We start from the raw sequence: 144,179 nt of genomic DNA, 5'->3' as shown, positions 1-144,179 counted from the left end.
ACAGGATTCTACTGAAACAAGCTGTCCAGGAGACAAGCAAGATAAGCACAAGGAGAGAGCAAGCTGCTGAAAGAGAGGATCAAAGAGGAGGACAGCTGGAGGTTTACTTTCCACAGCCAGGATAAGGACTGCACTTGTATAGACAGTGGGAATCCTCAGTTCAGGAACCCAAGAGGACTGAAGTGTTTTGGGTAGCAGAGTTAACTTAGGCCTCTGTACCATCTCTTTCAGAATTTGGGGGGGGTAAGTTGTACAAGGACCTCTGGATACTTTTAGGAACCGCAAGTAGTGGCTTTCAGCCCGGCCTAAATACTAAAAGCACAAAGCTCCCTGGCTGACAGGAAGGGAAAAGACTCAAGTATCATCGGGGAAAAGGATCATAGTGCCCACCAGTGTCCCACACATAGTAACAAGACAAGGTCTGAGGTTTACCATCTGTCTACACTATCCTCACAAAGCACAGTAACCTATTCAAGGCTGCCAGTATCAACAACTGTATGCAACTGGACTATACAAGTGCCTGCATGTTTTTCAGTAAAAGAGTTATAGTTACATTGCCTGGGGTCTACCTGCACCACACTGTCATCAAGAGCCATATTGCCGGACAGCAGAATCAGGGGTTGGCCCCGAGGTAACTACAGGTACTTAGTAGTGGCCACCTTACACACAGCAGCCCACAGAAGAGAGAGAAAACACAGTTGTCTGCTGCTGTGGAAGCTCTCATGCTTACCTGAGACCGTGGCAAGTGTGTCAGTAAGGCTGTGGTGAACCACAAGGCCCAGCCATCCTGCAGGTAACAGCACACCCTCACTCTGCAGCTCTCAGTGTATCCCCTCATTCCAGAGCTCAGTGCTACACACAAGAGTGACCTAAACACCTACAGACTTTACAACTACTCCCACTATCCTCACTCCCACCATCCTCACACCCTCTCACTCATCCCTCATTGGTGTCCATTAATGTAAAATATGATGTATGTGATACATATAAATATACCAGTCACCCAAAAATCACTATCTATCCGTGCTAATACAGTCCAAGCACAATTCCCAAGCATATATCTATTGCTTGCATCCGTACCTGTATACCCTGCCAACGTACCTTTATAAAGTCCTGTACTGTATGCAATAGATATATGCTTGGCATGCATGTTAGGGGATGTATTACCATGGATTGATAGCATTATAGTAAATTTTCAGGTTCCCTTAAAAGGGAATCTGTCACTATCCACAGACTTTACTAGGACAATGTGGGCCTTAAAGGGAATCTGTCACTAGGTTTATTCCGCTTTAAATGAGATCAGCATAAACAAGTGACAGAAATGCAGAACAGATCGGTGTATTACTTACATCATTCTTTTCAGCCGTTCTCCTAATATGCAGGAGAATAGGATTATAGCCACACCCCTCCCCCCACCCTCCAGCTGCTGATTGACAGTTGACTGCTTATGGACAGCATGAATAGATAACTGCCAATCAGCACCTGGTGGGCAGAGTTTTCTGTTTCTCATGAATATTGAGGACTACTGAGCACATGTACATAATGGAGAGGACTACTTATTGTCCATGTTATTCAGGAGGATATTTCTGGATCAGCTGCACAGAACAATATAAGTGATACGTCATTCTGTTCAGCTTCTCTGTCACTATTTTATGCTACCCTGAGATAGGACACCATAATCCTGCTGACAGAGTCTCTTTAAGCAGCCATAAGGCATACACAGGGCACGGCTCTGTAGAGATATATTTGCTGTGTAATTTCTCCACTCAGTAAAATATAGGTCATATTCAATCAATACATGTAATTTTTCATAAATTGCCTTTTCTGGCTTATCCCATTTAACTATTGGTACAAATCAATATTTTCATTTTCTTTTGAATAAAGTGCTGCTTTCTTAAGGTTAGGCCAGTCCGACAGTAAATGTCTTAAGACAAAGTAACCATTGTATTCTCGGGATGAGAAGACTGTAGGCTGTTGTCTTGTACGGAGTGGGATCCCGTGATCGAGATGTCCCATCATGGGGTTTCTACATTCTTTGCATGACCTACATTTCAGACCGTGGTTCCCTGGGCCCACCATAGAGGACAATACTGAGGGTCCTCCCTATATCTGCACATCATCATCATTGCATATTGCAATAGGTTATATGTGACTCATCCCGTAAGAAATAGACTACAATGAGAAGTAATTGGCTCCATAGTGTCCTCCATATTGGGTTGTCTTCTGCTGGAGCTTTGGAGTCCATTGTTAGATTTGAACCCAGGACTTCAGCGCTGCAAGGCTACAGTGCTAACCACTGAGCCAGACATTGGTCTAGGACAAGGATGGGGAACCTTCGGTCCCCCAGCTGTTGCAGAACTACAATTCCCATCATTCCCATGATAGGAATTGTAGTTTTGCAACAGCTGAAGGGCCGAAGGTTCCCCATCCCTGGTCTAGGCCAACTCTTGTATTCCAAAATATATTTGTTGTCCTAGGATCACAATAAAATGGAGAGTGGTTGAAGGCATCTAAAAAGGTAAGGTTTCTGCATCTCCAACCAATTGAAGGGGAATGATGCAATAAACCCAACAGAAGCTCCACCAGAACGTGTGAAATTGATTGATTTGGCCATAAAAATGCCATGAATTCCATTTTTTTGTCAGATTTATATGCAAACCTTCTAAGACGTAAGGAACCTATACACCTTGGAAGATGAACAATGCCTATACACGTGAATGTTCGGCATGCCTGAACGCTTAGGTGTTCTCTTTGGGTAGAAGAAAGGTGAGACACAGCCAAGGCTGGTGCCAGCTTCTCCTTTCGAAAACAAAAGGGTGGGGTACTAAAATCCATTGTCTCCACCAACTTCTTTTGGTGGAGAGTCGGGAGAACCCCATACAACGTGTGCACATCCATTTTTTCTAATAATTGATCTGCTACTCATTGCCAGATCATACAGGAGGTGGGGTTTGAGGGTGCAGGAGTGTCTGGAGGTATGGGTATGATAAATTAACCCATTAAAATCCTGCACTCTATTGAATGAGCCATAAGTATGTGATCTGATGAACCTATGAACCAATGAATGCATCCACCACTGTTCCGAATAGTGTTGAGGTTGAACTGTTCTGGTTTGGCCACGTTCTCAGAAGGCTCGGCATTTGACTTCCCATACAGAAGTTGGATGCAGCCCTAGGGAGTCCTGGAAAACATGGATACAGCCATAGGGTGTGGGGCACTCTGGTTCGGAGAATGTTGCCGAACCCAAAGAGTTCAGTCTCTTTGCTCAACACTAGTCCTGAACAATCATAAACCATCCATTTCAACATCTCCTTCTTGAGCATTTCCATAAGTAAGTGACGTTTCGGCATTACTGACATGTAGAACCGAAAAAATAAATAAAATCAGTAGGGAAATCTATTTAAAAAAATTGGCGAAAAACGTCCTAAAAATCATTATATCTACTCACCGATCCCCATGGTCTCCTACTACCTCCATGAGGACCATGTGAGCTCTACAGACCCCCATGACTTTGTTTTTCACTAGGGTATGCCTGTACTACAAACGCGATAAGGTTCTCTGAATATGCTGCGGTCTGGTGACGGCCTATATCATTCCCCTGTGGAATACAAGATGCTTAGAAAGCTTTCTGTTTAGGAACGCAGGACGTCCGAGCTGTAGGTGGATTTCTGCAGCTTTACGACATAAGATCTGCCTGTATTTCCACGGAGGGCACAAAAGCTCCGTCATTGGACTCCGAGATCTCACAGCGTGAATTTTGTTACAATTCACTGACTCCTGCTTCTCCCACAGCGACAAACAAATACGATGGAGTCAGAGTTTCTAAATATAAGCTGCACTTATCACCGCTGCCAACCTTGAGGAGAACAGGCACAGGCATAAAACCCGGTGTGGAGTTGCCCTCAGACTTACAAACAAGGAGGTGACCGAGAAAACAGAAGCATTTGCCGTATACTAAAGTTACGCTGTGATGGTAAAATGGTTCTATGGCCACCATCAAGCTGGGAACACGACAATCAGATTTTCCATCATAACAAGCACTAACATTTTCATTTTTTCATTCTAATCAAGCACTATGCTTGACCAAGCATGATCACACAAGACTAAAAGCCCTATTACACAAAGTGATTATGGGCCGATATTGGCTGTTAAGGCCGATAACTGCTTAGTGTAATAGAATACAACCATCAGACGATGCTTCACTGCTTCACTTCAATGTACAATGTATGCTTTACTGCTCAGAGTACAGGAGCAAGGACATATATTTTACCTTTACTGCTCAGAGTACAGGAGCAGGGACATACAATGTATACTTCCATGCTCAGAGTACAGGAGCAGGGATATACAATATATGCTTCACTGTTCAGAGTACAGGAGTAGGGACATACAATGTCTGCTTCCATGCTTAGAGTACAGGAGCAGGGACATACAATGTATGCTTCCATGCTCAGAGTACAGGAGCAGGGACATACAATGTATGCTTCCATGCTCAGAGTACAGGAGTAGGGACATACAATGTCTGCCGTTTTAGAGGAGCAAACGAGCGCTATTAGCGCTCGTTTGCTCCTCGTTCGCCGCTCGCTGCCGCCGCTATTCAACGCGGCTGCAGCGAGCGGGTGAGTGCGGGAGGGGCGGCGGGGAGCTGCGGGGGGGCTGCCCGGGGGATCGCTGATCGTCCGGGCAGCCCATAGGATATAGCAGCATCTGCTGCCGACGCTCCTATTCAACGGAGCGATGGCAGCAGATCGCTGCTATATCAGTCGCTTGTTTTTCAACATGTTGAAAAACAAGCGACTGCAACGATCAGCCGACATGAACGATGTCGGCTGATCGTTGCACTCTATTCCACGGAACGATTATCGTCCGTAGCGGTCGATATCGTCCGAAAACGAACGATAATTGTTCCGTGGAATAGGGCCTTTAGAGTACAGGAGCAGGGACATACAATGTATGCTTCCATGCTCAGAGTACAGGAGCAGGGACATACAATGTATGCTTCCATGCTCAGAGTACAGGAGCAGGGACATACAATGTATGCTTCCATGCTCAGAGTACAGGAGCAGGGACATACAATGTATGCTTCCATGCTCAGAGTACAGGAGCAGGGACATACAATGTATGCTTCCATGCTCAGAGTACAGGAGCAGGGACATACAATGTATGCTTCCATGCTCAGAGTACAGGAGCAGGGACATACAATGTATGCTTCCATGCTCAGAGTACAGGAGCAGGGACATACAATATATGATTCCATGCTCAGTACAGGAGCAGGGATATACAATATATGCTTCCATGCTCAGTACAGGAGCAGGGATATACAATGTATGCTTCCATGCTCAGTACAGGAGCAGGGACATACAGTGTATGCTTCACTGCTCAGAGTACAGGAGCAGGGACATACAATGTATGCTTCCCTGCTCAGAGTACAGGAGCAGGGATATACAATGTCTGCTTCACTGTTCAGAGTACAGGAGCAGGGACATACAATGTATGCTTCCATGCTCAGTACAGGAGCAGGGATATACAATGTATGCTTCCATGCTCAGTACAGGAGCAGGGACATACAATGTATGCTTCCATGCTCAGAGTACAGGAGCAGGGATATACATTATATGCTTCACTGTTCAGAGTGCAGGAGCAGGGACATACAATGTATGCTTCACTGCTCATAGTACAGGAGCAGGGATATACATTATATGCTTCACTGTTCAGAGTACAGGAGTAGGGATATACAATGTATGCTTCCATGCTCAAAGTACAGGAGCAGGGACATACAATGTATGCTTCTCTGCTCAGAGTACAGGAGCAGGGACATACAATGTATGCTTCACAGCTCAGACTACAGGAGCAGGGACATACAATGTATGCTTCTCTGCTCAGAGTACAGGAGCAGGGACATACAATGTATGCTTCCCTGCTCAGAGTACAGGAGCAGGGATATACAATGTCTGCTTCACTGTTCAGAGTACAGGAGCAGGGACATACAATGTATGCTTCCATGCTCAGTACAGGAGCAGGGATATACAATGTATGCTTCCATGCTCAGTACAGGAGCAGGGACATACAATGTATGCTTCCATGCTCAGAGTACAGGAGCAGGGATATACATTATATGCTTCACTGTTCAGAGTGCAGGAGCAGGGACATACAATGTATGCTTCACTGCTCATAGTACAGGAGCAGGGATATACATTATATGCTTCACTGTTCAGAGTACAGGAGTAGGGATATACAATGTATGCTTCCATGCTCAAAGTACAGGAGCAGGGACATACAATGTATGCTTCTCTGCTCAGAGTACAGGAGCAGGGACATACAATGTATGCTTCACAGCTCAGACTACAGGAGCAGGGACATACAATGTATGCTTCTCTGCTCAGAGTACAGGAGCAGGGACATACAATGTATGCTTCTCTGCTCAGAGTACAGGAGCAGGGACATACAATGTATGCTTCACAGCTCAGAGTACAGGAGCAGGGACATACAATGGCTGTTTCACTTCTTGTAGTACAAAAACAGGTACATACATTGTAGCTTCACTGCTCAGAGTACAGGAGCAGGGACAGACAATGTATGCTTCACAGCTCAGAGTACAGGAGAAGGGACATTCAATGTATGCTTCTCTGCTCAGAGTACAGGAGCATGGATATACAATGTATGCTTCTCTGCTCAGAGTACAGGAGAAGGGACATTCAATGTATGCTTCTCTGCTCAGAGTACAGGAGCAGGGATATACAATGTATGCTTCTCTGCTAAGAGTATAGGAGCAGGGATATACAATGTATGCTTCACAGCTCAGAGTACAGGAGCAGGGACATACAATGTATGCTTCTCTGCTTAGAGTACAGGAGCAAGGACATACAATGTATGCTTCGCAGGTCAGAGTACAGGAGCAAAGACATACAATGTATGCTTCACTGCTCAGAGTACAGGAGTCCCTGCACCTGTATCAATACAAATGGCCTGTGAAACCTGAAAAGAAAAACTGGTGTCATCTTCCTATGTGGAATGGGCCCCCTTATGTAACTGCAACCTCCACTACCCCTATAGCTATGCCTTTGATTGGGTCCAGGTTCACCCTATACGTGGCCACTCATGTAAGTGCTACCTTTCTGCCTCTTTATCTATACCCCTGATTAAAGGGGTTATCCAGTCTTAACTAAAAAAAAAAGGCCGCTTTTTTTCTGAAACAGCACCCCTCTTGTCCTAGTCTGGGTGTGGATTTTGCATCTCAGTTCCTTTTAAGTGAATTAAGATTAATTGCAATACCACACACAACCTGAGGACAAGAATGGCGCTGTTTATGCAAAAAAGTAATTATGTTTTTTCTAAATCTGGATAACCCCTTTAAGCCCTTTTCCACTCTACATGACCTACAGCCCCATGGGTTTCTGTTCTTCGACACGTACAAACCCAAACTTTAGCATTTAGCAATGTAAGTTACTCCCTGTAATAAAAACTTTATCCAATTCCCAATTTCAGTTTTTTTTCTTGTTTTTTTTTATTTATTTCTTAATTTCTTTTCCGCAGGCCTAAAAAATTTACAGTTGTAATCAGAGTCTGACGCTTGGCTCCTGTTGTGCTTCATTCGCCTCCCTGAACCATAAAACAAGCACAGAATCCAAACTATTAAATTAAACATTAGGTTTTGCTATAGACAAGAATTTTGGCATTGAAACATTTCTGCTTGTCAAGGTTTTTTTTTTTTTTTCCGGGCTGAAAGAACTGATAAATGGGAGCAGTTAAGACCATTACGGGGAGAGGCGACAAGATTAAACGCCCCCCGTATTACTGCGAAGAATTAAACACTACTTAGAAGCTATTCAAAAAATGCAGACCAAGGTTTTTTTTCTCCCAGAATAGTTTGTGTTTATAGGGTGCTATAGGATTCTGGATAGTCCCATGTAGTCAATGTGATATAGCCAATATTTCATTTTGGAACTTTAGTTCCTTTAAAGCGGTACACTGGTGAAATAAATTGTGTCAGTAGCTACCGTAGAGGCAGGGTAGGCAGTTGCAATGGGGTCCGTGCAGGAGGAGGGTGAGAAGGTAAGAGCATGTGTCCTTCTGCTTAACCCCTTATGGACTGCAATATGTAAGTGACCAATGTTTACTTACATGCTGCAACACAAAAAAAGGGTTAACAAGCAGAAGACAGAGATCTCTGCTTCACTGCTCTGATAACCTCTGACCTCTGTTCTCCAGCTGGCAATCAAGTAGGAAAGGAAAATGTGCAGAGCTCCGTGCAGAGGTCAGGGGTTATCAGTGCACCAGCAGTAAAGTAAAGATATATATCCAGTGGTGCCTTGAATTACGAGCATAATCCGTTCCAGGACCGTGCTTGTAATCCAAATCACTCTTAAACCAAAGCAAATTTACCATAAGAAATCATAGAAATGTAGACAATTGGTTCCACACCCCAAAAATAATGATTTATTATTCGGAATAACATGTAAAACAAATGAAACAAACAATGAGAAACATCAGAATATGTGATAATATAAGTTACTGTACAGTAATGGAGAGAATGGGAAACACAAGGGCGGACAGAGACTGTAGGGAGCAGGAAGGAATGAGCAGGGCAGATGTGGGCACATACATGCAGCACTCTCTGTCCGGGGAGAGAGGGGTTACAGCTATGGAGAGATTACCTCCACAGTCCTGTCCCCTGATGTGAGCCCCAGCCTGAAGTGGATCTGCTATGATTTGGAAGGTGAGGGAGACTTCCTGGGTCAGAGTACAGTGCTGTAGACCCTGCTATGCAGACCATGCCCCTCCGCCACTCCCCCTCCCATCCAGCACAGGGAGCTCTTATACCAAGTCACAATTTTGAAAAACTTAGAGCTCTTAAATCAAAACACTCTTAAACCAAGTTACCACTGTAGATAGATAGATAGATAGATAGATAGATAGATAGATAGGAGATAGATAGATAGATAGATAGATAGATAGATAGATAGATAGATAGATAGATAGGAGATAGATAGATAGGAGATAGATAGATAGATAGATAGATAGATAGATAGATAGATAGGAGATAGATAGATAGGAGATAGATAGATAGATAGATAGATAGATAGATAGATAGATAGATAGATAGGAGATAGATAGATAGATAGATAGATAGATAGATAGATAGATAGGAGATAGATAGATAGATAGATAGATAGATAGATAGATAGATAGATAGATAGATAGATAGGAGATAGATAGATAGGAGATAGATAGATAGATAGGAGATAGATAGATAGATAGGAGATAGATAGATAGATAGGAGATAGATAGATAGATAGATAGATAGATAGATAGATAGATAGATAGATGATAGATAGGAGATAGATAGATAGATAGATAGATAGATAGATAGATAGATACAGGGGTGGACACAGACTGCAGAGGGCCCCTGTGCATAAAATGTGTTTGGGCCCCCATAACCTATTAATTTCTGCACCTTTCTGCCCTAAAGACGCACACATATGTACACCCGGGTATCCCGTATGTGTCCTGGTTTCTTGGGAGGGCCCTACAGCACAGATGCCAGGGCCCACTAAAGGACTGTACTGTATATGACTGCAGAGGTGGGATACATGTACTGTGTGTGGCTGCACAGATGTGAGACATGTACTGTATGTGGCTACACAGGTGAGATACATGGACTGTATGTGGCTGCAGAGGTGGGATACATGTACTGTATGTGGCTGCACAGGTGGGATACATGTACTTGTAACGCCCGGAGTAGTGGATCCACTGGACCGGCACCAGCGATGGCACAAACCTCACCAGGGAGCGGAGTCTAAGGGGCCGCTGGTTTTCACCAGAGCCCGCCGCAAGGCGGGATGGACTTGCTGCGGCAGGCGACCCCCAGGTCGCTACCCCTGGCTTGGTTGCTGGTGTCGGCAGGCGAGGCGTGGCAGGAGATGGCACAGGCAATAGTCTGCAGATGAGAGAGCAAGTAACGGACAGGACTCAGGAACAGGGACTAGGGACCAGGTAACGGACAGGACACAGGAACAACAGGGAGCTGGGCCAAACACTATGGGAAGCATGTAGAGGCTCCAACACAGGGGACAGGGCATGCTGGGATTTATAGGGGAGTGAATGGGTGCAACTACCAATTAGGAGCGCACTGCCCCTTTAAATCTGAGACAGCCGGCGCGCGCGCGCCCTAGGAGGCGGGGACGCGCGCGCCGGCCGGCACAGCGAGAGACAGGAGCGTGGAGAGGTGAGGCGCCCCCCGGGGCCGAACGTGTAGCAGCGCCGGGTCCCTGCACAGGGACCCCGGCAGCTGCATGAGATGGAGGGAGGTCGCGGCAGCGGCCCGGAGCACGGGACGCGGCCGTGACAGTACCCCCCCCCCTTTGGCCTCCCCCTCTTTCTAACCTGCAGGAACCTCTTGATGAGATCTTGGTCCAGGATGTTAGCCTCGGGTTCCCAGGACCTCTCCTCAGGACCAAATCCTTTCCAATCCACCAGGAAGAACCTTCTCCCTCTGACAGTCTTCATGGCCAGAATGTCTTTAACAGCGTAGACGTCGTCAGAGACGGCTTGAGGAGCAGAGAACGAAGACTTATCTGAGAACCGGTTCAGAACCACTGGTTTTAAGAGGGAAACATGGAAGGAGTTCGGAATCCGCATAGTGGGGGGTAGGCGGAGCTTGTAGGTGACAGGGTTGATGCGTCTTAGCACCGAGAAAGGACCGAGGAATCGAGGACCCAACTTGTAGCTGGGAATCTTGAGTCGGACATATTTGGCCGAGAGCCAGACTTTGTCACCTGGGAGAAAATTTGTGGCAGGTCTCCTCCTCTTATCAGCCTGATCCTTCATGCGTTTAGAGGCTTTGAGTAATGACTGTCGAGTTTGTTCCCAGATCGATTGCAGGTCAGATAACAACTCCTCCACGGCTGGGACTTCGGAGGATGGAGAGAGAGGCAGAGGAGGACGAGGATGATGCCCGTAGACCACATAGAAAGGAGACTTGCCTGTGGAAGTCGAGTCCAGATGGTTATATGAGAATTCTGCCCATGGGAGTAGATCGGACCAGTTGTCTTGGCGGCTGGAAACAAAATGGCGTAGGTAGTTACCCAGAATCTGATTGACTCTCTCCACTTGCCCGTTAGTCTGAGGATGATAGGCCGATGAGAAGTCCAGCTTCACTTGGAGTTGCGAGCAGAGGGCACGCCAAAACTTAGAGACAAATTGAGAGCCTCGGTCGGACACAATGTGAAGAGGAAGTCCATGCAGGCGGAAGATGTGTCGGAAGAACAACTGAGCCAGACGAGGAGCAGAGGGCAGACCAGGAAGGGCCACGAAGTGAGCCATTTTGGAGAAGCGGTCCATCACCACCCAAATGACTGTATTGCCCGCAGATGGAGGTAGGTCTGTGATAAAATCCATCCCAATGTGGTGCCAGGGATGGTCCGGGACTGGCAAGGGCAAAAGTAGGCCGGCAGGTCTTTGACGGGGAGACTTATTCCTGGCACAAACTGCACAGGAAGCCACAAAATCCTTGACATCCTGGAGGAGATTGGGCCACCAGTAGTGACGGGAGATCAATTGCCCGGTCTTTTGGGTTCCTGGATGCCCGGCTACCAAGGAGGAATGCCCCCACCTCAAGATGCGTTTACGGAGTGCGGGGCGCACATAAGTCTTCCCGGGAGGCAGTCTCTGCAGAGCAGAAGTGGCAACTGGTACTAGGCGGTCGGGAGGTATTATGTGACGAGGAGATTCCTCTTGCCCCATGACATCGGATGCTCGGGATAATGCATCGGCCTTTAGATTCTTCTCGGCTGGACGGAAGTGGATGGTATAGTTGAACCGAGAAAAGAAGAGGGACCACCGAGCCTGCCTGGGATTGAGGCGTTGAGCCGATTGGAGGTAGAGGAGGTTCTTGTGGTCCGTGTAAATGTTAACAGGGTGTTTAGCCCCCTCTAGTAGATGACGCCACTCCTCTAGTGCCAACTTAATGGCCAGGAGTTCGCGGTCCCCAATGGTATAGTTCCTCTCGGCAGGGGAGAAAGTCTTGGAAAAGAACCCGCAGGTTCTGGTCTTGCCTGATGTGTCCCTTTGCGAGAGAACGGCTCCTGCGCCCACAGAAGAAGCATCGACCTCGAGAGAAAACGGCCTGGAGACATCCGGGCGGACTAGAGCAGGAGCAGAGGCAAAGGCAGACTTGAGGCTATTGAAGGCTTGTTCGGCCTCTGGAGGCCAACGTCTGGGGTCCGCCTTCTTTTTAGTGAGAGCCACAATGGGTGCGACCAGGGTAGAGAAGTGAGGGATGAATTGCCGGTAATAGTTGGCGAAGCCCAGGAAACGTTGGATAGCTCTAAGTCCCACAGGGCGTGGCCATTGAAGGACAGCTGCGAGCTTGGCTGGATCCATTTGTAGGCCCTGATCGGAGACGATATAGCCAAGAAATGGAAGACTGCGCTGATGGAAAACACACTTCTCAAGCTTGGCGTATAGATGATTGGCCCGTAGTCTTCGTAGAACCTGACGCACTTGTGCCACATGAGTCTGCTGGTCAGGGGAGAAGACCAAAATGTCGTCCAAATAGACAATGACGCAGACATAGAGGAGGTCTCGGAAGATATCGTTCACGAATTCCTGGAAGACCGCTGGGGCATTGCATAGGCCGAATGGCATGACCAGATATTCGTAGTGCCCATCCCTGGTGTTGAAAGCGGTCTTCCATTCGTCTCCTTTACGAATTCGGACCAAGTTATACGCTCCCCTGAGATCCAGCTTGGAGAAGATCTTTGCTCCACGAAGACGGTCGAATAGTTCCGGAATAAGCGGAAGAGGATAGCGGTTCTTAACAGTCACCTTATTTAAGCCCCGATAGTCTATGCATGGGCGGAGGGAACCGTCCTTCTTCTGAACAAAGAAAAATCCGGCGCCAGCTGGAGACTTGGATTTACGGATGAAGCCCTTTTGTAAGTTCTCCTGGATGTAGGAGGACATGGCTTCAGTCTCGGGCACAGAGAGAGGGTATACTCGACCACGTGGAGGAGAAGCCCCTGGAAGAAGGTCTATAGGGCAATCATAGGCTCGATGAGGTGGTAGTGAGTCCGCCTCCTTGGCCGAGAAAACATCGACAAAGTCTTGGTAGTCCTCTGGTAGCCCGGATAGAGGCTTAACATTAGCAGTTGACCTTGTAGAGCACTTGGATTGAGGGGATCTCAGACACCGGTTATGACAGTCCTGGCCCCAGCTGAGAACCTCCCCAGTTCTCCAGTCCAGCCTAGGGGTATGGAATTGCAGCCAAGGAAGACCCAGCAGGAGGTTGGAAGAGGAATGGCGCAAGACATAGAAGGAGATCTTCTCCTGATGTAAGGCTCCCACCTGGAGGACTAGGGGTGCCGTCTGGCTGTACACCGCTTCGGTAAGAACCTCCCCCGTAACCGAAGAGATAGACCGGGGTTGGGCTAGCTGGATCACGGGTAGCCGCCATCTTTGGACCAACGAAGCAGAGATGAAACTGCCAGCAGAGCCAGAGTCGATGAGGGCAGTAGTCTGGAAAACTTGCCCAGAGGGTGTCTGGATGGAGACGGGCATAGTCAACCTTGGAGAGGTGGCATTCACACCTAGGGAGGCCTCTCCCACCGGACCTAGGTGCGGGCGTTTCCCGGACGCTGAGGGCGTTGGGGACATCTCTGTCGATAGTGATCCGCGCCACCGCAATAGAGGCAGAGATTCTGGTCCAGTCGACGGTTCCTCTCATCAGTCGTCAGGCGAACACGTTCCACCTGCATAGGAACCTCTGGAAGCGACTGGGACATAGGAGCAACAGGATTCTGGAACACCGGAGCCAGCCGAGGATGGCGACGGGGCAGACTCAGACGCCGTCCTTGCCGGACCTCCTCCTCTCTCTCGGAAAACCTGGTGTAGACTCTGGTAGCCAGTAGAATAAGATCGTTCAAGGAGGTAGGCAGATCCCGGGCAGCGAGCACATCCTTCACTTGGCTGGACAGGCCCTTTTTAAAGGTGGCAATCAGAGCGGCCTCATTCCAGTCTAGTTCCGCAGCCAGGGTGCGGAACTGGATGGCGTAATCACCAACGGAGGAAGTCCCTTGGGATAAATTGAGGAGAGCAGTCTCAGCCGAAGACGCACGGGCAGGTTCCTCAAAGACAGAGCGGAACTCGTCCAGGAAGATTCGAAAATTGGCAGCAACCGGATCATTACGGTCCCATAGTGGCGTGGCCCAGGCCAGAGCTCTTCCCTCCAATAGGCTGATAATGAAAGCCACTTTAGAGCGCTCGGTGGCAAACTGACTGCTTAAAAGTTCGATGTACATAGTGCATTGGGTCAGGAACCCTCTGCACAACTTGGGGTCACCTCCATATTTATTTGGGAGAGCCAGTCGTAGTTTTGAAGAGGCTGCCGGAGGTGATGACTGCTGAGCTGTGGTATGCTGTTGAACGGCTGCAGTCAGTTGTTGAATCAGCTGTGACTGTTGCTGAATCTGTTGAGCCTGTAGGGCGACCACTCGGGCTACCTCGCGGATATCAGGCACCTCGCCGGGATCCATGGTTGGAGCCTACTGTAACGCCCGGAGTAGTGGATCCACTGGACCGGCACCAGCGATGGCACAAACCTCACCAGGGAGCAGAGTCTAAGGGGCCGCTGGTTTTCACCAGAGCCCGCCGCAAGGCGGGATGGACTTGCTGCGGCAGGCGACCCCCAGGTCGCTACCCCTGGCTTGGTTGCTGGTGTCGGCAGGCGAGGCGTGGCAGGAGATGGCACAGGCAATAGTCTGCAGATGAGAGAGCAAGTAACGGACAGGACTCAGGAACAGGGACTAGGGACCAGGTAACGGACAGGACACAGGAACAACAGGGAGCTGGGCCAAACGCTATGGGAAGCATGTAGAGGCTCCAACACAGGGGACAGGGCATGCTGGGATTTATAGGGGAGTGAATGGGTGCAACTACCAATTAGGAGCGCACTGCCCCTTTAAATCTGAGACAGCCGGCGCGCGCGCGCCCTAGGAGGCGGGGACGCGCGCGCCGGCCGGCACAGCGAGAGACAGGAGCGTGGAGAGGTGAGGCGCCCCCCGGGGCCGAACGTGTAGCAGCGCCGGGTCCCTGCACAGGGACCCCGGCAGCTGCATGAGATGGAGGGAGGTCGCGGCGGCGGCCCGGAGCACGGGACGCCGCCGCGGCCGTGACAGTACTGTATGTGGCTGCACAGGTGGGATACATGTACTGTATGTGGCTGCACAGGTGGGAGACATGTACTGTATGTGGCTGCACAGGTGGGATGCATGTACTGTATGTGGCTGCACAGGTGAAAGACATGTACTGTATGTGGCTGCACAGGTGGGAGACATGTACTGTGTGTGGCTGCACAGGTGGGAGACATGTACTGTATGTGGCTGCACAGGTGGGAGACATGTACTGTATGTGGCTGCACAGGTGGGAGACATGTACTGTATGTGGCTGCACAGGTGGGAGACATGTACTGTATGTGGCTGCACAGGTGGGAGACATGTACTGTATGTGGCTGCACAGGTGGGAGACATGTACTGTATGTGGCTGCACAGGTGGGAGACATGTACTGTATGTGGCTGCACAGGTGGGAGACATGTACTGTATGTGGCTGCAGAGGTGGGAGACATGTACTGTATGTGGCTACACAGGTGGGAGACATGTACTGTATGTGGCAGCACAGGTGGGATACATGTACTGTATGTGGCTGCACAGGTGGGAGACATGTACTGTATGTGGCTGCACAGGTGGGAGACATGTACTGTATGTGGCTGCACAGGTGGGAGACATGTACTGTATGTGGCTGCACAGGTGGGAGACATGTACTGTATGTGGCTGCACAGGTGGGAGACATGTACTGTATGTGGCTGCACAGGTGGGATACATGTACTGTATGTGGCTACACAGGTGGGAGACATGTACTGTATGTGGCTGCAGAGGTGGGAGACATGTACTGTATGTGGCTACACAGGTGGGAGACATGTACTGTATGTGGCTGCACAGGTGGGATACATGTACTGTATGTGGCTGCAGAGGTGGGAGACATGTACTGTATGTGGCTACACAGGTGGGAGACATGTACTGTATGTGGCTGCTTTGATGGGAGATGAAATAATACAAAACCATGCTGCAGGGGGGAGGGGGTACAGTCATTGTGTTTGGCTTCAAATCTTTGGCAGATAATCTGTCGTCAGATCTGTTGGTGGAATAGGGGCTTTACAATCAAACATCAGCATCAGAGGGTGGGGGCTCTGCTATATCTCACAACTCCCAGCAGCCTGACAGACACACTGACAATAATCACTCACTGTCAGAGCTGCTGCTGTTTCTCCTCCTCACAGTCCTGTCCCTGGCAGCCATAACCCTGCAGGATCCCTCCAGCCCCTGTCATCACATGCTCTCTATCCTTTCCTCCTCACACAAGGTATGCTGGACAGTGGAGTACAGAAGGGAAGGGGCTGTCAGCAGCAGCGTGCAGGAGGAGAGAGGAGAACCAGCCAAGGGCGGCACAACATCCAGTCACTAAGTGGGCCCCACAGGAGCAGGGGGCCCGCACTTCTAGAGTGCTGATAACGCCTGGGGGGCCCACTACAGACATGTGCCATGCTGAGCTGACACTTTAGAGTCTGAGCCTCGCGGGCCCCTCTATTGGCCTGGGCCCCTGTGCAGCTGAACAGGCTGCACAAGTGATAGGTCCCCCTCTGGATGGATATAAGATAGATAGATAGATAGATAGATAGATAGATAGATAGATAGGAGATAGATAGATAGATAGATAGATAGATAGATAGATAGATAGATAGATAATAGATAGATAGATAGGAGATAGATAGATAGATAGATAGATAGATAGATAGATAGATAGATAGATAGATAGATGAAAAATAGATAGATAGATAGGAGATAGATAGATAGATAGATAGCTAGATAGATAGATGAAAAATAGATAGATAGATAGATAGATAGATAGATAGATAGATAGATAGATGAAAAATAGATAGATAGATAGATAGATAGATAGATAGATAGATAGGAGATAGATAGATAGATAGATAGATAGATAGATAGGAGATAGATAGATAGATAGATAGATAGATAGATAGATAGATAGATAGAAAGATAGATAGATAGATAGATAGATAGATCTCCCTGACACAGAATGTGGTTACACCATCCACCTGGCACAGATCTGCGGAGATTACCGCGTCTTTCGTCACAGACACGACCCATATCAGACAAATTCCTTGAAGCGATGGAATTCCTGCCCATTCTTGTCTTGTAATCTAAGAAACGTCTGTCCGTTTCTCACCCGAGGATTAAGAAGCCGTTCTACTATGTATAACACACAGGAAGCTACTGGATATAAAAGATTGTTTAGCAACATACGTCTAGTTGCCGGACAACAGGGTAAAGTACTCATAATATTACCATTTATTTATAGCTCTGACATATTCTATAGTCAGGGCCGTATTTGCCACTAGGCACCCGTGGTCCGGTGCCTAGGGCGGCGCCATGGACAGAGGTGGAACACTCCATGGACAGAGGTGGAACACTTTTTTTTTTATTTAAAAAAAAAACCTCTGTAGGCACCGGCCTACGAGTGCCTAGTCCGCGCCGGGGGAAGGGGGGGGGGGGGTGACGGAGCGGCTGGGAGCAGGCAGGCTGATTCCCTCCCCCCATGTAGCGCCGGGGTGCGGGGCAGGTGTTGAGCTTTCGGCACACACAGTCTGACAGAGGCCGGAAGCTCACAGCTGCAACCCCGCGGTCCCGGATCTTCTCTCCTGCTCGGCGGCGCTCACGTGATGTGACGTCATCGCCGAGTAGGAGAAGATCCGGGACCGCGGGGCTGCAGCTGTGAGCTTCCGGCCTCTGTCAGACTGTGTGTGCCGGAAGCTCAACACCTGCCCCGGACCCCGGACCTCAGCGCTGCATGGGGGGAGGGAACCAGCCTGCCTGACCATCCTGCTCCTGGCCGCCCCGTCTCCCCCCCCCCAGCCCCTCCCCCCTGCCCCACAGCGTCTGCCCGCCCCCCAGCCCCCCTGCATCCTCAGCTGCTCCCCTGCTAGGGGGCAACCTCTTCCCCTGCCCCCCCCCCCAGCCTCTCCCCCTAACCCTCAGCATCTCCCCCTAACCCTCAGCCTCTCCCCCTGCCCCCCCAGACTCTCCGCCTGCCCCCCCAGACTCTCCCCCTGCCCCCCAGCCTCTCCCCTGCCCCCAGCCTCTCCCCTACCCCCCCCCAGACTCTCCCCCTAACCCCCAGCCTCCCCCCTGCCCCCCAGCCTCTCCCCCTAACCCTCAGCATCTCCCCCTAACCCTCAGCCTCTCCCCCCTGCATTCTCAGCTGCTCCCCTGCCTCCCAGCCCCTCCCCCTGACCCCCAGCTTCTCCCTCTGACCCCCAGCCCCTCCCCCTGCCCCCAGCCTCTCCCCCTGAATCCCAGCTTCTCCCCTGCCCCCCTACCGCTCCCCCTGCCCCCAGCCTCTCCCCCTAACCCTCAGCATCTCCCCCTAACCCTCAGCCTTTCCCCCCTGCCCCCACCCAGACTCTCCCCCAGCCTCTCTCCTTCCCCCCAGCCTCTCCCCCTAACCCTCAGCCTCTCCCCCCTGCATTCTCAGCTGCTCCCCTGCCTCCCAGCCCCTCCCCCTGACCCCCAGCTTCTACCTCTGACCCCCAGCCCCTCCCCCTGCCCCCAGCCTCTCCCCCTGAATCGCAGCTTCCTCCCTTCCCCAGTCACCCCCAGCTGCCCACACTGCAGACGAGTTGTGGTCGGAGAAGTCTTCATGATGCTGCGCCAGATGGAGAAGAAAGCAAAAAGTTAGTGACGGCAATTCGAGAAGACGTCACCTGTGAGTCATTAGTAACTGCACTGTAATTACTTCTATAGTGTGCAGAGCTTGTGTACCATTGGGGTCTCAATGGGTCAGTGTATTGTTTGCGGAAGTGTACTGACACAGCCCTGCGGTCACTACAGTACACTAGCGCAAACTTTTAAACTAGGACCCAACTACAAGACCTGCAGGCACTACAACTCCCAGCATATCCTGAGGGCTGTAGACTGTCAGTAAATGCTGGGAGTTGTAGTGCCTGCAGCTGTTGTAGTTGGGTCCTAGGTGCATTATACACTGGAGGCGTTGTGGGAGATCAGAATACAGAGATCTATGGGGGCTCAGTGCAGGGAAGTGACCCCAGAACAGCACTAATAGGGGATAGAACAAAAACATCTCCCCCTATCCCTATTAGTGCTGTTCTGGGGTCACGTCCCTGCACTGAGCCCCCACAGATCTCTGTATTCTGATTTCCCACAACGCCTCCAGGACCCAACTACAACAGCTGCAGGCACTACAACTCCCAGAACAGTCTGCAGCCCTCAGGATATGCTGGGAGTTGTAGTTCCTGCAGCTGCTGTAGTTGGGTCCTAGGTGCTTATACACTGGATGCTTTGTGGCATATAAGAATACATAGATCTGTGGGGGCTCAGTGTAGGGAAGTGACCCCAGAACATCACTAATAGGGGGGGGGGGGAGATGTTTTTGTTCTATCCCTATTAGTGATGTTCTGGGGTCACTTCCCTACACTGAGCCCCCACAGATCTATGTATTCTTATATGCCACAAAGCATCCAGTGTATAGGACCCAACTACAACAGCTGCAGGCACTACAACTCCCAGCATGTACTGACAGTCTGCAGCCCTCAGGATATGCTGGGAGTTATAGTACAGCACTACAATCCTCTGATAGCTGCCGCTGTAGACAGATGTATTACTGGACCTTCAGGGCTGATGGTTGTCACCCACAGATTGCAGCCACCAGGAGACTCTGCACACAGTGATTTATTACAGGGTTGTCCTCTCAGAGACTACAACTCCCAGCATACCCTGAGAGCTGTATAAATGGAGGGTGTTCTGGGATTTGTCACAGACACAGATGAATTCAGGAAAGGAGCGGGTCAGCATGTCGTGTCTCACTGGTTGTATATTGGTGGGCTCCAGGTGCCCCAGTCCGACACTGGACAGAACCAGTCCCCAAACTAAGACGTCCCTGGCCGCCTTCCTTCCTCCATCACGTCTGTTTGATGAGAACAGCGGGCATCAAGCGGAGCGGCATCCAAGTGCCAGGGTATATACCATGCATGTACAGTAACGGGGGGGGGGGGGGGGGGAGGTCGCCTTTGCGTGCAAAGTGCCTAGGGCAGCATGAACTCTAAATACAGGCCTGTCTATAGCAATTTACAATTCAGAGGGTCAATGTACAAACGAAACCAGAAATAACATTGTAACAGCAGAACTAATAATATTCTTCTATGATACTATGAGAACGGAATCTGTGGGACACTCACCCCAGGATCTGATCGCAGCAATAACAGTGGTGGCTTCACTACAGGAGAGACATGTTCTTAGAGCACAATAACATGAATGCATATGTGTAGAATGTTACATTAATCCATCCCAATGACTTTTGGATATGGGATGGACCCTCGCTTCCCCTTGAAGTCACTCCAACAACAATAAATACAGACTATGAAATAAAGGCACAAAACATGCAAACTTTGGTGTTAAGATGGCCACAGCTTTATTTAATTACATGATTTTGTTTTTATTAATTTTTTAATCTTTTACACATTTTTGCACAATGAATTCAATGCCGTGAACATATAACTTAGAATTTCAAGTCCAGGCAAAACTATGAAAATTGTGCAAAGCAAAACCTCGACTCACAACAAAGTCATCCTCTAGCACACAGGAGAGGAAAAAAACCCTGTGGAGGAAACCCCGTAGGGAACCATGGCTAAAGGATTGCCCTTTCTTTGGGCTTAAAGGCGTAATGCCAAACTGTAACTAATCAAACTAATAAAATTTAAATTGTCATCACAGATGGTACCATACAAACAGATAATATTTACAATACATGCGTTATTACACTTGCAAAGAGAAAAGTAAAGATGAAAAACGGCAGAGCGGGAAAGAGATGTTTTTCTCCAGATCTTCTTGTGAGAGCAAGAAAGGGAGAGACATTAAGATATTCCTTAAGATATTCCTAAACTCCACTGTTCTCATAGGAATACACTAGGCATATACTCTTCCCTCGTTAAGCAGAACCACCTGTGCTTAAATGTATAGCATTTATAGCATTATACAGACAAGACTGCTAGGGCTAAAAGTCCCCCTCAAAAAGTTGTTTTTTTTTTTTTTTTTTTGCAGAAATCAATAGTCCAGGTGATTTTAACTTTGTAATTGGGTTTATTAGGAAAATATGCCATTATCTGCATTCAAAAAGCCTTCCCCCCCCCCCCCCTCCTCTCTCTCATTCACTGCTCATTATCAGGAAATCTCGACTCTTTTACATCAGTCGAGCCCTGAGTAACCTATGGAAAGGGAAGGAGGGAGATTAGTCGCCAGCAGGGAGCAGAGGACAAAGGATTACACAGTGGGAGCTGTGTGAAAACCGGTATTCAGAGGTCAGAGAGGTCAGTGCTGACTTCAGAGGAGATAGCCCGGTGATGTAGCTGTAAACTAACTATTTGTTGTCCTGTTTTGGTGCCTCATCTCCCTCCATCCCTCCCCTCTCCATAGAGAACAATGAAGACAGGGGGGGAGCTTCAAACTACTTTTTCATGATAAAAATGCATTTTTCGGCTAATAAACCCAATTACAAAGTTTCTTAAAATAACCTGTACTATTGATTTCTGCTAAAAAATTTAAACGACAGTGACCCTTTAAGGCTTTGGGGGAGGGGGGGGAGTCTTTCCTTTCATTCATCCCCTCCTTGGTTGAACTTGAATGATGTGTTGTTTTTTTTTCAATTGTACTATGTAACACACAAAAGTATAAGGGTCCTGCTCACAAGAGCTTACAATCTATAGAGGCATCAGTGGTGCAGCCAGATAGATGAGGCTGTCATCTGCATTCAGGATAGACCGGAGAGAGAAGAGTTGAGAGAAGGGAAGACTGACTAGTAAAGAGTTACAGTAACCAAGACGAGAAGGTATCACAGCAACAATATTCGTTGTAAAACAAGGCTGAATCGTAGTGATGTGGATGTGGGTGATTTATACAAAGCAGAACTTTATCAATGAATCTTTATCATACAGTTCTTATACAGTGGCGGTCTTTGGCACCAAGCACCCCAAGCGATCGCTTGGGGCCCCCAACATCCAGGGGGGCCCCACGCCTCGATCTTGTGCTCAAGACCGCTGGACAGGGCCGCTGCCCCGCTCGCTGCTGCCATCTGAACTGTAACTATGAGCAGTCGCAATGAGCGCTCATAGTTACATGCAGCAGCACTGACAGAGCGGGAGACATTGGCCCCCTTCCTGTCAGTCACTCTTGTGGCCGCAGGAAGGGTTTTCCCTGCGGTCACAAGTGGCAGCTTTGTCCTTGTGGTGCCGGCGCTCCAGTGACATCACTGGAGCATCGGCGCCAGGACAAGGGGAGTGCAGCATCTTGTGATCGCAGGGAAAACCCTTCCTGCGGCCACAAGAGTGAAGAGAAGAGGAGACGCCCGGACCCAGGTGAGTATAAGTGTTTGTTTTATTGTGTTATATACTATATGGGAGGGGGAGCACACAGGGGTCTGTTTAACTGGGGGAACACACATCGGGGGTCTATATAAATGGGGGGAGCACATAGGGGGGCTATAGACTACTAGGGGCTTCACAGAGGGGTCTATATACTACTGGGGGCAGCACACAGGGGGTCTATATACTACTTGGGGCAGCAGAATGAGGTCTATATACAACTTGGAGAGCACACAGGAGGTCTATATCCAAGTGGGGGAGCACACAGGAGGGCTATATACTACTGGGGGAGCACACAGGGGGTCTATATACTACTGGGGGAACATATAGGGGGTCTATATACTACTTGTGAGGCACACAGGTGGTCTATATATAACTGGGGGAGCACACAGGGGTCTGTATACTACTAGGGCAGCACACAAGGGGTCTATATAATACTGGTGGGGCACACAGGGGGTCTATATACTACTGGGGGAACCACACAGGGGGTTTATATACTACTGGAGGAGCACACAGGGGTCTATATCCAAGTGGGGGAGCACACAGGAGGTCTATATCCAAGTGGGGGAGCACACAGGGGGGCTAAATACCCCTGAGGGAGCACACAGGGGGCCTATATACTAGTGGGGGAGCACACAGGGGGTATATACAACTGGGGGCAGCACACAGGGGGTCTATATACAACTGGGGCAGCACACAGGAGGTCTATATACTAGTGGGGGAGTACACGGGGGGCTATATATAACTGGGGGAACACACAGGGGTCTATATATTACTGGCGGTAGCGCACAAGGGGTATATACTACTGGGGGCAACACACAGCGGTCTATTGTTTTGGAACGCGTGTCGAGGGGGGGGCCCCAGACATAATTTCGCTTGGGGCCCCAGAAATGCCCAGACCGCCCCTGTTCTTATATGTACATTGGAGCGGAACTTCCTCTTAAAGGGGTACTCTGATAAGAAAATGTTTTCAAATCAACAGGTTTCAGAAAGTTAGATAGATTTGTAATCCACTTCTATTTAAAAAAAAAATCTCCAGTATTCCCGTACTTATCAGCTGCTGTATGCCCTGCAGGAAGTGGTGTATTCTTTCCAGTCTGACACAGTGCTCTCTGCTGCCACCTCTGTCCATGTCAGGAAGTAAATTCCCATAGAAAATCACTTCTGCCATGGACAGAGGTGGGCGAAGTTTGCACTTTTTGGGTACCGGTCGCAGTCGTATAACAAATTATTCTAGAATTTCAGCCACATGCAAATCAAAAAAAGAGAGCAATGCGCAGCTGGAATTTTTCCAAATAAGAGAATTTTGAGAACGAGAAAACACAGAAATTTTGGAGCGATGCCAGGAATCCACCTTGTAGTGAATGGTTGGGGGGAGGTGATGCCCTCCGTCATGGTGATGAATACATGGCTGAGGTGACGCGTTTCACCCACATCTCAGTACCACCAACATCCTGCTCCGTCTCTGGTTAATGTCCCCACACGTCTCCTGTCCCAGCTGTCACTTCCATTATCCTGGCATCCTGACAGTGTTGTCATAACAACCCGACACTTCCGCTGCCGGAAAGAGGACACAAGGAGAATTTTTAGGTTTCGCATTAACGGTTTGTTTTCAGGAAATTGTTAGTAAATGAAGAATGATGCAACTTTTAAAGGGGTACTCCAGCAGAAAAAAATATTTCTTTCAAATCAACTGTTGCTAAAAAGTGCCAGCGATTTGTAAATGACTTCCATTAAAAAAAATCTCCAGTCTTCCAGTACTTATCAGCTGCTATATGCAGGGGCGTAACTAGAAATGGCTGGGCCCCATAGCAAACTTTTGAATGGGCCCCCCCCCCTCCCTCGATCGATCGACCACTTCGTAATCAACACACTCAGCTCTACACAGGTTCTGTACACCAAATACATTACAGTGCAGTTACATCAGGTGACTCACAGGGGACGTCTTCTCTGATCAGAGTTGTTTCCTTTTCATTTTCTTCTCCATCTGCCCTGGGCCATTATGAGAACTTCTCCGAGCCACGGATCCACAGAATCTGCCAAACATATTAGGCTCCTTATACTGGCACCATCCTCATCTCTATATACACTGCACATCTGTATTGGCCCCTTTACACCCTCATTTAGTTGGTAGCCCTAACACTATGTGACCCCCTTATAGTATATGCCCCTCTGTGTATTCCCCCTTACAGATGCCCCCGAGTTAGCCCCTTATAAATGCCCCCCCTGTGCTTTCCATCCCCCTCATAAATGGTCCCCCATGTTGCCCCCCCCCCCCTTATAGATGCCCCTCATGTTGTCCCCCTATAGATCATGAAAGTTCAAATCTCTGCACTCACCATTTTCATGCTTCTATAAATTTTTATTTTAGAGAATTCATCAGATTTTTACAGCGGTAAAAAAACAGGACGTTTCGGCGTCAAGCCTTCCTCAACTGTCTCAGTTGAGACAGTTGAGGAAGGCTTGATGCCGAAACGTCCTGTTTTTTTACCGCTGTAAAAATCTGATGAATTCTCTAAAATAAAGATTTATGGAAGCATGAAAATGGTGAGTGCCGAGATTTGATTTTTCATGATGTCATAGGAATTTTTTCCTACTACGAGCACCCCCCTTGACACAGACGTGCCGCCCTAAAAGAATTTCTTGTCCCCCTATAGATGGCCCCCTTGTGTTGTGCCCCTATAGATGCCCTCTCATTTGGTCCTCCTATAAATGCCCCTTATGTTGTCTCCCTAGAGATGGCCCCCTGTATAATCCCCCTATAGATGGCCCCTTGTATTATCCCCCATAGATGCCCCCCTGTATTATCCCCCATAGATGCCCCCCCTGTATTATCCCCCATAGATGCCCCCCCCTGTATTATCCCCCATAGATGCCCCCCCCTGTATTATCCCCCAAAGATGCCCTCCTTTATTATCCCCCATAGATGGCCCCCTGTATTATCCCCCATAGATGGCCCCTTATATTATCCCCCATAGATGGCCCCCTGTAGTATCCCCCATAGATGGCCCCCTGTATTATCCCCCATAGATGCCTCCTGTATATCCCCCATAGATGCCCCCCCTGTATTATCCCCCATAGATGCCCCCCTGTATTATCCCCCATAGATGCCCCCCCTGTATTATCCCCCATAGATGCCCCCCTGTATTATCCCCCATAGATGCCCCCCCCTGTATATCCCCCATAGATGCCTCCTGTATATCTCCCATAGATACCCCTCTGTATTATCCCCCATAGATGCCCCCCTGTATTATCCCCCATAGATGCCCCCCTGTATTATCCCCCATAGATGCCCCCCTGTATTATCCCCCATAGATGCCCCCCCCCGTATATCCTCCATAGATGCCTCCTGTATATCTCCCATAGATGCCCCTCTGTATTATCCCCCATAGATGCACCCCCTGTATTATCCCCCATAGATGCCCCCCCCTGTATATCCCCCATAGATGCCCCTCTGTATTATCCCCCATAGATGCACCCCCTGTATTATCCCCCATAGATGCCCCCCCCCCCTGTATATCCCCCATAGATGCCCCCTGTATCATCCCCCTTTGCAAAGCAGATTTAAAAAAAAAAAAAAAAACACAACTTACCTAACTCCCCCGTCGGCTGTCTTCTCCGCCCGGGCTAGTACTTCGAGCGCACGGAGCGTCTGTGCCGGAAGTACAGGCCGGGGGGCGGACTATGAGCTCTCTGGTACCTGTGCTGCCGGGGATAGGACGGGATGACAAGGGGGGGCCCTCGCGTGTCCCGTCCTATCTCCGGCAGCACAGGTACCAGAGAGCTCAGAGTCCGCCCCCCGGCCTGTACTTCCGGCACAGACGCTCCGTGTGCCGGAAGTACTAGCCCGAGCGGACTCTGAGACAGGTACCAGGGCACCCCCGGACCCCAAACAGCTGCAGCACTCGGGAGGCCTGATCGGCTGCCGGGTGCTACAGGCTATGTCAGCTCCGGTAGTTCCGCCCCTGGCTATATGTCCTTCAGGAAGTGGTGTATTCCTTTTTAGGCTATGTTCACATTACGTGAACATCCGGCCGTTCCGTGACCCCGGTCGGGAGATCTTTCCGGCCACGGAGCTCTGATGCGGGCGCATCAGCGCTCGCCCGCATCAGAGCTTCCCATAGCCCACAGTGAAGCGAGCGGCCGGAGCCGCTTGCTTCACTGTGTGAACTGACAGGTCTTTTTGCTGCCGGAATTCACAGAATTCCGGCCGCAGAAAACTGACCTGTCAGTTTTTTCCGGCACCGCATGGGATCCCTGCCGGAGCGCATACGATGTGTGTACGCTCCAGCCGGGATCCCATTGAACATAAGGCTATGTTCTACCCCTGAATACTACGGCCGTAGTTCTGCGGCGAGAACTACGGCCGTAGTTTTACGTAGTGTGAACATAGCCCTAGTCTGGAGAACAGGAGAGTTTATGTCTATGGTAGCAGCAGAGAGCACTGTGTCAGACTGGAAAGAATCCACCACATCCTGCAGGACATCCAGCAGCTGATAAGTACTGGACGACTTGCAGGGGGGGGGGTAATAGAAGTTATTTACAAATCTATATAACTTTCTGACACCAGTTGATATGAAATACAAACATTTTTGCTGGAGTACTCCTTTAAACTGTTTCATGGATCAAAGGAATAATAAAGCTTTTGCCTCCCCCCCCCCCCCATCCCATTTTATTTATTGTAGGTTAATCTGTATCCACCCCCAACCCCACCCAAACCACTGCTATCGTTCATAAGTCCTTTCCTGTTGTCGGGTTCAAAACTCTTCTGGCGCAGTTTTTTGCATAAAAAAATAGTATTTTATTCTAGAGGGGCAGTGTCAAAGAGGCGGGGCCTAGAGTGGCCATGCCCTAGGCCTGTGATGCCTCTTCTCTTTAGTAGATTCTAATTCTGCGCATGCACCAATGCGACGCAGATGGATTCTTTGCTCTAGGCCAAAGAGGTGAATCCTCCCCAGGGTCATTGCTAAAGAGGCGTTGCAGGCCTAGGACACGGCCCATTTAGGACCCTCCTCTTTGACACTGCTCCTTTAGGCAAAAGACAACACCGTAAATTTTTTTAACGTTTCAATACCGTAATTTTTTTTAACCCTTCGATAGGAAAGGGATCTTTTGGACTGGAAGGTCAGGCTATGACTGCTACCTCGGCACCCCATATGGCTTTTTCACTCATATATAGAGTAGCACAGGGTCACTGCCCAAGCACAGGGATAGAATGACTTGTGGTCATTTCACAACATTTGTGCTAGTCCAGCACACAGGTGTGATGTTGGTCCCTGGTTTGTAGAGTGGCTGACTGTATCCCCCTGGCGGGTTGTTGCGGGTCCCTTGGGCTCTTGTCACGGTAGTCCTGAGGGGCAATTGACCCACCCAGACTATCGGGGGAAAATGACCCAAGGTGTACAGCTAGTGTGTATAGGTGCTGGTGCTGATGTAAGGATGACTGAGTCCCGGTGAATAAATAAAACAGCTTTACTGTGCAGTCTCTGTATAATACAGAACACTTCGGCAGCAAATAGACAAATCTTAATACAGACTTGAGTGCTTAAATGGATCTGTGCTGTGGAGATACTTGTAAGTGCTGAATATAATAGAGATAGTTGTAACAGTACTTATAGAGTTAAAGTAACAGCGGAACAGCGTAGAGGAGAGGAGTTTGTCAAGGGAGTTCCAACCCAAAGTAGTACTGTGTTCTGCCGCAACTTGAGAGAAGAATACTTGAGATTTGGGAGTGAGAAGTTTATTTGTACCCGTGTTTAGACTGTGTCTGACGACCGTCTGCCCTACAGTGTCCAGTTTTCCGTCCTAATAGACAAGCCACAGCCGAGGTTTCCCAGTGTCACCTGCATTGCGAGATAGGATACGTAGACCTTCTGGTAGCTTTGTCCTATTCAGGCTAGTTCCTCTGTAGATCAGGATACTGCCCTGCACTTTGGAGAGAGGTTCTCAGCATGGGCTGGGTTTATCCCCGACTTGTCCTCCTTGTAGTGTCTAGCAATGCATAGTGGAAATAGTGGATGGACTGGAGAAACTGAGTTGCTTCATACACGTGTCGTAACCTCATCAACGCAACTGAACTGAACTAGACTGTCCCGTACAGGGGTCCTGACAGAGCCAATCCCTGGCTTGGCTACAGCAGGGACGTCTGCCCTGTGTGTCCTTTTTTCACAAGAAACCAGATAAGACTGACGCTACACTTCCTCCCACCAAGTGACTACTTCCTACAGGGGTGTGTAAGAGGCCCTGTGAGTGATGGAAAGGAATGTGTGCAAAGAAGAGAAGAGAAAGGATAGGTCAGAAAAGAATAGTATCTCAATTGGACAATAAAAGTACATAGCAGCTGTGCAACAGAAAAGAGCTCACATAGAAAACGCTGACATCTTGTGGTGAAATTAATAAATACCTTCATCACCACTTAACTTTGAGAAAGGGGCTTTTGCGACAGGTGTGACATAGGAAACACCCGTGGTGGGACACTACACATCCATGTTTTTCTGGACTCCCTAGGGCTGCATCAGACTTTTTCAGCCAGTGTTATTAAAATGTCGAATGATCGGACTCGAGCATGCTCCCGTTCCGCTTATCTTTAAAGGGGTACCCCAGCGGGGGGGGGGTCACTTTTTTGCTGGGGCCGGGGAGGAGGTGGCCGAGGGAAAAGACGTCCACTCACCTCCCCGGTTCCAGCAGCGGGACCTGCATCGCGGCGCTCCGGTGCCGGTTCCTGGCCGCTTCCGGGTGTCTGACGCGGGCCCGAGACGTGACGTCTCAGGTCCGCTCAGCCACTCAGTGACAGAGGCGGGATCTGAGCGGACTTGAAACGGATCGCACCTCCTTCACTGAGTGGCTCCTTCACTGAGTCGTCACGTCTCGGGCCCGCATCAGACACCCAGAAGCGGCCAGGAACTGGGCACCAGAGCGCCGCGATGCGGGACCCGCCGCTGGAACCGGGGAGGTGAGTGGACGTCTTTTCCCTCGGCCACCTCCTCCCCGGTTCCAGCAAAAAAGTGCCCCCCCTCTCCCCGCTGGAGTACCCCTTTAACCACAACCCTTTGTAACTCCTGCAGAAAGCATCCCCCAGGGGTTTGTAAGAACCCTATGTCTTTGCACGCGATGCGTGTCTTCAGATTTGGCCTAGAACCTGACACAAATGAACGAGGTCTAAGAGGAAGTTAACAAATATGTGTATAATGCCAAGAACACAAAGCCTTAGCAGTGCCCACCATTCCGAGATTGCATGAGCATGGGAGGAAATTCTCTGGAGATTAAGAAAACAATGAGGAAAGGATCTAAGGTTCCTTTGTAAACCGATAGTCCTATGACCTCAATCCCCAGGAGGAGGGTAGACTATAGACACTGCTATCTATAGAACTAACAAAAGAGGACGTCACGGTGGTTGATGAAAGGGGTCATATCTGTCGGTGATACAATGAGCGTGCTCTCAGGTGGTGACAGCATTATGAGGGGTAGCTTCATCGCTCATGTTCTTCCATATTTCCATCGTCCTCTATCAACAAGCCCATCAGGCCTTTTTTTCATCTACTTTCTAACAAATCTGATTGGTTGCTAGGGGCAACTAAGACAGCTCTATTTTACACCATGTTTGATAAATCTCCCCCTAAGTGACTATTGGCTGTAACAGCCTCTAAGGGGGATAGTTTGTATTTACACCATAATATGATCCCGACAGGATGTAATTTGTTTTCTGCAACACCAAAGATCGCCATGGTACATTGCTGCATCATTGCTCCTAAGGCTATGTTCACACTACGTAAAAAACAAGGCCGTATTTAATAACAACGGCCGTAATTGCGCAAATAACCGACGTTATTTCACAAATAACGGCCGTTGTTTGTACAAATACGGCCGTAGTGTGAACCTGGCCTAAAAGTGAATGGAGTACGACTCGCAAGTAGCCACAACTGCAAGTCTATGCTGGATTTATGGCAATTGTCAACTTGCGGGTCACAATACATCTCCATTTACATTCACTAGCTACAATACAGACAATGCTACATGGGTGCATGATCTATGTGTCCGTGTAGCCCTAACCCAAATATGAGGAACTGCTATAGCTATGGCTGTACGGAAATGCTGGGAATTGTAGTTTTGCAACAGCTGGAGTGCTGAAGGTTCCCAATCCCTGCCCTAACCATGCTTGCTGCAGTTCCCTTGCACAGTGGGTGGCTGGGACAGGACCATGAATCTCCAAACCGCTGAATTAGGGTGGTTCACACTATGGAATTTGGGTGTATCGCCTGCCGCGGATTCGGCCGCTCCCCCACATCCGCGGCTGTGTCATAGACTCCATTCTATGGTTGGGTGGATTCCGTTGTCCACCCAAAGAACTGACATCTCAATTCTTTGGGCGGACGGCGGAATCCATCCAACCATAGAATGGAGTCTATGGCACAGCCGGAGGTGTGGGGGAGCGCCAGAATCTGCAGCGGGCGATCTGCCCGGATTCCTCAGTGTGAACAAACCCTTAGGGTCCTATTACATTGGGCAATGGAGGCCAGGTCAATACTGAAAACGAGTGCCGATCTGCTAGATTGGTATTCGTTTGGGTCCATTTAGACAGAAAGATTATCTGACAGATTATCTGCCAAAGATTTGAAGCCAAAGCCAGGAATGGATTTGAAAAGAGGAGAAATCTCTGGCTTTCCTCTATGACCTGTTCCCTGTTTATAGTCTGTTTGTGACTTTGGCTTCAAATCTTTGGCAGATAATCTGTCACATAATCTTTCTGTGTAAATGGACCCTTTACTGGGACAATTACACGGCCCGATAATTGTTTAGCAAGGGCTGCACGGTCATCGTTAGCAATGTCTGTGCAGCCCTTGCCCAAACAGGTTATATTTCACCTGTCCACGCTCCTGGTCTTCTCGTGCACTCTGTATGCATCTCGGCACGGCACACTGTGGCTTCAGAGCTGACAGGCCACTCAGCCGATCACCGTCCAGGTGAAGTATTAAAAATTTGGGCCCTTATGTTCCTTTAAGGGTCCGTTTACACGCACAGATTATCTGACAGATATCTGCCAGATTTTTGCAGCCAAAGCCAGGAATGGACTATAAACAAGTAACAGGTCATAAAGGAAAGACTGAGATTTCTCTTTTTTCAAAGCCATTCCTGGCTTTGGCTGCAAAAATCTGGCAGATATCTGTCAGAAAATCTGTGTAAACGGACCCTTATGGTGTGTTTACACAGACAGATTTATCTGACAGATTTTTGAAGCCAAAACCAGAAACAGACTATAAACAGGGAACATGTCATAAAAGAAAGACCTGCAATTTTTCCTCTTTTCAAATCCATTCCTGGCTTTGGCTTCCAAAATCTGCCAGATAAATCTGTCTGTGTAAGCGCACCATTCGGGTGCATTTACGCTGAAAGATTTATCTGACAGATTTTTGAAGCCAAAGCCAGGAATGGATTTGAAAAGAGAATAGATCCCAGTCTTTCCTGTATGACCTGTTCCCTGTTTATAGTCTGTCCCATTGCGATCGTTTAAAGGCCTATTGGTGCCTTTACACAGAGAGAATAATCTGACAGATTTTTTAAGCCAAAGCCAGGAATGGATCTAAAAAGAGGAGAAATCTCAGTCTTTCCTTTATGACCTGTTCTATGTTCATAGTCTGTTCCTGGCTTTGGCTTCAAAGATCTGTCAGATAAATCTCACACATAAGGTGAATCGTTGTAATACTATTTACACGAAGCGACCTGCGAATTTTCAGTGAACGACCAACGATGATTTGAGAACTTGTTGAAAGATCACAATGAGCGATTTATCGTTCGTCGCTTGATCGTTCTCTGTGTTTACACGAGCCGATTATCGCTCAAATGCGAACGTTATCGTGAAAATTCGCACGATAATCGTTCCGTGTAAAAGGACCATTAGTCCCAATCCCCAGGAACGATGGGTTGTAAAGTGGAAATAATAAAATACATTTTTAAAAAGGCTAAAATAAAATAAATAAATAATGTAAATAAAAACATAAAAAAATTATAATAATAATTATTAGACTTTCCATGTATTACAGCGACCCCGCTCATCTAATTTTCATATCAATCAGATTTCCTTTTAGTCGTCTCCATTACTGTAGGATCTCTGCACGGTGAACTATCACAGCTCTGTATAGGAAACACCTTCACTGGTGTTGATCCACTGCGACTTCTTCCCCAGCGAGGATGGAGCTCGGAGTCTCCGAGAAGCTTTTCACTTCCTGTCCTTCTGACTCAGGAAGCAAAACACGGCAGCGTGGAAAGTGAAAGCAGATCCAGGAAGCTTTCAGCAGAGCCGAGGCCTGAGCCAAGGAAATCCTCATTGTTCTGGATAGGAGGGGGGGGGGATCAGCTTTGCTGCCTGGACACAAGTAGCCGAACAGGAAAGGTGAGCTCGGGATAGAGAGCGTGCAAGCTTAACAGAGCTCGCAACCTTGCAGGAAGTGCAAGGGAACAAAGTGCACAGCAGAAGTGCAACCTAGTGGGAACAATATTTCCAGGGAAACCGACTAATCGATCCGGCAGCCTATGAACTGATAGTTCAGGATACAGGTTCAGCCATGGCCAGCGCAGTGGAAGAAACCTCCCAGCTTCCTTATGATGGCACTTGCGACGCCTGTGAGCCCGACGAGGCCAAGGACGCGGTTGTGATCTGCGACGACTGTCAATTTTCTTACTGTGATGCGCACGCTTCCGAACATGGGCAGAAATACGCTGCCCACAGGGTCAGAGACTTCTCGGCGTCGCTTCCGGAGGAAGAGACTACCCCCGTGGAGGAACCAGAGACTAAGACGAAACCGAGTGTGGCATCGGGGGGGAAGGCCTGTCCCGTACACAAGCAGGAGCTGAGCCTGTACTGCAAGGATGACTTGAAGATCATCTGCGTCTTATGCGCGGTTGCTGGAGACCATCGCCACCATCAGCTCATCACCCTCAATGAGGCCTACCTGGAAATGAAGGTACGTGGATCGGCTGGGGACCAGGGGGCTCATACCTTGGGACTGTCCTGTTGGTTAAAGCCAGGTTTTACGCATGAAGCCTCCTACACGCATCTGCGTACATTTGCAGGAGCGGCCCACAAAGTTTCATCCATGGGCCGCCCGCAATCTCAGATGTGAGGCCAATAAAAGTCTATGGGCCGTATTAGATGGCTCAACCCACGGGGTAATCTGCTAGACTGGCAATCGCTTAGGGTCCGTTTACACAGACAGATTATCTGACAGATTTTTGCAGCCAAAGCCAGGACCAGACTATAAACAAAGAACAGGTCATAAAGGGAGGACTGAGATTCCTCCTCTTTTTCCTGGCTTTGGCTTCAAAAATGTGTCAGATAAATCTGTCTGTGTGAACGCACCCTCAGGCCATGTGCAGACTACGTAAGAGACCGACCGATCCGTGACCCGGCCGGTCCCTGAAAAAACCATCCCAGCCGGTACCGCAGTACCAGCCGGTTGATCTTTGCAGTCACAGAGTTCTGATGCAGGCACATCCGTGCGCGCCCACATCAGAACTCCCCACAGCACACTATGGAGCGTGCGGCCGGCGCCGCTCGCTCCACAGTGTGCACTGACAGGGTTTTCTGCAGCCGCTATTCATTGACATGTCAGTTGTTTGCGGCGCCGCTAGGGATCCCGGCCGGAGCGTATTCTATGTGTAAACGCTTCGGCCGGGATCCCATACACAGCAAGGTAACGTATATTATTGTAATAATCACGGCCCCTGTAAAACGGCCATGGTTTTACGAAAATATATGTTGTGTGAACATAGCCTTACTAAGCCTATTACACAGCTTGATAATTGTGTAGGCAGGGCTGCATGGACATTATTAGAGATATCAGTGCAGTACTTGATTTAAAGTAGTACTCCGGCATTAATATTAAATAATAAACCTGTTATGCTTATCTCTCCTGCTGTCCCGACTCGGTCAGGTTTGTCAGCAGCGGTGGCTGCTGCGGTCAGTGGGGGACACAGAGACATGGGGAAAGTGAATAGGTAAGCATAACATCTTTATTATATTCTTTATACCAATCCAGAGTACCCCTTTAATTAGCCGTTACACAGAGCCATTACATGCAGAGGCAACGATTTTTACACGAACAGGAAAATCATCAGCTGATCTTGACTTTTAATTCTGCCTAAAAGTCATCGACCGCCAGGCGCACATTGCTATGTGTAATTGTGATGCACGGCCGACGGATGATACATGTGTAAAAAAATAAAATAAACGTTATACTTACCTGTCCACGTTTTCCGCTGTGTTTTTCTCACTTGTGCCTGCTGCCAACAGTAGAATGTCTGAGCTGGTCTCTGTAGTGAGAAGGCTGGCTGAGAAGGGATAGCAACAAGGTCAGTGATTGGCTGAGCAGCCTCTCAGTTCAGAGACTGGCTCAGAAGTCCTACTGGCGGCAGCGGGCGGAAGCAAGAAGAACACCGGGGAATATGGACAGGTAAGTATAACGTTTATTATTTACACTAAAGGCAAGGACTGCACAGACATCACTTAGGATGTATATACAGCCCTTGCTGCATGATTATCAAGCCATGTAATAACCTCTGTAAGCGAGCGCCGATCTGGAGTCGCAAATATAAAATATATATAAAAAAGAAACAGTTCACGAATATTACACACCAAAATATGGAGAGCTGAAAAACAAATGCGATGCTAGGCTATGTTTAAAGAGGTTATCTAGGATCAGAAAAAGCAGGGCTACTTTCTTCCAGAAACAGCGCCACCGTTGTGTACGGTATTACAATTCAGCTCCATTCACTTCAATCAAACGGAACTGCAAAATTACAATCAAACTGAGCATAAGAGTGGTGCCGATTCTGGAAGAAAAAAAAGCAGCCATGTTTTATCTGATTTTCAACAGTGTGTGAACATAGCCTTTCTGTGTTTTCAATCCACTCCTGGTTTTGGTTGAAAAATACTCACTAAAATACTGAGCAAAAATACTGTGTGTGAACATAGCCTAAAACTGTGCAATATGTCCTGATGGGATTTCTTTAACGAAACAGAAAATCTAGACGTGTTCCAGATTCTAGACAAATCACAATCATTTATGAGTCATAACATTATTATTCAGACTGAAAAGCAAGAACAGAAGGTATTACAGTAAGAATTTTGGGGGTCTATGTAGTATAGATAGTATAGAGTAGCATCCATCATAACTATAACTGTCAGGGAGCGAAAAGAGTAAAAATGCGGTGTGAACAGGGGCTAAATATGGCTCATTTTTAGACTGTTTAGTCAAGCTAATTTCAACTCTTTTATTTAATTTAAAGGGGTTGTCCAGCCAAAGGGTTTTTCAGTCAAACCAACTGGTGTCAGAAAGTTATATAGATTTGTAAATTACTTCTATTCAAAAATCTCAACTCTTCCAGTACTTATCACCTGCTGTATGTCCTGCAGGGTGGTGTATTCTGTCCAGTCTGACAAAGTGCTGCCACCTCTGTCCATATCAGGAACTGTCCAGAGCAGGAGAGGTTTTCGATAGGGATTTGTAACTGCTCTGGACAGTTCCTGACATGGACAGAGGTGGCAGCAGAGAGTACTGTGTCAGACTGGATAGAATACACCACTTCCTGCAGGGCATACAAAAGCTGATAAATACTAGAAGACAGGAGATTTTTTTTAAATAAAAGTAAATTAAAAAACTATATAACTTTCTGACACCAGTTAATTTGAATAAATAATGAAATATTGAAAATGAAAAATACCGGAGTACCCCTTTAATTTTACAACATCCACAAAAGTAGCTGCAGCAATTTCACCACAAATCTGAACCAAGAGTAAGATTGTTGCACATTTTCCCGCTTTTTGGTGTTCTGTTCTGGCAGTTTTTCTGGCGTTTTCTCATTTTAGGGTAAATTACTATTGATGTTTTATCCCCTGCAACTTTTTTTCAGTACAAGTTATGTGAAAGACATGAAATTCCACCCCTCTTCCCCCCATAGAAGTCTATAGCGCAAAACATCAAAGTATAGCCTACTGCAATTTCACAAAAATAAAAAAAGCCACAGCTGAAAAATGTCCTAGGACTCTTAGCTAACATCTGGTCGCAGCATTTTTGACCTCTAAAAAAATGCTATATGCCATATTTCTGAAAAGCCAAGGCATATTATACATACACCTCTCCCAAAGTTATTCCCTAGCCACTGGATAAGGGATAACAAGCCCCATAGAGAATTATAGAGCACCGTTCCCTTGGTTTATTTGAGGGGGATACTTTCCCCACATTTTCGTGACCACTGGGACCGCCACCAATCAGCTTAATATCCCCTATCCTGTGGATTTTGGGGGGAGCACCAGCCTGACCAGTAGAGCAGTAACCTAGGCCACACACGGGGCATGTGTGTGGTTTTTCTTTTTTCCCCCTTCAAAATTTTGGTGGCCCTCTAATCCAGGGACAAGGGCGTACATGCAGAGTTGTACTTTCCCCTTCTCCATCCTACTTGTGCTCCGGCTTTGACTCTTTATGCACTATGGATGGACTCGCAGCTCCCAAGCATAATAAATATAACCAAAGAACGCGAAATAAAGACACAACACATTGTAATCAGGTGTCAAAGGGGCCAAATTTTATTTAAAATCGCATGACACTGAAAATGGCATACCCCCGACTCATGAAGAGTCAACCTTCAGCACTCAGGCAAGGAAAAACCTCCTGTGGAGGAAACCTCAAGGGAGCCATGGCTGAAAAGTTGCCCCTCCCCTGGGCTTAGAGGGTAATACCATACTATAAATACAATAAACTGGATGTGAGAGAGAGATCTGGCTGCAATATCAGTCACCTTATTGATGGCTTGGCGGACGTATCTCTTCTTCCTCACAGATCCAGGTCCGCTTCTCGAGAAGATGGAGACTCGGTTGAAGGGGTAGCCTAAAGCAGACCACCCCTTTCCCCCCGCTAGAACCTCCAAAAACATCAAGGGTAGGGGGCAGTAAAATAATCAAGCTCAAGGTCCTCTGGCTCATCCAAGATGGCGCTGATCAGGGAGCGGTGCATTGCTTTTATGGAACCTTCTTTATGACATAAGCGATTGTCATCACAGTGCACGGTTGCCATGGTTACTACAGGTAAACGCATCTGAAGCATTAACCCTTTAATGACTGGCAATGTGCTCTACTGCAGAGGCCATTAAACACACTTAAAACCAAGCGAGCACTCTATGGTTAGGCCACACTACAAACACCAAATTATTTGGTTTGATGTGGCCCATAGCAACCAATCACAGCTCAGCTTTCGTTTCTCAAATTGCTATGGTAAAATAAAAGCTGGACTGTGATTGGTTGCCATGCGCAGCTGAGACAGTCTAACTTGCCCATAGCAACCAATCAAAGCTCAGCTTTCATTTTATAAGAGCTTGTTAAGATCTGAAAGCTGAGTTGTGATTGGTTGCTATGGGCAGCTAAAGCTGCTCCTCAATTGCTGTAAAGCAGATGATAATGATTGAGAACACATGACATCAAACTTCCCCATAATGCTTTGCATTAGCCTTTCCTCCATACCTCCCAACTTTTTAGAGGGACACTTGTGGTTGACAGAGATTTCTATACACTGAAATTCCCAGCATTCCCTGTCACTCAGTTTACAATCCGCTGGTTTACGGTTATATACAGCGGATTTGTTAACATGATGGAGACTGCTGACAATCTAATTTAATTGTATGTTGAAAGGGCTGCCAAAGAGTATTATAAATAAAGCTGTTGAATGAAAAGAGAAAGGGAAGCCGGCAGAGTAAACAATGGTTGCCGTGGTTACATGCGGGGACCTTTATATGGCGGTGCTATAATCAGGCTTCTTTTATTTATATTTTATTAGTAGCAGAATCAGCGAGCTTCCGAATCCTCATTTGTATGTCAGTCATACTCGCTTAGTTTTAGGGAATTTGATATGCGACAATGTAACACGCTTTATCCACCCAATCCTTCAGAACGACACATAACGTACTTCCAATAGGGGGGAAACATAGTATAACATGGCGGAAACTCAGATGAATAGCCATAGTGTAATACATGAATGGAGAGCCGATTGTGGCGAGACAGTTCTGCAATCGAGGATGAAAAGGGGCAATGTTTCCAAAGGTTGACATTTTGGGTGCATCTGTCTGTGTTTTTGAGGTGGTCGTGTGGTGGTGGTGGGGTCTGGCTTAATTTTTCATGAATAGACCGGTGGTTCCAGCGCAGGGATGTCGGTATTGCAGCCCTTTTTTTTTGAACCGCTGCTCAGTTTGTATGGGGGCCGGTCTATTACCGAGCACCGGCCAGCCCCCAGTGTGGCGATCTTCCCTCTACTCTGTGACGTGGCTCCATTGATTCTAATAGAGCCGCGTCACAGAGGGGAGGGGGTCTCATCACACTCTGGGCCAGTGGGCCTGCCGCCAGTGCTTCATGGCCACCCATCCCTGCGTCCACCCAGGTCAATGTACCAGGGATATATTCGCTTTAAGGGTGCCTTCACACCTACCGGATCCACAGCGGATCTCACTTCTGCGGATTCGAAGCGAGAACTGCTGCCGATCCGGTACCATTCACCCCTATGATAGCACATATTTGCAGCGGGATTAACATCCCGCTGTAAATATGTGCTTTAACCCCTCGCTGTCCGCAGCCCCGCCGCATTAGCCCATCCTCGGCCGCATCCCCCATCTCCGGCCGCATCACCCCATCCCCCGCTGCATTCAGCAGCCCGCATCCCCTATCCCCGCCCGCATCCTGCAGCCCGCCGCTGAGATAGGCTTGCTTCGGGGGCTTACGGCATCTGGACATCCCGCTCAGCCAATCAGTGTGCTGCCCCGCTGCAGCCACTGATTGACTCAGTGGGACATCCAGAAGAGACCAGGAGCACCGAAGCAAGATTGAGCACAGACCCAGCGTGAAATCCGCTGCGGATCAGTTATGCGTGAACCCACCCTAAAGGGGTATTCCCAACTCCAAATCCCCTATCCCATCAACCAGCTGATCAGTGGGGGTCCGACTGTTGAGCTGCTCTTCAGAATCCCCACAGAGATAGGGGTGTGATTGAAAGACCTGCGCTCCGCTGACGTCACCCGGGGACTGCATTCCATGTCGGTGGTGCTCTAACATCTTTAGCGCGCTGCGCATGCGCAGTACTTCAGCGTCTTCTCTCACCGTACTAAGCATGTGCTCCGTGCTAAAGACGTCGGCTACATACGCCCACTGCGACTACTTATACCTAATTACCATACAGAGCGGGACTTCAGAAATGTAAGATTACGGTGTAAACAAGGAGGGTACAGGGGTATGTTTGGGAAGGGTGCTGGGTGATGTACCAGCACGTTTCCTAATCATTAGGGGCATATTCTGCGTGATTGGTTCCCTTTAAGAGAGCATGTTGGTCAACATATTCCTAACAGGGCAACCCCTTTGACAATTCAGGCAGTATAATTTCACTGTGTGGTTACAGAGGATTTGGTGCTATGTGACAGGAGAGCTGACCATACAATGCAAGCACCCCCAGTATTCTCTGGTACCGAATGTGGATGCGCAGCAGCTATATATATATATACGCGGTGAAGACTTGTCTCGCTCAGAAATGGCTGTCAATCGATACCAAACCATGTCTGTGAGCGTGCAAAAGACTGGGATTTCCTGTGTTTGGTCTCTTTTTTTTTAACAGAGAAAAGACCAAATGTGGGCAGGAAGGGAACATGGACAACAGTTTAACAGTTATAATGTATAACGTTGATTTAAACATAGAAAACTTAAAGCGAACGTACCATCAGGTACATTGTGGTGTTGGGTTTTTTTTTATTGATTTCTTTAAAAAAAAATTAAAAAAAATTCTGCAACAATTCTGCCTCTTTAAATAATTTTGCAAATACAATCATTTAGCTTGCCTCCTCCTCCTGATATGCTGCTCTTTTCCCTCCCATTGTGGACAGCTCTTCTAGGTTACTGCCCACCACTCTTCTCTAAAAGCATTGGTCTGACTGGTGTATGTACACATATATATCTGTAGTATACATATTTTTATTTATGTACAGTATATCGGGCCCCATATCCGGCTCATTTCATAACTACAGTAGTAAGCAGACCAATGTGAAAATGGCCGCCTGTAGGGACTACATTGTAATCAAGGTTTCTTAGCTATACCCTTTTGTGACCTCTTCCCTTCTTCCTACAGAACAGAAAACCAGTTGACCTGAAGGTCGCCATGGGGGACATGGTGGAGAAGTTAAAGCAGAAGTGCACCAACTCCAAAGTAAGTACGAGTGGACCTATGTGCTGCCCCCTGATCCTCGTCTGCCCCGCTGCCTCCAGCCACTGCTTTCCTCTTACTCGCTTTCTGCAATATTCCACGTTGCCTGGGAAATAGTTCTGAAACACTTAACATGTAGCGTTTGGATACCTTTCAAGCAGCGTCTTTGCTCCTTTTCAGTCCTCTGTCGACTTCTGTATAATTAATGGGTTCATTGGGGCATGTTTAATTCAGTCGCTAAGGAACACAACACACACTTCTCTCGGCTGCCTTAGGCGGCAGACATTGTTTAACAATGAAAAAAAAATTATCCAAAGTCATGGTAACGCATGCAGATTCTCATGTGTGAACCTCGCTCCCAGTATGCCGCAGAGTAAAATGCATGTGAGTGATACTATGGCGGGAGATTTCGCTGTGTAATCACCATCTCCCACTTTGGATGGGCTACTGGGAAGAATCGGGGAAGGGAAGTGACAACTATTCCGACCTCATTTCTGGCTCTGAAAAAGTTGTCACCCTAGAGGCCCAAATGTACATGAGATGGACCAACTAAGTTTAAGGGCCCTATTACACAGAGTGATTGTCGGCTCCGAAACGATCATCTACTTGTCATTGGTTTAGGTTTCGACCTAAAATTGTTGGGGGCCGACTGCGCATCACTAGATGTAATAGCGATGTGTGGCTGACGGCTGACAATTGCCGAAACACCTGACACCTTACCTCTCCCCGCTCCCGTTCTTCACTCCTGTGCTCCACAGCTGCCGCCAGGACCAGGAAGCTGCGGAGCACAGGAGAGAAGACCGGGAGTAGGGAGAGGTAAGGTATCAGGTGTTTCGGCAAGGGCTGCATGGACATCGTTAACGATGTCCATGCATCGTTTACTGCCCGATTAGCGGGCCGTCTAATAGGTCCTGTAAATGAGTACTAAACTAGCAGATTGGCGCTTGTTCACTAAAATTGTTAGGGCTGTAGTCAGTCCGTGTAATAGGACCCTAAAATGAAGGTAGACCGTTGATAATTTTGCTCTGTAAACCCCTACTGGGCAATTTTTTATCTATTAAAGGGGTTATCCAGCACTACAAAAACATCTCCATTTTCTTCCAGAGACAGCACCACTCTCCAGCTTGGGCAGGGTTTTGCTGCTTAGTTCCATTGAAGGGAATGGAGCTTAATTGCAAACCACACCTGAACTGGAGACAATAGTGGTGCTGTCTCTGAAAGAAAGTGGCCATGTTTTTGTAGCACTGGATAACCCCTTTAAGAGCTGGTGCAGCCATAGTGGTCAGACTCAAAAATAGGCCCAGGCTGTCCAAAAGGTAATTTGTCAAGAACCATGTGATCATTCTAAATTCCTCTTTAATATACAAATCCTGTAGCGGTGTGAAATTTTTTTGGTATATAACAAGCAACCTTTAATAGTTGTCCAGCAATACATGTTTTTTTTTATATATATGACCCATGTGGAAAAAAAAAAAAGGAATGATACTCACCTTCTATACCTACTGCACCAACGCTCCTGGTCCCTGCTTCTTCCCTGTTCTTGTGAGTTGTCTCATTAATAATTGGTTGAGCAGGGCAGTTTCTCATAAGGAAAAAAGAAGCAGGGACCAGGAGTATCAGCTGAGGGGGATCAGGGGAAGTGAGTATCATTTCTTTTGTATTTTCATATATATATATATATATATATATATATATATATATATATATATATGTGTGTATGTATATATAATATAATTTTTTTATTTTTTATTTTTATTTTTTTAATTTCTGGGCTTCCAGTACGTGTTAGTGAAAAATCTGCCAATTTCAGAAGGACTGGCTGACTCTCATCCCAGACAGATGATGCAGGGAGAGAGAAGGGTGGGGCATGTTAGATTGGAACAGCTGGAGAGCAGCAGGTTCACAGTCATAGGTGTATAGTTGTGCGGATTAAAATACTCTCTGTTGCGTTGTAATGTTCTGCAGGAATTTTCAGGTTGTTTTTTTTTTCTGAGACATTATTTTAGCATTTCCATCCTGGAGCTGTCATGTGTTTATGAAGCGCTCCATATGCTGCACAGTAGGACGGAATAGTTACGAATTTAATAGGATAGAGTTGACATAACTTCAAGCAGCACGTTGGAAAAATTTTTTGGCCGTGTCTGGGAGGGGCTACTGTGAGTCATCCATATTACACAAATCTGCCAAATCTGGTCTGCACACAGTTCTTAAAGGGAACCTGCCATCACTTTCATGCTGCCTGAAGCATGAGTCAATGGGGGCGATATCTGGTGGTTACTCCCTGCCAACCGGGCCGGTAGAAGTCACTGGGACCTCCCCAAGGTACGGGCAGCATGAAAGTAATGACTAGTGATAAGCAAATATCAGAAAAGTGTCTGGGAACCCCAACCCTCATTCAACTCCCAGAAACTAGAGGCAACCCTAGGGCTTCCAGGAAAACATCCAGATGCCGGGAGTTCAATGCGAGGGTTCGGACTTGGCCACACAGCCAAACCAGGACACTTTTTTAATGTTCGCTCACGCTCATCGCTAGTATTGGAACCTTCCACTTTTTTTTATTGCTGCAACATTTTTTTTGCTGCCATAACACACGATCAGCAGCCCCCGACTACATCACAGGAAAGGGGTGGAGACTCAGAGGCCACACATATATGTCCCCGACATCTAAAAGCCTCAACCCCTTTTCGAGGGACAGTCCTGAGAAATTCTGGACTGTGGGCAGATTAGGTACGCTCCATCAAATACTGTATTTGGGCCGTGCTATCACAATGGGGGAGATTTATCAAACATGGTGTAAAGCAGATTTGGCTCAGTTGCCCCTAGCAACCAATCAGATTCCACCTTTCATTCCTCACAGACTCTTTGGAAAATGAAAGTTGGAATCTGATTGGTTGCTAGGGGCAACTGAGCCAGTTTCACTTTACACCATGTTTGATAAATCTCCCCCTATAAGTATAAACATAGCCGCCCATTTCCGGATGGAGTCCAAAAGAGAAGGTGTGTATCGGGCTGGTATACATCATAAAACAAATGAAAAGCAGGTAGAATAGAACATAAGACAACTCTACGAGTTTTCTATACCCATAAAATGCCCATTCACCATGACTAGCCTTGCAGTGTCATCTCTTTCATCCCAGCTCTGCTGCAACCACACATTTTATTAGAGTATCTGGGTCATGTGATCTGTCACCATCTTGACTTTAAGGTTTCAAACTACACTCTTTTCCTTTTAAATCTGCTATCAATCCCATGATGCATCAGTACAGTATTATATGGACAGCTAAAGCCAGTACCATCTCTGCCTGCCGTAACAATCCTCATCTCTATATACTTATATAAGTATACAGTCAGGGAGGCCGAACTATCATCAGATCCATAATATCCTACTACTACTTTTTCTGGTTGGTAAAGCGGTCTGAGCCGTGCGCCATTGTCCTGCCTGGTTCTTACACTCGGCTAATGATGATTCCGTCTTGTTTCTGGGCCCAGCATGAGCTTCCATTATTCGATTCATCCCCGCAGGATAAAGGTTTGAGAGAATTGATGTCAATGTAGGTTTCTAATTGATGTGTTCACTTCCCATTAACGTTTGATCGCTCTGGTCAGAGATGTCGGGATGTTTCCTCGCAGCTCAGCCCCGCTACCCGTAGATGGATTAGGTCAATTGAAAGGTTTTTTTTCCCGTAAAGTTGAAATATTACAAATTGAATGTCAGTGTAGGACAGAGTCTGGTGGGGGATGAAGTTTCTGCTCTCTGAAAACCGCGGGATCTCCACTCTTCACAGCTTGAGAGCAATGTAGATGGCGGCCGTGAACGCAGAGCTGACAGCGGGATGATTCTCCTGCTGCACATACAGTGATTGTTTGAGATTTTTTTTTTCACTGTTTATGTGGCTTTTTTTTATTTTCAAGTATTTATAACAAAAGCTATAGCCCCATCTCCCCAAAAAAAAAAGCGGTTGCATTTTGGAAAATTTTTAAGCAAAAAAAAAACAAAAACAGTCCAATACTTAAATTTACGATCATATAAATGTATCCATGGGTGCATTTAAAGGGGTTATCCAGCGCTACAAAAACATGGCCACTTTCTTCCAGAGACAGCACCACTCTTGTCTCCAGTTTGGGTGCAGGTTTTGCTGCTCAGTTCCATTGAAGTGAATGGAGCTTAATTGCAACCGCACCTAAACTGGAGACAAGAGTCGTGTTATGTCTGAAAGAAAGTGGCCATGTTTTTGTAGCACTGGATAACCCCTTTAATCATCGTGTTTAATACTAAAAATTATCTTTGTACACTTTATGCTTAAAAAAGAAGAACAAGGCCTTAGACTGAAAGATGGCTGAGGGTGGAGCTTAGGCAAAGGGCGGGATTTAAAGGGCATGTGCAGGGAGCAGTTGACGGATCAAGCCTTCTGCTTCACGTTGCTCACTATCTGTATTTCCACATATCAGACATATACCTTCTTAGATGCTGGGAGGTGGTAGTTATTCCATTCATCGTATGTGGGTGAAACCATGCCCACACGCAATGACCAATAGGTGCACAATGTAGTAGCGACATGGTCAGTTCTGGAGAAAAGGCTTGAGCTCCCCGTACAATCCCTTTAACTTTCCTGATCCCCAGAGCAGTGTGGGAAGGACTGCTGTAGTACAATTTAAGGGGTACTCCAGAGAAATACTATTGTTCTCAGAACTGGTGTCAGAAAGTTATACAGATTTGTAATTAATAAGCCTTATAGTACTTATCAGCTGCTGTATGTCCTGCAGGAAGTGGTGTATTCTTTCCAGTCTGACACAGTGCTCTCTGCTGCCACCTCTGTCCATGTCAGGAACTGTCCAGAGCAGGAGAGGTTTTCTATGGGGATTTGCTTCTGCTCTGGCCAGGACATACAGCATCTGATAAGTACTGGAAGACTTATTATAGAAGTCATTTACAAATCTGTATAGCTGACACCAGTTGATTAAAAAAAAAATCCAGTTTGAAAACAACTTTCCCTGATGGATGTAAATAACCGTGAGCAGTCCCCCCACACTAAGTAGTCACGAATGGCACGTGATTCTCTGTGTCAGAGCCCCCAGTGTTACAGAGGGGCCATCTTGTAATTCCTGTGAGTCAACATCATCACTGACCTCCTCCGTGCAGGGGCGATTCCAGGTCTTCTGCCGCCTGAGATGGCGCCCTCCCCCAATGATGCTACTGGCTTTATTATGCTGTGTTACTAGCGTCTGGGATGATTTTGTGATGATTGGTTCCCTATAAAGAGAGTATGCTGTCCTATCTCGGGGTAGCATAAACTAGTGACAGAGAAGTGGAACAGAATGATGTATCACTTACATTGTTCTGTGCAGCTGATTCAGAGATATCCTCCATGGACAATAAGTAGTCCTCTCCATTATGTGCATGGGCCCAGTAGTCCAGGATATTCATGAGAAGCAGAAAACTCCGCCCACCTGCTGCTGATTGGAAGTTATCTATCTATCTATGCTGTGTAAAGCAGCAGCTGAAGGGTGGGGGCAGGGGTGCGGCAAGAATCCTATTCTCCTGCATATTGGGAGAACGGCTGAACAGAATTATGTAAGTAATACACCTATCTGTTCAGCATTTATATCACTAGTTTATGCTGCCCTCATTTAAGGTGAAATAAACGCAGTGACGGATTCCCTTTAAAGACAAGCTTGAGTAAAGGAGCTAATCTCCTAGGACGCATGTATGAGAGTTACTGATAGGGTTGCTGGGATTAGCCAGTCCTGGGGGCAGAATGTGGAGCAGCAGAGGTTGTTCCTCAGAGATCACAGTGGATTGCAGACATTGCGGCGGCGGTGACGGTTACCACACAGATACTCCACAGCTTGCAGCAGTCATTGCAGATTAGATGTTCAGCCTTTCAGTGAACATGTGTATTTATACGGAAGCTTCCAGCCGGCCGCCTGGTAGTCACTACAGATTATGACACACTATGTGATCGGTGTATATAGCTACCGCTACATGTGCTGCTAAGAGCTGGAGCATGGCAGACATTATTATAATGGGTTTCCTGGTTACGGACTAGTAGTAAATAACGACAGGAACAGGAGTTTATATGGTGTCTGTACATTATTCAGAACAGCTTCATTTCACTTGTTTAGATGCTTTACAGCAAAGTTTTTATATGGTACAATGAGATAAAAGGTTGGTTAGAGATAGAAGCTTGGAAGAGGCTCATGAGTGGGTATCCTAGCTCATCGGCCCTCACAATCATGGCATTATCAAGAATTTAAAGGGGGACTACGGAATTTTTTTTTTTCTTTCAAATCAAGTAATTTACTTCTATTTAAAAATCTCCAGTATACTAGTACTTATCAGCTGCCGTATGTTTTGCAGGAAGTGGTGTAGTTTCAGTGCTATCTGCTGCCACCTCTGTCCATGTCACGAACTGTCCAGAGGAGAAGCAAATCCCCATAGAAAACCTCTCCTGCTCTGGACAGTTCCTGACATGAACAGAGGGGGCAGCAGAGAGCACTGTGTCAGGCAGGAAAGAATACACCTGCAGGACATACAGCAGCTGATAAGCGCTGGAAGACTTGAGATTTTTTAATAGAAGTATATTACAAATTTATATAACTTTTTGACACCAATTGATCTAAAAATAAATAAATAAATCACCGGAGTACCCCTTTAACCCCTTGGCATCATCTCCTATATATCCACAATGGATGGCATAGATTTTGAGCCTACTCAACACTAAGAGGGCATAAGCTATATTTAAAAGTGGCTTTGATAAGAGATATCTCTGATCCCAGCCATTCAGCCACTTAGGTGCTAAGGCCTATAGTGACAATTGCTGTTTCTCCTATGGATTTTTCGGACTAACATGGTACCATACTATATATTTTTCTTCCCACTGCAGCACAAATAGTTTTTCTGTTTTTCACTAAATTAAAAATAGCGCCATATATAAATATACAATTAGTCTCAGAAAACAGGTATATAGATGTCCACGTTGATGGAAAAAGTTATAGCTCCTCAAAGACGGGAAGAAGAATATGAAAAAGTCGCTGAAAAAATGTCTGTGGCACCAAGGGGTTAAGGAAGATTTAATCCCAGGGTTTGGAATTTTATCTTTCTTTAAGAAAATGTGAAGGGGTCTGGAATGTCTTGTAACGTCTGCCAAGACAGAAGGCAGGATAAGATCATGGTGCCTGATGGTGAAGAGTACACCCTGGTGTTGGTCCCTATGACCATGTGTGTGTGTGGGGGGGGGATCTTTCCGGAGTAATTATAGATAAATTTTACTCCCACTTTGTGGAATTTTCAGCATACCAGTCATGATAAATTCAAAAAAATGTTATTTTACAGGAGCCTTTATGCTCCTATGGTTAGATGGTCATATTGAAGGTGGCTCCATTTTAGGTCTATGAGGCCACTGTACGGAGATAATGGACAGCAGGGGAAGGTAAGTGTTTTGTCATCCACTCGTTCTCCTGATGGGTGGGGGTCTTAACATTGAGACCCTAACCAATGAAAACATTCGGATACCAAAAATCTCATGAACATACTACAAACTAACTAAACCAAAATTATGAGGGTGTGAGCCATGGCTTCCTTGTCAAGGTCAGCCGTGTGTTTTCCTCTGCGGACCATCTCTTTTATTAGAAAGGTCCTCCTATGATGAGTTGATCACTGGGTGTCTTACTACTGATATCCTCAGCAATCCACTGTTATCTGTTGGAGGTGTTCATTCCCCCTACAGCACTCCCACAGGTCAAATGGAGAATTACATGGTCCCTTTTAAAATCTATTGTCTGCCCATGTAATGTATAGACACGCTATATATACTCTCTGTAGTCACGATACACTCCATATAATTTAGGAAGGTCCTAGATGAGGTCACATGTTACTCATACTTGGGAGACAATCTTATTCTTTGTCTTTGTCCGGATGGAGTACTGTACCCCGCTCAGAATTAGCAGCCGTATATGTATACATTCTAAGCTCTTCTTTTCCTGATATTTTGTAGATCACGCGGAGTGAGCTGAAGGTTTTTATACAGAGAGAGTTTGATTACATGAAGAAGTTGGTGCACGAGGAGGAGAAGAAGGCCTTGCACTTCGTGGACCTTAAGGAAGCTGTGGCCTCGGCTCACGTGACTGAGGTCTTGGCCGAACTCAATGTTCACATGTGCAAACTCATGGCTGAGATGGCTGAGATCACCCAACAACTCAACAGCTTTAACCAACTGGTAACGGAAAAACCTGAGGTAACCATTCTCTACGTGTCCATGCCATCTTCATATTGGTCTTATTAAGAGATTGTTCTCGTTAGATCCCTAAATTTTATGGGAGTCCCATGACAATGAGCTGATCCTAGTGTATCCCGCTGCTGTGACCCCTAACTAACAGCTGTAAACTTTAAGAGGGTTGCCCTCTTTATGGTAAAATAGTTCAGTATACAGTATTAGTAACTGTATATACTGTATATACTGACAGCAGCTCCCTGTGTACCTCATAGAGCTAGAATCAGACTCCTCTCCTTCAGGCTGTGCTGTCCTGCTCTGTGGTGAGTCTCTCCATAAGATGGCCGACATGGAGGAGCATGTGACCATGCCCCACCCCCCAGTGTTCTCCATAGGAATATATAGGCTCAGTGGTAGACACTGGGGGGTGGGGCATGGTCACATGCTACTCCATGTCAGCCATCTTATGGACAGACTCACCACAGAGCAGGACATCACAGCCTGAAGGGGGGAGTCTGATTTTAGCTCTATGAGGTATACAGGGAGCTGCCATCAGTATATACAGTGTTCATTTTCAATACTGTACGCTGAACAATTTTACTATAAAGTGGCCAACCCCTTTGAGGAAATGTGGGATAAGTGTCCAGTTTCCCTGCATAAACGTAGCATTACATGGTGCCTGTTTACATCAATGGTTTGTCTGTGTAATGGAGGGAGGAGCTATGTAAATGCTCTTTACTTTGACAATGACATAAAGATTCTGAATGGAGGAACTCCCTCTCCTCCTTTATTATTACAAAATTTAGGGGACATGGCAAGTTGGTTTTCTAAAGTAGAGAACACCCTGGGCAAGTACAATGCCCCATAGTCTTCTACTTTATAGAGGTGGGTTGCTAAGGATTAAAGGGGTACTCTGGCTATTTAAACCTTTTGTATTTTCCTGTCCTCATATAGAACATAAAGAAGATCCTATTCTTTCCTAACCACACTCTCCTAGGGGCCTCCTACAGCGTGTTTAGGACATCCACTGAACACTTCTGCTACCACTTTTAAAATGGACTTGTCTCAACAGCGACAGCCCGCTCAGCCAATCACTGGCTGCGGCACTGTCCTGCATCAGTCAGTGATTGGCTAAGTTGGTTATTAATGCCGAGTCCATCTCGGAAGTGGTGGTTGGAGCCAAAGAAGCCGCAAGAGGACCCAGGGATAGCGTGGTTAAAGCGCATATACCACCAGGTACATCCCTTTGTTTTTTTACATTAATGCGCCGGAACGGGGATGCCACTGGCATGGTCTATCCCTGAGCACCGTCCCGCCTGGAGCACTGGGGGCACTGGTGTGACGAAACCCTCTCCCCTCTCTGACGCGGGCTGCATTAGACTTAATGGAGCCGCATCACAGAGCGGAGCTCCAGGACAGGACAGTGCTCAGAAATTGACCAGCAATGTGTGTGGGAACCAAAAAATGGACCATGCCACCGGTATCCCCGCACCATCGCCGGTCTGTTTGTGTAAAAAAAAACAAAGCGATGTACCTAGTGGTAGTGGTTAGATGCAAGTCTAAAATGCGGCTGAAGCTGATCTTTTAGCAGAAATTCACCAAGAACAGACTCCTTGGGCTCCTTGGGGTTTGATTGACAGGTCTCTCCCAACAAATTAGGGGGAAACCATCAATCAAGCCCAGCAGGGCAGGGTGAAGCCGGAGGACAGCAGCCTCCCCTGGTTGCGGCTCATCATTATACTAGAATCTCTTTGATATGGCCGCGTTTCAGAGGAAATCAACTGTAATGACGGAGACTGTGTCAGTTTCATGCTGCCTGTGGCTCTGGCAGTATGATGCACCTATGTAAAATCCCTTTAAGTGCAAAAAGCTGAGAATTCATTTGACCCTATGGGCTTATTTTACACACGATACTACATGTGATCGCGCTGTGAAGTCCTAGCCTTAGGCATCAGATAGCTGGCCGCCTGTTGAGAATTACCGCACTCGGTCCTGAGGTTGTAAAGGTTGCCATAGATGCACACATAATACGGCTGAAAGGAAATTCACGTCGACAAGATGATGAAAGGTTGGGATTGTGTTCTCTGCAGGCGCTTGTTATCTCGCATTCGTCCTCCTTTATGCTTAATGCAAGCGCTGCAATCACAACTACGTTACACCGAAAATTGTTTAGATCAAAAAGCAGGAAAAAAAAAAATCTCTCGGCATATATATGTGACTGTAAGCCGTCTTTCTGCCTAAGGTATATAAAAAAAAAAAAATCACAAAAAAGACATGAATGGAAGAAAAATTTAGCCCAAAAGACACAAAAACATTGCATGATGTATAAATGGTATGGCGCAGAATGTCATCCTGTGCCACCGAATGGTTATCTGTGTCACAGCGTGATATTGGCTCAGATTACAGACGTCTCCCCTCACAAACTAAAGAACTGGTTAGAAAATGAAATTCAAAAGAAAAACTTTTAACACGTCTCACTTTTATTATTTCCTAGAATTCAGAAGAGGACGAAGGGTGAGTATATAGATGATATACCGTGTATAGAATAAAGATGATATACTGCGTAGAGATGATATACCGTATATAGAATATAGATGATATACCGTGTATAGAATATAGATAATATACCGTATATAGAGTATAGATGATATACCGTGTATAGAATAAAGATGATATACTGCGTAGAGATGATATACCGTGTATAGAATATAGATGATATACCGTGTATAGAATATAGATGATATACCGTGTATAGAATATAAATGATATACCGTATATAGAATATAAATGATATACCGTATATAGAATATAAATGATATACCGTATATAGAATAAAGATGATATATCGTGTATAGAATATAGAGGAAATACCGTATACAGAATATAGATGATATACCATGTATGCAAAAAAGATAATGTACCGTGTATAGAATTAGTATACTTTTCAGGTTATATGTTCTAATGTTCTATATCAGGGAGTGGGAATATGCAGCGATTCCAAACAGTCAGCCAGCAATAGGGGCTAATGAACTGTCCTCTGTAGGCCTCTTTGGTTGCCTTGCTAGATCTACTATTAAAGCCTTCCCTAGACAGCAATAGTAGATCATGAAAACAAGAGTACACTGCAATACAGCAGTATTGCAGAGTACTGTGCAAGCTTTCAAATGATCTAAAGAAATTTTTTGATCAGACTCCCATCATTCTGATACTGATCACTTACAGTATGATAAGGGCAAGTATTGGAATGCGACTTACAGTGGCACCAGTGCTATAATTGAGCTTTACTTGTAATTGTTTATTAAAATATATATCATTTCCTAAAGATATATAATAATATATTATATAGAATAACTTCATAATATAACTTTAATAAAGAGATTTTTTATTTTTATTTTTTTTTCTTTGAGGGTCAGCAGTAAGAGCGACACAACCCCTCTGCTGCCACCACTGGCTGTATTGGGAACTACAGGGCTGGTCAAGCCCAGGTCCCGAAACACTTACATATTCTGAGCCTCCCCTGATGTCTATTCTAGTGAATGTTACTACATATTTTTATATCGGTTACAAAGGTTTATAACTTTGCAGACCTGGGTGAAACCTTCGATGAGTCTGCAGCGAATTCCACATGTAACACAAGCGGCTATGAATGCAAATTTCCACCCGATTTATATCTATATCCATGGCAGAAAAGTGCCACCCTGTGTGAACATGATCCAATACTCCTAGTCCCACTTTAGCCCACTTAGACAGGAATTCGGCCCAGTGTGTGGAGGTGGTGGTGGCAGCTGGCTAATGGGACTCCTTATTAGACCTAAATCCGGCGGGGGCCGGGGTGAGGCTGTTGTTTGTAGGAGACCCTGGAATTCCAGGGTTATAAGTAACTTTCCACACGACAATGTGACAGAGCGGAGAGCAGGGATTATATCAGAAGCTTTATCCGTCATCACATGAGAGGGTCCTCACCCTCCACCCACTCCACCCCATGTGCTGCTCTCCACCCTGCACTTTTATTACCGTGCGAGCCTCTAAGTGGCCAGAATACACAGTCTATATTTGTAGCCCAGCAACTGGGCCCCGGCCAAGGTACCATCCACATCTCCTAACATGGTGCTCAGGACAAATCCTTCCCATAACTACTGAGCACATTAACTCTTCTTTGCCCAGGCACTGGCTCATGGGGCATTGGCAGAATTTTTTATTTTTTTATGGAAATTCAAAAATATTATTCAAAATATATGAAATTTTTTTTGCAATTTTAGTTATATATTAAAGGGGAGATTTATCACACATGGTGTAAAGTGAAACTGGCTCAGTTGCCCCTAGCAACCAATCAGATTCCTCCTTTCATTTTCCAAAGAGTCTGTGAGGAATGAAAGGTGGAATCTGATTGGTTGCTAGGGGCAACTGGGCCAGTGTCACTTTACACCATGTTTGATAAATCTCCCCCTATGTTCCCACAACATCTTTTTTTTGGGAGTTTGACGCCAAAGATCGACCCGTATTTCATAATTATGATAATAAAGGCCGTCATTACGTAATGGCATGAAACGGCCAAAAAAAAAAAGACGACGTGGGAACATAGCCATAGGCTGTAATCAACGCTCATATCATACGAGATATAATGATAGGGTATTCTGCATGCAAAGTGTTATAACATTTCAGAATTTCAATGGAGTCGATTGTCGGCGGGATCGCAGCAACGAGACCGCGTTCACATCGCGTTTTAACGTTTTCTTGCATTCGACGAACACACATGATAAAAAACAACAACACAAATAGACGGTGTGAACACAGCCTAAAGGGTGTAGATGTAGCAACATGAGGCTGTGGTCACAGATTGTATAATATCACAGTTTTTCACGCGGGTGCTGGCATTGTGGAGAAGAAAACTGGTGGTTTATGGAAATTTCTTGAAGTCAAAGAAGACAACACTATTGTATACACCTTTGTTTCATGGACAAATAAACCCACACCTTTTTTCATCATTTTGAAGTGCTGCAGTCATATTGTTTTGCTATTGTATATAGCAGATAGATGGATGGATGGATAGATTATAGATAGATAAATAGATAGATAGATTGATAGATAGACAAAAAGGATAGATAGATAGATAGATAGATAGATGATAGATTGATTGATTGATTGATTGATTGATTGATTGAAGATAGATAGATAGATAGATAGATAGAGATAGATGATTAGGAGATAGATAGATAATAGATAGATAGGAGATAGATAGATAGATAAAAGATATATAGATAACAACTTTCATGTGTTCTCTATGGGTAGTGCTCCGGCACTAGGTTTTTCTCTCTGAGAACAAAGGGACTGAAAATCCATGATCCCTACTTCCAGTGACGTCATCTGTTGGGGTCAGAAGACTCCTATACACCAGTAGGGGGCGCCAACTCCACACACCCCTACTACAAGGGTGTGCCCCTATTGGCAGTAAATGTTTCTTAAATACATAAGAATGCAGATTTCCATGTTTTTGCACTCTCCATTGACTCCTATAATAACTATGTGGAGCCACTATGGACAACCATAGATTATGTCACCGCGTATGAATAGCGGCTATTTACATAGTGTTATCTCAGCATTCAGAGCTAGCCTGTAATCCTATAGACAGGGTAATTGTGAGAAGCAGCTTACATGTGTAGTGTGCTGGTGAGGAGGGGGAGGGGGCACAGACAATAAGAAGTGTCACACCAAGACACCATGCCGGATCAATAGCTTTTATTGAACAGGGGGTGGGGGAGCAATGATTGACGGACATTCAAATTAAATTGTCGCCGCCATGTCTGGGAGTGCGTATTGATTGTGGAAGCTCAGGTGATACAATGCGGCAACTAGATACATCATGCCGTATGCTGCGGGACAATGGCGGCTTTACTGACATACATAAGTAAAAGTGATAAAGGGACTGAATGTCGACACCTCTGTTATGGTGGAGATCCTGTACAAAGCAACTAGTGTCAGAAAGTTATATAGCTTTGTAAATTACTTCTATTTAAAAATCTCCAGTCTTCCAGTACTTATCAGCTGCTGTATGTCCTGCAGGAAGTGGTGTATTCTTTCCAGTCTGACACAGTGATCTCTGCTTCCACCTCTGTGTAGAGCAGTAGCAAATCCTTATAGAAAACTTCTTCTCTGGACAGTTCCTGACATGGACAGAGGTGGCAGCAGAGAGCACTGGGTCAGATTGGAAAGAATACACCACTTCCTGCAGGACATACAGCAGCTGATAAGTACTGAAAGACTTGATATTTTTAAATAGAAGTAATTTACAAATCTGCATAACTTTGATTTGAACTTAGATTTTTTTAAGAACTGCAGAGGATGGGCTGAGCTGCAGCATGTGTGGTGTCCCACCACTGGTATTTTTCTTTTGTGCACCTGTTCAAAAGTTCTCAGTTTAAGTGGTGGATGAGAAGATATTTTAAAGTTTTTCCACTAGGTGTCACTGTTCTATATATGTATTAGCCCTTTTACACAGCTGAAGAAAGTAATGAATTAAGTTTTTTATGTCATGTGCTTTATGTTGACCACTCACACGTGCTTCTTACCCTATATCCTATTCTCTCTAGCCTTTCTCTTGCAAACACTAATCCCTACCACTCACAGGCAGGTACACAAAGTCCAGTGTAGGAGGAGTTACATGGTGGAGGAAGTGAAGTTCAGTTCTTGTCAGATTCTCAGTGAGAGAGGACACAAAACAAAACCGTTCCTGCTGTAGTTGAGCCAGGGCCTGGCTTTTGCCAGAACCCCTGTCAGGGACGCAAGTCAGTTTAGACCAGATACTGAGTGTGAACAGATGCAGAATAGATTAATTCCCACAGAGATTTCTTTTGAAGCAACTGCTACATACACTATTCAGTGCTAAGCAAAAGTAAGGGAGAGTAGCCGCCAAGGAACACTCTAGCCCACGCCAGGGACACGTCCACAAAGTGCAGGACAGACTCCTGATACTAGAGGGGCTGATCCCAGTAGGACAAAGCTACCGTCATACAAAGGTCTACGTATCCTACTGCGCAGTGCAGGTAACTGGGACACCTTGGGCACCTTGCTACACCCAGATAACCACGGCTGGGGCTTGTGCTACCCACCTAGGACTGGAGGCAGATGGCGGTCAGACATAGTCTTAACGTATGAGTATCTCTTCAATACTAAAGATATCTACTAAGGTTACGGCAGAGTACAAGGCTACAGTGGGTAAAGGGCTCCTCTGGCAAATTCCTCTCCTCTTTACTTTCTACAAAGCAATACTACTACTTCTATTCCTCTCAAGCACTAAGTCAAGCACTCAAGTTTGTGTCAAGCTTGTATACATATGCCAGGCCATGATTTTTCTGTAGTATGTTATAAGCTTCCTTGTATGTGCATTGTAGAGCTTTGATATATATATATATATATATATATATATATATATATATATATATATATATATATATACCATTTTTATCATCTCTAATGTAAAAAGCGTAGACTTGGCTGTCAGTGTAGTGCGGCACGTGTCATAGTTATCTGGATGAAGCAGATGACCACAGGTTCACAGGAGCCCGAGGGGCCCGCAGGATGTTGCGCTGTCACTAGACATATGTGTAAGTGCTCTATGGGATGTGATTCCGCCGGCTATCAGGGGATGAGCCTTCATCTCTTATTACTATTACTATATTTCCATCTGGCAGAATGTAATCTTATCTTGGTAGTAGTCACACACGATAAAGTGGCTTTTTTTTCCTCTAAATTTTTCTTTTTGAAAAAAAAAAAAAAAAAGCAATAAAAATGTCAACACCCAGAAAAGATCTGTTACAATATGCGTGGTATGTAAGCACATAGCCTCCGTCCGTGGGGGCCTCTTTGGAGCCTCTTCTTATTTTTGGAGCTTTTTGTTACCTGACTATATCAGCTATGAACAAAAGGGCTCAAAAATGCCACCCTAAACCCAACCAGTGAGGGCATTGTGCCATGGAAGCAGCCTGTGCCACAAGGGCCCTGGGCGAATCGGAAGGAGAGACGGGATATGGACTATTAGCAGCAAGGTGAGGGGCTTAGTTGTCTACCAAAGGGAAGCAGATACAGAAGGAGGGAGAGAGAGATTGTTGTCCAATACTTGCAACATTTTGCACTTCCTTAAAGGGGTTGTTCACCAATTTTTTCAAAACTTTTTAAATCAACCTCCCCTGCTCGCCAGACTTGAAAGAATAACACTTCCTGCAGGACATACAGCAGCTGATAAGTACTGGAAGACTTGAGATATTTTTTTTTTAAAGAAGTAAATTACAAATCTCTGGCATTTGCTGGGACCGGTTGATTTGTAAGAATTTTTTTTGTGAACTACCCCTTAAAGGTCTCTCTGCTGCTTACTTTTGGTTGTCCTTGATGTTCACTGTTCTCCTGCCACATGCCGCCTTTTATCTTCACTATGACACCAGTCACGACCCAGCAACACTCCTTCCCATATCACCCATGGCTTCCCTGACCCCCTGCTGCTGCTGTTCTGACCAGCCTGATCCTGTGCTGATGCTGTTCTGACACTGCCCGGTTCCCCACTGCTTCTCACTACTTTCCAGTCCCGGTCTCAACATCCTGGAAATGCCTGCTTGGCCAATCACACTTCTGACCTGCCTCAGTCATTGATTGGTTGGGCATTACCTGCATGTTGAGACAGGGACTGGAAAGTAGTGAGAAGCAGTGGGGAACCGGGCAGTGTCAGAACAGCATCAGCAGAGGATCAGACTGGTCAAAATTCAGATTTATTTTTTTTTTACTTCTCAATGCTCCTTTCCCCAGAAAAAAGGGTCAAACCCTTTTCTGCATCCATAAAATGCAATGATGTCCTATTTTTCCAAGGTAATACACTTACACAGTAGCCCATAATACTGATTTTCAAACCTCCTAGTAACAAAAGTCATAAACCAAATGTAAAAAAAATTAGATAAAAAAAAAAAATATATATATATATATACATATATATATAGAGAGAGGTTACTGTGCCTTTAACAGAAAGAGTGCGCAGGCATTGGTGTACCATATGAGATATCGCAGCTCTATACCTTCTTGTCAGGTGCAAAAGGAGAGATGTATGGGATTAATCTGGCCGGCTACTGATTTTTAGATAAAGACTTTCTATACACGGGAGAGATAAGATATATCATTACTGGCCGGCTAATCCACTCCGTTCATAGACTAAGCACATCTATAGGCCGACTCCCTACACAGTGTGACATCCATCAAGTCCAATCAATGGCCGTATATTCTGTACATTAATTAGGGGCACAGAGGACTCTTCATTTAGATAAGATCGCGCACAGCGGGCTGGAAACCAATTTATTTCGAGTACAATTTTTTATGGCCGGGCTGTAATGAGTCGCCTTCCCTGTATGGCTTCTGTAGAGAACGATAAAAAATCCTCCTAAAACACTCCACCTCCCTCTCAGTCTAATAACACGGGAGGGGTGGGTCCAGAAACGTTGGCGGTGAGAAACATCGCTCTCGAAAAGATCACTTCTTTGAGAGGACTGATTTTTCAAAAATTTTGTTGAGGTTTCTCAGAATTCAGAATCTGGACGTTGTAGTACTTATCAGCTGCTGTATGTCCTGCAGGAAGTGGAGCATTCTTTCCAGTCAGACAGTGCTCTCTGCTGCCACCACTGTCCATGTCAGGAACTGTTTAAGGAAGTAGTAAATCCCCACAAAAAAATGCCTGCTTGGTCAATCACGGTTAGCATCTGTGTCCTGTCTGTCATTGATTGGTCGGGCAGACATTTTCTGCATGTTCAGACAGGAACTAGGAAGTATTAAAAAAACAGGGAACCGAGCAGTGTCAGAACAGCATCAGCAGAGGATCAGACTGGTCAATATTCTTTCATTTTTTTATTTATTTTACGTCTCAGTGCATGACATGAGCACAAACTTTGCATTAATTACTAGTACAAATGAACGGAAAACACTTTCTATGTGTCTCTTTAGATATAAGACTTCTTATTGGGCCCAATTTCTGCACCCCCCTCCAGTTATTTACTCTGAAAAACAGGTCATTTCTGTCCCAAAAGACAATACTGATTAGCATGTCACTGAGGGGTTTAGTTACATGCTGCCCATTGAAGCGTATGGATCGAGAAAGGGAAAAAAACAGAAACAGAAGTTTACAGTGATTAATAGATGTCATCCCAACGGTGAATTCACTGCTTATACTGCTTGTTACAGCCCTATAATGTCCCACGTACTCCAGTGTTGAGTGGAACTGTCCTGTTCAGGTTTGGTAAAGGTCTCCAGAGTTGATGGCTGTATCCATGTTTTCCAGGACTCCCTAGGGTGGCATCTAACAGTGACTAAGCACACGAGCTGCTGCTCCAGTCACTTGGGGGACAACTAACCTCTGATCTCATGATTGATGGTGATCCCAATGGTTGGACCTCCACCGATCGGCCAGTTATCTCCTAGACTATGAACAGGAGATGACCTTATTATAACCACATAGTACATGGTTTTAGCTTTCAGTAGGGGTAGGTGTGGTGACCACCCCCAGTGTGGAGATGGTACGGCCAGTCACTTGCCAGATGGTGAGGTGTGACGCCAGTCCTATGGTGGTTGGCCGAGATATAGCCGTGCCCAGTGATGTTATGTTGTGATGCCAGTGCCGGTTGGGCACGGCACACAGGTATGGTGGCACACCTGCTTTTATTTTAAGGGGCCGGCTATACCTTGTTCCCATGTGGACAGTGACCTGCCGGGTTGTTGCGGGGTCCCTTGGGCAATTATCACGGTGGTCCAGAGTGGAATAGTGACCCATCTGGATTATCGGTACTGCCACCGACAGAGAAATGTCCCAAGGAGTGTGTGTGTACTTTGTCAGTGCTTGACGAGGAACCACAGAGTCTCTTTATCATAAATAAAATCTTATTTACTCTGAAGATACTTGAGGTAGGCAGTAGATAATACAGCTTTGCATTGATACAATACTTTACACTTGATAAGACACTTAATACTTAATACTAATCCAGATCTGTATTGAGAGTAGAAAGAGTGGTACATTCGTGCTGAATGAGCTGCGTGCTGAGAAGTAGAAGAAAGGATCAGAAGAGTAGAGAGGAGGATGTCGAGAGAGTCCTAACCCAAGTAGTACTGTGCTCTGCCAGAACTTCGGAGGTAGAAATAGAAGTATACTTAAGAAGAGAGAGAATACTTGTGCTTTTGTTTTGACTCTTTGGTTTTTGCACCACCTATTGCCCACCAGTGTCGAGTGACCCGTCCTAGAGGGTGACACAAGCCCCAGACCTTGTTACCTGGGATGAGCGGAATGCTGAGGGTTCCCTGCTTACACCTGTGCTGCGAGATAGAGTTCATAGGCTTCTAGCAACTTTGCTCTATCCGGATCAGTTCCTTTTACTTTCTTTATGGATACTATCCTGCACTGTGTCTCTCTTTGTCCACGGCGTGGGTTAGGTTGATCCCTGACTTTTCCTCTTTAGTGAAGGTTTAGCACTGCATAGTGTTGAGTGGAGTTACTTGAGAAGAAACTGTAGGTAGCATCCTACCTCTACAGAGTCTAACAACAAAAGACACTACACTTCCTCTACCCATGTGACTTTCTTCCTACAGCCCCTGTAAGGTGTGCTATGAGTGGGTGAGGAGTGCGTATGTGAGAAGTAAAGAGAACGATGATAGGTGAGAAGAGGAAAGAACTCTCATTGGCGTACAGATCCATGTGACACACAAATAAACAACCCTTTCCATACTTCAGCCGTGCAGCATCTAAGTACAAATACCTATCATAGTGACATCTAGTGACAAAACTTTATCATTACTTTCATCACCACTGACTCACAATAAGTACAGGCTTTTACGAAGGGCGTAACCGATAGCAACACCCGTGGTGGGACACCACATGGTCGCCATTATGATTTCTATTGTGCCCCTACTAGATATGTTTGTAATATGGCAGGCCTGGTATCATGTGTAACATTGGCGCTTGACTCACTTGACGGCTTGCAGGAACGGCCTTCTATGACTTTCACCTTTATCGCGGATCCAGAAATAGTCCTATTTTTGTCAGTAGGGAGAAGAAGAGAGCGTTTGAATGAACGAGCACCGATGATTGATGCCGCCGGTGAGCGTTGCGCTGCTGGAGGTTTGATGGGGTCACCGGGCCGATGTCTTTGCGTTTCTTACAGGTTCGGCTAATTACTTCAGAATTGCCACTTGACTGACAAAAAGTGATTGTGCCGGTGATTTTCCTTCCTCATTATGAATGGGATTATATCAAGGGGGGGGGGTTCGCTCGTCTACTTTCCTCTCTGATAAAGGGAGCACAAACAGGCTTTGTAATAAGATTAAGAAGGGTCATCTTGAAGTAGGGTCCTTGGATGGCGGACAAGACAGGAATATATTATCATCTTCTCGGTTATTATAAAAGACACCATCACGGGAGATAATCTACAGCGCGGTCGTACGTGATTCCCAGCCTTCTACTTACAGTGATGCAGAACCTTAGCTTGGCTGATCCCGTAGCCATGTGGTGTATCTATTATATATAAGCCTTTTATGTTACCACCCCAGGGGGTACAATCTGGGTTAGGTCATACAATTTACAGCTTAACCTTTACATAAGTGACATTATACGGGAATATGGGACTGTGTGTGATTACGCCCTTATCTTTGAGAAGATATGTACACAGTTACTCCACCAGCACAATAGTGAGTGCAGCTCTGGAGTATAATGCAGGATGTAACTCAGGATCAGTAATGTCTTGTATATATACAGTGACCCCACCAGCAGAATAGTGAGTGCAGCTCTGGGGTATAATACAGGATTTACTCAGGATCAGTAATGTATGTACACAGTGACCCCACCAGCAGAATAGTGAGTGCAGCTCTGGAGTATAATACGGGATGTAACTCAGGATCAGTACAGGATCAGTAATGTAATGTATGTACACAGTGACCCTACCAGCAGAATAGTGAGTGTAGCTCTGGAGTATAATACAGGATGTAACTGAGGATCAGTGTAGGATAAGTAATGTAATGTATGCACACAGTGACCCCACCAGCAGAATAGTGAGTGCAGCTCTGGGGTATAATACGGGATTTACTCAGGATCAGTAATGTATGTACACAGTGACCCCACCAGCATAAAAGTGAGTGCAGCTCTGGGGTATAATACGGGATGTTACTCAGGATCAGTAATGTATGTACACAGTGACCCCCACCAGCAGAATAGTGAGTGCAGCTCTGGAGTATAATACAGGATGTAACTCAGGATCAGTACAGGATAAGTAATGTAATGTATGTACACAGTGACCCCACCAGCAGAATAGTGAGTGCAGCTCTGGGGTATAATACAGGATGTAACTCAGGATCAGTACAGGATAAGTAATGTAATGTATGTACACAGTGACCCCACCAGCAGAATACTGAGTGCAGCTCTGGAGGGTGTGGTTACTGGGTGTGTCTGTGTTTGCTGCTGAGTTCCAGACTTCCAGGAGGAGAGAGGCTGATTTACCACCTGCTTCCCCAGGAAGGTGGCAGCTTCCTGGGAGAGTTTTCAGCATGGATCCCCTGACCTCCACCTTCCGGTCAAGGCCGGCGGGGGGTATAGAGAGTAAGCTACCGGCCAGCGCTCCGGCTGGAGGGGTAAGAAGATCTAGTAGGGTTCGCAGCAATGTGGACCCAGCCCTTCCAGCAACGGGTGGAAGCCGCAAGGCTCCTAATGTGGAGGAAAAGCCTACAAGCAAGGTGAGCGCAAGAAGGGGTGCAGGTGCAGCTGCACGGAGGGGCTCCCAGGAGAGTCAGGTGGTGGAGCAGTGGGGTCTCAGGGGGCCCAGGGAGTCTGCAGCCACCTATGGCTCCAGGATAGCTGCAAAGCTCACTGAGTATGAGCAGCTGGGAAAGAGACTGAAAGGTCTAAGAGAGGACCTGAGCTTTGCTAAGCACAGAGCCAGCTCAGCCCCAAAAAAGCAGAAACCTGGGTTTACAGCTAAGGTGAAGTCTCTGCAGCAGGAGATTAAAGACCTGGAGCTGCAGAGGATGGTTATCCTGGAGGGCAGTGATATCTTCAGAGAGAAGCTCCTCAATGCGGACAGATTTGCCAGCATGAAATCCCCAAAGAAGGAGGAGGAGGATGATGGGGGTGATTGTTCTGCAGATGGTGAGAGCAGTAGTGAGGAAGAGGATATGGAAGCTGGAGAGACCACTGTGACAGCGAGTCTGGAGGACTTGGCTACAAAGTCTTCCAGTGCACAAGGGGTGGATGAGTCCCAGCTGAGTCTACCTGCAGGACAAGTGGCCTTACCAACATCTTCAGGAGAAGGCTCTACAGAGGAGGATGATGATGATGATGATGATGACGACTCTGGAGGAGCTCTGCTTGCACAGATAAAACAGATTGAATCCCCAGTGCACATGGAGAACTTTAGCTTTGGAGATGACCTGGGGAAGGAGAGGTTAATTAAAAAGAAGAAAAAAGGCAGAAAAAAGAGGAAGAAGCCAGCAGAGCAGGTGAACCTTGTGTATGTTCCCTTTGTGCAGTCTAGGGCGGCTGGAAAGTCGTCTCAGGGTGCAGATACTGGTAATCTGACTGTCCCCGCTTCTGCTACTGTTCAGCGGGGCCAGAAAGCCAGTAAGAGTACAACCAAGATGGCGGAGAGCGCCGGCCTCGCTGGTCAGGGTAGTGAGGACGGTAACGGTGTAGGAGCGGCCGGGAGGCCAGACAGTTTGGTGGCTGAGGTGACGTGTGCAGGGCGCTCCTCTGCAGGTAAAGGGAGGAGTGTCCCAGTGCCAGCGGCTGGCACATTGCCCCGGCGGTCGGGCATTAAAATTGTGGGCGATCGTTCGGCTGGATCTGGAGCTGCAGGACGCTCCTCTGCAGGCAAAGGGAGGAGTGTCCAGGCTTCAGGAGAAGGCACAAGTGCCAGTGATGATCTAACTGCTGGGGACAGAGCAAGCAGTAAAGAGACTGTCACTAAGTCAGGTGCCTGTCTGGTGCCGCAGGTACACACCAATGGACATGGACATATTTCTGACAGCCATAACATTAATGAAGCCATGCTTCAGGCGGTGCAGGAGATTGAGGCAGAGGTGCTGGCTGAGGCTGAGGGCCGGACAGGTGGCAATGCTGCATCTCCCCAAGTTAAGGGGAAGACGGTTGCCCAGTCAAATGTGCCCAGGGATGCCAAGGATGCCACTGCTAATGCCAGAGCTACTACTAATATACCCAGTAGTAATGTAATAAAGCCAGCCAGACTACAGGTAGGCCAGTCCAGCCCAGCTAGGCAGGGAATGATTAATGCTGGTGTTAATGTTTCTTCTGTGGTTGCTGGGGGGAGTGGGGATGGTCCGGCTGCCCCCCCCAGTGGTGGCCGCTCCAGTAAGGAGCTATGCCAACGTCACTGCTGGGGGAACTAGGGGATCCTCATCTCTTAATCCAGGAGAAGGTAACTTGCAACGACGCCTCCTGGAGGCGTTGAGGAGAGGAGACAGAACGCTCCAAGTAGAGGGCCGGGAGGTCGACCTGTCCTTCTATGTAGAAAGACATGGGCTTGGGGCATTCCGAGAGCATAATGGGGAAGTGGTCTGGTCCCTTCCGACACCTGGGCAGGAGGTTGGCCGTAGGAACGTGGCCCGTCTGGTATGGAGAGGCAGTGATGCGTGCCCATCCAGAGCAAAGGTGGTGGAGCTTCTCTTCCAGATGAGTTTCAGGGCGAATGACATCTTTGCCCTGATCCACCCCTACGGTACCTCTGAATTCGACATCAGCTTTGTGAAGCCAGAGGGACTTGAGCTCTTCTGGTCTAATCACGAGCTGGTGAAGGATGAGCCCGTGTGGCGGGATTTCGCTGTAAAGGCGGTATCCCGTCAGAGTTCTGTCAAGAAAGTGACCGTTTTGACGCGCAACGAGTCGCTTTCTTGCTATGACATCATGACCTGGCTAGGCAGGTATGGGGAAGTGACGGACATCCCCAAGAAAAATCTGGATGAGCATGGTATTTGGTCCCGAGCCTGGACGTTTTCCGTTCGCCTCCGTCGTTCAGGCAACACTGTCGCACACATTCCATCTGCTGCCTTCCTCGGACGCGATAGGATCCAAGTCTTTTATCAGGGGCAGCCGAAGCTGTGTCACAGGTGTGGTGATCCCACCCACTTTAGTGCAAACTGCACTAAGCTGATTTGTGCATTGTGCGGTGCGGAGGGTCATCTGGCTGCCGCCTGTGGCCGGATTCGCTGTCACCTGTGTGGTGACCTTGGTCACCCATTTAGCAGGTGTCCACGCTCATTCTCCAATGCTGCGGCCGCCCAAGATGGGGAGAGCCTTGTTGTTGCCTCACCTGGGGAGGGGACCAGCAGAGGAGAAGGGGCACTAGTGCCAGTGAAGAAGGTAAAAAAACAAGACCCCCTCTAAGCTAAGGCGAGAGGAGAAGCGCAGAAGGAGCAGGGACCTGGGAAGTTCCCTGGTGGCAGGAGTAGTCAGTGGTCCTGCTCCAGATGCCAGCTTAGAGGGAACAGCTGAGGCTCTGGGGGATACCGAGTTAGATGAAGAGATAAGGAGACTTCGTAAAGAGGAGGCAAAGAGAGCCATTTCCTCCAGTTCCTCCCAATATGAAAGTTTGGATGAGGACGGTGGGAAAGGGCAAAATGAAAAACGTAAGTGCGACAGTAGGAGGCAAGGCCAGAAGGGGCCTAGGGCGTCTTGTTCTTTGTCCTCCGGTGTTGCGGGCCAAGTGCCAAAGGAAAGCCTGACTGACCCCCCTCTGATCGTTCTGTCCAATAGGTATCAGGCCCTCGGCAAAGCCGAGGCTGAGGGATTGATTTTGGAGACGGTGAGGTCTCCAGGAGGTGCCGAGCCTGTTCCTTCTGAGGCAGTTTCCTTGGGAGGCCAGGTGGCCCCTGGGTCAGGAGATGAGGATCTGGGTATGGATATGTCTGCATCTTTAAAGCGGGTTAAAGAGAAGGCAAAAGGATCTTCTTCTGATGGGGAAGGTGGTAAAAAGAAGGGTAGGAAATAGAGACAAGGCTGTCCAACTCAATCACCCATGATGGCGGCACTCACCCCATTGACTCTGGCATCCATTAACTGTGCCAGCATTAAGTCGGATACGGCTAGATTCGCAGCCTTTGATTTTCTCGGTCGTATTAACGCCGACATTTTGTTTTTGCAGGAGACCAGGTTGACAAATCAAGCCTTGCTAGTAAAAGCCAAGCGAGAGTGGAGGCATGGGCCTTCACACTGGTCTCTTGCGGCTGAGCCGTATAGTGGGGTGGCGGTCCTTTTTACCGGGGAGGTGCCTGATCTTGGATGTCCTCATGAAGGGGCAAGAGCTCAGGCTCATTAACATCTATGCCCCACAGACTAAGTGGGACCGTAAAAGCCTTTTTATGAGGATTAAGCCTTTTCTTTTTACGAGTCGGCAAGTGATCTTTGGTGGAGACTTCAACACTATCACGAGGTCTCAGGACAGGAGAGGCGCCAAAGACAAGCTGGCTTATGATAGCATGGCCCTGATTAGTATAGTTAGGGAAGCTCGCCTAGAGGATGCCCACATCCGGACACCCTCGGGCCACGCGGGTTTCACCTATCATCGAGGTAGCTGCAGGTCTAGATTAGACAGGTTTTATTTAAAGGAGGAAGCCTCCTCTTCCGCAGTGTCCGTGGTTGAGGTGGAGTTCTCCGACCACTGTCTAATTTTGTTTTCTCTGAATGTTTCAGAGACCCCCCGGATGGGTAGAGGCTACTGGAGGCTGAATTCGTCCCTCCTGGAAGAAGCAGAGGTAAGACAATCCTTTGAGGATTTTCTTCAGAGTCAGGTACCTCTACTGGGCCTATGTAGTAGTAAGTCAGAGTGGTGGGAGATATTCAAGAAGCGAGTTGCGAGGTTCTTCCGCCAGCTCTCAAGCCTCAGGTCCCTGAATAGGTATCGTGTGTATCAGGGCCTGAGGAGGAAACTCGAGCATCTCGTCTCGACTGGAGGTAGTAGAGAGGAGATCTCCAGAGTGAAAGCCTTGCTCATGAGGTGTCAGTATGATAGGCACACATCTTTAGTTTTTGAGAGGGATTTCGGGAGGTACCGCTCGCCCGACCCCTACAGAAACTGTAAGATGTCAGTGAATAGTAAGATCGTGACTGGACTGGTTGATAGTACGGGATCTCTGAACCGGTCCAGATCAGGGATCCTGGAGGTCGTCAGATCCTTTTACTCACACCTCTTGGGGAGGAAGGATCTAGATCGGGATGTGATGTCGGGTTTCCTGGCTGAAACCATTCCTGAGCCAGGGGTAGACCCCTCTCTTGATGTTTTGGCAGAAGAGATCAGGGAAGAGGAAGTTAGACTGGCGATTGAAGGGCTTGCCCTGAAGAAGTCGCCAGGTCCAGATGGCTTAACATCTGAGTGGTATAAGACCTTCAGGGACCTCTTGGTTCCCCTCTTGACCGAGGTCTTCAATGAGTGTCTTTCCTCGGGCACTCTGCCGAGGTCAATGAGGAGGTCAGCCCTGATTCTTTTGTCAAAGGGTAAAGATTCGAGCCGTATTGAGAATTGGAGGCCCATAGCTCTTCTCAATGCGGACAGGAAGATTCTGGCCAAGATACTGTTTAATAGGCTGGTGAAGTTTGCACCCCAACTCCTTTCGGGGGCTCAGCACTGCTCTGTTCCAGGCCGAAGCACCTTAAGTGCTGTCCTTAGTGTCAGGGAGGCAGTGGAGCGGAGTAGTGCGGGTCTTTGGAAGGGGTACTTGCTGTCCCTGGATCAGGCCAAAGCATTTGATCGGGTGAACCATGAGTACCTCTGGTCTGTCCTTCGGAGATATGGCCTACCAGATACTTTTGTCAATTGGCTTAAGATCTTGTATGCAGGGGCAGAGAGTTTCCCGCTGGTGAATGGTTGGTCTGGCCGCTCTTTTGAGGTTGGGTCTGGGGTTCGCCAGGGCTGTCCTTTGAGCCCACTGTTGTATGTGTTCGCGATCGACCCTTTCCTTAGGAGGGTTGGTTGTGGACCATTGGCAGGGGTCGGGATGAGCCTGGAGGAATCAGAAGCCACCCTGAGAGTGGTAGCGTACGCTGATGATGTCACTATCTTCGTATCCTCGAGAGGGGAGGCAGATGTGGTGATGTCTGAAGTGGAGCGCTACTCGGAGGCGTCCGGGTCCAAGATCAACCAGGATAAGTGTGAGAGTCTCTGGCTGGGAGGGGGAGATCCCAGGTTTGATCTCCCGGACACCCTTCCAGAGCCCCAAGAGTCAGCAAAAGTATTGGGCATCACATTTGGCCAGGGTGATTACCCCACTAAAAACTGGGATGGTAGGCTCCAGGATGCCACTCGGAAGGTGGACCAGTGGAAAGGTTGGTCTTTAACCTTAAGGGAAAGGGTACACCTGATCAAATCGTACCTGCTCCCTTTGTTTATCTACCTGGGCAGTGTATGTATCTTGCCAGAGGCTTCCTATACTAGGATCTACAGCCTGTTCTTCCAGCTGTTATGGGGGAATAGGCTGAACCTGGTCAAGAGAGAGGTTACGTACCGCACGAGGAGACTTGGAGGTTTGTCTATGGTGAACCCTGTGGTGTTCTTAGTGAACACCTTCTTGAAAGCTAACATCACAAACCTCTGGAAAGAGAGGGCTCCTCCGTGGGTACTCTCCTGTAGGGAATGGTTTCGGCCTTTCTTCCAGGAATGGGAGACAGGAGGGCGAGTGAAGGACCTTCGTACACCCCATGGATATCTTCCGGCTTACGCTACCCCGACTCTGAAGATGATACGTCGGTGGGGTCTGGGAATGTGGGAGATCAGGACTCAGTCAAGGAAATTCCTTGACCAAAGGGTTCTGTTGACCCATTTCCAGAAGCCTCTGGCGCTCAGGGATTGCCCAGGTCGGGATCTGAGGGTTGGGTTAAATCTTTTGAATTCAAAGAGGATCCCCCAGAAGTTTTGGGACTTGGCCTGGCGCTGCTTCCAGGGGAAGCTATATGTGAGGGACAATTTGAAGTGCAGGAGCTCCGATGATCGGGGGTGTCCCCGAGAGGAGTGTGGAAATACGCTGGAAAGCATGGATCATTTCCTGCTTCATTGTCCCTTCAATATAGGGGTTTACACCAGGGTGGGCGCCTCCATAGGTTGGAGTCAGTTAGTCAGTCTCACCTATCCGGAGTGGGCTTATGGAGTATTCAGGAACCTGGGTGGCCGAGATCGCTGCACGTTATTCTTAGTCAGCATAGTAGTTAGGTACCACACGTGGAACACACGGTGTCTAGTATCTACACAGCGTAGAGTCCTCTCCGAGGTGGAGGTCTGTAGGAACATCACTGGTGACCTTGGGAAGATCAGGTCTTTGGAGTATGGCAGGCTGGGTACAAGTAGGGCTTCTCTCCTGTGGAGAGGTTTTTCCTTCGCTGTGCCCTAGGTACTGAGCCCACTGGGTGAGGGACCATAATTCTGGTTAGGGACAGAGTAGATAGGGACAGAGGTAGGGAGAGTATGAGGGTTAGATTAATATTTAGGGATAGTAGTAGGGAGAGGGTAGGGAGAATAGTCAGGGATAGGTTATAAATTATTATGGTACCCGGTCTGCCATCCTCCGATCCCGGTGCGGGGCTGTGCATGACACTTTAGGTTTTTGTTTTAATTTTCTATTCAGTTATAAACAGTAAAGGGCTTACAGGCTACCGAACTTGAGCCTTGTTATGTGTTGTGGTGTTGGTGTTTTAGGTAGTTTGGTAAGTTGAGGGCTGGATAAGTCCTATGGACGATTATAGTTATTGTATATGGTATGGGGTATAGGATAGGTTGGGAGGGACAATGGGGGGGTTTACATCGTATGCTTTTCCTTGGATGGGGTTCTGGCATGAGTCACTGAGGGACAAGAACTGAACTTATGGACCCAGACTCATGTCCAGATTTGGGGTGTGGGTGATGGGGTTTGTAGTTAGAATATTAGATAGGTTTATGTATTTGATTGCTATAATTTTATTATTATTTGCATTTATTGTTTATTAGTATACTTTATTGTTATTGTTGTTATTATTATTGTTGTTGTTATTATTATTATTATTATTATTATTATATTTTATCTTTATGTATATAAGGCAGCTGGACCTGGTATTCTTAAGTTAGTATTTGATGTTTTCATTTTTTACTATTTGTACTAACTTTGTTTAGTTGAGGATAGTTTCTTAACTGTTAAAGTTGTCTAGTGTGTGTGTGTGTGTGGGGGGGGGGGGGGTTAGGTGGGAGTTATGTATACGGGGATGGGAGGTTTTGTTGGTGAATTGTGCTGGGGTGTGTGTGAGTGGGGGGTGCTGTGTGTGTTGAAGGGGAAAAAAAAAAAAAAAGCTTTGTGTAGTTTTGGTTTTCTGATTTTGTTCAGTTATGTCCAAGCAGGGACTGTATTAAGTTAGAGTCAAGCTTGGCTCAAACATGTTATAGCTTTTTGGCCTTTGGTCTAAAGTGTCTTTACTATATAATTTCTGTGTGCTGTGAGGTGTGAGTGTGGGGTAGGTAGTAGCGGTGGTGGGGGGGTTAGTAATAGTTGTAAGTTTGGGGTAAGTTTGGGGGGATTTTGGTAGTATCTTATAATGAAGCTGGACTGGCCGGTGAGGCAGGTGTGAGGGATGATTTCCTTTCCGTAAAGACATTATTTAAGAATTTATTAATTTGTTGTTTTTGTTATAAGCAGAAAAGCTTTGTATTTGTTTTTGTTCTGGCTGATGTAGCCGCGTTTATGTTTATGCAGTTATACTTGTTAAGTTTTATATTTTTCTAATAAAAAGAATTACAGGATGTAACTCAGGATCAGTACAGGATCAGTAATGTAATGTATGTACACAGTGACCCCACCAGCAGAATAGTGAGTGCAGCTCTGGAGTATAATACAGGATGTAACTCAGGATCAGTACAGGATAAGTAATGTAATGTATGTACACAGTGACCCCACCAGCAGAATAGTAAGTGCAGCTCTGGAGTATATTACAGGATGTAACTCAGGATCAGTACAGGATCAGTAATGTAATGTATGTACACAGTGACCCCACCAGCAGAATAGTGAGTGCAGCTCTGGGGTATAATACAGGATGTAACTCAGGATCAGTACAGGATCAGTAATGTAATGTATGTACACAGTGACCCCACCAGCAGAATAGTGAGTGCAGCTCTGGAGTATAATACTGGATGTAACTCAGGATCAGTACAGGATAAGTAATGTAATGTATGTACACAGTGACCCCACCAGCAGAATAGTGAGTGCAGCTCTGGAGTATAACACAGGATGTAACTCAGGATCAGTAATGTATGTACACAGTGACCCCACCAGCAGAATAGTGAGTGCAGCTTAGGATCAGCACATGATCAGTAATGTAGTATATGTATAATCTGGGTATCAGAGTTTTACATACACAAATAAAAATTTCATTGAAAAACTTGAGGAATTCTAAATTCTTGACACCTCATAAGAAGGGAGACCTTTCTCTGGCCTGGGCTTTTAAGGAATGCAACAATGTGATTGCAAGGAATATGCCTCATTTTACAAGCATGCTTTATTTAGTCTCACAAGGGCAATAAAATATATGAACGGAGTTTATTGTGTGCAGATAATTTACCTTCTCTGCATATTTGCATTTTATATATCTGTATACAGGTCTTATGGGAACTGATCTGGATCATAAAAGCTAAAACATTAAATTGCTAAATAGATGGAAATAGCAGCAGCGCCCCCACCAGGCTCTGCTTTTAATTAGTACATGCAAACCCTGCAACATTTCCTTTTTTTCATTGGCAGCTCTTTCAGTTTAATATGTTTTTTAATCAGTTGTATAGAAATAGAGAGAGATGAGGGCGCCAGTCCTTACAGGGTTTCAGTATCAGTCGGACTGTAATCATTGTAATTTTTAGCATTATAGATTTTCTGTATAGGGTATGTATACTTTTGCAATGCTTTTTGGAGAGTTATTATAGTTGTAGAGTTATTCTTACTTTATATATAGCAATATGCAATATGGATCCACTGTATATAAAATATTAATAACTCTACAACCATTGTTTCTATGCAGACCTATGTGTCACCATGGTTACAGACTACAAGCCCAGTGTAGTCTGATCCTGCAGCTTAACTTAAAGGGGTTGTCCAGCGAAAAAATGTTTTCTTTCAAATCAACTGGTATCAGAAAGTTAAATAGATTTGTAATTTACTTCTATTTAAAAATCTCAAGTCTTCCCATACTTATAAGCTACTATATATCCTGCAGGAAGTGTTGTTTGTTTACATTCAGAAACAGTGCTCTCTGCTGACATCTCTGGCGGAGTCAGGACCTGTCCTGAGCAGGAGAGGTTTTCTATGGGGACTTGCTGCTGCTCTGGAGAGTTCCTGACTCCGCCAGAGATGTCAGTAGAGAGCAATGTTTCTGAATGTAAACAAACAACACTTCATGCAGGATATATAGTAGCTAATAAGTATGGAAAGACTTGAGATTTTTAAATAGAAGTAAATTACAAATCTATTTAACTTTCTGATACCAGTTGATTTGAAAGAAAACATTTTTTCGCTGGACAACCCCTTTAATCTTCTACCAATAGTGTGTCAGGAGGGAGAGGGAGACAGAGGTATGACTGTAGGATCAGACTGCACGGACTGTCTTTGTAGTCTGTTACCATGGATACACATACTGTAAGTCTAACCCTGCAATCATATTCCTCTGCTTCATACGAACATATATTTGGTAGGTTATCAAGATATAGAGATCAAATGTAGAGGAACATGACTGCAGGATCAGACTACAGAGGGTATGTTTGTAGTCTGTAACCATGGAGGCGCATACTGTATAACTACATGTAAGCCCCCCAGATCTTGCAAAACTACAATACTCATCGTGCCTGTCCAGGTATGATGGGAATTGTAGTTTTGAAACAGCTGGAGGGCCAAAAGTTCCCCATCCCTGGGGTAGAGGATAAAAAGCTGATCTCTGGGGGTCTTACTACTGGCACCCCTATAGTTCCCAAGAATGAAATGCAGTCATTCCAGAGATGAGATGGGGGGTTATAGGCTATATGGGTGTATGTGGAGAGATGGGGGGTTATAGGCTGTATGGGTGTATGTGGAGGGATGAGTGGTTATAGGCTATATGGGTGTATGTGGAGAGATGGGGGTTATAGGCTATATGGGTGTATGTGGAGAGATGGGGGGTTATAGGCTGTATGGGTGTATGTGGAGGGATGAGTGGTTATAGGCTTTATGGGTGTATGTGGAGAGATGGGGGTTATAGGCTGTATGGGTGTATGTGGAGAGATGGGGGGGTTATAGGCTGTATGTGGAGAGATGGGGGGTTATAGGCTGTATGGGTGTATGTGGAGAGATGGGGGGTTATAGGCTGTATGGGTGTATGTGGAGGGATGAGTGGTTATAGGCTATATGGGTGTATGTGGAGAGATGGGGGGTTATAGGCTATATAAGTGTATGTGGAGAGATGGGGGGTTATAGGCTATATGGGTGTATGTGGAGAGATGGGGGGTTATAAGCTGTATGGGTGTATGTGGAGAGATGAGGGGGCTATAGGTTGTACGGGTGTATGTGGAGAGATGGGGGATTATAGGCTATATGGGTGTATGTGGAGAGATGGGGGTTATAGGCTGTATGGGTGTATGTGGAGAGATGGGGGGTTATAGGCTATATGGGTGTATGTGGAGAGATGGGGGGTTATAGGCTATATGGGTGTATGTGGAGAGATGGGGGATTATAGGCTATATGGGTGTATGTGGAGAGATGGGGGGTTATAGGCTATATGGGTGTATGTGGAGAGATGGGGGGTTATAGGCTATATGGGTGTATGTGGAGGGATGAGTGGTTATAGGCTATATGGGTGTATGTGGAGAGATGGGGGGGCTATAGGCTGTTCGGGTGTATGTGGAGAGATGGGGGGTTATAGGCTGTATGGGTGTATGTGGAGAGGGGGGGTTATAGGCTATATGGGTGTATGTGGAGAGATGGGGGGTTATAGGCTGTATGGGTGTATGTGGAGAGATGGGGGGTTATAGGCTGTATGGGTGTATGTGGAGAGATGGGGGGTTATAGGCTGTATGGGTGTATGTGGAGAGATGGGGGGGTTATAGGCTGTATGGGTGTATGTGGAGAGATGGGGGGTTATAGGCTGTATGGGTGTATGTGGAGAGATGGGGGGGGTTATAGGCTGTATGGGTGTATGTGGAGAGGGGGGGTTATAGGCTATATGGGTGTATGTGGAGAGATGGGGGGTTATAGGCTGTATGGGTGTATGTGGAGAGATGGGGGGTTATAGGCTGTATGGGTGTATGTGGAGGGATGGGGGGGTTATAGGCTGTATGGGTGTATGTGGAGAGATGGGGGGTTATAGGCTATATGGGTGTATGTGGAGAGATGGGGGGGGGTTATAGGCTATATGGGTGTATGTGGAGAGATGGGGGGGTTATAGGCTATATGGGTGTATGTGGAGAGATGGGGGGGGGTTATAGGCTATATGGGTGTATGTGGAGAGATGGGGGGGTTATAGGCTATATGGGTGTATGTGGAGAGATGGGGGGGGGTATAGGCTGTATGGGTGTATGTGAAGAGATGGGGGTTATAGGCTATATGGGTGTATGTGGAGAGATGGGGGAGGGTTATAGGCTGTATGGGTGTATGTGGAGAGATGGGGGGTTATAGGCTGTATGGGTGTATGTGGAGGGATGAGTGGTTATAGGCTGTATGGGTGTATGTGGAGAGATGGGGGGTTATAGGCTGTATGGGTGTATGTGGAGAGATGGGGGTTATAGGCTGTATGGGTGTATGTGGAGAGATGGGGGGTTATAGGCTATATGGGTGTATGTGGAGGGATGAGGGGGCTATAGGCTGTTCGGGTGTATGTGGAGAGATGGGGGGTTATAGGCTGTATGGGTGTATGTGGAGAGATGGGGGGTTATAGGCTATATGGGTGTATGTGGAGAGATGGGGGGGGTTATAGGCTATATGGGTGTATGTGGAGAGATGGGGGGTTATAGGCTGTATGGGTGTATGTGGAGATATGGGGGGGTTATAGGCTGTATGGGTGTATGTGGAGAGATGGGGGGGTTTATAGGCTGTATGGGTGTATGTGGAGAGATGGGGGGGGGTTATAGGCTGTATGGGTGTATGTGGAGAGATGGGGGGTTATAGGCTGTATGGGTGTATGTGGAGAGATGGGGGGGTTATAGGCTGTACGGGTGTATGTGGAGAGATGGGGGGTTATAGGCTATATGGGTGTATGTGGAGAGATGGGGGGTTATAGGCTGTATGGGTGTATGTGGAGAGATGGGGGGTTATAGGCTGTATGGGTGTATGTGGAGAGATGGGGGGTTATAGGCTGTATGGGTGTATGTGGAGGGATGGGGGGTTATAGGCTATATGGGTGTATGTGGAGAGATGGGGGATTATAGGCTATATGGGTGTATGTGGAGAGATGGGGGGGTTATAGGCTATATGGGTGTATGTGGAGAGATGGGGGTTATAGGCTATATGGGTGTATGTGGAGAGATGGGGGTTATAGGCTATATGGGTGTATGTGGAGAGATGGGGGGTTATAGGCTATATGGGTGTATGTGGAGAGATGGGGGGTTATAGGCTGTATGGGTGTATGTGGAGAGATGGGGGGTTATAGGCTGTATGGGTGTATGTGGAGAGATGGGGGGGTTATAGGCTATATGGGTGTATGTGGAGGGATGAGTGGTTATAGGCTGTATGGGTGTATGTGGAGAGATGAGGGGGCTATAGGTTGTACGGGTGTATGTGGAGAGATGGGGGATTATAGGCTATATGGGTGTATGTGGAGAGATGGGGGTTATAGGCTGTATGGGTGTATGTGGAGAGATGGGGGTTATAGGCTATATGGGTGTATGTGGAGAGATGGGGGGTTATAGGCTGTATGGGTGTATGTGGAGAGATGAGGGGGCTATAGGTTGTACGGGTGTATGTGGAGAGATGGGGGATTATAGGCTATATGGGTGTATGTGGAGAGATGGGGGGGTTATAGGCTATATGGGTGTATGTGGAGAGATGGGGGGGGTTATAGGCTGTATGGGTGTATGTGGAGAGATGGGGGGTTATAGGCTATATGGGTGTATGTGGAGAGATGGGGGGGTTATAGGCTATATGGGTGTATGTGGAGAGATGAGGGGGCTATAGGCTGTATGGGTGTATGTGGAGAGATGGGGGGTTATAGGCTGTATGGGTGTATGTGGAGAGATGGGGGGGGGTTATAGGCTGTATGGGTGTATGTGGAGAGATGGGGGGGTTATAGGCTGTATGGGTGTATGTGGAGAGATGGGGGGTTATAGGCTGTATGGGTGTATGTGAGAGATGGGGGGTTATAGGCTGTATGGGTGTATGTGGAGAGATGGGGGGGTTATAGGCTGTACGGGTGTATGTGGAGAGATGGGGGGTTATAGGCTGTATGGGTGTATGTGGAGAGATGGGGGGTTATAGGCTGTATGGGTGTATGTGGAGGGATGAGTGGTTATAGGCTATATGGGTGTATATGGAGAGATGGGGGTTATAGGCTATATGGGTGTATGTGGAGAGATGGGGGGTTATAGGCTGTATGGGTGTATGTGGAGAGATGGGGGATTATAGGCTATATGGGTGTATGTGGAGACATGGGGGGTTATAGGCTATATGGGTGTATGTGGAGAGATGGGGGTTATAGGCTATATGGGTGTATGTGGAGAGATGGGGGGTTATAGGCTGTATGGGTTGTATGTGGAGAGATGGGGGGTTATAGGCTGTATGGGTGTATGTGGAGGGATGAGGTGTTATAGGCTATATGGGTGTATGTGGAGAGATGGGGGATTATAGGCTATATGGGTGTATGTGGAGAGATGGGGGGTTATAGGCTGTATGGTGTATGTGGAGAGATGGGGGTGTATAGGCTGATATGGGTGTATGTGGAGAGATGGTGGGTTATAGGCTGTATGGTTGTATGTGGAGAGATGAGGGGGCTATAGGTTGTACGGGTGTATGTGGAGAGATGGGGGTTATAGGCTATATGGGTGTATGTGGAGAGATGGGGGTTATAGGCTGTATGGGTGTATGTGGAGATGAGTGGGGGGGTTATAGGCTTATATGGGTGATGTGAGAGATGGGGGGTTATAAGGCTAGTATGGGTGTATGTGGAGAGAGGAGGGGGCTTATAGGCTATATGGGTGTATGGTGGAGAGATGGGGGGTTATAGGCTATATTGGGTTAGTTATGTGAGAGATGGGGGGGTTATAGGCTGTATGGGGTGTATGTGGAGAGATGGGGGGTTTATAGGGCTGTATGGGTGTATGTGGAGAGATGGGGGGTTATAGGCCTGTATGGGTGTATGTGGAGAGCTGGGGGGTTTAAGGTGTATGGGTGTATGTGGAGAGATGGGGGGGTTATAGGCTGTAATGGGTGTATGTGGAGAGATGGGGGGTTATAGGCTATATGGGTGTATGTGGAGAGATGGGGGGTTATAGGCTATATGGGTGTATGTGGAGAGATGGGGGGTTATAGGCTGTATGGGTGTATGTGGAGATATGGGGGGTTATAGGCTGTATGGGTGTATGTGGAGAGATGGGGGGGTTATAGGCTGTATGGGTGTATGTGGAGAGATGGGGGGGGGTTATAGGCTGTATGGGTGTATGGGTGTATGTGGAGAGATGGGGGGTTATAGGCTGTATGGGTGTATGTGGAGAGATGGGGGGGTTATAGGCTATATGGGTGTATGTGGAGAGATGGGGGGTTATAGGCTATATGGGTGTATGTGGAGAGATGGGGGATTATAGGCTATATGGGTGTATGTGGAGAGATGGGGGGTTATAGGCTATATGGGTGTATGTGGAGAGATGGGGGGTTATAGGCTATATGGGTGTATGTGGAGGGATGAGTGGTTATAGGCTATATGGGTGTATGTGGAGAGATGGGGGGGCTATAGGCTGTTCGGGTGTATGTGGAGAGATGGGGGGTTATAGGCTGTATGGGTGTATGTGGAGAGATGGGGGGTTATAGGCTATATGGGTGTATGTGGAGAGATGGGGGGAGGGTTATAGGCTGTATGGGTGTATGTGGAGAGATGGGGGGTTATAGGCTGTATGGGTGTATGTGGAGAGATGGGGGGTATAGGCTATATGGGTGTATGTGGAGAGATGGGGGGTTATAGGCTATATGGGTGTATGTGGAGAGATGGGGGGTTATAGGCTATATGGGTGTATTTGGAGAGATGGGGGGTTATAGGGCTGTATGGTGTATTGTGGAGAGATGGGGGGTTATAGGCTGTATGGGTGTATGTGGAGAGATGGGGGGGTTATAGGCTGTATGGGTGTATGTGGAGAGATGGGGGGGTTATAGGCTGTATGGGTGTATGTGGAGAGATGGGGTGGTTATAGGCTGTATGGGTTTATGTGGAGAGATGGGGGGGGTTATAGGCTGTATGGGTGTATGTGGAGAGGGGGGGTTATAGGCTATATGGGTGTATGTGGAGAGATGGGGGGTTATAGGCTGTATGGGTGTATGTGGAAGATGGGGGGTTATAGGCTGTATGGGTGTATGTGGAGGATGGGGGGGTTATAGGCTGTATGGGTGTATGTGGAGAGATGGGGGGGTTATAGGCTATATGGGTGTATGTGGAGAGATGGGGGGGGTTATAGGCTATATGGGTGTATGTGAGAGATGGGGGGGTTATAGGCTATATGGGTGTATGTGGAGAGATGGGGGGGGGTTATAGGCTATATGGGTGTATGTGGAGAGATGGGGGGGGTTATAGGCTATATGGGTGTATGTGGAGAGATGGGGGGGGGGGTTATAGGCTGTATGGGTGTATGTGAAGAGATGGGGGGTTATAGGCTATATGGGTGTATGTGGAGAGATGGGGGAGGGTTATAGGCTGTATGGGTGTATGTGGAGAGATGGGGGGTTATAGGCTGTATGGGTGTATGTGGAGGGATGAGTGGTTATAGGCTGTATGGGTGTATGTGGAGAGATGGGGGGTTATAGGCTATATGGGTGTATGTGGAGAGATGGGGGTTATAGGCTGTATGGGTGTATGTGGAGAGATGGGGGGTTATAGGCTATATGGGTGTATGTGGAGGGAGAGGGGGCGTATAGGCTGTTCGGGTGTATGTGGAGAGATGGGGGGTTATAGGCTGTATGGGTGTATGTGGAGAGGGGGGGTTATAGGCTATATGGGTGTATGTGGAGAGATGGGGGGTTATAGGCTATATGGGTGTATGTGGAGAGATGGGGGGTTATAGGCTGTATGGGTGATGTGGAGAGATGGGGGGTTATAGGCTGTATGGGTGTATGTGGAGAGATGGGGGGGTTAATAGGATGTATGGGGGTATGTGGAGATATGGGGGGGGGGTTATAGGCTGTATGGGTGTATGTGGAGAGATGGGGGGGTTATAGGCTGTATGGGTGTATGTGGAGAGATGGGGGGGGTTTATAGGCTGTAGGGTGTGTATGTGGAGAGATGGGGGGTTATAGGCTATATGGGTGTATGTGGAGAGATGGGGGTATAGGCTGTATGGGTGTATGTGGAGAGATGGGGGGTTATAGGCTGTATGGGGGTATGTGGAGAGATGGGGGGTTATAGGCTGTATGGGTGTATGTGGAGAGATGGGGGGTTATAGGCTATATGGGTGTATGTGGAGAGATGGGGGATTATAGGCTATATGGGTGTATGTGGAGAGATTGGGGGGTTATAGGCTGTATGGGTGTATGTGGAGAGATGGGGGGTTATAGGCTATATGGGTGTATGTGGAGAGATGGGGGGTTATAGGCTATATGGGTGTATGTGGAGAGATGGGGGGTTATAGGCTATATGGGTGTATGTGGAGAGATGGGGGGTTATAGGCTAGTATGGGTGTATGTGGAGAGGTGGGGGGTTATAGGCTAGTATGGGTGTATGTGGAGAGATGGGGGGGTTATAGGCGATATGGAGTGTATGGGAAGCAGGGATGAGGGGGGTTATAGGCATGTATGGGTGTATGTGGAGGAGATGACGGGGGCTATAGGTTAATACTGGGATGTATGTGGAGAGATGGGGGGATTATAAGGCTATATGATGGGTGTATGATGGAGAGCTGGGGGGTTATAGGCTGTATTGGGTGTATGCTGGGGAGAGATTGGGGGGTTATAGGCTATATGGGTGTTATGTGGAGTAGATGAGATGGGGGTTATATAGGCCTGTATGGGTGTATGTGGAGAGATGAGGAGAGGGGGGGTGCCTATAGTTGTACGGGTGTATGTGGTAGAAGCATGGGGGGATATTATAGGCTATATGGGTGTATGTGGCGAGATTGGGGTTATAGGCTGTCTGGTGTGTATGTGTGTAGAGATGAGGGGGGGTATATAGGCTAGTATGGGGTGTATGTGGGAGAGATGAGGGGGGTTATAGGCTAGTACTGGGTGTAGTGTAGAGTATGAGGGGGCTATGAGGCTATACTGGGTGTATGTGGAGAGATGGGGGGATTATAGGCTGTATGGTGTAGTGTGGAGAGATGGGGGGGGGTTATAGGCTGTAGGGTGTATGTGGAGAGATGGGGGGTTATAGGCTGTATGTGGTGTATGTGGAGAGAGATGGGGGTTATAGGCTGTATGGTGTATGTGGAGAGAGATGGGGGGTTATAAGGGCTGTATGGTGTATGTGGAGAGATGGGGGGGTTATAGGCTGTACGGGTGTATGTGGAGGATGGGGGGTTTATAGGCTGTATGGGTGTATGTGGGAGAGATGGGGGGGTTATAGGGCTGTTATGGGTGTATGTGGAGGGATGAGTGGTTATAGGCTATATGGGTGTATATGGAGAGATGGGGGGTTATAGGCTATATGGGTGTATGTGGAGAGATGGGGGGGCTATAGGCTGTATGGGTGTATGTGGAGAGATGGGGGATTATAGGCTATATGGGTGTATGTGGAGACATGGGGGGTTATAGGCTATATGGGTGTATGTGGAGAGATGGGGGGTTATAGGCTATATGGGTGTATGTGGAGAGATGGTGGGGTTATAGGCTGTATGGGTGTATGTGGAGAGATGGGGGGTATAGGTGTGTATGGGTGTATGTGGAGGGATGAGTGGTTATAGGCTATATGGGTGTATGTGGAGAGATGGGGGATTATAAGCTATATGGGTGTATGTGGAGAGATGGGGGGTTATAGGCTGTATGGGTGTATGTGGAGAGATGGGGGGGTTATAGGCTATATGGGTGTATGTGGAGAGATGGGGGGGGGGGGGTTATAGGCTGTATGGGTGTATGTGGAGAGATGAGGGGTCTATAGGTTTGTACGGGTGTATTGGAGAGATGGGGGATTATAGGCTATATGGGTGTATGTGGAGAGGATGGGGTTATAGGCTGTATGCGTGTATGTGGAGAGATGGGGGGGTTATAGCTATATGGGTGTATGGTGGAGAGATGGGGGGTTATAGGCTATATGGGTGTATGTGGAGAGATGGGGGGTTATAAGCTATATGGTGGGTATGTGGAGAGATTGGGGGGTTATAGGCTGTATGGGTGTATGTGGAGAGATGGGGGGTTATAGGCTGTATGGGTGTATGTGGAGAGATGGGGGTTATAGGCTATATGGGGTGTATGTGGAGAGATGGGGGGTTATAGGCTGTATAGGCTGTATGTGGAGAGATGGGGGTTATAGGCTATATGGGTGTATGTGGAGAGATGGGGGGTTATAGGCTGTATGGGTGTATGTGGAGAGATGGGGGGGTTATAGGCTGTATGGGTGTATGTGGAGATATGGGGGGTTATAGGCTGTATGGGTGTATGTGGAGAGATGGGGGGGTTATAGGCTGTATGGGGGTATGTGGAGAGATGGGGGGGTTATAGGCTGTATGGGTGTATGGGTGTATGTGGAGAGATGGGGGGTTATAGGCTGTATGGGTGTATGTGGAGAGATGGGGGTTATAGGCTGTATGGGTGTATGTGGAGAGATGGGGGGTTATAGGCTATATGGGTGTATGTGGAGAGATGGGGGGTTATAGGCTGTACTGGGTGTATGTGGAGAGATGGGGGGGTTATAGGCTATATGGGTGTATGTGGGAGGATGGGGGGTTATAGGCTGTATGGGTGTATGTGGAGAGATGGGGGGGTTATAGGCTGTATGGGTGTATGTGGAGAGATGGGGGGTTATAGGCTGTATGGGTGTATGTGGAGGGATGAGTGGTTATAGGCTATATGGGTGTATGTGGAGAGATGGGGGATTATAGGCTATATGGGTGTATGTGGAGAGATGGGGGGTTATAGGCTATATGGGTGTATGTGGAGAGATGGGGGTTATAGGCTATATGGGTGTATGTGGAGAGATGGGGGGGTTATAGGCTGTATGGGTGTATGTGGAGAGATGGGGGGTTATAGGCTGTATGGGTGTATGTGGAGGGATGAGTGGTTATAGGCTATATGGGTGTATGTGGAGAGATGGGGGATTATAAGCTATATGGGTGTATGTGGAGAGATGGGGGGTTATAGGCTGTATGGGTGTATGTGGAGAGATGGGGGGTTATAGGCTATATGGGTGTATGTGGAGAGATGGGGGTATATAGGCTGTATGGGTGTATGTGGAGAGATGAGGGGGCTATAGGTTGTACGGGTGTATGTGGAGAGATGGGGGATTATAGGCTATATGGGTGTATGTGGAGAGATGGGGGTTATAGGCTGTATGGGTGTATGTGGAGAGATGGGGGGTTATAGGCTGTATGGGTGTATGTGGAGAGATGAGGGGGCTATAGGTTGTACGGGTGTATGTGGAGAGATGGGGGATTATAGGCTATATGGGTGTATGTGAAGAGATGGGGGTTATAGGCTGTATGGGTGTATGTGGAGAGATGGGGGGGTTATAGGCTATATGGGTGTATGTGGAGAGATGGGGGGTTATAGGCTATATGGGTGTATGTGGAGAGATGGGGGGTTATAGGCTATATGGGTGTATGTGGAGAGATGGGGGGTTATAGGCTGTATGGGTGTATGTGGAGAGATGGGGGGTTATAGGCTGTATGGGTGTATGTGGAGAGGGGGGGTTATAGGCTATATGGGTGTATGTGGAGAGATGGGGGGTTATAGGCTGTATGGGTGTATGTGGAGAGATGGGGGGTTATAGGCTATATGGGTGTATGTGGAGAGATGGGGGGTTATAGGCTATATGGGTGTATGTGGAGAGATGGGGGGTTATAGGCTGTATGGGTGTATGTGGAGAGATGGGGGGGTTATAGGCTGTATGGGTGTATGTGGAGAGATGGGGGGGTTATAGGCTGTATGGGTGTATGTGGAGAGATGGGGGGTTATAGGCTGTATGGGTGTATGTGGAGAGGGGGGGTTATAGGCTATATGGGTGTATGTGGAGAGATGGGGGGTTATAGGCTGTATGGGTGTATGTGGAGGGATGAGTGGTTATAGGCTATATGGGTGTATGTGGAGAGGGGGGGTTATAGGCTATATGGGTGTATGTGGAGAGATGGGGGTTATAGGCTATATGGGTGTATGTGGAGAGATGGGGGGTTATAGGCTGTATGGGTGTATGTGGAGAGATGGGGGGTTATAGGCTGTACGGGTGTATGTGGAGAGATGGGGGGTTATAGGCTATATGGGTGTATGTGGAGAGATGGGGGGTTATAGGCTGTATGGGTGTATGTGGAGAGATGGGGGGTTATAGGCTGTATGGGTGTATGTGGAGAGATGGGGGGTTATAGGCTGTATGGGTGTATGTGGAGAGATGGGGGTTATAGGCTATATGGGTGTATGTGGAGAGATGGGGGGTTATAGGCTATATGGGTTTATGTGGAGGGATGAGGGGGCTATAGGCTGTTCGGGTGTATGTGGAGAGATGGGGGGTTATAGGCTGTATGGGTGTATGTGGAGAGGGGGGGTTATAGGCTATATGGGTGTATGTGGAGAGATGGGGGGTTATAGGCTATATGGGTGTATGTGGAGAGATGGGGGGTTATAGGCTGTACGGGTGTATGTGGAGAGATGGGGGGTTATAGGCTGTACGGGTGTATGTGGAGAGATGGGGGGTTATAGGCTATATGGGTGTATGTGGAGAGATGGGGGGTTATAGGCTGTATGGGTGTATGTGGAGGGGGGGGGTTATAGGCTATATGGGTGTATGTGGAGAGATGGGGGGTTATAGGCTGTATGGGTGTATGTGGAGAGATGGGGGGTTATAGGCTGTATGGGTGTATGTGGAGGGATGAGTGGTTATAGGCTATATGGGTGTATGTGGAGAGATGGGGGGTTATAGGCTATATGGGTGTATGTGGAGGGATGAGGGGGCTATAGGCTGTTCGGGTGTATGTGGAGAGATGGGGGGTTATAGGCTGTATGGGTGTATGTGGAGAGGGGGGGTTATAGGCTATATGGGTGTATGTGGAGAGATGGGGGGTTATAAGCTATATGGGTGTATGTGGAGAGATGGGGGGTTATAAGCTATATGGGTGTATGTGGAGAGATGGGGGGTTATAGGCGGTATGGGTGTATGTGGAGAGGGGGGGGTTATAGGCTATATGGGTGTATGTGGAGAGATGGGGGGTTATAGGCTGTATGGGTGTATGTGGAGAGATGGGGGGTTATAGGCTGTATGGGTGTATGTGGAGAGATGGGGGTTATAGGCTATATGGGTGTATATGGAGAGATGGGGGTTATAGGCTATATGGGTGTATGTGGAGGGATGGGGGGGTTATAGGCTATATGGGTGTATGTGGAGAGATGGGGGGGTTATAGGCTATATGGGTGTATGTGGAGAGATGGGGGGGGGGTTATAGGCTATATGGGTGTATGTGGATTGATGGGGGGGGGGGTTATAGGCTATATGGGTGTATGTGGAGAGATGGGGGGGTTATAGGCTATATGGGTGTATGTGGAGAGATGGGGGGGGGGGTTATAGGCTGTATGCACCATAGTAAGAAGCCTTATTCTTCTTCCTGGAGGCCAACATCGTTTTCAGAATGCATAAGTTCAGCTTCAGTTTTTTACATCAATCCAGTCTGGCATGTGGGATTGTGCTGCAGAGCGCTGGGAAGTATATACTACACACAGGCATTTGTTACCTCCACTAGAAGACGTGAATAGGATACCTGGGAGCACTTCACACACTGTAATATTACCTTAAGTGACTGCGCGGCTCACGAGCTTCTTACTTTAGAAAATAAAGTGGACTTAAACTTTATCTAGAAGCTAAAAAAAAGTAGTTTTTTACCTTTTATTTTTTCATGTTTTTTCTCTTCTTTATTTTCCCTATTGGCCCTAATTGTAGCTAAAACTTGTTCTGTTTAATGAGGGGATTATAAGCGAAATGAGAAAACACGTCCACTCAGGAGGAAAAAACATAGATCCTTTCTTAGAGGACAATTACCGCATGTACAATCATAATACGGCTGTCTATTACGCTCTCGTGTTTAGTGTCCAGTAAGGGTTGTCATCCCTGCTTCATCATACAAACATGAATACCCCAGTTGAGGTCTTCGTCAACCTTGACGTGAAGCAGATAACAGCCATGGCAGACTGAGGTTGGTTGGGTTTTTAGTGGCTAAAAATATTTCTTGGACTCTTTACCTACACCTTAGTCATGGTGCAAGAATTGGGATAAGACGAGGATTCAGAGATCAGCTGATCATTGAGGTCCAGCAGCTCGAAACCCAGAAGATCGGCTGTTTATACGTGTAATATATGGTGTTGTCCACCATAGATAATAGAGGGTGTCGTGAAAAGGAGTCACTATCTGTGATGTTCTAAAAGGATATATGGTTATTAGGGATGAGTGTGACTCGAGCATGCTGGAGTGAGATTCCATTTGTTTTGGTTGCTCTCCATTCATTTTTCATTTAGGGTACAAACCCACTTGCCGGATCTGCAGCGAGTCTCCTTGCTGCGTTTTTGCAGCGAGACTCGCTGCAGATCCCAGCCCTATGCTTTCATTAGCAGAGAAACTCGCAGCAGGGATGTACATCCCTGCTGCGATTTTGTCTGCAGCCCTCCCCATTAACCCCCTAGCCGCCGGACATTATACATTACCGGGTCCCCGTTCCTGCTTGCTTCGGGGCTCCCGGTGTCTTCACGGCCCGCCCGGCTTATCAGTGCGCTGTGGCAGGGCAGTGCACTGATTGGCCGGGCAGAACGTGCCGGGAGCCGCCGAAGCAAGCAGGAGCGGGGACCTGGTAATGTATATCCTGCCCGCCCCCCTGCAGCCCCGATCGCCCCCGGCCGCATGATCGCCCCCCGCACCCCCCGGCCGCATGATCGCCCCCCGGCCGCAGGATCGCACCCCCGGCCGCACGATCGCCCCCGGCCGCACGATCGGTGCAGGGGGCGATCGTGCGGCCGGGGTTGCAGTGGGCGATCGTGCGGCCGTGGGGTGCGGGGGGGCGATCGTGCGGCCGGGGGGTGCGGAGGACGATCGGGCGGCCCGGGGCTGCAGAATATACATTACCAGGTCCCCGCTCCTGCTTGCTTCGGCGGCTCCCGGCACATTCTGCCCGGCCAATCAGTGCGCTGCCCTGCCGCAGCGCACTGATTGGCCGGGCGGGCCGTGAAGACACCGGGAGCCCCGAAGTAAGCAGGAACGGGGACCCGGTAATGTATAATGTCCGGCGGCTAGGGGAGGGCTGCAGACAAAATCGCTAATGAAGGTATAGGGCTGGGATCTGCAGCGAGTCTTGCTGCAAAAACGCAGCAAGGAGACTCGCTGCAGACCCGCCAAGTGGGTTTGTAGCCTTAGAGATGAGGGAATCTCGATCACGCTCAGGTTCATCCGAATTTGAATACTGGTGGCTGAAGAAGTTGTATGCAGCCCTAGGAAGTCCTGGAAAAACATGGAGACAACCATAGTCCATAGACTGTATCCGTGTTTTCCTAGACTCCTTAGGGCTGCATCCAACTTCTTCAGCCACCGGTATTCAAATGCTGAGCGATATGCCAGAGTCGCACTCATCTCTAATGGTTACGCATGGTTGATACAATTGCTGCATGTAAATGAGGGGCTGTTGTCCTCCTCAAGCCATGTGGTCCCTTACCAAACTATCCAAATAGTCCACACCTTCATTAGTCTTCCTCCACCCATCCTGATTCTCCAACACCTATTTGCCTCTCCTGTTACCGTCTCAGACCTTTGACCTTTTAAGGTATGTTTACACAGCAAAAGCGTCGGAATGGCGGAGAGATCCCGCCTGCCTCATTGTCACACAATGTCTCCATGGAGCGCCTCTGCTCCCGCCACTCTCCATGCAAAATTCTGCTGCATGTGAACATATCCTTATTCTTAACTGCCTTCCCTGAACCACCGCCTGCGTTTGAATACTCCTCTGTCTCATTCCTGGTTAGGTTCAGATTCTCCTGTTGACTTCGCCTTCGTCCCTCTGGTGCTTTGCATTAACACTGTCTGGTCCCACCCTGTTACATGGCGCATGCTTGTATGAGATAGATGTCGGCCAAATGAGTACTAACATGTACGGCCAGTAAAAGACAATCGAGATCTAATATGGTCTTATCGTCTCCTCTATGGAATGGAACGGTGGGTGGGCATGAGTGGTGGGCTCCATTCATTCAGATAGACACTTGTCCTTCATTCTCATGATTGAACGGAGATTCGCCAGTTTGACCCCCACCATTCAGCTTGTTATCCTAGGCATTTTTTTTTTATATCTCTAGTTTACCACCAGCGGAGACTGAGGGTCATTAGGGTATTAGAAAGAAAACCTTGCCTATCTTATGTCTTACTCTGGAGACTCTGTATAATCTGCAGTCATAAAAGATCTATTAGGCTTCTGGCCTTGGTGCCACTCTAAGCTCCGCAGCCCACCTCATAACTCCATCTGCCCTCCTGCCCCCATGATCAGGCAGCAGTGGGAATAATGTAAATGTAGTTCTCATTCCCAATTATTCCCTAGGTAGAAGCATTTAATGAAAGTATTTGCCCCCTTCAACCTTGTCCATTACTCCGGTTGCTTTTCCAGTGATTTTCCGTAACCCATAAGCGTTGGTGTCTCGTGTCCTCATAGTAACAGTCAGGCGTTAAGTGTATATTCTAATGGCGATTATTTCTGTATACTCTGGTTTCTTCCAGTGAAGTGCTCCCTCATTAGACCAGGCGAGGAGAAGAAATTAGGCTTTGTTTGCACAGACTCCTACAGAACACACAGTGGGATCTAGCCCGTGTATCAAGAGGATTAGCTAGATCAAATGACTCATGCATTAAAAATTAAGAAATAAGTAGCTATTCTGCAGATGTATCAAATTGGTGTCTGACTGGATGTGGACGTACGTAGGAGAAGAGTTATTCAAGTAGGATAAAGCTTCTCTGCAGAGATCGTCTCCTGTAAAGTACATGATAGCAGGGATCATAGGATACATGCATGGGAGGCTGGCCTTACATGCTTCATGCTCCAGCGATGGTGGCCGCATACTGCCGCTCCGGTCTCCGGCCACTTCCTGGTTAGAGAGAAGACCTGGGACATGACAAGCTAGTCAGTGGCCGAGGTAGGACCCCAATACCACCAATGACTGGCTGAGCGGGCCTGACATGTCACGTCCCAGGTCCTCTCCCAAACCAGGAGGCGTCCGGGGACTAGAGTGGCAGTATGCACAGTCCAGTCCAAAAAAGCCCCCTGCCCGGAATTCTCCTTTAAGAAAGAAGAAAACTTATTCTCTAGTGCCACCTATTGAAAGTAGCTATGTCACTGCTTAAAAGGACTCTTTTTGGCAATGCTTGGGGTGGGTGAAAGCTATAACATCCACTTACCTCTCCGGCTCCATCGCTGCCGCCCACATGCCACTGCTTCGGTTCCCCGGTGTCCTGTCACTTCTTGATCTTGAGATGGGACTTGATACATAATGTGGCAAGTTTGTTCAACTCAACTTCTTAAACCACTACAAGAAACCTAGAGACACATCCCAATCTTCTCCAAAAGGAAGAGTCCGCCATCTGTAGACAGCTGTTTGGGGGTTCTTGCCCCTGGTCAGTACAGAAGAGATTGCTGGTTGGCTCGGTAAGAAGCCTTTCTTGTGGGACTGATGGGGTAATGTGCTTCTTTCAGGGGTCAAGCATTAACATACAGGTTAGTTACCTCCAATAGATGGCAGTATGGAGCCCAGTTTACTGCTTTTGGTGGAGTGCCAATTTGCATAACTTTGTCCCAGGGTGCACTGTGCTTCCTATAAAACTGTCTCTGCCAACTCAGCCCTCTCCTCAAGAAGATACAATATTTTCTCAGGCACATATCCTAAAAAATTAGTCTGAGCAGTTCTGGGACATCAGCGCACCACAAGACTGGACAGTCCTCTACTGCCAAGGTTTGGGTCTAGAGCCTGAACTCACAATGGTGTCTGGGTTATGGGTGCTCCCTTGAAAAAAGGAACTCATACACAAGTGACAGACGCAGAATTTTTCCTTAAAGGAACTGTAAAGAATTAGAAAAATATGGCTGTTATCTTTAGAAAACAGCACCACTTTGGTCACAGGTTGTATGTGGTATTGCAGCTCAACACCAATCACTTCAATAGAGTAGAGCCACCATTCTAGACATCAGCCATGAACAGGTGCGTTGCCGTTTCAGGAATAAAGCAGCCAGGTTTTTCCTCATCCTTTACAAGCTATAAGCAGCTAATGAAGAAGTTAAGGAGCTGACACTCGTGTGAGTGAATAAATAATATGTTTCCCCGCACGGTCACGCAGGAAATGAAAAGAAATCAAGTCCCGTCTTACGTCTCTTCGCTTTGCCATTTAGATAAAACGTTTTCCTGCAAAGTGAATTAGTTATTTTTTCTATTACTATTCGGTTCCTTTCATTAAACGCTAAATTACAATTAATTAAAACCACAATTTCCCCTCATCCTGTAGTTTGTGCATTAGACTGGAGATGAAGACGGGCGGTGAGCTGGATCCGTCCCTATTCGAAGGGGTCACATCATCCCCTCCCCCACCACCATCACCACCATTCTCTGATCTCTCATCACTGTTCTTCTACACAAAAGCTAAATATATACATAAAAAATAATAATAATTTGTTACAGACAGTAAATTCACTCGGAGGAGGCCCCAAATATCCATCTACTACATACCTTGACGTATGTGTAATCTTACATTATATGCGATGCTGGAAGTGATCTCCGTTTTTGGCCAGACTTATTTAGATATGGTGCTCCGTGTGACGTGTCAGTGCTGGATATCCCAGAGTCCCGCCACTCACCATGGGCACGGGGAGAAGTAAATTAGTACTTGTAATCTTTCCCCCCCCCTCCCCCCCCGCCGGCTGTCGGATTTATAATCTGCCAGATTCTCCTTTTATAGCCCTATTTCACGGAACGATTATCGTTCATAGACTCGCTCCAACGACCGCTCGTTAACGAGCACTTAACGATTTTTATAAGCGAACGATAACACATAATACGTGTGGGAACGTGAACGATATCTGTAGTGTAACGATTAGTGATGAGCGAATAGTGAGATATTCGAATATTCGATATTCGTACGACTATCCCGCGAATATTCGATCAAATATTCGATCCCATTAAAGTCTATGGGAGCAAGTATTCGATTAGTGAAAAACATCTATTTGACCATTTGGAGGGTGAAACCGGAAGCTGGGGGATTTGAACGCATATAGAATATTTATCGAATATTCGCGGGATATTCGTACGAATATCTATTCGTAGAATATCTATTCGATCGAACAGTATTCGCTCATCACTAGTAACGATTATTTTGCGGTCGTTACATCGTTACATGGTCATTTAAAACGTGGGGGAATGTAGGTACTTTTCAAGAACGACTGAAAGATTTTTTATTCAACGAAAACATTAGCGAATTATTGTTGAAAGACCAACGATTTTTTTTCGACATGTTGAAAAAAAATAGTGAACGACTCAACGACGATTTCGCTGTTGTCGTTCGCTGGTTTACAGCTATTCCACAGAACGAATATCGTTAACGAGCGGTCGACATGCCAGTTTTTTGTACGACCGCTAGCCCTCCCGGCTGGAGTGTATACACTCTGACCAGGATTCCCTCAGACTGCAGTGCACGTATGTTGTGTATTAATCTTGGCCGTTGTTGCACATCAGCAATAACAGCCGTGATTAATACATAATTTAAGTGTGAAAATGGCCTGTGGCTGTATCCATGTTCTCCAGGACTCTCTAGGGTGGCATCTAACTGCTCTAGCCACGGAGAGTCACATGCCAAGCATTCAGGTAACGTGGCTGAACCCAAACATTTTGACATATCTGCTTAACACTACTCATCATCATCTACCTGGTTCATAAACAGGTCAAAAATATCCAGGTTCATACATGTGATGTCAAAGAAAATGGGGCCTAAAACAACCATGGAGGGTTTTCAGTGGCCGCTATACAGGTGTAATCTGACAAAGGAAACAGGCCTCATCCGAGAACCATGTCATGTCCAATACTCTTCGTTGTCTCTCACACACACCTGTCACCAGTTACCATATCTGACGTCTTTCTCCATATCTCTCGCTTTGAGCCTATGGATAGAGTTGAGCGGATTTGCCCGTTTAGCAATTTTCTCCATAGGGGCACATCACATTTGTGTCCCGCCACATTTTTAGATGGTGTCCACCACGAGGAGGGATTGGTGATCCTGTTGTTGCCAGTTTCCCTATCATCTTCTGACTCTTTTAGGGTATGTCATAGACATCATGGGGGGAGATTTATCCAACGTGGTGTAAAGTGAAACTGGCTCTGTTGCCCCTAGCAACCAATCAGATTCCACTTTCCATTCCTCACAGACTCTTTGGAAAATGAAAGGTGGAATCTGATTGGTTGCTAGGGGCAACTGGGCCAGTCTCACTTTACACCATGTTTGATAAATCTTCCCCCATATTTTTTCCTGAAATTATAAATGAATTGTCGCTCCAATAGGTTTGCGCTATGAAGTGTATAGGTCTGTCCTGCGCCTACCTCAGCTCAGCTCAGTGGTCCATATACCGAGGAACACGCTGTTTCGCTCAGATTTCCTCGTCCTTGCAAGTTTTGTTACGGAATATTGAATGACTCTCCCCGTACCTAGAACTTTCCTTCTCTTAGTTAATTTTTTTGGTCACAGCTCATAAGTGTGCTGTATTTTCTCAGTTGCATGTATGGCCTAACCTGTAGAATAGCTGTAACTGCACACATACTCTGTACTCTGAAGGGGGTGCGCAGCTTTACAGCCATGTTTTATTGCGGTCCTCCTTTGAAGATAATCCCTTTGTAACTGGTAGCTGGCTTCTCTAATCTGACACATCTGGTCAGACATTTTACTACAGCGGCCCTTTGTGTAAGGCGTGAATGGCCAGGAACATTCCATACCGGCTAATAGAGCAGGATTCTGAAGGGACAACCTTAAAGGGGTACTTCAAAGAAACTACATTGTTTTAAAATAAAGTGGTGTAATAAAGTTATACAAATTTGTAAATGACTTCTATCTAAAAATCTCAAGTTTTCCAATACTTATCAGCTGCTGTATGTCCTGCAGGTAGTGGTGTGTTCCTGGAGAGCAGGAGAGGTTTTATATGGGGATTTGCTACTGCTCTAGACAGTTCCTGACATGGACAGAGGTGGCAGCAGAGAGCGCTGTGTCAGACTGGAAATAATACACCACTTCCTGCAGGATATACAGCAGCTTGTAGCTTCAGTTCTACCCAGATTCTCGTGGGAGGAGGACACACAGAACAGACGTCCCTGCTGTAGCCAAGCCAAGGCCTGGCTGATAAGTACAGGAAGGTTTGAGATTTTTTAATAGAAGTAAATTACAAATCTCAGGCACTTTCTGGCACCAGTTAATTTGTAAGAATTTTTTTTTGTGAGCTACCCCTTTAAGACTAATTTTAGATGACATTAACTATAGATACATTAGTCAACATAAGAGCCCATCAAATGGTCTGTCAGTCCATCGATGAATATACAATGCTGTATGTGGCTTCTTTTGTAGTGCCGCGGTCTGAACTCCGGCTGGCCTGTGGCTGCCCCTCTTTACGGATCATCTCTACCTTGGCATCACACAGACTATTTGTAAGAAGAAAGATGCAGGCAAGACAGCGACCTGTATAGGAGGGAGGTTAATACAATGAACATCAAGGCGGCGGGATCCCCGGAGGTGATTTACCCTCACATCAGCTGGACAGTCGCCTCTCATCCACTATTAATGCCATAAATAATATATCCTCTCATAAAGAGCAGGCGGAGCCCCCCTGGCATTGTTATTATGGTCTGACAGAGATCTCAGGGGGTCCGGGGGAACAGACTAAAGAGCTGACAGAGCACATGGGAGACCCTGACGGAGATTTGTGATTCTCTACTTGGAAGCAAGGACGGGGCCTGAGATCTTCCTAAGATGTGGAGATTTAATTGGAAGGAAGCTGCAGGGAGTATTATAACAATGCATAAAGGGAACGGCACGAACCGTCTGAAGGAATGAGAGATGTCTTGCAATATATAGTAACTAGGTTTTACTTCTTTTTATAGATGGCGCCAGCACTTGAGCTTGATGAAAGGAGATGATGGTCTTTTTTTTTGTGCAAGAAAAAACTGGTTCAAACTATTCGATCAAATTTTAATTTATTCTCCACAAACAGCGCCACTCTCAATCACAGGCCATGCCTAGTATTACAACCCAGTCCCATTCACAGAGAAGCATGTAACCTGCCGATATGTCCCTAAAGCACACGGAATGCTGAGGATGAAGGTTAGTCTCTTACCTTCATCCTCGGTGTCATGCGTTGAATCCCGCCCCCACCATACACATACTCACCTGGCCCGGCACAGTCCCCCGACGTTTCTTCTTTCTCCCAGATCTGAGGCACATGGGTGACGTCACTCATGCACTGGGGAGCATGAACAGAGAGCGGCCTCTAGTGGCTGGAGGTGCAGCGCTTCCAGAAACTAGAAAAGCAGGAAGCTAATAACTTCCGTCTGGAGGTACTTCAGAGCGCCACAGCACCTGTAGGCCCCCTTAGTGCACGGGCCCCGTAGCAGCTGCGTGGTCTGACTTCATGGTAGTTATGCCACTGTCAGCAGGTTAGATGCTTCTAACCTGCCGATAGTTTCCCTTTAAACTTACCGCCTATCCACAGTGATAAGTAGTTGTGCTGGGACCCCACTGATTCATGAAAATGGGGTTCACCCTATCCCCAAGTGATTGAAGTCCTATGTACTCTCTATGGTACAAAACTCGTATTTCTTCGACAGTCCAATAGTGAATCAATGGAGTAGCAGCTAAGTGTGTGGGTTGCTACTCCAATCACTTATCTGGTATTGGAGTTTACCCCCAGTAAAGTGAATGAAGCTGAGTTGCATTACCACATACATCTTACAGGAAAAAGTGGTGATCTTTCTGGGAGAAAAAAAAATAAAACTAAGGAGAAGAACATGCAAAGCAATTGCCTGAAAAAGCTTTCCCCAAGTCAGTGTTTTACTCTGCAGGGTTATTGCCCCTTATCAGTACAGAGCTGGTTTCTGGCTAGCTGCAGGGAGGCCTATTATTGTTGGACCAAAGGGATGATGTGTCTCCTTGAGGAGAGCTTTTAGGCCATTCATGTCCCATTGGGAATTATGGGATAAAGGATATGCAAAGCAGCTCTCTGATGCCACCTTCACTTTCAAGTCAGTATTAGAAGCCTTGACTTGGTAGGAAAGCTACCTCCAAAAGGTGGCACCAGAGAGCTGCTTTGCATATCCTTCCCAGAATTCCTAGTGTAGCGTGAATGACCTGTAAGTCTCCACACATCTTTACGACACTCTCCTCAAGGAAAAACATTTTCTTTTTTTTCCCCCCCAAATCCCAGACAACCTTATTAATCTGTGATATCGATTACTGTTTCCTTCCTGTATCCTTCACTTTCCAGGAAGGGTCTCCGTTTCTCTGAAACTTGATAAAATTTACACAACAAGAGAAGGGGGTCGAGGAATCGACTGTAGGATCTTAAAATCATACACCGATACATTTTGGAAGGTTTGGACCCCCTCAGCCCTTCTTACTGGTTGCAGATATCCTAGATCAGGGTTGGGGAACCTTCAGCGCTCTTATTGTTGTAATGATCAATAGTCCAGGCGATTTTAAGAAACTTTGTAATTGGGTTTATTAGGCAAATATGCCATAATCTTTGAATGCCATCAGACTTTCCCCAGGTCCCCCCCCTCCTCTCTCTCTCGACTCTTTTACATCAGTCAAGCCCTGTGTAACCTATGGAGAGGGGAGGGGGAGGAGGGAGATTAGTCGCCAGCAGAGAACAAAGGATTACACAGTGGTAGCTGTGTGAAAGCCGGTATTCAGAGGTCAGTGCTGACTTCAGAGGAGATAGCCCGGTGATGTAGCTGTAAATTAACTCTTTGTTGTCCTGTTTTGGTGCCTCATCTCCCTCCACCCCTCCCCACAGAGAACAATGAAGACAGGGGGGAGAGCTTCACACTGCTTTTTCATGCTAAAAATGCATTTTCAGCTAAAAAACCCAATTACAAAGTTTCTTAAAATCGCCTGGACTATTGATTTCTGCAAAAAAAAAATTAAAAGACAGTGACACTTTAAGGTATGATGGGATTTATAGTTTTGCAACATCTAGAGGGCCACAGGTACCCCAACCCCTGTCCTAGATCACCAGCCATCAGTTTTGGCGTGACATTGCCCACTTACGACCACCAAAAGTGAGGTAAAAGCTGGTCTACGAATGGGGGTGGTCTTCTTAAATGAAAAGAACTCTATCTATAGTATATAATGGAAATGGGGTGGCCTTTTGGTGAGGTTTCGCTGTATATGTACAATTAGAGTTCTCTTGGGAGTTTGTACGTTTGATCCTTTGCAGCTCCGTTCTCTAGAATCCGATATAACTCGTAGTCATAGTACATCAAGGGAAATATTGGTGCATCCAGTGTATGTTTTATCTGTACCTGTTGTGCCGCGCTGTAAACCTTGGCGTAACATGCATCATACAGACAGCCTTGTGATGTTGATGTATGGCCCCCGAGCTCTTCTCTCGTAAACAAAGTGTCCTTTTACTGTGCAAGGAGACAGTAACGTTTAGCAAGACAAATGGAAGGTGGTGAAGAGAAGCCGCGCTATTGTGGGACCTTGTCTAATGTATCCCTCACCCCAGTCTGGAGATATCAAATGATGCCGCATTTCTACAGTCTAAACACTGCGGAAGGTGTACGAGACCCAGGGGGGTATATGTGTCAGACACAGAAGCTGCAGAGCATGCAGCGCTGATACATGTATTTACTGTGATGTTTTATCAGCGGCGGCCACAGGGAGGGCTTAGGCTTAAAGGGCTATTCCAACCAGAATTTCTTGTAAGATAACACAATTGTGCATGCTCACAGCGCAGCGTACTAGGACTGTGTTCATACTACCATCATTCTTTGATGGTCCTGTAGCATAATGGACACCAGTGGTGCCCAGCAGTGTATCTTACTCCCTTATAATAGGGCCCGTTGGGTTCTGTCATAGTATCGGTTGTTTTGACAGGAAGAATAGTGCTGCATGCTGTGTTGTTCTCCCAGTCTGATATGATAGAACGGCCGGCATAGGCTGCAATGAAAGGTAGACGAATTGTTGGTTAATAGACGAGGTCTATTATTGAGGATCCTCATATTAGCTAAAGCAGAGAGTGGTTATTAAATTATATTATGTACGTCCTAGCGTTACACAGACAACTTATTCGTTTTAAGGGAATTGTGTAATTCTTCATGTTTCCTGCGGGAGTGCTGCAGGGAAATTAAACACATGCTCCGGCTTTAGGATCCCATGTGATAAGCTTATCATGGGATGACCCTCCTAATGGTGTGTGGTCCCCATAGGTTTTAGAAGGCCAATTGTCTAAATTATAGACTCACTGTTAGGGATGTACAACCAGCGTGAATAGGTAGGGATTACACTACTCTGAGCCTTAATGCTAGGCCTCCCATCCGACCCTAGGTGCTTGCTGACAACTGGTTGACGTTGTGAGATAAAAGTGAGACGAGACAAGACAAACAAATTTGGCTTTCTGACTTATTTACAGAATTGGGCCATGTTAACACAACGTACGTTCAGTATTAATCATTGCCGTTGTTGCAGATTTTAAACAACTAACGTGATTAATACTGAACTTACACTGTGCTGCAGCTAGAGGGAATCGCTAATGGCCCCGCAAAAAGCTGACATTGTGTTAACCCGTCAGTTAACACAATGGAGAGTGCGGCTCTGGCCGAACGCTCCATTGTGTGCAGTGGGGAATTTGCATGTGGGCGCACACTGAAGCGCCCGCATCCGAATTAATTTGTAGTGAAGATCATCCGGACAATACTGCAGTATCGGCCGGGGATGATCTTCTCTGACACCAGCCGTTCTGTGATCTGGCCGGGTCACAGAACGTCTGGTGTTATTCGCCATGTGAACATGGCCTTATGTCGGAAAACCAAGCGGGCAAATACAGTAGCCAATCAGTAGAGAAATAAGACAAGGGTAAGAGGTCGGAAGATCCAAAATAGAAATACTGGTAAACGCCAGAAACCAGAAGTATTCTTATGGGATATTAAAGTCCCGGTCCAGGGTGTGATTGGACCAGCCCTCTGACACACAGGTCACAGACTGGTAATGAAGGAATATAAGTGGTTAAGGAACTGTCAATCACAACTAACTAAACCCTCTGCAGCCCAGAACAAAGCAGGAAAGACAGATGGCTAAGAGTGAAATGTAGCATGTTTAGACCAGACAAAAGATAATAAATGTGCAAAATCCTGGTCAACAGTGCATCCTCTGCCGTACCTTACAGGTAGAGGCCTGAGGCCTGAACAGGCACGGATGTTACACTTACACCGTATACATCATCACAATTGGGTGGTGAATTAGGGCCCTATTCCACCTGACGATTATCGATTGCATAATCGTTAACGATTAACGATCTCAAACGACCGCTATTGCGAAAGACTTGAAAACGTTCACCCATTTCCATGGAACGATAATCGTTACTTATGATCGTAATTGCGATAGTTTTTTCTTAGCTATTTATTTGCTATTGCGTTCGTATCTATTGCGAACGACTGAACGATGTCTTATTCAATGCGAACCTTTTGCGAACGAGCAACGATAAAAATAGGTTCAGGTCTTATAAAGCGATCAACGATTTCTCGTTCGGTCGTTAATCGTTAACTGCATTTCAACCGAACTATTATCGTTTAGATTCAAAAGATTTAACGATAATCTGAACGATAATCGTCCGGTGGAACACAGGCAGGCAGCCCCATTGACTACATTTAGGCCATTGAAGCCAGTTGGGTGGTTTCCCCAATGTGCACAAGCATGATGTGTTGTCAATGAGCCAACATCTCATTTTGACCCAATGTCAACACAAGGACACAATATCGACCCGGCCTAAAATGTGTATCTCCTTCTGGGGGATCCAAGCACGTACCAGCATTATACAGACAACTTATTAGTTTTAATAGGGAATTGTGTAATGCTTCAGTTTTCCTGCGGGGGTGCTGCAGCGGAATCAAACACTTGCTCCCACATTACAGCTTATTATTGGACGGCCACCTTAATAGTTTGTGATACCTACAGGAGACCAATTATCTAACTTTCATATTCATAACTAACACTCTGCAGGCTGCTGGGAGTTGTAGTTTCCTTGCAGTTGGTCTGGACCTGGCCAGTAATGTATATACACCCCCCTCCCCACTCCCCTTAGGTTCTGTGCTCAGATTTATGCCAATTTTTCCTTTCGCCTTTCTTCCCGTCTCTAAGTATAACGCGTGACAAAATGCTAGAAGGGAACAGTTTAAAATAACACTTCTCCCCAAATGAGAATTGACTGGTAATTGTCATAGACGGAGCGCCGTGCCTCTCCCGGCTCTGTTACATGGTGATGGATGAGCCTCCTTTGCTGTAATAACTCTCACTTTTTATTCCCCCGTCTTACTGTCGCTGTATTTTTAATCTTTTACTGCAATAATTTCAATCTCTTCTCCATATTAGTTTTATTATTCTTTCGTCATGGCAAGAAACCCGAACAAGGGAGGAAAGAACCGGGAGGCACAAGCCATTTTTGTTTTTTAAAGGGGAAGTTTTAAATAACGTTTAGAGATTTGTAAGTTACTTCTATTAAAAAAATCTCATCTTCCCATACTTATCAGCTGCTGTATGTCCTGCAGGAAGTGGTGTTTTCTTTTCAGCCTGCACAGCCTTGGACAGGTTATGTCAGGAACTGTCCAATGCAGGAGAAGATTTCTATGGGGAGTTGCTGCTGCTCTGGACAGTTCCTGACATGGACAGAGGTGGCAGCAGAGAGCACTGTGTCAGACTGGAAAGCATACACCACTTGCTGCAGGACATACAGCAGATAAGTATGGGAAGACTTGAGATTTTTAAAGAGAAGTAAATTACAAATCTATATATAACTTTCTCAAACCAGATTTTCCTGTGGTAGCATCAACACAGAGGGAAGACATGAGAATAGTCAACTCGTCTCGTACTTTCCTATGTCTCCTATTGTCATATTAATTGGGTCTCTATTGGACTTATACTGTCATATTGGTATATATATTATATTTAGTGAACATTATCTGTGCCTATGTCTCCATGGCAAATCGGTTGCCGATACGCTATAATAAATCTTAACACATATTGATTTCACTGTACACTAACAAAGCAGCCACAATGGAATGACACAGTCGGCTCTGCTACATTTGTACATCTATCAATCCTGCACATATAGCATTCAGTGGACTAAATGGACAAATGAGTTCATCTTTTCCTGATATATGAAAACACCCGTCCGCGGAGGATCCAGCTCAGCATGTGTCACTACGGATCCAGTCCAGCCATTTGCATTCAGTTGTGTGCAGATCTGACAGCCCATAGGCAGAATGTATCCCTGCAGGCTATCCTTTATGCTGCACAATATAACAATACAACAACAGTGCCAGAAAAACTGCTTACTGAGGGATGTTCTGCCTCATTCTTAGGTGTTAACAGGGATCGTGTGCCAGCTGCTTGGTTTAATTTAAAAAAAACAAACATCTCCTCTCGTTCTGTGTTTACAGCTCCTATGAGTATCTGTGTCTTCATAGTCATAGACTACAATCAAAGTTTTATCCCATTATGATGTTTTTTGTAGGAGTAGTACAAGATCAGACTACACATGAGGTTTGTTTGTAGTCTGTTACCATGGTGACATATAGGTCTGCAAAAGGATTCACAAAATTGCTTCATTTTCATTGTAGCTCATTCTGGATTGTCTTGTGGGGGCTTAACCTAACTTAATGGGATACTCCCGCAAAAAAAACCCTGCTGGAGTATCCCTTCATAGATGAGTATGATACACAGATACGTAGTAAGGAATTTCGACTGCACTGCTGGTCTTTTGCACCCTTAAAGGAGAAGCCCAGAGGGTTTTGGTTTTTTTAAAAAAATCTGACAAGGAGGAAAATGATAGGGAACAACTACTTACCTCTTCCCATGCCCGTGAATTGCCATGCCAGAAGGTCCAGGACCACCGCCGGAAGCCAATTTTGTCACAACTCGGGGGAGAAAAATGCCCGACCCGGCTGATGGACAGCCCACTTAGCCAATCATTGACTGGAGTGGCGTCCCATCAGCAGAGGAGATTTCAGAGTCCGGCGGGGGTCCCGGGTTGGTCAGATGGCGTATCGCCAGTACGGGGAGAGGTAAGTTCCTACTGGTTGTCAAATTCCCCCCTGCCCCTGCTGGATTTTATAAATGTCTGGACTTCTCCTTTAATATCAATGCTGAAAAGATTTAGTAGGCTCTGTATTTTATTTAATATGCCATTTTATGAAATTTTAATACCATGTCTGTACATTGTGCTGTACTAGCTCATTTTTCTATATCCATATTCCATTTCTTGAGAGCCTAGTATATTCCATAGTCCATTGTTATTTTAGCCTAATAGACACAATAGGGTACAGAGAGTAGACTAGCCATGGTAGCTGATTAGAGATGAGCAAGTACTAAAATTCTCGGGTGCTCGATACTCGAGACAAATTTTTCCCGATGTTCAGGTGCTCGTTCCGAGTAACAAATCCTATTGAAGTCAATGGGAAACTCGAGCATTTTTGCAGGGGACCAAAGCTCTGCCCAGGGAAGGTTACCTGAAAACCTCAGAAAATGATGGAAACACCACGGAAATGGACAGGAAACAGCAGGGGCGGCATGCATGGATGTCTTGGGGGCTGGCTAATCGCAACATTACGCCAAATTATGGGCAACAGCCGGGTGGTCAACCTCAAGACAATTTTGCTGACCCAGGCCAAGATGGGAAGACACATGTGGTGGTATGTGTGTAACTGGGGCTAGTTTTATTTTTAAGACACCCGTTGCACGACACTGCACAGTGAGGATAGGTATAGCTGAACTACAGATCCCAGCCAGCCAAGAGAATGTCAGCAACAGGACAAATTGACTACTGACAGCTGCACTACAAGTCCAAGCCAGCAGCCAAGAGTAGCAAAAAAAAAAGTTTTAAAAATTTTAAGCCCTTAGAAGGACTGTTGGGTTCTTTGTGTCGGACTCCTGCCTAACCGCACACTAATTCTCTGCCTAACACTCTCCCTGACAGACAGCAGCTCTCTCCCTAAGCTCATCCAGCCTGCGCCTGACGCGAGCATCGCGGTACCTGATTCTTATATGCCCAGGTCATCTGATCTGGCCAGCCAATCGCTGCTATCGACATGTAGGGTTCCCACCTGATGCTACCAGCTCCCAAAGACTCTCCTGCATGATGATTGGCTGAGAAAAAGCCGCCAAACATGCAGGAAGAGGAAGATGCCATTGTCTTGAGTATCGCGAGATGCTCGTACCCTGATACTCGAACGAGTACCAAGCTCGGACCAGCATGTTCACTCATCTCTCTAGCTGATGTATGCTGTTACCCAACCAAGCCAAAACCTGTAAAAGTAGTCAGATCTGTGTCCAATAAACATTCTGCTAAATGTTCCTCCATCATTATGATAAATCGATCGCACTTTTTAACCCTTTTTGTCAAAAAATCCAAACACCGTACGATACTATGGAGAAAGCTCCCCCGTCCTCTGTTGTGATCCCATACAGAGAGACACTGGCAGAGAATAAAAGGTCGTCCATGTTTATTTCTGCATTAACGATTCCCTGTAATTTCCTTCCCCATATCACAGCTTGAGCGAAATGCATTAAAAGCTGCGCATCTGCTCCCAGTGATAAGATGGCGGGCAGCGTGGGACAGAGCTCTCGCTGCAGGGCGGACAGAGAAATTACCACATAGTTCATTAACAGCATAACAGATATCCAAATGGAGAGCCGAACTTTCCTGCTGTACAGCCGGAGCCGCACATTATCTGCCTGATGTATGGGGGGAAGCAGATAACTGATGAAGTTAATCTAAAATAAAGCAGCCCTCCGCCATATCTCTGCTCATGTACTTCTGCTGAATCGTCCCCTGAAGATCACAGCCCAAGGGGTAAGACACAGCAGGCAGGAGGCAAAACCACTGATAGACATTGCACAGGCGGCAAAGGAAACTGCGGATATTTACTTCAGTGTATGATAGTGGGACATCTCTGGCTCCTTCCTCCCTTCCTTCTGTCATTCCTTTCACCCTTCATGTATTCTCACTCCTCTTTCCATCCTATACTCATTCCTTTCCTTTTCTCTATCTTTCTTCCCTTCCCTCCACCCTTCTTTTTTCTCCATGTCCCTTCCTTCTTCCTTTACTGCCCTTCATTTTTTCTCTTCCTTCCTTCTCTACCCTTTCCTTCTTACTATTTTTCCCTTTATCCATCCCTTCCTTCCATGATTATTTCTTGTTTCCAAAATTTCCTTCCTTCTTTATATCTTCTCTTTGCTTTCTGTTTGTTTCTTTCTTCCCTTTTCAACCATTTCCTCCTTCTTTCCTTCACTGCTATCTTTTTCACCACTCTAATATCCTATCCTTTCTTCTCTTCCTTCCTACCTTTCCGTCCATCGCTCCTTCCTTCTCTTCATTCTTACCTTTCCATGCCTCCATCCTTCCTTTCTTCCTTCCCTCCCTTACTACTTTTTTCCTTCCCGCCTTCCTTCTTTCTCTTCTTTCCTACCTGTGCTTAATTTTCCTACATCTTTCTTCCATCTCTTCTGCTTCCTTGCTCCCTTCCTTCTCTCCTCTCCTCTCTTCCTTCCTTCCTTCCTTCCTTCCTTCTCATCTCTTCCTTCCTTCCTTCCTTCCTTCCTTCTCATCTCTTCCTTCCTTCCTTCTTTCCCTCTCTCCTCTCTTCCTTCCCTCTCTTCTCTCTTCCTTCCTTCCCTCTCTCATATCTTTCTTCCTTCCCTCTCTCCTCTCTTCCTTCCTTCCTTCCTTCCTTCCCTCTCTCCTCTCCTCTCTTCCTTCCTTCCTTTCTTCCTTCCTTCCCTCCTCTTTTCCTTCCATCCCTCTTTCATCTCTTCCTTCCTTCCCTCTCTTCCTTCCTTTCTTCCTTCCTTCCCTCTCTCCTCTCCTCTCTTCCTTCCTTCCTTTCTTCCTTCCTTCCCTCTCTCGTCTCTCCCATCCTTTCTTCCCTCTCTCCTTCCTTCCTTCCTTCTCTCCTCCCTTTCTTCCTACCTTTCCTTCCTTCCTTCCTTCTTTCTCTTCCTTTCTACCTTTCCTTCATTCATTGCTTTATTCTCTTCCCCTTCCTCCTTTCTATATTTCTTTCATGACTCTTCCTTTAACTGTATTCCTTTATTTTATATTTCCTTCCTCTTCCTTCCTCCCTCCTTCCCTCCCTTCCTTCATCCCTCCCTCCCTCCCTTCCTTCCTTCCTCTTCCTTCCTCCCTCCCTTCCTTCCTTCCTCCCTTCCTTCCTTCCTTCCTTCCTTCCTTCCTTCCTCCCTTCCTTCCTTCCTTCCTTCCTTCCTTCCTTCCTCCCTCCCTCCCTTTCTTCCTCCCTCCCTTCCTTCCTTCCTTCCTCCCTCCATTCCTTCCTTCCTTCCTCCCTCCATTCCTTCCTTCCTCCCTTCCTTCCTTCCTCCCTCCCTTTCTTCCTCCCTCCCTTCCTTCCTCCTTTCCTCTCTTTCATATCCGTAAGGGTATAACATGAATCTTCTGGGTTCCATTACAAATCCTGTAACAGTTAGGGGTCACTCACATGTTTGCAAATTTGCGGACGTTATAGACGGGGAAGGAATGCTACTATAGACCCTTATGTGTCCTCTTACACTATGTGGCAAAGGGGCCTTTGGGCTTCTCCTAGACACCAGAGCTCATCTCCAATTTCTACCTCCGCACCCCATACAGCTATGTCCTGGGCAATTTCGAGCTTGGAAAAAACCGTCAGCAAAAGGCATGAAGAATGGGGCTCAGTGGGCCACTCTTCGTTATACCCAACCCTGGCAACTAATGGCTCTAGTAAGGAACCCATGACCTTTTAGTGCCCAGCCATCAGATCAGTAGCCTGCCCTACGACATTACAAACTTCTGTATATAACCCCAAGAACCTATATGTGATGCGGCCATCTTTGCTATGTAACATCATGGTCTATAGACCCCAGGGTCCTGCTTAGATTCACTACATTTACTCGCTTTACTGTTACGTTGCTCTACCACCACATGCCGTAAGCGGCGATACAGGAAATCAAACCTCAGTCCCGGATATTATTATTTTACGTTATAATTAATTTGTTAAAAAAAAAAGTTGTTTTTAAAAGAAATTCTCCACCGTGTCCCACTGACACATTTTTGGGGAAGAATCCATTTTTAGTAGCTCTCCCAGTAATAATCTCTGTTTAGCGAGCAGAAAAGTAGGACGATTTTTCATTATTAATTATAATTTTATCTTGAAGCTTTAATCCCCCAAAGTGCGTTTGTCACCGACTGACTGTCAGGAAGACAAAAACCATTGGTGAGCAACAAATTAACCCCGAATGAGCCGCCGACAGCTGGGCTCGGAATATGTTAACCTTGCCTTCAGTCAGCATGCAATAACCTGAACAGCAGTCGAATCCCTGAAGCCGTTCCACCCTGAGTACGAGTCGCTAAGGACCGGTCGTCCGGTTCACTGTCCACGCTGCGCTGGCTTACACTGTCTCATCTCCCAGTGGTATCATAGGCCTCATTAGAGACTTGTTAAGCTTGGCGTGGGTTGATTTTCCGCTTGATTTTGAAGATGAAGAAGAAGGAGAAGATTACAGAAGCGTTCGGCGGAGCTTTCTCAGGCGTGCACCAGGAAGATTAATTAGTTCGTCAAAAAAAAAAATAAAATTCAGACAGCAGATGTTATGGGGGGTACAATGCCTCTCAGGTACTGAAATATGTAGAAGGAGAACCAGACCGTTCAGGAAATCCACTCCAACTTTACTGAGCTGAACGTGTCAGATTCTATAGACAGAACCATAGATGTAACCAAACTCAAAAAAAAAAAAATATTGAAAAAATTCTAAATTTTTTATTTTTTTTTATTAAATTAAAAGTTCCATCTACTTTCTTTACGGTGGACACAATCAGTGCTGGATTATCAGCTGCTCCGAATGAATGGAATTGTATCTGCAAAAAGTAGTGGAGACAAAAGAAAACAAAGGGAAGGCGGAGCAGTTAATCAGATTTGAAGAATGACAGTTGGGGCTGTGTTCACACTACGTATATTTCAGTCAGTATTGTGGTCCTCACATTGCAACCAAAACCAGGAGTGGATTAAAAACACAGAAAGGATCTGTTCACACAATGGTGAAATTGAGTGGATGGTCGCCATTTAATGGCAAATATTTGCTGTTATTTTAAAACAACGGCTCTCATATTGAAATAATGGCCGTTATTTACTGTTATATGGCAGCCATCCACTCAATTTCACCATTGTGTGAACAGAGCCTTTCTGTGTTTTTAATCCACTCCTGGTTTTGGTTGCAATATGAGGACCACAATACTGACTGAAATATACGTAGTGTGAATCCAGCCCTAAACTGCATTGGTTGCTATGGACAACTGTTGTGTGTGTGTTTTGATTAAAAAAAATTAAAATTTTTCATTTTATTACCTATATTGTAAGATAATCATTCTCATTAGCCCTAAAACTTCCTGTTCTGTCTGTGATGATAGGGAGAAGGCTGCTGTAAAGTGATCTGTATAGTAGCATTAGATAGAGAAAACAATAGATGAAGCTCACAGCTGAACCTCCCCCTCCCGGTGCAATGACCTTTTTAAAGGTCACAGTATGTTCCTCCTTAAAGGGATATTCCAAGAAAGATTTACTTGTCTCCTCTCCACACGGGCTCCCCGGCAATCTCCATATTGACTCCCGGCTTCTGTGTTATGAATAGAGTCGCAGGTACGGCACCAGACCCACGGCTCTATTCATTCCAATGGAGGTACCGGAGAAAGCCAGGTAAGCATTTTTCCGGCTTACTCTGCTCTTTCTGACGGTTCTATTAATTCCTACAGAGCTTCTGGAGAGAGTTAAATAAAGCGTTCTTCTGGCTTACTTGGATCTCTCCGACACCTCTATTGGTATGAGTAGAGCCGCGTCTCTTGTGTTGTACCAGCATAACACAGAAGCCTGGGCCCGATACGGAGATTGCCGGGGGATTCAGAGGTCAGACCCCCCACTGTGATCTCTTATTTGCCCCCTATCCCTTGGATGGGGGCAAGTTAATTTTTCATGTCAATGGGACTAGTCCTGTCTATTGTAGTCTATGTCCATGGGACTTCTTGTAAAGCATCTCAGTAAATGCTGTTAAAAAAAAAAAATACTATACAAACAATGAAAAAATAACAGAAAATAGAAACAGATTAGAAAAAAGAACATGTGTCATCATCTGGTTCTAATCAGTAAAAAAAATAAATCACAGACTTTTATCACAGACTGTGTTATCCGTCTCAGATGTGACATGTGAAGGAGGCTTTAGGGGCTTTTGTACATGGGCATAATGAATTGCTTGTAACAAGGACGGATACAGGATGGTGATATAGGAAGACAATTGCCAGTCACTTACTTTCATGTATACGGATCATATATGGGGAAGGGTTTGAGCGATCAGTCATTCGTTCCCATAGACATCACAGCTTGCCGGCAGCACATTTCCTGTTTACACGGGGAGACATACAAAGAGAAAATGATTATAATGCCGCCATAAAAGATACTGGTGTGTTTATACCGCCCAATGATCAGGAACAAATGTTCATAGGAAAACTGTTCTCCGTATCATTGGCCTCTAGCGCTGCATTAGTCTGATATCGGTCACATATAGGCAAGGTTCCTACGGGTTCTTAAGATTCGAGATAAAGATGGGGCAGAGATTTTAGTCATCCCTTCAAAGGGGACTACGGATAGCCTAAGCGGCTGATAACAGAGAACAGTAGGATGCATTAGTCTGCATTGTTACCTATAAAACACCTTTTAAAGGGATACTCCGGATTTTTTTTTTTTTTTTTTAAATCAACTGGTTAGTTATAACAGGAAGTTATATAGATTTGTACTTTACTTCTATTTAATCTCCATTCTTCCAGTACTTATCAGCTGCTGTGTGTCCTGCAGGAAGTGGTGTATTCTTTCCAGTCTGACACAGTGCTCTCTGCTGCCACCCCTGTCCATGTCAGGAACTGTCCAGAGCAGGAGAGGATTTCTATGGGGAGTTGCTACTGATCTGGACAGTTCCTGACATGGACAGAGGTGGCAGCAGAGAGCACTGTGTCAGACTGGGAAGAATACACCACTTCCTGCAGGAGATACAGCAGCTGATAAATACTGGAAGACTTAAGGTTTTTTTTTTGTTTTTGTTTTTTTTTTAACTAGAAGTAAATGACAAATCTATATTCTGACGCCAGTCGACTGAACAACATTTTTTTCTCCAGCATTCCCCTTTAATCTGCTTACAAAGCCTATTATATGGCTCGATTATTGTGCAGCAAGGGCTGTAGATATATTGGTAGTGATGTCTGTGCAGCCCTAGTTATAAAGGGGTCAAATAATAAAGATGTACTTACCAGCCCACATTCCCTCATGTTCTCTAGCCTTGTTTCTGGGATACCCCAGGCTGGTAAGTATGTGGTTTTTTGTTTGTTTTTAGCTGTAAAACTGTTTAAAAGTCCCAGAAATGCAGATTTTTGATTACTGAATTCTATTGAAAAAAAAAAAAAATGGTCATTCACATTTATTAAAATTGGATGGTCGTAATTTTACGGCCATTAAATTAAATACAAGAGGTCCTTTTTTTCAGTTGCCTATAAACCACCACCCCACACATTCAAAAAAAATCCACATTTTCTAAAATCCCTAAAAATTCGGGTTTGCAAATTGAATATTAATTGCAAAATATAAAAAAAATTATAACAAAAATGTAACAAAAATATAAGGTAAAAAGGTAAAAAAAAAAGCTAAAAGCAGACCACATGAGCAAAAGAAAACTGGCAATTTTTTGGTGTAAAATTTTGAGGCTGTAAATACAGACCAAAAAAATGGAATAATAGTCTATAGTCAAGCGGAACCAGAAAGGGTCCTCATTGTTATCCATGATATGGCGCCTCCCATCTCTTCTATCTAAACTACCGCCTGTTCCTGTCTTATCCTACTGGGAGACAGAGTTTTGCAGCAGCTGTAAAGCCACGGGCTACACCGAGCAAATGAATAGTTTCTCTTAGCTACGATCATTTCTGGGAAACGTCATCTATGTAGCGTAACAACCATTTCCATAATTCCCGTGGTAATAAAGAATGTTTTATTGGATTCTGGAGCCAGTGTATATGTGTATGTCTGTAATCAATACTCATAAAAAAGAAAGACCCTCGATAAAGCTGTACGGAAAACCGCGGCGATAACAGACGCCAGGGAAGATAAAAGATGGTGGTCTTAATGTGCCTATAAAGCCATGTCTGTAGCCTCTGTAGAGCAGATAGTGAGTAATTTACAGATGTCACAAGGCTCAGGGACACCGGCAAGGTCATCCATTAGGGAAGGATATTGGGGAATCACTTAATGGCACATTGCGGAGGGGGCTGGTCGATGAGGTCATCCGCCATCGCTCTGTATCCAGGGAAGTCACATTTCCCGAGCTCGAATGAGACAAAACAGCTTTAATTAAGTGGAGTAAAACTCCTCCTGTGTGGGAAGCGATTTCACAGGATGCTGGCCTCGTGCCACCATACTGAAAAGACACACAACCGGCTTCCCAGCCAAGTACTCCAAGCAAAATCTCGTTCTTCACGTCATTGGCCGGCAAGGTGCCTGGCGATATTGGCAAGGAAAGAAGCTAAATTGTAAACATGACCTGGATGCGGGCGCGGCGGGCACATCGCTCCTTGTAATAAAGTAATGAAATCAGTCCGGGGAGAGCTGTAATGCTGATGTTCCCTGTGATATTGTGATGTTATTATACATATCAACATTGATTTTCCCATCCTTCCCTCCTGAAATGCTCTATAATGGGATTGTGTTTAATCCTCAGGGATGAAGAGGCTGCTCCTGAGTCAGCAGCTGAAGGATGCTCGAACGCAAGATTTCATAGCCCCCCTCCGGGCAATGGACCATGGTGAAGGGCAGGGGGCTACACCATGCTGCAGACACATCCAGGTACAGTATTAAGGACAATAGACGGTTCTGTATACTCGTATAGGCAGAGTATAGGAGGTTCCATACCTATAAAATGCAGTGCTTTCTTACATTGCAAACAATAAGGGGGGATTTATGAAGACCAGCGTAGTCGTACGCTGGTCTTAAATTAGGCCCGTCCTCTTTTCCACGTCCAGATTCAGTAAGAGGCGCAGGCCTATTAGTGAATCCGGACGGCCGGGCACCCAAACCTATGCCCGGTGTACGAAACAGGTGTAGATTTGGATCATGATTTACGCATAGTTGCCAACATTTTAACATTTTTTCCAGGGACACTTTAGCGGTAAAAGGGGGTGTGGCCTATTGTGGATGTGGTCTTGGTGGGGTGTGGCCTATCATGGGTGAGAGTTCAAAATTTTCCAGTTAGAATTTACAGACAGAACAACACAAAAGGAGCGTTACACACCCCAGTATTAGGTCCCCAGTATATTACACACCCCAGTATTAGGTCCCCAGTATATTACACACCCCAGTTTCAGGTCACCAGTATATTACACACCCCAGTATTAGGTCCCCAGTATATTACACACCCCAGTTTCAGGTCACCAGTATATTACACACCCCAGTATTAGGTCCCCAATATATTTCACACCCCAGTTTCCGGTCCCCAGTATATTACACTCCCCACTCAGAGCTGGTTGAGACTCAGATAGCATTCTACTGACTGACTGTACATATTTGTAGTTTGTACCCATATCATGCAGCTGCACCCCATATCATCATACTACTACCCCCTTCATCCTACTGCTTCTCCATCATCATACTTCTGCTCCTCCATCATCATATTACTACCCCTTCATTATCCTCCTGCCCCTCCACCATCATACTACTACCCCCTTCATCTTCCTGCCGTTCCATCAACATAGTACTACCCCTCTCATCCTCCTCCCCCCATCATCATACTAATACCCCCTTCATCCTCCTCCTGTCCCTTCATCATCATACCAGTACCCCCTTCAGCATCCTCTTGTCCCTCTCCCTGCTCTGCATGAGTGACAACACTCACGCTGGAAGGAGGCGAAGCTTCCCGGGACATGGTTTTGCTGGGGCTGTCTCCTCAGAATCAGGACATTCCCGAAAAAAACGGGACTGTTGACAACGATAATTTACGCCGCCTTGCCGCGTAACAGGAGAAAACAATGGGGGAGAGAAACCTGGGGACGGGGGAGAGAAACATGGGGATGGGGGAGAGAAGCATGGGGGAGAAACAGGGGGGGGGGGAGACGGGGAGAGAAGCATGGGGGAGAGAAACCTGGGGATGGGGGAGAGAAACATGGGGATGTGGGAGAGAAACAGTGGAGAAAAGCAGGGGGGAGAGAAGTTTGGTGGAGAGAAGCAGGGGGGAGAGAAGTATGGGGGAGAGAAGCACAGGAGAGAAGCATGGGGGAGAGAAGCACAGGAGAGAAGCATGGGGGAGAGAAGCACAGGAGAGAAGCAGGGGGGAGAGAAGTGGGGGGGTGAAGTATGGTGGAGAGAAGCAGGGGGGAGAGAAGTATTGTGGAGAGAAGCACAGGAGAGAAGCATGGGGGAGAGAAGCACAGGAGAGAAGCAGGGGGGAGAGAAGCACAGGAGAGAAGCAGGGGGGAGAGAAGCATGGGGGAGAGAAGTATGGTTGAGAGAAGCACAGGAGAGAAGCATGGGGGAGAGAAACACAGGAGAGAAGTAGGGGGGAGAAGTATGGGGGAGAGAAGCACAGGAGAGAAGTAGGGGGGAGAAGTATGGTGGAGAGAAGCACGGGAGAGAAGCATGGGGGAGAGAAGCACAGGAGAGAAGTAGGGGGGATAAGTATGGTGGAGAGAAGCACAGGAGAGAAGCATGGGGGAGAGAAGCACAGGAGAGAAGTAGGGGGGAGAAGTATGGTGGAGAGAAGCACAGGAGAGAAGCATGGGGGAGAGAAGTATGGTGAAGAGAAGCACAGGAGAGAAGCATGGGGGAGAGAAGCACAGGAGAGAAGTAGGGGGGATAAGTATGGTGGAGAGAAGCACAGGAGAGAAGCATGGGGGAGAAGAAGACAGGCCCAGGTTTCACACTGAGTGAGTATAAATACATTTAGAATCTATATTATTAACTATATGTATAATAAGTACTGTTTTAGTGTCATTTTGTGCCATTTTAGTTGGTGGTGTGCCCCGGGATTTTTTAAGTATAAAAAGTGTGCCGCGGCTCAAAAAAGGTTGAAAATCACTGATCTAAGGCGTATCGCGGCCGCTTGACTCTACACCAGAAGATGGTGATGATGGAGAGAAGGATCAGGCATGTTGGATTTTTACCATCCAAACTTATTGTTCTACGAAGAATAACTAAAGCTAAGAATAAGTGGAGGAACCTGCATGAAACCAAGGATGACATGAGAGGGGGAACTGGGATAAAGATGGGTTAGGGTAGCCATGATGTGGATCAGAAACAGGTTGGCAAGCCATGCTGGGAAATAGGAACATGATTGGGAACCATGCTGGAGTAATAGGAAGCCATGATAGGGACCAGGATTGAGGTGGGGACCTATACTGGGAACAAGTAATAGGATGGAAAGCTATGGTGGGAACCAAGAACAAAATAGGTAGCCATGCTAGAGACTAGTAATACAATGGGAAGCCATGCTGGTAAAGAGGAATTAGATGGGAAGCCAGGCTTGGGACTGGGGAGGTGATGGGGAGCCATTCTGGGGACCAGGATGGAGACAGGGAGCTATACTGGGAATAAGAAATAAAATAGGGAGCCATGGTGGGGACCAGGAATAAGATAGAGAGCCATGGTGGGGACTAGGAATAAGATGGGGAGCCATGGTGGGGACCAGGAATAAGATGGGGAGCCATGGTGGGGACCAGGAATAAGATGGGGAGCCATGGTGGGGACCAGGAATAAGATGGGGAGCTATGTTAAAGGTAATCACAAAGTTACATGAGTTCCAAAATGGTGCCTATAAAAAGTAAAAATTGTCTTGCAAAACAACAAACCCTACATTGGCATTTTTTATCATAACTCACCAGAAAAAAAAGATGGAGAACCATTCTGGGGACCAGGAAAAAGATAAAAAGCTAGGTTGGGGACTGAGAAGGTGATGGGGAGCCATGCCTGGGCCTAGTAATAAGATAGGGAGCCATGCTGAGGACCAGAAATAAAATGGTGGACCATGGTGGGTACCAGGGAAAAGATGAGAAGCTATATGGTGGAAACCAGAAATAAGTGGGGACCAAGAACAAGATTGAGAGCCGTGCTTGGGGACCAGAAACATGATGGTGGAGTCATACTGGGGACTATGAATCAGTTTAGAGCTATGCTGGTTAAAAGAATGAGATGGGAAGTCATGCTGGGGATTGGAGCCATGATAGGGACCAGGATTGAGATAGGAAGCTATACTAGGAACATGGAATAAGATAGAGAGCCATGCCTGGGGCAGGGAATAAGATAGAGAGCCATGCCTGGGGCAGGGAATAAGATAGAGAGCCATGCCTGGGGCAGGGAATAAGATAGAGAGCCATGCCTGGGGCAGGGAATAAGATAGAGAGCCATGCCTGGGGCAGGGAATAAGATAGAGAGCCATGCCTGGGGCAGGGAATAAGATAGAGAGCCATGCCTGGGGCAGGGAATAAGATAGAGAGCCATGCTAAGGACCAGGAATGAGAGGATAAACCATGGTGTAAAGGAACCAGGAACGTGTTGTTGGAGTCATGCTATTTATTCACAATGAGATGGTGACTGAGCCATGTTGTGGAGTATGAATGAAGTGGGGAGCGATGCTGGAGACACAGAATAAGTACGGAGTCATGTATGAGAAAAGAAGTGTGACACATGATTTTAAAAAAAACAAAAAACATTTTGGGTGGATGGCTCTGTGAGGTTTAACTGTATGTCTTTGTCTATGGCCTCCATCATATACAGAGGGTTCCCAGGTGTCCCCTTCACAGAGCCATGAATGTGTAATATATTTCCACTGCTCGGTTATGACTCACTGGATACGTGAGACCCCCTGCTGGGGATCGGGGAGTGATACAATTATCTGATCGATTGTTCTTATGGGGCGGGGCCTCTACTCATGGGTGGTGTTTAATTGCAATAAGATATAATATAATATATAATATTTTTCAGCCTTTTTTCTTTCTCTTTTTTTTTTTTTTTTTTTTTTTTTTTTTTTAACTCTCCGTTTCCCGTATCATCTTTTATTCATTGCTACATATATTAGAGCCGAGACATTTCTGGAGGATCCTGGATTATTTTCCAGTCTGTCGCCGCACGGTTCCATATTGATGGTTATTTAATGGTGTGTTTGTGTGGGGTATTGATTTTATGTTGCTCTCGTGGGGATTGTTTCATACAATAACTTTTCTTGCTCGTTTCGCATTAGATTTGGGGTTTCTGGGCTGTAATTATTACGTGGCCGCCATTCTCGCTCCTTAGCTTCTGTAATAAAAAGGGACTCGTTTACTGTGAACATCTAATGGGCTGGTTATAAACGGCCACTGAGCTGCGTACAATGTACGGCTGTCATAGGGACCATTGATCCCCATGACGGATGCTTTGGCCTGTGCACAGTAACTATGGCTGTATACCATCACACTGCAGTAGGGCAGTATATATAAGAGAGGGAATGCAGCAGAGAAAAGATTCATAGTGATAGGGGGAAGTGTGAAAACTACCGCTATACGGGTGGTGATCCCATTAATAGTGCCGTCAGTATTCCCTTATTAATAGTACCATCACAGTGACCCCATTAATAGTGCAATAAAGATGACCCCATTAGTACGACTATCATAGTGTCCTCAATTATATCAGAGTGACCTCATCAATAACACTATCAGAGAGACCCTATTACTAGTGCCATCACACTGACCGCATTTATAGTGCCATCAGTGTGACCAGATTAAAGGGGGATTCTGGAGAAAAACTGGCGTCAGAAAGTTAGATAGAATTGTAATTTACTTCTTATTAAATAAAAACTCGGCTTTCATTAATTATCAGCTGCTGTATGTCCTGCAGGAAGTGGTGTATTCTTTCCAGTCTGACACAGCGCTCTCTGCTGCCACCTCTGTCCATGTCAGGAACTGTCCAGAGCAGGACAGGTTTCTATGGGGATTTGCGACTGCTCTGGACAGTTCCTGACATGGACAGAGGTGGCAGCAGAGAGCACTGTGTCAGACTGGAGAGAATCCACCACTTCCTGCCGGACATGAAGCAGCTGATAAGTACTGGAAGACGAGATTTAAAAAAAAAAATAATGTACAAATCTGTATAGCTTTCTGACATCAGTTTTATATATCTCCCCCCCCCATTGGAGTACCCCTTTAATGGTGCCGACAGAGTAACCCCTTTTAGTAGTGCAATCACAGTGACCTCATTAATAGTGCCATCACCATGACCTTATTAATTGTGCCATATACAGTGACCTCATTAATAGTGCCATATACAGTGACATCATTAATAGTGCCATATACAGTGACCTCATTAATAGTGCCATATACAGTGACCTCATTAATAGTGCCATATACAGTGACATCATTAATAGTGCCATATACAGTGACCTCATTAATAGTGCCATATACAGTGACATCATTAATAGTGCCATATACAGTGACCTCATTAATAGTGCCATATACAGTGACATCATTAATAGTGCCATATACATTGACCTTATTAATAGTGCCATATACAGTGACCTCATTAATAGTCTCATATACAGTGACCTCATTAATAGTCTCATATACAGTGACCTCATTAATAGTGCCATCACAGTGACCTCATTAATAGTGCCATATACAGTGACCTCATTAATAGTGTCATATACAGTGACCTCATTAATAGTGCCATATACAGTGACCTCATTAATAGTGCCATATACAGTGACCTCATTAATAGTCTCATAAACAGTGACCTCATTAATAGTCTCATATACAGTGACCTCATTAATAGTGCCATCACAGTGACCTCATTAATAGTGCCATCACAGTGACCTCATTAATAGTGCCATATACAGTGACCTCATTAATAGTGCCATATACAGTGACCTCATTAATAGTGTCATATACAGTGACCTCATCATTAATAGTGTCATATACAGTGACCTCATTAATAGTGTCATATACAGTGACCTCATCATTAATAGTGCCATATACAGTGACCTCATTAATAGTGCCATATACATTGACCTCATTAATAGTGCCATATACAGTGACCTCATTAATAGTGCCATATACATTGACCTCATTAATAGTCTCATATACAGTGACCTCATTAATAGTGCCATATACATTGACCTTATTAATAGTGCCATATACAGTGACCTCATTAATAGTGCCATATATAGTGACCTCATAGTGCCATATACAGTGACCTCATTAATAGTGCCATATACAGTGACCTCATTAATAGTGCCATCACAGTGACCTCATTAATAGTGTCATATACATTGACCTCATCATTAATAGTGTCATATACAGTGACCTCATTAATAGTGCCATATACAGTGACCTCATTAATAATGCCATATACATTGACCTTATTAATAGTGCCATATACAGTGACCTCATTAATAGTGCCATATATAGTGACCTCATTAATAGTGCCATATACAGTGACCTCATTAATAGTGCCATATATAGTGACCTCATTAATAGTGCTATATACAGTGACCTCATAGTGCCATATACAGTGACCTCATTAATAGTGCCATATACAGTGCCATCATAGTGACATCATTAATAGTGCCATCACAGTGCCTTTAATAATAGTGCCATCACAGTGACCTCATTAATAATGCCATTACAATGACCTCATTAATAGCGCCATATAGTGACCTCAATAATAGTGCCATATAAAGTGACCTCATTAATAGCACGATATACAGTGACCTCATTAATAGTGCTATATACAGTGACCTCATTAATAGTGCTATATACAGTGACCTCATTAATAGTGCTATATACAGTGACCTCATTAATAGTGCCATCATAGTGACCTCAATAATAGTGCCATATACAGTGACCTCATTTATAGTGCCATATATAGTGACCTCATTAATAGTGCCATCATAGTGACCTCAATAATAGTGCCATATACAGTGACCTCATTTATAGTGCTATATACAGTGACCTCATTTATAGTGCTATATACAGTGACCTCAGTAATAGCACGATATACAGTGACCTCAATAATAGTGCAATATACAGTGACCTCAATAATAGTGCCATCACAGTGACCTCATTAATAGTGCCATATACAGTGACCTTATTAATAGTGCCAGATACAGTGACCTCAATAATAGTGCCATATACAGTGACCTCATTAATAGTACCATATATAGTGACCTCATAGTGCCATATACAGTGACCTCATAGCGCCATATACAGTGACCTCAATAATAGTGCCATATACAGTGACCTCAATAATAGTGCCATCACAGTGACCTCATTAATAGTGCCATATACAGTGACCTTATTAATAGTGCCAGATACAGTGACCTCAATAATAGTGCCATATACAGTGACCTCATTAATAGTGCCATATATAGTGACCTCATTAATAGTGCCATATATAGTGACCTCATAGCGCCATATACAGTGACCTCAATAATAGTGCCATATACAGTGACCTTATTAATAGTGCCAGATACAGTGACCTCAATAATAGTGCCATATACAGTGACCTCATTATTAGCGCCATATACAGTGACCTCATTATTAGCGCCATATACAGTGACCTCATTAACAGTGCCATAAACAGTGATGTCATTAATAGTGCCATATACAGTGACCTCATTAATAGTGCCATATACAGTGACCCCATTAATAGTGCCCACCACATACAACATGGCCAGAGTGAGACATGATGAATTTGCATTAAGTGCCACAACTATACAGATATTTAGAAATAGGAGTTTTTAGCTGTTTTAGGGTAATTTGGAAAACCCTGTTCTATAATACCCCGAATCCACATTGGTTAGGTACACACTACATTTTTTCTGTCAATTTTAATTATTTGTGTCTGCTCCCCTGCGGTGTCTGAGCACTGAGCTCCTTATTTACCACATGGTCATCTAGCAACAGTCTCCCCCATAGGAATGAATGAGAGTTATATAGAGGGAGAGGACACCGTGAAATCTCTATCCTACAACTTGGGGCAGAAGTCTGCATCCGGCTCTGAAGGATTCCTTCACAAAGCTCCTTCCCCATAACATGCCAGTCCTGACCGAGTCTTCAGCTTTCAGGGCGGCATTGCTTTCAGTTTGTTTTCCAATCTCCAGGGTGATGGTGCTATAATCTCCGGCCGTGTATAATGTGGGCCTGTAGCCTATTATATTAGACTGCAGATGTCATTGTGATGGGCTCTTATTATCTCCTAACCCTCCTCTCTGTCCCCCCTGCCTCCCAGGACATGGAAACAATAAGAGCCTCAGTTTTCCTCACATGCCACAGCTAAGCGGTTGGTTAGATACAACAGGCTTGGTGGGTGGTGAGGGTGGGTGTCGTGCCCGCTTCTGCCCTGGTGTATGGTGGGTGACGTCTTCATGTCTCACTGTGCCTCTTTGTTTCCAGTAGGGGATGGAGTCTCTTCTTGGACATCTCTGCGTGCTTCAACCTCCCGCTCCTATGATGAAACAGAAGATTCGACCTCCTGATCTTGGACTTTTTATGGCTGTATATATAAATCGACACTCTAATTTTTTTTTTTTTTTTTTAGTCCAGGACTTCTAAAGTCCTATAGGCCTGGCTGGGAAATACTGTGAACTCTTAAGGGCTGGAAATACTCTTCAGCAATCTAATTGTGTTCAGTTTATTAGATAATTTTTTTTTATATGAAAAAAATACTTAAAGGGGATGTCCAAAAGTTTTAGTTATGGCTTAGATGTTATACTTACTTACCTGATCCCTGATTCTGGCTGAGCTGCACTTCCTGCTTTCTTCATGTGGAGGAAACATCTGCTCAGCCAATCACTGCCCAAGATGGGGACAGTGATTAGCTGACCAAGCCTATCCTTCCTTTTGAATCGAGTAGCAGCACGGGATCAGGTAGGTGGGTATAACTTCTTTTTTTCATTTTGAGCCAATCCGAGCCAATGATTAAAAACTTTACAGGACATAACAACCCCTTTAAAAAAAATTTTTGCATATTTACAGGAACAGCGCCACCTTCTATCAATGGCATGTGTGTGCCATTGCAGTCAATGGAGTTGAGCCGTGGTACCAGACAAAGCCGGTAATGTGGAATTGTTTCTTGAGAAAGAAGAACTTTTTTTTTTGTAACGTTAGACCATAAGGTCAGGGGATGTGAAGCATCATAGGAAATATAGGGACATAGGGGGAGATTGAGAAATGAAATGAGAATACTCCATTAAGCGTGACCTGATCACTTCTTTTATGAAATGTAGACATTATGTAATAATATCTGAGGACACGAGCTCTGACTACGACTACGGCATCTGCACAGTTATGTCACAGTTTCCTGGGATGCAGAGACAATAAAGAATGATTTCACTGCAGCAAGTATATACACACAGTGTCCTATCATTCCGGAGCCCACTCTTTTACCTCACTTGACTTCCTTTATGGGTGACCACCATTTCAGCTCATGTAGCTACGTACACAGAGGCGTTATAAAAAAAAGTTATTTTCTCCCGTCTCCTCAAGTTTCAATGTAAACTGTTCTCTCTTATTCACGGACAGCAAGCAAATATTCTGAGACTGAAAGCATACTATATCATGAAAACTTTCTTTGAGAAACAGCGCCTCTCCTTTCCTCAGGTTGGATGTAGTATTGCAGCTCAGTTCCATTGAAGTGAATGGTGGTGAGTTGTAATAACGGATACGACCTGAATATTCATGTGTATAAAGGAATGAAAAGATATAGAGTAACATGATAAGGATTATTATTAGCGTACTGCCCACATAGTAGGAATCAGCGTTTTCCATGACCGTCTTGTGACCCGTTTTTACGAATGCGCTTCCTATATGCGTTCTGTTTAGCACTGTGATTCTGAGGCTGTTCACACTTTACTCCACTTTAGAAGTTGTGTTACCTGGGGATATAAATAATGTGACACACGCTGGGCGCGATGCATACTGTAATATCACACCTTTAATCAGTACGCTCGCCGATGACGCCGGCAGATGGTTGCTGTCAGGAAGGACTATAGAGACCGATCGCAATTTCCTGCTCGTGTCCTCGGCGAGAATTAGAATCAAATACAATGGTGTGAAACTTCAATAGTCTCTACTTGTTACTGAGTGGATTCAGGGTATTTGAGATGTAAGAGATTCTTGTAAAGATCCAATCATCAAAAAGAGGCAAAGAAACTGATAAAGTCACAAGCTTAAAGGGCATGTCTTTAAAAAAAAAAAAAAAGTCTATTTAAAATTCATGCCAGAGGGTGTTCAGGACCTCATCTTATAAAGAGTCTCTCTCTCTCTCTCTCTCTCTCTCTGTAATATACAGAAGTTCTGCTGCTTAAAAAACAAATTCATATACTGCTTAGGCAATGCAAAGATTAAAAAAAAGCATACTTACCTAACCCCAGTCCCCCACAACTCTGTACAGTCCCCCACTCTTCTGTCTTTTTCTTGCTTCCGAGTTTTTGGCCAATCACGGGCCGATGGGGGACACAACATTGGCCAGGACAGGTCCTACTAGGTTCTGGCCTTAAAAGCAGTAAGAAGACACAAGATTGGGGGATCATACAGAACCAAGCGGGAACTATGGGGGACCAGTAGGTGACATGGGGTAGGTGAGTATGTTTTTTTTCTCTTTTTTCATATTAATTTAAAATGCCAAGATGCTAATGAAGCAACAGTTCTTTAAAATCTCTGTGCTTCCCTTGGTGCGGCCTTCCTCTGGGTTACTTGATCATATAATATGCAATAAATCCAAGGCACTGGACTAACATTCACAATTTGTCTTTATTACGAAATCATACGTTTCGATCAATACGTCAAGCCAACAGACAGTTACAAGAATGGTAACCAATGTGCGTATCTTGTTACACCCCCATGACTTGGACCGCCTCCTGCTCTGCAGCCAATCAGAGGCTCCTCACTTGGTAAATGAGATCCTGTAAAGATAATACAAGTAAAGCATTTATGTTGTTTTTATATGTAATATGAACTTTTATCTTGGTCCAGTGCCTTGGATTCTTCATATATTAATATAATGGACACTGTGTAATACTCATTCTCTCCTGTGGAGGCACTGCAGGGAATCTGAACACTTAAGGGGAGATTTATCAAACATGGTGTAAAGTGAAACAGGCTCAGTTGCCCCTAGCAACCAATCAGATTCCACCTTTCATTCCTCACAGACTCTTTGGAAAATGAAAGGTGGAAGCTGATTGGTTGTCAGGGGCAACTAAGACAATTTTACTTTAAACCAGTTTGATAAGTCTCCCTCTTATTGTCTGGTAGTCCTAAATAGGGACTAGCCTAATATTATATAATAGAAAAGGGAGACCTGGATGGTTTTGGGTTGCTTCAATGGTTTGACCATATAGGACAAGCCTCGCCTTTCCCACCCCCGATTAGTCCCGCCCCCGAATAGCTGGATTTTTTTTTTATTCCAGATTTTCACAATACTGTTTGTTTCAGCGAGGGTTTGCAGTGATTTTATAGCATTTCTTACCTGCATTAGGTTAGTATGTCGCACTTGCATAGTTGTTGGCAGCCATTTCCAGAGCTGCAGTCTCCCTTTGGACCCAGTGCTGTCTTTGAGACACAGGTTTTATCTATGTCACTATAGATTTTTATGTTTTTCTCAATTTCTGCACTTATTTTTGACCTTGTTAATTACGTTTATTGGTTCGGGCTAAAAGTTAAAGTGCCTGAGCAACCAATCAGATTTCAGGATTTATTCCTATAGGGCAGGTTCAAGAATGAAAGCTTCGATCTGATTGGCTGCTGTGGGTATCTCCTCTGTGTTTTGTGTCCTCTTTATGCACCAGATTTATAAATGAAGCATTAAATAGTGATGATAGTAAATGCTATCCATTTGTCCGGTTGTGAATTTTTAGGTTAAAGTGTCTACAACTCCCCCACCACCACCAAACACCCGTCTCTTCCATATATCCCACTGCTCTTTAGCTATAAGGCTTCATTTGGCAAGGCTGTCAGGCCAGGCAGTATATTACTCGGGCAAGGTACTGCCATGAGAGTTTGCACTACAAGTACTCCCCCTGCTGGATAGTGCAGACTCAGCTATGATGAAGACTAGTGATGAGCGATCTTGCGGAGAGTAGAGTTGATCGAACCTCAGGAAATCGAACATTCACGAACATGCCGCATTTGATTGCTGATGCCTTCCCGGTCCATGGGAAAGGAGGAGACAGCCCAGGTACCGCCTACAATTCCTGGCGGTTCCCAGGCACACCCGACGGACCGGGAAGGCTTCAGCAATCAAATGCGTCAGGCTCTTAAATGTTCGAGTTCGGTCGAATCTAGGATTTTCTGAGGTTCGATCAACTCTAGCGGAGAGCTTGCACGAACCCGAACGATGAGCATTTAAATCCCGGTGGATGCAGCCCAATTACTACATGGAAAACATGGATACATCCATAGGTCATAGGCTGTATCCATGTATTCCTGGCAGTCCTCAGGCTGCATCCACCTTCTCCAGGCAGCGGGATTCAAATGCTGATCGCTCAGGTTTGCGCGAACCTCAAACTTTCGGCAAGTTCACTCATCCCTGGTGGAGAGTGGTGGAGGTCTTAGGATCGGTTACTTTGAGGTTGGGGGGCTTTGCAGTAAAGTCCCCTCTATCTGTGTGACTGTAGAATACCTGGGCTGCTTGCAATAATTGAAAATGAATTTTGTGTAATTGCATTAATAAAATAGAAGTCAAATACTCTTTTGTCTTTTTTTGACTAGAAAATGATAAATTTCTTATATTGTTCCCATATCAGTCACAAGCATTGCAGTACTGATTGTGTCTTACTGCGTACACTGCGGGGGCTTGGGGGTTGGTTGTCATGAACATGTCTCTTGATATATCTTCATTATTACGGCCAATAATTGTTTTGTGTTATATGGCCTTAAGAGGGAACTCTACAGCTCCTGTGGAGTCTGAATTGTACTGGCCAGGATTGCATGGACAGGTAATGTAAACTGTTTGTTCAATCTTCAGCCACACATCACCATTAGAGTTCACACGGAGTAATATTGTCGGCATCCAGCTAGCCTCCCTGTCATACTGGCAGTCCATGGGAGGCTTGCACTCCTCCTCTATCCGCGCCTCTTTACTCAAGAGAATTGACATGTTCATTCTTCTGCGAAGAGAGAGGAGACGCGAGCCTCCCATAGACTGCCAGTATGACACGGAGGCTAGCTGGATTCGCCGTCTTGTTGGTGTCCAGGATCTTCTTGAAGAGAAGGAGTATAAGGCGTCTTGTTGGAGTCCAGGGCCTTCATGAAGAGGAGACCGCATATAAAGCGTCTCGTTGGAGTCCAGGATCTTCATGAAAAGGAGAAGGCGTATAAGACGTCTTGTTGGGGTCTAGGATCTTCATAAAGAAGAGAAGGCGTATAAGACGTCTTGTTGGAGTCCAGGATCTTCATGAAGAAGATAAGGCGTCTCGTTGGGGTCCAGGATCTTCACAAAAAGGAGGAGTATAAGGCGTCTCATTGGGGTCCAGGATCTTCATGAAGAGGAGAAGAACTATAAGGCGTCTCATTGGGGTCCAGGATCTTCATGAAGAGGAAAAGCAGTATAAGGCGTCTCATTGGGGTCCAGGATCTTAATGATGCAAAGATGAACTATAAGGTGTCTCATTGGGGTGCAGGATCTTCATAAAGCACAGAAGGCGTATAAGGCGTCTCGTTGGGGTCCAGGATCTTCATGAAGAGGAGAAGGAGTATAAGGCGTCTCATTGGGGTCCAGAATCTTCATAAAGAGAAGAAGGCGTATAAGGCGTCTCATTGGGGTCCAGGATCTTCATGAAGAGGAGAAGAACTATAAGGCGTCTCATTGGGGTCCAGAATCTTCATAAAGAGAAGAAGGCGTATAAGGCGTCTCATTGGGGTCCAGGATCTTCATGAAGAGGAGAAGGAGTATAAGGCATCTCATTGGGGTCCAGGATCTTCATGAAGAGGAGAAGAACTATAAGGCGTCTCATTGGGGTCCAGAATCTTCATAAAGAGAAGGCGTATAAGGCGCCTCGTTGGGGTCCAGGATCTTCATGAAGAGAAGATGAATAAGGCGTCTCATTGTGGTCCAGGATCTTCATGAAGAGGAGAAGCAGTATAAGGCGTCTCATTGTGGCCCAAGATCTTCACGAAGAGGAGAAGGCATATAAGGCGTCTCATTGTTGTTGTTTTGCTTTCATGTCACTTTTACAGTATTCTATGGAGTTTATGGAATTTCACCATATTTTTTCCGCCGCGGATGCTCTGTCAGAAGTATAATCAAAGAGATTTCATCAGGCGGCTGAAAGACGTCAGAGGCGTCTCAGTGATTATAAAAAAGAAGAAATCAGCACTTTCAAATTAAAGTGTCTTTCTAGTTTCTTGTAGCAGACAACTGAGTCTTTGTTGTGTCTCATGATGAGAGCAGCCACAGGGCAGCCGAGCTCTGAGCTCCCACACTGGTGAACATGAATGAGCTTGTCCTCAAGCTGCTCCTCTGGATTACACCGCCCATCAGCGGGGTCTGAAGAAACTGCTGTTCTATGGAGGCTCCAGAGTTAGCGGGAGCCTCATGCCTTCTCTAACAGGGAAGTCCAAGCAAAACGGTAAAGGATCAGATGCGAAATTCTGTCACCCAAAGACCCGGCACGTCTCGGCATTATACCGGCGGCCAATTCAATTCAATGGACACTGTGTAACGCTGCCAAGTTTCCCCCAAGATTACAGCTGGTCGCATTGTCCTATTTCGGTCGATCAAAAAGAAATGTCAAGACATTGGCCCGGATTTACTATTGGACGTGTGCCAAAAAAACGGCCTACGTGACCTAACAAACTCCACTCAATGTATGTCATCTATAGAGTCAGCCGTAAAACATGAACAGGAGAGGGTGACCTCTGATTCTGGCTTGGCTTAAATTCTCTGTCATGTTTTAAAGGGGAACTCCAGCTAATTATTTTTTCTTTCAAATCAACTGGTGTCTGAAAGTTATACAGATTCGTAAATGACATCTATTCAAAAATCTCAAATCTTACAGTACTTATCAGCTGCAGGAAGTTGTGTATTTTTTCCAGTCTGACACAGTGCTCTCTGCTGCCACCTCTGTCCAGATTAGTAGCAAATCCCCATAGAAAACCTCTCCTGCTCTGGACAGTTCCTGTTATGGACAGAGGTGGCAGCAGAGAGCACTGTGTCAGACTGGATAGAATACACCGATTTCCTTTAAACCAGGAATTTTGGCTAAGCCAGATAACATTTCTCGTCCTTTGTCACAGGTGGCGCCATTCTCATACATACAGAAGCGTGATTTCCCCCGTCATTATGTCTGTATTCACAATGTGAGACGTCTGGCACATTTCTAGCTCTATAATACTCAGGCGGATGAAGAAAGTAATAAAAGCGGACGGGATGTAGAAGGTTCACTAATATATAAAATCAATATTACTTCACAAATATAAATTAAAGGTAAAGACGATTGCTGGGAAATTAATAAAGGAGAATTCCCTTCAGTCTCCTGTGTTCATGTCTGCTCCTCATCATTCTGAATCGGGGTGTTAAGAAGTAAATATATCTCACTTGGGAGAGAGGTGAGATTGTCAGCCGAGGAGACTCAGATTGCTTTTTATATTAGCTAAGGAAGAGTGCAATTCATATTATCTGTCAGATGGAAGAGAACGTCCACTGCTAAACCCCATTATATGAAGAATTAATATATATATATATATATATATATATATATATATATATATATATATATATTTATATTGAGTCAAGTCATTTCCTGTAAATACATTACATTACTGATCCTGAGTTACATCCTATATTGTACTCCAGAGCTGCACTCACTATTCTGCTGGTGGGGTCACTGTGTACATACATTACACTACTTATCCTGAGTTACATTCTGTAATATACTCCAGAGCTGCACTCACTATTCTGCTGGTGGGGTCACTGTGTACATACATTACACTACTTATCCTGAGTTACATTCTGTAATATACTCCAGAGCTGCACTCACTATTCTGCTGGTGGAGTCACTGGGGGAGATTTATCAAACATGGTGTAAAGTGAAACTGGCTCAGTTACCCCTAGCAACCAATCAGATTCCACCTTTCATTTTCCAAAGAGTCTGTGAGGAATGAAAGGTGGAATCTGATTGGTTGCTAGGGGTGATTGAGCCAGTTTCACTTTACACCATGTTTGATAAATCTCCCCCACTGTGTATATACATACTGATCCTGAGTTACATCCTGTATTATGTGCCAGAAAACAGCGCCCCTTGTCCTCAGGTTGTGTACGGTATTACAGTTCAGCTTTATTCACTCCAAAGGAAAAGAGCTGCAATACCACACACAAACTGAGGACAAGGGTGGCGCCATTTCTGTTGGAAAGAAGACCTTTTTTTCTCATTCTGGATAACAAGGGGTTCATTCCTCTATTAATATTACATGTGGAATTTGCTATTTGAGCTTTTTACGGTATTATAGATCACATTTGCTGACAATGCTTAAAGGTGAGAGCATGAATTCGGCTTCCCAGCCATGGAACGTCCCCGCCGGCTAATGGAAGGTTCCCAGTAATCAGTATATAGCTAGGAATTACTGTATACGTAAGGGTAGGGTCACCATAGCAGCGCTGATTAACCCCCATGGGGGCAGCAGCCATGATGTCACCTCATACTTACAGGGGCAGGAGATTAACCCTACACGTGTTCTCCATGCTGGCGACGCTGTAACACTACACCCCCAGCAGTGATTGTGAGGGGTTATTCCTATTCCAGTAATTACCCTGTATCCCTCCATGCAATCCTATCCTGAGGAAAGTCCCTCAAAGCCAGATAATAAGTGGCATTGCATGACATGGCGGCCTGTCTCTCCTCACCCTGACAGCTGATGAGAGAGAGGAAGATTTATGAGGATTACCTCACAGGGCCGAAACCTTGGAAAGAGCAGGAGGTCAGGCTCCGCACCTGGTAAAAACACTGGAGAAGCAATCATGGCAGCCATTATGGGATTAAGCTATGTGTATGACAAAATACCTCAGTGGTCGCCATGGGCAACACTGCAGCGTAAGCACAACACCGGATTAGGCGTTTACGTCAACCATGCAATTATTTCTGGGTAACGTTCCCCACCTCTAACGTCCCCTTTAAAGTCACCTGCTCTATATTTAGTCCCCTAGACAGGCATTCCCATAGAAGTAAGGGTAAGGGTAGCTTCACACACACCGTATCGCAGTGAATTTTCTGCAGCGGATACGTAGCAGATACGATGTAAATAGCTGAACGCAGCATCAAATCTGCTGCAGATCTGCTGCGCATCGGTCGCGTGTGTTAGCACCCTAAGGGTGCATTCACACTTACCGGATCCGCGGCTGATTTCATTTAAATAACTGAACATAGCATCAAATCTGCTGCATATCTGCTGCGGATCCTGTAGGTGTGAACGCACCCTAATGCTAAGTTTACACAAGGCTATTATTGGCCCGATTGTACGATCGCCCCGATCGCCACCCCCGCCGCTCCGATCGCCACCCCCCACCCACCCTCCGCCGTCGCTCCGATTGCCCCCACCGCCGCGGCCAAGAGCATACGTTACCTACTCTGCGCAGCAGGTCTTCCGACATCTCCGGCTCCCCTCTTCAGCGCATTGATTGGCTGAAGAGATGAATCGGGAATTTCAAACGGCTTCTCTTCAGCCAATCAGTGCTCCTCTTCACCACTGATTGGCTGAAGGGGAGCCGTTTGAAATTCCCGGGGATCTCGAAAACCTGCTGGGCGGAGCAGGTAACATATGTTCTTGGCCGCGGCGGTGGGGGCGATCGGAGCGGGGGGAGATCGGAGCGGCGGCGGGTGGGGGTGGCGATCGGAGCGGCAGCGGCGATCGGAGCGGCGGGGGTGGCGATCAGGGCGGCTGCGGCGATCGGAGCGGCGGGGGTGGCGATCAGGGTGGCGGGGGTGGCGATCAGATCGGCGGCGGGGGTGGCGATCGAGTCAGCGCAGGGGGCTGCGGATAAGCGGAGGGGCCGGACGTCGGGTGGGGCTGCGGGCGGCGGGCGGCCGGACTATCGCGCGACGACTGTTTACACGGAACGATCGGCGAATTTTTTGCAAACTACGAACAACGATTTATGAACATGTTAAAAGATCAAAATGAACGATTTTTCGATCGTTCACCGCATTTACTCGTACGATTATCGTTCGAATTCGATCGTTATCGCGAAAACTCGCCCAATAATCACTCCGTGTAAACATAGCATTAGGCTACAAACCCACTTGGCGGGTCCCGGCCCTATACTTTTAATGGCAGATGTACATCCCTGCTGCGAGTTTGTCTGCAGCCCACCCCATTAACCCCCCGGCCGCCGGAGCTGATACTTCACCTGATCCCGGCTCCGGCGGTTCCCGATTTCTTCAGCAAGCTGGAGCGGGGACCAGGTGAAGTATATGCTCCAGCCAGCCGCCCGCCCGCAGACCCTTTAACACCTCCCGAACCCCCAGCCGCCCAATCAACAATCCCCCCCCCCTGCAGCACCGATAGCTCGCACCCCCCCCCCCAATCGCCCCGGCCGCCCGATGGCCCCCCCCCCCCGATCGGTGGGGTGGGGGTGGGGCGACCTGCCTGCCAAGTGGGTTTGTAGGTGTTTCTATGTGGCCGTCAAGCACTAGGGTCCGATTGTAACCGTTACCTCGGCAGTCCTGGACGTGCAAGTGTAACCTGCAGGAAATGTGGCTGATCCTTATCTTAACCCTTTAAAGACGAGGCCCAAAATGACCCAGTGGACCGCGAAAATTTTGATCTTTGCGCTTTCGTTTTTCCCTCCTCCCCTTCTAAGAGCTCTAGCACTCTCAGTTTTCTATCTACAAGCCATGTAAGTGCTTGTTTGTTACAGGAATAGTTGTACTGTGTAATGGCGTCATTCATTCTACCATAACATGTAGGACGGAATCCCAAATATATTATTTATGAAGATATAAATAGGTGAAATCGTAAAAAAGAATGCAATATGGTAACGTTTGGGGGATTCCTGTGTCTACGTAATGCACTATATGGTAAAAGCGACATGATACTATTATTCTATAGGTCAGTACGAACACAACCATATGCAGGTTACACAGATTCTCTAATGTTATATATTTTTTAATGAAATCCTTTTTTTTGGCAATTAGTTAATAATAAAATGGGCCTATTGTGACACTTATAACAGTTTTATTTTTTCACCTACCGGGCTGTATGGGGTGTCATTTTTTCCGCCATGATCTCTTGTTTTTATTAATACCATATTTGTGAAGATCGGACGTTTTGATCACTTTTTATACATTTTTATATATATATAATGTAACATAACATCGGTAATCCGCGCACTTTTTTCCCTTTTTTCGTCTACGTCGTTCACCGTTCGCAATGACGCTTGTTATATTTTAATAGATCGGACAATTACGCACGCTACTGTATATTATATGTTTATTTATTTATTTTTATTTTTTTTATACATTTTAAGTCCCTTTGGGGGACTTCTACATTCACTACTTTGATTTTATACACTGATCATTGCTATGCCATAGGCATAGCATTGATCAGTGTTATCGGTGATCTGCTCATTGAGCCTGCACAGTGACCAGAGCGGCAATCGGACCGCACGGAGGCAGGTGAGAGACCTCCGGCGGTCCGTTTTAACGATCGGGATCGGTAAGTGACAGGGGACTCCCCCTGTCAATTACACTTAAACGCTGCTGCCGGTTGTTGTTTAAGGAGATAATGTCACGCTGCAGCGCGATTGCTGCAGCGTTTCATTAACGGTGCGGTGTCGGCTGCTGATTGAAGCCGCCCCCCACCTGCTATGAAGCGTCCAGGGTCGTCTGGGCACAGACTTCCAGAATGTACCGGTACGTTCTAGGTCGTCTAGGGGTTAAAGGGGTACTCCAGCGATATTTTCTTCTTTCAAATCAACTGGTGTCAGAAGGTTATATAGATTTGTCATTACTAAATAAAAATTACAAGTCTTCCAGTACTTATCAGCTGCAGGAAGTGGTGTATTCTTTCCAGTCTGACACAGTGCTCTCTGCTGCCACCTCCATCCTTGTTAGGAGCAGAAGAAAATCCCTATGGAAAACCTCTCCTGCTCTGGACAGTTCCTGACAAGGACAAAGGTGGCAGCAAAGAGCACTGTGTCAGCCTGGATAGAATACACCACTTCTTGCAGGACATACAGCAGCTGATAAGTACTGGGGTAATGGGGACTGGAGATTTTTACATACATACAGGGGTCGATCCCTATATATATATATATATATATATATATATAATATAACCTCCCAATGTACGCCTTCTACATATGTTAATTATAAAAACAACAGTTCATGACCCTCTAGGGCCAAGATGATTCGGGTCTCATTACAATACAATGGGCTAAAATCTATTCAGTTGGATATTCTCCAGGGTGATCTGACAATGGTTGTAGAGTGAATCCTATATAAAACCTTTTCCACTATATACTGTAGAGAGTATATAGGCCTTATGGATGCAGGTGTGTCTTTCCATGCTTGATGTGACATACAGCACATACACGTTACCTGCTGCCTGTTCTCTATGCACACGCCCCATAGTAGAGGGACACCTTTGGCTGCATTCCCTCTGCACTGCTGTGAGACCCCACTAGAGGTCTCAGCACAACCTCCTTGTGTGGGGGATTAACCTGACCCAGTGACAGAGGATCAGCAGACTGAATCCAGACCTGTGTGCATGAGGTTTTATTAGGAATCATTAAGGTGGAAGCCTGAAACAGGTCACATAAAGTGTCATTGAGTTAAAAGAACTCTGCCGGCATAATGTATACACTGTGTGTGGTGTCGTTTTTGTATAGTACTCGGCCAGTGATGGTAGTGTTGTGGCGCCAGTGCTAGTCCAGCACACAGGTGCGATGTTGCTATCTGCTTTTAGTGTGGCCGGTTTGTACTGTTCCTCAAATGGTCGGTGACCTGTAATGGGCCGCTTGGGCTCTTGTCACGGTAGTCCTGAGTGTCAAATGACCCATCCGGACTATCGGTACCGCCATCCACAGAAAGGAGAAAAATAACCCAGGGTGAGTGGCTAGTGTGTATAGGTGCTGGTGCGGAGGAAAAGACGACTGAGTCCCAATGATGGAAAAATAGAACAGCTTTACTGTGCAGTCTCTGAATGATATAAAACACTTTGGCAGCAAATAGATAATCTTTATATCTTTATACAGACTTGAGTGCTCAAATTAGTTTGTGCTGCGGAGATGCTTGGAAGAGTAGAAAATAGTAGAGGTAGCTGTAGCGGTGCTTGGAGAGTTTGGAGTAGAGTGGAGCAGCGTAGAGGAGCGGAGTTTGTCAAAGGAGTCCCAACCCAATGTAGTACTTGTGCTCTGCTGGAAGTTTTGAAAGATACTTGAGAGTGAGAGAAATAGTTGTACTCGTGTTTAGACTAATGTCTGACCACCTTCTGCCCTACAGTGTCGAGGTATTCATCCTACTAGGGTGAAACAAGCCCCAGCCGTGGTTACCTGGGTGAAGCTAAGTGTCCGAGACTTTCCGGGGTTACTTGCACTGCAAGATAGAATACGTAGACCTTCTGGTAGCTTTGTTCTATCCAAGCTAGTTCCTCTTGTGTTGTAGGATAGTGTCCTGCACCTTTTAGACTGGTTGGGCTGGGATGATTCCCAATTCTTCTCCCTTGGTAGTGTCTAGCACTGCATCGTAGATATAGTGGATAGACAGGAGAAACTGAGTGTCTCTGGTTGCTTCTGCATACACGTGTTTTAGACTCGACTGTCTAAACACTGACTGAACACTGAGCTTGTCCCGGACAAGGGTCCTGGCAGAGCTACAGCAGGAACGTCTGCTGTGGGTCCTCCTCCCTCGAGAATCTGTGTAGAACTGAAGCTACAAGCTGCTGTATGTCCTGCAGGAAGTGGTGTATTCTTTCCAGTCGGACACATTGTTCTCTGCCGCCACTTCTGTCCATGTCAGGAACTGTCCAGAAAATATGTTTTTTTATAGGGATTTGCTACTGATCTGGACAGAGGTGGCAGAGACTGGAAAGAACACACCACTTCCTGCAGGACATACAGCAGCTGATAAGTACTGGAAGACTTGAGATTTTTGAATAGAAGTAACCTACAAATCTAGATAACTTTCTGATGCTAGTTCATTAAAAAACATGTTTTTTTTCTCTAGAGTACCCCTTTAGTAAGAAATAATTGGATTTTTTTAGGTTCCCCTTTAAGAAATCCTATTTATATCCAGTTCCCTGGTAATGACATTTTACAGGCGCTTTTTTAATAATTACTTGGTATTCTCGAGAAGCGTAAGTCTCCCGCTAATCTTCTTAGGGTCTCGCACTGTTATTTTACTTGTTACCGCCGCGTTTCACTGTAAGCTCTTTTACAAATACCAATCTCATATATCTGAAGGAGGTAGGAAAATCATAATTCAATCTTTTCCAGGTCGTGACATGACATCCAGGATTTATATGGCTCGATGTGTGATAACCGCGCCCGGGGGTCCCTCTGAGGCTCGGCAAAAAAAAATAAATCGTAATTTTACAGATTAAGAACACATATCTAAAAAGCGGGAGTCATTTTGGTAGCAATCATATACAATCATATACCGACCCCACTAGACCCAACCCAATGTGTTCTAGGTGGAGAAAAAAATTTCATTTGATGATCTTTGGAATTCCTTAAAAAGGGGTTTCTAGTTGTTGTTTTTTTTTAAAAAAAAAACAATTTTCTATAAATTGAATGGAAAATTTGAGGTCGGGTTGTCAGAAATAGAAGTTACAGAGTGTCCGTCACTCTGGAGGACCTATTCTGCTCACACAATATATTGAAGTGAATGGACACTGTTGTAATACTTAGTATTTCCTGTGGGGGCATTGCAGAAAAAATGAGCAGCTGATACCAGACAGATTACATCAGAAATCTCATCCAATAGATAAGGATTGTTCAAAGAATAGCCCCTTTAAATGTTATGTCCGTTTGTACATACAGTAGATGGTTTATCCCGAGGAGTCAAAGAGTTTATTCATGACCCTTCCAATAATATCAGCACTGCAAGACTGGGGAACGGAGAGAAAAACAAACAGCGGACAGAGAGACAGTACAGGCAACAAAGGATTGACACCCAATATACTCTATCCTTAAAGTGACTGTACCACCAGGCCCAGGCTGAAGCACTGGAGATGGGCCGACCCACCCTTAGTGGGAAAAAACTCCAGCCCCTCCATGACGTGACTCCATCAATGGAACCCTATCATAGAGGGGCTAGGGTTTCCTCCCACTAAGGGTGGATTGGCCCGCCTCCAGTGCTTCAGTCTGGGCCTGGTGGTACAGTCACTTTAATCCTCCATCCTGTATAATCCCTTAAAAACAGCGCCACCCCTGTCCTTAGGTTGTATGTGGTTTTACAACCTTGCTTCATTAGGTTCAAAGGAAATGAGCTGCAATACCACACCCAAGCTGAGGACAAAAGTGGCGTTGTTTCTGGAAGAAAGCTGGATAATCTCTGTAATTAAAGGAGAAGTCCGGCGAAAATTTTTATTAAATGACTGTATTGCCCCTTAAAAGTTATACAAATCATCAATATACACTTATTATGGGAAATGCTTATAAAGTGCTTTTTTCCCTGCACTTACTACTGCATCAAGGCTTCACTTCCTGGATAATATGGTGATGTCACTTCCTGGATAACATGGTGATGTCACTTCCTGGATAATATGGTGATGTCACTTCCTGGATAACATGGTGATGTCACTTCCTGGATAAAGTGGTGACGTCACAACCCGACTCCCAGAGCTGTGCGGGCTGTGGCTGCTGGAGAGGATGATGGCAGAGGGACACTGAGGGACACAGGGCACTGAAGGGACACTGAGCATCCCCCTGCCACTATCCTCTCCAGTAGCCACAGCCCGCACAGCTCTGGGAGTCGGGTCGTGACATCACCATTTTATCCAGGAAGTGACATCACTATGTTATCCAGGAAGTGACATCACTATGTTATCCAGGAAGTGACATCACCATTTTATCCAGGAAGTGACATCACTATGTTATCCAGGAAGTGACATCACTATGTTATCCAGGAAGTGACATCACCATGTTATCCAGGAAGTGAAGCCTTGATGTGGTAGTAAGTGCAGGGAAAAACGCACTAAGAATTTCCCGTAATAAGTGTATATTGGGGATTTGTATAACTTTTAATACAATCATTTAATAGAAATCTTCTCCTTTAATTAAAGAGATTATCCAGCTTTCTTCTAGAAACAGTGCCGCTTTTGTCCTCAGCTTGGGTGTGGTATTGCAGCTTAGTTCTATTGAAGCAAGGTTGTAATACCACATACAACCTGAAGGGTGGCTTTTTTTTTTATTTTTTTTTTATTTTTTTTATATCAGCCATGTTTTTCCAATGGTGAATCCCTTTAAGGCTGGCCATACACATTACATCAGCCAAATGTCCCCACAACCAACAGCTTTTCCTTCCAACTCCCTGTACTCATCATCAACTTATCTCCGAAAGAAGGATAAAATTCCAGGTAGAGATGTCCCTGTAGACATATAGGGTGGCAACAGAGAGTACTGTGTCAGACTGGAAAGAATACACCACTTCCTGCAGGACATACAGCAGCTAATAAGTACTGGAAGACTTGAGATTTTTTAATAGAAGTAAATTACAAATCTCTGGCACTCGTTGGAACCGGTTGATTTGAAACTAGTATGGAATAGTACAATGAGACCTTGTGCAGATATATTCCTCTAGTCTGTATATGATGCAGAGGACATGCTATCCTCACCTGACCCTGACATCACACAGCACTGCCCCAGCCTCACCCCCTGCACTCAATGGTTTTCCGCCTGTTCATTGTGTGATGGGTCTGCAGGCAGCTAATCCCTCGTCCGTCCTCGGCTGCACAGTATTGGACGTTATTGTCTGTGTTTGGCAGAACATCAGTGATCCCTGTACAGCAGACCCCATGTTACTGGCTCCAGGTCCCCAACATTGTATTCGAGGCCAGAGGAGCCAACATCACTCAGAGGATTATCTATCACCTGCTTATCGGAGGGACAGAGAGCTAGGAAGTGTAGAGAAAGAGAACTAAGAGGTTACATACAGCCCAAAACTACTATAGAGAGTGTCCACTATATACACTACAGAAAATCACCATATAATACCATAATAATACCACCACGGAGTGCCTCTATAATACCAAATATACCCAAATAATACCACCACACAGTGCCTCTATAATACCAAATAATACTGCCACACAGTGCCTTAATAATACCCAAATAATACTGCCACACAGTGCCTTAATAATACCCAAATAATACTGCCACACAGTGCCTCTATAATATCCAAATAGTACTGCCACACAGTGCCTCTATAATACCCAAATAATACTGCCACACAGTGCCTCTATAATACCCAAATAATACTGCCACACAGTGCCTCTATAATACTCAAATAATACTGCCACACAGTGCCTCTATAACACCAAATAATACCACCACACAGTGCCTCTATAACACCAAATAATACTGCCATACAGTGCCTCTATAATACCCAAATATACCCAAATAATACCTCCACACAGTGCCTCTATAGCACCAAATAATACTGCCACACAGTGCCTCTATAATACCCAAATATACCCAAATAATACCTCCACACAGTGCTTCTATAACACCAAATAATACTGCCACACTGTGCCTCTATAACACCACAATTATACCTAATGAATACCAATACTTAATCCCTCTATGATACCACAATACCCAAATAATACCACCACACAGTGCCTCTATAATACTTGAATAATACGGCCACACAGTGCCTCTATAATACTTGAATAATACGGCCACACAGTGCCTCTATAACACCAATATTACACCCAAATAATACCACCACACAGTGCCTCTATGATACCTCAATTATACCCAAATAATACTGCCACACAGTGCCTCTATAATACCCAAATAATACGGCCACACAGTGCCTCTATAATTCCAATATTACACCCAAATAATACTACCACACAGCGCCTCTATAACACCACAATTATACCCAAATAATACTGTTACACAGTGCCTCTATAATACCCAAATAATACGGCCACACAGTGCCTCTATAATACCCAAATAATACGGCCACACAGTGCCTCTATAATTCCAATATTACACCCAAATAATACTACCACACAGTGCCTCCATAATAACACAATATACCCAAATAATACTGCTACACAGTGCCTCTATAATAACACAGTTATACCCATATAATACAACAGTGATACCCAAATAATACTGCCACATGGTGCCTCTATAATAACATAATATGATGCCTTAATGATACCACTACAGAGTGCCTTTATGATACCATACAATGATACTGACATAATACAGCCATTATATAATGCACAAATAATACCACCATATTGTGTACTCATAATACTACAATACAAGACCTAAATAGTACAGCCATACAGTGCCTCTATAACACCATCATATACTGCCCAAATGATACCATTATATTGTGCCTCCATAAAACAATACACAAATAGTACCGCCATGCAGTGCCACCACCATAATAATACCGCCATATAGTCACTGTCAGTAATCAGAAAGAGGAGAATAGTAGGAGATGCCATGACAGGAGTGTTGTGTCCTCTGCCTCTCACATGCGGAGGTCTTCCTGGTCATAAATATCCTTCCATATCCATAAATAATCTTTACAGCCTTCTCCACACTGCTCTGACTCCTGCGGGAAGGTGACACTGACAGGAACTAAGTTTAGAAACCCAATTTACAGTAATCAGATTCCAATCTAATGCGAGAGCGAGACAATTAATTCCTGGGTGACCCCCGGGGTCAGAGGTCAGAGTGCGGTCACACATCCGCCCTCAGTATCTCATTACTGTAAATCTGCTGGGTCTCTATGGAGGATTCGGAGTCACCTCACACACCTTCATAGGCAGATGCCACTATTTTTGACAATTTTTTGATGTCCATAGATGGTGATTATTTGGGGGCTGTCAGAGATTAGTAATTTAGTCTTCCAGTACTTATCAGCTGCTGTATGACTTGCAGGAAGTGGTGTATTCTTTCCAGTCTGACACAGTGCTCTCTGCTGCCACCTCTGTCCATGTCAGGAAATTTTTTTTATGGGGATTTGCTTCTGCTCTGGACAGTTCCTGACGTGGACAGAGGTGGCAGCAGAGAGCACTGTGTCAGACTGGAAACAATAAACCACTTCCTGCAGGACATACAGCAGCTGATAAGTACTGGGAGAGTTGAGATTTTTAAATAGAAGTAAATTACAAATCTATATTACTTTCAAAGTTGTTTTTTTAATGGATTACCCCTTTAAGGCACCAGTTGATTTGAAGGGAAAAAAATTTGAGCTACCCCTTTAAATACACATATTTAAAGCCTGAATTTTTAATTGAGATGAATTGTCGCTTTAATCTTCAGCTGCAAGTATACAATATAAAGGATCAGGGAAACGTCATAGGCAGAAAAGGTGTTGATGCTGATATAAATATCGGAACGGCATAATTGGCCGCCATTTTGGAAAAAATAAAAATACAAAATAAAAATAGAGAAATCCTTTTTGTTCATCAAGAAGAAAAAGAGGGGCAAAAAAAGACAGGTTTGTCAACAATGAGTCTTCGGGAATACACATAATACGGATGGGAATCCGGTCAGATTGGCGCTTTCTATATATAGACGCGGAGCGGGCGTCGTATACAGAGCTCATTAGCGTGATCCATTATTTCTCCCAGATCAGTCCGCTGTCTGGGTAAGCGAGCGGCCCACCACTATTTACTCTATTGTTGCAGACTCGGGAGCAAATGTCATTCTGAGAAATGAGTCGACGAATCATACGGGAAAAAAAAATCTAATTAGGACACCGAGCCGCCCCCCCCCCCCCCCATACGCATTATACCGCGCACAATCCCGCCTCTTATTCATCCCTCCTGGATCACACTAACAAGCTGTGATTGTATAAGATGCCAGAGGTTCCCGATACATTATAATAATTACAATACACTATCTGCCGACTGCACACAGCCACCATTGTACCAGGACTATTAGCACCGGGACACACTATCGCTTTTTAAAGGTGCCAGCACCTTCAATGGTTGTCGGCTAAGCGCTCATTCCGCCAAAGGCCCATGCTGGATTTGTGCAGGCATGTGTTCTTAATGGGAAGAGCAGACAGGCTCCTCTGGCAGCAACTTATTTTTGAAGAAGGAATGGGGAGATTGAAATGTAACACACTGATGCAGTGTCCTGATACTCATATCCTACGAGTATCCACGTTGTTGTGTGGCCGAGAAATCTTTTAAAAAGTGACTTAAAGGGATTATCCGGTATTAGTAAAACATGTCTACCTTCTTCCAGAGACAGCTCGGCTCTTGGGGGAGATTTATAAAACATGGTGTAAAGTGAAACTGACAAAAAAAAACAAACAGAAGGTGCAACAGCAACCCACAGGTGCAGGGGCTTACCGTATATACTCCTCCCAGCATACACACGGTAAACACCTGCTCTGTAGATATTAAAAAATGAGGATCTTAGCAAACTATTTGATCAAACAGAGTGTACCATGTCGCCACATTAAGGCGTCCTCGAGACATGGTCCCTACTCTAGCATTCTCACACTAGCAATGGCCTCTCCTGGGCTGAATAAGCCTACAACTGGGCAGATAGGAGCCAAATGATCTCTTTTAGTTTGCTAAGATCCTCACTTTTTAATATCTACAGAGCAGGTGTTTACCGTGTGTATGCTGGGAGGAGTATATACGGTAAAAGCCCCTGCACCTGTGGGTTGCTGTTGCACCTTCTGTTTTTTTGTGTATATATATATATATATATATATATATATATATGTGTGTGTGTGTGTGTGTGTGTGTTTTTTTTTATTGTGAACTTCCTGTTGCTGCTCTTTCCCCTATCGCTCGTCTCCGGCGTCTTTTTGCCGGAATTTTACGGGGCATTTAAAGGATTATTAAATTTAATGTTTAGAGTTAAATCCTTACAAGACTATCTGTTTTCTCTTCCTCGCTGTCTTTACACTGCGCCTAGGGCAGAGCAAATTCTACAGAGGAGTTTAATAATCTGGCCCGCGCATAAGCACTTTTATTGACTGAGATATAGATCCTCTCCTCAGCCGCTTCCTTATCAAGCGTAAGGAAAGAGTATTTATGAATAAAAATGACTCTCGGCCCAACGCTCCGCTGCGTGTTCACTCAGGGAACTGGAAGCAGCTAAATTTAGATAATAGATATTAAGTAAGTTTAAGCACAAGGGCAATTGTTTTGTTGTTTACTGTTTTGTTACTCCCATTGCCCTGATCCAACACCATTGGCTGCTGTGCACAGTCCAATCATGTCACCGGTTAGTCAGTCAATTCCCTGTTCTTAGCTGATTGTAACTTCAGAAACAAGTGTGACCTGATGACATCGGCAGCTGTAATTTATTTAAAGATGAACCGTCAGCTGGGATTCAGTAAATATTTGGATTTTTTATAGAATAAAAATTATTCCAGTTTAAAGGGAACCTGTCACCAAGACAATGCTACCTAATCTATCGCCCTTATGTTATTGAGCAGGAAAAGCTGAGCAGATTGATATATAACTTTATGGGAGAGATATATAACATGTTGAGAGAAATCCCTGATCATTCTGTGATAAGGAGTCCAGTGGGTGGGGTCACTCAATGGACTGGACTCTTTAGCCTGGAAACATCAGAGATTTCAATCAATAAATTACAAGTTATACGGAAACTTTTCCAATAACGATATATATCAATCTGCTCAGCTCTTTCTGCTCTATAACGTGATACAGATAGCTCAGGTAGCATTTTCATAGTGACAGGTTCCCTTTAAGATGTCAGGGAGGATTATGGGTGGGTTTAACCCTAACCCCTAGCCCTGCTCCATACATAGTTGCTCACTACAGCTGCCCGCAACAGCCAAAATTAGAGTTCCTACCCGCCATAGATGGAATAGCTAATAGTGCAGTGTCCTAGTACCCATATCCCATCTCCTGAAGTTGTTATGTGGTTGAGAAATCTTTCTACAAAGTCTAAGGATCCTATTACACGGAGCGTTTTTTAACGATAAACAATCGCAAACGAGATTGTTTATCATTAACCTGAAATCGGTCACCATATTACACAGAACGATGGTCGTTAGTTACGATTGTTACTACAATCGTTATTGTGATTGTTACCATGATCGTTTACTCCATCTGATCCCAGCAAAACAATGGACAATGTGCAATTATGCTGCGTTTACACGGAGCGATAATTCGCCCAATCAATTGTTTAACGATTTGTTTTTTATAACGATCAGCGTTTAGAAAAATAAATCGTTAGAAAAAATCTTTTGAAAATTTGCAAGAAAAATCGTTATTGCGATCGTTTTTGAGATCGCTCAAGCCCATCTTTGAAAGACTGTTTACACGAAGCGATCTGCAAATTTTTAGCGAACGACGATTTGAGAGAATGTTGAAAGATCAAAATGAACGATTTTTCGTTCGTTGCTTGATTGTTTGCTGTGTTTACATGAAACAATTGTGGCTCAAATGCGATCGTTATTGCGAAAATTCGAACGATTATCGTTCCGTGTAAACGCACCATTACACTGAACAATTAGTGAACAAATGCGGAACTTGAGCGAAAGAACGTGGAATTACAGCGAATGATTAGCAAACCAGTAACGACAATTTTAGGTTCAGATCTAAATCAACAATCAACGACATCTGAACGATTTTTCAATCGTTGCCTGCAATTACACAGAACGATTATGGTTTAAATTCGAACGATATAACGATTTCTCCCACGATAATTGTCCCGTGTAAACACAGCGAACGATTAAGCAACGAGCGAGAAATCGTTCATTTTGATCTTTCAACACGTTCTCAAATCATCGTTCGTCGTTCGCTAAAAATTCGCAGATCGCTTCGTGTAAACAGTCTTTCAAAGATTCACCCTATGTAAAAGATGGGCTTAAGCGATTTAAAAAACGATTGCAATAACGATTTTTCTTACAAATTTTCTAACGATTTATTCGTCTGAATCGTTATAAAAGCCAAATCGTTGCTTCAAAATCGTTACACGATCGATTGGGCGAATTATCGCTTTGTGTAAACGCAGCATAAACGAAGATCGTTATAAAAAACACATTGTTACTACGAAATCGTTAATCGTTCGATTGGGCGAATTATCGCTCCGTGTAAAAGGACCATAAGGGTCCTATTAGACAAAACCATTTCTCGTTTCCACTGATTAACGATAATCAACAGCAAACGAGCGCTTTTAAGAGCGACCTTAAATCCTTCACCATGATACATGCAACCATAGTTGTTAATTACAGTCACAATTACGAGGGATTGCCAGAGGGACGGATCCTTCTAGACCAGTCAGTACTGGCCCTGACCAGAGAGGTGTGAACGTTAGTTTAGTGTGCAAGAAAGATAACTAAGATCTGCTTGCACCAGAGGACCAATGTCAGATCCCAACTCCCTCTAGTCTACACCAATAGAACTAACAAATATGACATCTTGTTCCTGCTCTGAGAGTGAGAACTGTCTAGAGGAGGAGGGAATCTAGCTGTACAAGGACTCTTCTGCACATTCTTAAAGGGGTTATCCAGCGCTACAAAAACATGGCCACTTTTCCCCCTTTCTTGTCTCCAGGTCAGGTGTGGTTTAAAATTAAGCTCCATTTACTTCAATAGAATAGAGTATGAAACCCCACCCAATCTGGAGACAAGAGAGGGGGAAAAGTGGCCATGTTTCTATAGCGCTGGATAACCCCTTTAACTCCAATGAGTCAATGAGTAACTATATGAAAAAAGCTGACAGGAGACAGGGCGATACAAATATATTCAGAGAGCTGTTGCCACTTTGTCTTCAGTCGGCATGGCTTTCTCAGGAGGCTACATGGTCAACGCATTAAAAAAAAAAAAAAAAAAAAGTGTTCCATCTAAATAACAAAACAAATAAACAATGAGACTTGGGATCACAGTAATCCGACTGACCTGCAGAATAAAGTTAACATCACTTATGTTGCAGGCTGAACAATGGAAAATTAAAACCCAATAAGAAATTGCAGAATTGCATTTTTTTTTCTATTCTCCTCACTTACTCTTTGTTCGGTACATTATATGGTGCATGAAATGGTGCCATTAACTATACAACTCATACCATCCAACTCTCTGTCGCCCCTTGAGGGAATCCTTAAAGTACTTAAACCTGAATTGCCATTTGCTGCAGGATTGCGTAATGTTCTCCGGATCTGACCTGACGTCTAATGAGTTCCTGCTGTTTATACCGTTTTCTCTTCATGCCTATTGCATTCACTGTGCCACCTTGCCATCGAGGCCGCCGTGCATTGTCTCTTTGTCTCCTCTCCCTTGGAGATGTCTGTTTTTCCCATTTCAGCAGTTACCCTGTATTGAATAGGCAAAACATTCGCTCATAATGTTCTTCTTTATTTCATTTATGAAACGTACTAGATCCGTGTAAACACAGATGTGTTCATGCAAGGTGTCCTTTATTGGATGCTGAATGCTTAAATAAATTCTATTCTATTCATTACTGGGAAAAAAATACAACTCATCCTGAAAGAAACACGAATCCTCATACGACTATGTCAATGGAAAAGATAGTTATAGGGGTGAAAAGAATAAAAACACTCTTGTAAAAATGTTGCTGTATTAGAAAAGAGGGTATTTACATGCCATTCCCTATTGTACACCAGAGCGAAAGGGCAGGAAGTATTGAGACACTTTGTCTCCTGTGAAGACATGGCTTTCTCAGGAGGCTACATGGTGAACACATATATCCATAAGTAACTATGTGAAAAGAGCGGACAGGGGGCAGGGCAATACAAATATATTCAGATAGCTGTTGCCACTTTGTCGTCTGTGGGTATGGCTTTCTCAGGAGGCTGCATGGTCAACGCATTATATCAATGAGTAACTATATGTGAAGACAGTTTACAGGAGGCAGAGAGACACAAATATTTTCCTTGGGCTGATGCCACTGTGCCTTCTGTAGACATACCATGTTTCCCCGAAAATAAGACATCCTCCCAAAATAAGATACCCCAACTAGCCTAAAATGAGGCATCCCCCGAAAGTAAGGCCACTAACCAGCTGAATTACACTTTAATACACTCTCTATAATGCCATCTGTCCTGCAGCTATTGTATCATGGGAAGGCCATAGATGGTGGATCTACAAAAAGAACCAAGGCTCAAGACATTTGCGCAAAGACTGTCGATATGTATATCAACCAAAAGAATATAGTGGGCACCACCGTGCACACCTGAGTGCTAAACCAAGACTGTCGATATGTATATCAACCAAAAGAATATAGTGGGCACCACCGTGCACACCTAAGTGCTAAACCAAGACTGTCGATATGGCCTCTTGTTCCTAAGCTAGACACATGACACAGACAGGTTTGGTGCTGACTCTTGTAATCTTGTTCAACCTCTTGGACCAAGTAAAGATTATGTCCTGCTGACAGTAGCCAAGGTAATAGAGAAGGTCAGTGCTAAGGCCAAGCCGCTGCTGCCCAACTCCTCTTCACTCTCCTCTGAAAGCCATGACCTGCACCCCGCAGCACAGCAAAGAAGGGCTTCAAGCCTAACCATATGAATTGCAAGGGACAGGGGACAGAAATCACCAGCTTGCAGCAAACTGCTACTTTAGGAACATTGCTAGTGGCTAGGGGCAGCCTGTGCCTCACCTTGTCCTGTCTACTCCATACAGCCAGGCCACCCTTTACCTCTGGAGAAGCTGAGGAACAGCCCAAGGAGATGCAGGACAAGAAGAGGAAGAAGTCGCCACTAGTACCAAGATGGGAAGGAGATGGCACGGAGGCAAATGGGGAGGTCAGGGTGGCTACCCCCAGCCCGGCCAGGGCATTTGTCACCAGTGTTCCTGTTGGGTGTACTAGGACAACATGATCTTCACTTTCCTTCACTTTTTAAAGGGGTTCTCCCAGGATTAAAAATAAGTTATCCACAGGATAGGTAATACGCATCTGATCAGTGGGAACCCCACGTATCAGGGGAACATGAGGGTGGTCCTTGTTCCATGTCCTCTGTTGCCTCTCCATTGACTTCTATGGGACCTCTGCAATGGGTTTTATAGGAAGTGTAGTGATCCCCAGCTAAGCATGCACACAGCCGCTCCATACATTTGGGGGACAAGGGACCCCCATTCTTGTAAGTATGGTTGCCATAGTGGTTGCCCCCCCCCCCCCCCACACACACACACACACACACCAGTCAAACTTAACCTGCTGATATCCCCTTATTGTGCATGGGGCGGCAAGGAAGAAAGTATGTCTCTTACCTTCCTACTTAGCGCTGTTCCTGGTGTGTTAGTAGTGTACATCTCAATCCGGAGCACCGTTAGGAGCAGTGTCGGACTGAGGTATCTGTGGTCCTCCAGAGGAAATGATCCTGGGGGCCCTTCAAAGAAGAACCTGATAAAAAAAAAGATATGTCAGTGTTAGTGCAGGTTCTAAAGCCGGGGGCCCACCAGAGGATTTTCCAGTACTCTGGTGGGCCAGTCCAGCCCTAGTTAGGAGCACTGCCAGTCTGGGAGCATGATAGTGCTCCTAATGGTG

The 144,179-nt window shown here is 45.9% G+C and overlaps 1 protein-coding gene and 1 long non-coding RNA gene across 3 annotated transcripts; one reads left to right on the top strand and one right to left on the bottom strand.

Annotated features, from left to right (window-relative positions):
* Positions 1-32,741: 32,741 nt before the first annotated feature.
* Positions 32,742-120,163, top strand: TRIM44 (tripartite motif containing 44). 2 transcript variants are annotated; one of them, XM_069968121.1, is made up of 6 exons: positions 32,742-33,457; positions 40,646-40,723; positions 48,715-48,954; positions 51,425-51,444; positions 109,259-109,383; positions 117,951-120,163. In XM_069968121.1, the coding sequence occupies exons 1-5, from the start codon at positions 33,059-33,061 to the stop codon at positions 109,344-109,346; spliced, it is 825 nt and encodes a 274-aa protein (XP_069824222.1). In that variant the 5' UTR covers positions 32,742-33,058; the 3' UTR covers positions 109,347-109,383; positions 117,951-120,163. The 2 variants fall into 2 exon arrangements, with proteins under 2 accessions (XP_069824222.1, XP_069824221.1); XM_069968120.1 differs by having other exon boundaries at positions 117,948-120,163.
* Positions 105,251-126,523, bottom strand: LOC138789460 (uncharacterized). Its single transcript, XR_011362722.1, has 3 exons — positions 126,435-126,523; positions 106,811-106,899; positions 105,251-105,368 (listed from the first exon to the last, which is right to left on the bottom strand). It is a non-coding gene; the product is annotated as an uncharacterized lncRNA (long non-coding RNA).
* Positions 126,524-144,179: the final 17,656 nt, after the last annotated feature.

This window comes from Dendropsophus ebraccatus, chromosome 4, assembly GCF_027789765.1.
Source record: "Dendropsophus ebraccatus isolate aDenEbr1 chromosome 4, aDenEbr1.pat, whole genome shotgun sequence".
Classification (NCBI taxonomy): Eukaryota; Metazoa; Chordata; class Amphibia; order Anura; family Hylidae; genus Dendropsophus; species Dendropsophus ebraccatus.
The sequence above is the reverse complement of the archived record's forward strand: the minus strand, read 5'-3'. Positions and strand labels throughout refer to the sequence as shown.

What these genes read in the sequence shown, in the direction of transcription:
- TRIM44 (XM_069968121.1), top strand. Translation starts at nt 33,059, where the DNA reads ATGGCCAGCGCAGTGGAAGAAACCTCCCAGCTTCCTTATGATGGCACT. An exon ending in AGGCCTACCTGGAAATGAAG is followed by an intron (nt 33,458 to 40,645) that starts GTACGTGGATCG and finishes TTCTTCCTACAG; the next exon opens with AACAGAAAACCAGTTGACCT. An exon ending in AGAAGTGCACCAACTCCAAA is followed by an intron (nt 40,724 to 48,714) that starts GTAAGTACGAGT and finishes GATATTTTGTAG; the next exon opens with ATCACGCGGAGTGAGCTGAA.